Here is a 144,179-nt window from a genome sequence, read left to right as displayed (position 1 = left end):
ACAGACTCTGGGCCTCTCTTGACTGAGACACACAAAATGTACCCATCTGCAATACTCAAAGCATGGAAGTACATGGAAGATAGACTAGCGTCCACATCTTAGTTCCTCTGTTTATATTGCATATAATTGTATTTAGGATTTTTTGTTAGTAGCACTGCACTCAACTTATAAAATCTTAAAATCAGTGTGATGAGACAGCACAGCCTTATCCTGTGTGGAAACCACACATACACAGACTCTGGGCCTCTCTTAGTTTATTGGAAGCATAAAGGATCTGACCTTTTAAATTCACAACATAAAAAGATCTTCAGAGTATGTCAGAAATTCTGACTTTTATGTTTTCCTGAAATTCACCAATCAAACCTTACAATGTGACGTATTGGTATTGCTGTTATATGGTATTCTTTCTATATTACATCTCATAATCATTCATAGTTCTGCTATTAAAACAATTTCTTTCCTTTAAGTACAATATTATTTTTTTAAACATAACTGAAGTTCAAATCTCCTTTTTACTACTGTTTTTGCACAGTGTAATATTCATACATACAGGATCTGTCCTGAAGATTACCAACCAGTCAACTCTTGTTGGATCCTCTTTTAACCTTCCAATTCAATTACACTCTAAAGCTTTCTCTATTATACCAATATTTTACATGCACCACTCATGGCACTGATATTTTCCTCCTTTCCTTTAAGGTGGGATATCACATGATACTGTTGTTATACGACAGTGGTCACCCATTGGAGCTGTACTCCTGTTACCTTTGTAAGAATATTTCTCCCTGTTTTTGGAATTGAGATTTGGCTGGCACTCCAGATCCTACATAAAATCTTTCAGGAATGTTTAGGACATTATGTGACTGGTCAGGGAAAATTCATGCCAAGCACTGCCATGCATACTAATTTCTGACAAACACAACCTGGTATCTGTCAGCTCATTGCAAGCCCTGAGAATTCACTACAAAGAAGGAGCCTCTGTTGACTGGAGACTTGAACTTTGGAGCCTGTGCAAAGTGTGGAGGAACATATTTGTTTTCATACTGAGATGGATGTTCATGTAAATCACAAGGTAAACAGGGAAAAACTGAAAAATGGCTGGTTTATTGGAAGAGACTTGGAGTCATTTCCTGCTATTACCAAACTTGTTCTCTGTGAAGCTGATATTTATAATCTTGGTGCTGGCAATCATAGCAGGTTGTGAAGAGGTTTGAAAGATCTGCTGTCTTGTTTGTTCATATTCTATAATATGTTTTGGATAGACAATTCCCACAGGTTTAATCCATTTTTCTCACTCAAAGAAAGGGTGGGATTACCTGCTTGAGCCAAAAAGGATACTCAGCACAGAGATGTTAGAAAACAAATTATTATTGTGCTGATGATCCTGTTACTGCTGCAATGAAGCTGGCATTACAGTTTTTACCTAAGCCAAGAAGTTGAGATCATTTTCCATAAACTGAGATGAGAAAATTCACAGCACATTTATGTTCCAAAAAAGAAATTTTTTCCCCCAAGTTTTCTTGTTAAGTGTCTGATATCTAAGTTTATCCATAATAATGAGAGATTGATTAATCTCAGTAATAAATTCTGAGACAGTGGGTCTGGAGCTAGATTTCTGGAAATTGCTGACCAAATTGTTACAGAATTTGTAGCTGAAATTTTGAGCATGCCTTATGCAGAAGTAAATTACCATTTTATTTGGCAGTGTATTGAAATAAAACTGTTATATAGAGAAACCTGTCTTCTCATTTAAATAATTATAGACCTACCTTTTTTTTTTTTGTGAACCTGATGGCAACAACTGCACACTGTCAGTAACACAAGGCTATCTTTCTGCATAAATTGACTGGCTGCATTTTAATCAAGAAATTAAAAGAGTTCAGAGGAAAGTGACAAAAGTAATTAGACTCAAGAAAAGACTTCCATGTGAATAAGAATTGAAAAGTTTTAGTTCTAATGGACATGAAGCGGTAGACTTTTAAGGATAGGATATTTGCCAACTGCAAGCTGTGGGGATTCTCCCACTTCCCTCCTCTTGAGGATCTTTCTAGGACCCCAGAAACTGCAAAAAAATATTCAGTCACTTGCCTAACTCTGCCATGTCAGTCCAAAATTTGCCTAAGTCTCTTTAACTTAAAATGTATACGCAGTTTTCACCTTTTAACCACATGAACTGGAAGCACATTTTTACCCCCTTCATGAACATTTACCATGTTTTGAAAGTTCACCATTATAGTTAGGGAGAACCTCTGAGACCCCTCAGAAGTGTTTGGCAGAGCCCACAGCCTACATCTAACCTGCCTGAGAAGTGACCACAGCCTTGTAAAAGCTGCTCTCCTCTCCTTCTCCTTCGACTGCACTTGAAGGTGATGCCATTGAGAACACAGAAGCAGAGAAAGGGGGAAGTGAGTCCCAGCTTACCCAGTGTGGAAGGAGCCAAAGGACCCCTCTTCCTGACACGTTGGCATGGCCACTGCTCCCTCTGCCAGAGAAGATGCCCCATTGTTAGTCTAAAATTACTACAGAGTTAGTGGCACATGGCTTGTAGGTATGAGAATAAGCATATTGACCTTTCTTATAGGATTTCATAGTGGATATGGCAAGGGATGCTGATGATAGATGCCCCTTAGCTAAGGATTTCTGCATCCCATGTTTTAAGTCTCAGGCTCTCCTCAAGAGACAGTATGGATATAACTGTTTTCTATTTTTTACTGTAAATATAATACTTGCATGCAGTCAGTTGTTATTTTCTGAAATTACACAAGTCCTCTTTCACTTGGAATATATGAGTGACCTTTGAGGATATATTCTATACAAAAAACTGAGGCAATAACACTAGAACACTCTTTTAATATACTATAAAAGTCAAAAAAATAAGCTTTGTTACTCCAAGAGAAAAGACCTTTCTGGCCTGAAGTATTATTTTAGAAATGCCTCAATGTGCATGTTCCAGTTCAATCATATTGGTGCAAACAAAGTAAGGAAACCTTTTAACATCACCATTTTTCTTATCTCCTTAAAATACTATATTCTGTGCAAGACACTGTTTAAGGAAATACAACACAGAAAAGCAGGTGTGCAAAGATATATGTATGAAGGAGGTGAGCACAGCTTCTCATCCCTACACCACCAGCATTTTTAGTTCTTCCACAATGTCCACACTTCCTCTGTCTCTATGAGGCTACCAGGCCACAGCACATCATGCACAAATGCATGCACAAGAATAGGTGTGGCTGCATGGGTGTGCAGGAAGCAACCAGTATGAAGTAGGACAGCTGTGTTGATAGCAATGGCAGGTTTGTGTGGGTGAAAGCAGACACATTTAGAAATCTAGGGCAACAGGAAACAATGGCTCACTCAAGCCATAGGTAAGAACAGGCAGCTCATCTATTAAGTCATGATTCATTCATGTGACAGAGCCCCATATCAGAACCCAGAGTAATTACTGTTGAGTCATGCAGACAAGGAGACCAGCTCGGAGCTGGCACAGGAATTGCCAAGAAGTGATACAGCAGCAATCACCTGGGGTGGGGAGAAGGGAGGTGCCACTTCAAAATCTTGGGCAAGGCCAAAGGCCACACAATGAGATCAAACTACTAGTGTTTATTTTAAAAGAAAACATATTAATTTCTGTCTGGATATGAAGAAAACCTAAAAAATATTACAAGCTACCTGCTTTTTGCTGTGCAGCCTGATGTATTAGCTTCATTAGGAGTAAGCTGACCTGCTATGTCTCTCTCTGATACTTGCTTCCAGCTAAAGAGGGAAGATGCACTGTGGGAATAAGCAGAAGCAGAAGTGAGAAGGTCAGACACAGTTTCATGTAAAGCTTGGACTTTCTCTGGCTCTGGAGAGCCCCTGAACATTCTGGGTGTGACAATCTTCATGCAAAAACCTATCTGCTCACATTTTCTTGCTCTCCTTTGCATGGTGACTTTGCAAAACTATGAAAAGATGATTTATGCATGACGTACAAGAGGGCTGGCTATGAGTCACACTCAAAATGCACTAATTCATCCAATGGAATGTTCCACACTACACCAGTTATTATTTGGATTCACTGCCTTTGTTGAAAAGCCCTTTCCTGCTTTTCACAGCAAATAAATAAAGCTCAGAGTTAACTAAGCTACCTCAGTTAGCTGGGAACACAGCCACGTGTCTTTGGGAGACTTGTCCTGACACAGTGAGGGATGAAATGAAGTGTGCTTTGGGGAGCTGGTAGCCCTCAGGAGAGTGCAGGATGTCAAAATATTCTGTCAGCACTGCCTGATGAATCAAGTGTTCCCAGGCGTGTCCTGTGCAGCAGAGGCTCAAAGCTGATGCAGTTGTGAGGGAGGGAAGGCTCATTCCCAGGCTGGAGGGTGCTGCACTCCCTCCTTGGCCTGGTGCTGCTCTTGCAATGCTCCTGTGTGCCAGGATGGAGTCTGTCACTGCAGACCAGTTTTTTGTGGATCTTCAGCATCTGTTCCTTTCTCTATCAGGAGTGAGACATTCCTGTTGGCTATTCAAACCAAGACTGACAGGCAACCAGGTTCCTCCTACGTACATTTTTTGTGAGGGCTCCCCATTTTCCTCTTTAAAATGCACAGAATTCATAGAAATGCATACACCTTGACACAATCATTTAAGTAAAAAAATGTAATACTCACCAAATATATAACATACCAGAAATAGAAAAGGTTTAGTAAGATTTTTTTTTGTCTTGTTAGTATCTAAGTGATTAAATACGTTTTTGGGGTAATAGATTTCCATTATTATGCTAAAAGAAAAATTAAATTTTTCAGTCACTAGCTAAAATAATACTGGTATTGTTATTTTGCAAGTAACTCTGACTTTGCAATCTTTGCTTAGGGAGTACTGATTTGAGATTTTGAGAATCTGGAAATGAAAAAAAAATGCAAAATAAAACAATTCATTAAGAAGTCCTTACCCCTCCATAGAAACTTTATGCTGCTGTTATGGCTTTGCAAATGAGTCTGTTCTTGGAGGGACCTAAAAAATCTTAATCTCACATGGAGACAGGGAGCTAAAAGCTGTAAAGCTGAGGGTAGGGCAGAAATTATTTTATTGGCCACTCTAGATTTCTAATCTCTTTTTCCCTTAATAAATAGAAAAGTCTAATTTGAACATATCAGAAGTACCTGAAAATATGTGTAGAAGGACTGTGGAAAGATAGATCATCTTTGCTGTATTACAGACAATTGATGCAGTTTATTACCTGTATATTGTTTTTCATCTGTGTATATTACCTATGAAAGTGGTAGCTAAGAGAAGTTTTGAGGACAAATTTTTCAATAAACCCTCTCCATTTAAATTGTATTCAAAACAGTAACTTTTTTATATTTTTAGTGTTTGAAATGTGTTTCAAATAAATCCAAATAACATTGCTCATGAAAAATTTTCATCTCAGTAAATTAATGAAGAGTTTCTGACTTTTAAGTAGCTATTCAAGAATGCATTCTCTTGTTTCCATAATCTTTTTTCTGTTGGAAAAGTGGGTGTCATGTGAGTCATTTCTTTTTGAGTTACATAAGCCAAAGATTTGTGTGACAGCTGGCCAAATTTACTTCCCAATTAATATAAATAACACAAATAGCTACTTTCCTTAGTTAAAAAATCCACCTTGCTATACAGTACATAATATGCACTCAGATAATAAGGGTACCAAAAAATTGGTGCCTAGAGTGTGTTAAAATACACAGGATTTCACATGTAATCTGAAAAGAGATATACTATCTCAAACATTTAAATAAATAAGGTTTTCATCCAGGAAAGAGAAGACAAACTATGCATACAACCTTGGCAGAAAATTTGGAATGGTCAATGCTTGTTTCGAGATGAAAGCATTCAAAATGTTGCCAGCAGGAAGAAAGTTTCCAGTAAGAAGAAACTTCAACAACCTTTAAAAAATGGAAAATTGGTGCAACGAAAAAGTCATGGTCCTGAAGCAGTAATGGGCCTGGCTGTCCCTGCCCACCTCCCTGGCTGTCCCTGCCCAGCACCCCATGTCCCCCCCTGGGGTCACCACTCCTGCTCCAGTGCTGCTGTGGCAGGGCTGCTCTGCAGCCCCAGCCCTGCCTGGCCAAGCCCATCCCCACGGAGCTGCCTGGGGCTGGGGCTGCCTCAGCTCCCTGCTGCTCCTGGCCGGGGCAGGGGCTGCTCCTGGCTGCCAGACCCTCCCTGCCAGCCCCCTGGGGCCTCCCCGCCCTCCATCCCCAGAGAACCGCCCCAGGTGCCGGAATAGGATGGCTGCCTCACAGGGCTGCTTTCAGTTCTGCAAAAACATACACCTACATTCCTCAGACAGATTTTTTCCACGGGGCTTTTTTTTTTTTTTTTTTTTTTTAAAAAAAAAAATTTTTTTTTTGTTTTTTTTAATCAACAAAATTATGTTTAAAACACAAACACATTAGAAAGCCTGCCTTTCTGAGGTAAAGAGCACATACATCCCAATGCTGGAAAGGCAGAGATTTTCCATCATTCCTCTCAATCAGAAAGCAGCTGTCAGATTTTTGAGCATCATCTCAATAGCAGCTGTCAGATTTTTTGGACAATTTCCTGACTATTTCCAATATCAGGCACCTTCATAATCTGTGGTTATTAATGTATTTTTAACTTCCAACAGAAATGTCTAGTAGGTATGTCAAATGAATCACAATGTTCAAGGCTTGCCTAGTGCTTCTAACACAGATTAGAAAGAACTACAGGGAGGGTAAAGCTGAAACAAGTAAAAACTGCAAAATACAACAACACCTGGTGCCCCAGAAGCAGCCTCAGGAGTGGAAGGATGTCCTCCCACAGTTGCTCTCCATGCCCTGGCCAGTGCCACACAGCACATCTTCATCCCATAGGTTAACTTCTGACTCCAGCTCAACCTCTTGTCAGTGAGGTTCCCTTCTGCAAACCTATTTTCCACCCAGTCAGTGTTCCATTTGCAAGACTGCACAATATTTTCACATCCTGGGTGCACGACACTGCATTTATTTTTTGTGAGCTTCATGAGGTTCCTCTTTATGAGAAACATTCCTTTTCAAGGCAAACCTGTCCTCCAGCACACAGACTGTTCCTCCCACTTTGGTGCTGTCTGCCAACTTGTGAGGGTGTGTTCCACCCTATCATCCGGGCCATCAATAGACGTCAAACTAGAACAGTTTTGACCCCAGTATCAGTCCCTGGGAAACACCATTAATTACTAGACACCAACTTTACTACGAACACCATGAGCTCATTTCTGCACCCATGTTACAATCTACCTGTCTGGAAGAAACCTCCTCAGTTTGTCTGTTAAGATGTTATTAGAGAATGTGGCAAAAATCTTGCTAAGTCAAGGTCAATGACATCTATTGCTTCATTTCTGCACCCATGTTACAATCTACCTGTCTGGAAGAAAGCTCCTCAATTTGTCTGTTAAGATGTTATCAGAGAATGTGGCAAAAATCTTGCTGAAGTCAAGGTCAATGACATTTATTGCACTCCTGTTGTTCACAAGGCCAGCCATTTCATCACAGAAGATGCTCATGCTAACCAGGCATGGTTTGCTGTTCATGAATACATTATGGCCATTCACAGTCCCTTTCTGGGCCTTGACGAACTTGGAAATGGCTTCCAATGGCTTCCAACTTGGTAACGTGCTTCTTAAACTTTCCCAGGAACTGACATGGGGCCAAGTGTCCTGTAGTTGTCCTGTAGATAGAGCTTCCTTTGTGCAGTTATGAAAGTGACTTGTTCTTGTCACTGGGAAACTCCCCTAACCATCAGTTTCCAAAACTGATGGAGCCTGGTTCTGCAATGCAGTTTGCACCTATGGGTATCTTCACATCCAAAGTGCTTAGGTATGGTAGTGAGCCCTTCCTCAAAACTCAGTCAGTCAGCAGAGACCCAGAGATGTCTGGGGAAATACCTGCTTAGTAAATTCTGAGGTGAAGAAGGTTCTTATATGTGGTTTTCGTGTTCTTTTTCAGCCACCCCATTCAGCAATTAGTCTTGCTGACAATATATTTACAGAACATGGTTTTTTACCTTTCTCACCAAGTTTAAATCCAGCTGAGCTTTGGCTTTTCCCTGCATGCCTGGGCAATGCCTCTGCATTCCTGCCATGTAACCTGGCCCCACTACCACCTCATGTACACTTCAGCATGTGCTCTGCTTTCAACCAAGCTGGCTCTCAGTTGTGCTGGCTAGATTCCCTGCTTAAACATATTCAGGAGTTTTGGACAAAAACAAACTATTAACTTATTATATACAAGATTTTTGTTTATAAAACATCTAGATATGAGCAACAGCTATTTGAAATAGCTTTGATGTGCACAAGCCAAGAATATATCTTCTTTGTTTTCCAGATTCATCAATAACAATAATTCTAAAAAAAAAATGAAAATGCCTGTCTGCAATTTTTATTCTTCCTAGAGTTCTCATATTTATTTCTCACAACTATCTAAGACTCTTTCCTACTTCCCTTGTGTACAGATGTATAGGTAAAGTAACATCCCATCAGCCTGTGTAAATAAAACACGGTAAACCATCCAACAAGTAACACAACTCTACAATAGTCATCTTAACTACTTTATTGACTATTAGAAATTCCAATTACTTAACTGTTTTATCTCCATTAGTCATCTATATAACTTTATTCTTTTAAGTCTTTTATTCTAATACATCTTGTATTCTAATACACTTAATGTCTCCTAATACATTCTAATTCAGCATAGCACAGATACAAGAGTTGTGCTCTTAAAAGCTATTGAGTCACTGATTGACAGAATCATGCACATTTTTATGCTTCATTACAACATCATAAGTCAAACACAAATGACATCCTCTCATTTTCTGCTTTGACTGCTGTGTAAAATGAAAAAATAATGAAGAATTTTACCCCCCAAAAAAATAAATTTCCAAAGTATTTTCTTACAAGGATTGGAAAAATCCATAGAAACCAAATCAAATGAATCATGACATAACACATAATTATCTTTCAGCTCTCTTATTGTCTGTGTTTATGGCATAAAGGTTTTTCACCCTATGAGCTGTACATCTCTTTAACCTTGCATTCTGCCTTCCATCACCTCCTCACATCTCACAGACTGAGCAGGAGGAGAATGTGCCACTGTGAAAGCTACACAGGTAGCATTAAAATAAGGACAGCAATTGAGAGGATTAATTTTTCATAAGTGATGTGTGGTGACTCAGTGCTTCTGTTTGGAACTACTCCACCTTTGAGATGAGAGCATGACATGAAACTGTCTCTCCCATCCAAGAGCTCATGGCCAGACTTGCATTTTGGCTCTGCTGTGTCAAATTGACCCTAACCCCAACAGTCCTGCAGGTGTAAAGGAAGCATTTCAGCCTGACTACCCCACTCCCAAGACTGACAGCAATTTATGAATGTGCCACAGGTAATTTCTTTGAAAGATACATAGCATAAGTGGGTTGCAAAATGTTACAAAATCCAGATACTTTCACAATGTAAGCTTGTAGCTGCAAGTCAAGTCTGTACTTGAGCTAAAAGACAAATGGAGGCAGCAGTCAGGCTTCTGAATCCCCTGTGCTTGGATCAAGGCAGGGTCACTGCCAGTCAGCCTAGAGATGCCTCACTGGGACTCCCATTGCAGGTCTTAAGGCATAAATGTAAACTGCTTAGTTAATTGGCAAGTCCAGTCTTTCACTCCGCATGTGCTTCAAGATGTATAAAACACAGAAGTGGCAATGGGTTATCATCAGATGCATTAACATCTGAGTCTTTGAAATTAAAATCTCAAAAAAGAAAATGTATACATTTGTCAGCTGCAGTGGGTATATGAGACTGACCAACAAGGACAAGATTTTTCCTATATGCTCTTCAGACATGTATGGGGCAATTATTTCTGGAGTGTTAGATATGTATTTTATTTATGATTATTGAGGCTACTGAAACTATAAGGTATATTCCCTCACATCTTTTTCTACTTTCTCATAGTGATGCATCCCAGATCTCATCACTCCCCATACACAGAGAGGGGGGACCCCAGCCCAAGCATTCTCCTGGAGGAGCCAAAGACATGGAGGCTCAATGCACTGCTACAACTATTTTCCAGAAATTATGATCCTAAATAATGCCAAAGTGCACATCAGTCTCCTTGTCCTCCTTGCTGGATTAATACTCCACTTCTTCCAGCTATTGAAGTGGGAGCCCTATATAACTTCTGCCCATAACTTCCCAGGGCAGAGCTTTTGTTAGTTGCTCACTGGAGGTTGATGATGGGATATTTGCACCATGTGCATGTCACCTGGGCAGGAGGTGGTGCAGATGAGAAGCAGACACCAGGATATCACATGAAGCCCAGGTGCCTGGACCCTCAACCTGCACCAGCATACATTGGGTATTTGGTTCTCTGCTGCTACTCTGAAGTGGGACAATCCTTGCTTCCTAAAACCCTCGTCTGTTTTTCACCTTGGATTCAGTGTGCTTCACACTGCTCAGACATTTCCAGGGAAGGCTGATCCTGCTGTGCCTGTGCAGGACCAAGAACATGCATGAACAGTAAAGTGGCTGATCCCAGGAAGTGCCAGAATGATGATGTGCTCAGTTAGCTTATCCAGCTGAAAGAGTGAGGATGGTGTAGAGCATCTTGGCTGGGATGGTGCTGTGCCCTATGGCAGTAGAGCCAAGGGCCAAATTTACCTTGCAGACTGACTTGCACACTGACTGAGACGTAATCTTGATACTCATCAATTATTTATCAGGAAATAAATTTATAAATTATTTCATAAAATTATATTCTTCACTACACAAATCAATTATTAAACAAAATAAGAAAGTAAGAGTAACCCCAGATCTCTGGCTATTGTTGTTAGGGTGTTGCATAGAGCACTTAAAAGTCTGCCGTAGTTTTGGCACTGGCCATTCACTAGCACTGTCAAGGTACAGAGGAGGTTGCAGCCAGTCTGAACCCAATGCTGAGTGTGACCAGCAGTATTTTCTGTAATTCAGACTGTTTAAGCAAGTTATGAACCCAAAACCTGCTCAAAAAGTTTTGAAAGGTTTCCTTTGCTTTGTTTGGAGAATTAAAATCAAGGTATAGCTAATCCCCACCAATGTTTTATTTCTCTAAAGTCTTTAAGCAGGTCTGTTTTTACTAGAACAATTCTTGGGACACCTAGATTTGTTATATTTTGTGGACTAATGTGGGCTTCTCATTACCCAAAACCATTTGGATCCACCTGCTAGTAGTCTTTCCATCCAAGTCTCAGTCTAGAGTGCAGGTACAGAAGATGTTTACTAGAATCATGTCTTTACCTTACATCAAATATTGTTAAAAGTTGCATTGTTAAAAGTTCTGTGGCTCTGAGCTGTGATTTCTCAGACCTCAGTGGTTTTCTTGTCCAGACTATGCTTTTCTTTAAAATTAGAAAAACGTGCTTTTGTCATATTCTTAGTAATTATTTTCTTGCCTAATTTGGCTTCCAGAGAACAACTGGCAACTAGAAAGCAATGTTTCTAGTATAAATATTTATTATAAAATTATGTTCTTTCTTCATTGTTTCTTTCCCTTTTACATCCTTCAGATTCATTATTTTCCCCTCGTCTTGATTTTCCTTTAAATGCATTTTCCTGAAAACATGGCAGTACTGTCAAGGTAATCTTTGCTTTTCTTGATGTTGCATTGTACCTCTGATTTGAGCTACTCTCATAAAACAGAAAGAATATTTGTGCCGAAGGCAGAGGCCAACAGAAATATGAATATCAGAACTGGGAATAGAAATATCACCAGAAATCAAATCTTCCTTTAAATGCTCTTGGTATGAGGAACAACACAGTGAATGAGGAGAAAAATTCCTATTGTCTAACCATGCTGCAGACTTCCACAAAGGCTTTAAGTTTGTTATTTTTGCCCCCACATCCAAGCTGTTTCAGTTTAGCTTTAAAAAATGAACGTGCTTTCTTTCATATTTACATGACTGCAGTGCTTAGTTTAGGTCTCAGCTGCAGGCAGATGAGCAATTCTAATGCCACAAGGACAAAAAACATGTATGCAGGCAGAGAAGGTTAAAATTAGATGGGCTGTTTGCTACTTGTCACATGCTGGTTTAGATTGCATCGGCAGCTCCATGCATGCTATACTATAAAAAGATTAGTCAAAGCCAATGAAAGGAAAACACTGAAATTGTAACACAATGGAAAGGAAAAAGAAAAATAAGATGTTAAAATTATATGGGCTGTTTGCTACTTGTCACATGCTGGTTTAGATTGCATCGGCAGCTCCATGCATGCTATACTATAAAAAGATTAGTCAAAGGAAAGGAAAACATTGAAATTGTAACATACTGGAAAGGAAAAAGAAAAATAACTGTACCATTAACAGTCCAAATATTTACCTTCAAGCAATTTTAAAATCTTTTAATTGGTGTTTTGTCACTTTATAACAATTACAAAGTTACAGTATTTAATTGTAGGCCAAAAAAAAAGGAAATAAAATATATTACAGTATAATATAATGTACTGTGATTGAATTGAATACTTACAATACAATGCTTCCATAGAAAGGATAAACAGTTAAAATTAGCATGTGTGATCATCCATGTGATCATCCAAATCTATGTTTGAATCACTGATTCAAATAAAAGAGCAAAACAAACCATGTTGACACATGGCTACATGGACACATTAAACAGACACAGTAAATCTCTCACAGCACCAGTAGTTTATAACTCAGAATTGGGAGGGACTGGGGCAGAATCTTGACCTGACAGAATTCAAACTGCTTGATAAGATTGATTCAGTTACAAAATAATTCTAAATATTAAGGAAAATATTTCACATTTCCATCCTATATGTAAAAAATAAAGCACAAAAAAAGTTTGAGATCATAGTTTTATCTAATTTTCTATCTTTATGGAAACAGAAAATCTAGTATTATATTGTGAATCTTGCAATATGTGGATTTTATTAACATTTAATTAACAAATCAAAAAAATGAAGAGTAACTTCTTTGATTATTGGATGATATTTCAGAAATCAAGTCTTAAATTATTTGTGATAGTCTTAAATTATCACAGATAATTTAAGACTTGATTTCTGAAATTTTTAAATATTTAATAATTTTTAAAATATTCAAAATTATTTTATATAATTTCCTTTTTAATATTTTAAATTTATTTTAATAATTTTTTAATTATTAATTTTCACTCCTGCAGGAAAAAATGGTGGGTCAAATGTTTAAATTAAAAGCTTTTACCAAAAGAAAAGAGTGGTTTTTGATGTAAAAAAACCCTAGTGGTTAATTCAGAAATACAGAATCACTTACCATAAGCATTTTAAAATTATTTAATACCTTCCTAACACTCAATTTTCAAAATTATTTGTTCTTTAAGAATGTTTTCTGTATTATTCTTTCCACAAGGATGAATCAGTTATTTAAAAAAAGTATTTTTTGCTATATTTATAAATGGTATATTTTACTATATTTATAAAGCTTACATGTGAACTTTATTTATGCACTTAATTCTGGCTTTTTCTAGCAGGTGGAAATAGCCAAATATTTCTATGTAAAGTTCACATTTAATCAAAATGTATAGTCAAAAGAAAGGTCCACTGTACTCAATGTAGTGAAAATTAAATTTCATAATTGAATCAGTTCATATTTCAGTAAGTGAACAGATAAATTAGTTTCTTGTCAAAACAAAACAAAACTAATAAAGCAGGCTGTGAATTTGTTATTGGCTGCACCAAATCCCCTAGTAAAGTTTTCCATGAATAAAAGTTGTAGGTCTTGCCTGAACAGTTAGAGTCTTTAAGGACAAGACAGAAAAGGAGTCACAGTGAGAAGAAGAAATTGTAAAAGGTCAGATCAGTATTATTTTGAAGAAAAAGAGTTTACTGAATTTGCATCATTCGACAGAAGATACATGTTTTTTTCTATGATGTTCAGACAATGCAGGGAAATGGTAGAGGATATTACAGGTTGTTCCCACTACCCTTTTTATATGCTATGAAGCCTGATCCTTACTCATGGGGACTCTTTGGAGGCTCAGGAGGAAGGTGGGGTCTAAAGGTGAATAAGGATATCTAACACAGAGTTCAAAGCGAGCTCCTTACATGCTTACTGGTTAGTACTACTTAAATGGGCAATGAAAATAGTCTGAAAATATACTCTAAGCCATAAATACATAGAGCATCTTTTAAATTGAAAGTAATAAACTGTTAAAGGGATTAGAATATTAAACAGAGGAAATGTTACTCTGTTTACCAGGGTACAGTGTACTCCTTCTAAAACATCCTGCCTTGAATAGCAAACAGAAGCTTCAAAACTACCTAAATAAGAAATGGGGAATCTCCAAGATTTAGAAAGGGAAAATGGTAAGAAATTACTTTAGTAGTTATTGACCAACAAACTGATAACACAGTCTTCAACTGCATATATCATGTTCCCTATTTACAATTCCATTGCATAATCTAATCACGGTATCTTAAAATATGTGCATGGTCAAGATTAGCAGATGGCCATCTTTCTGTGCTCAAAAATGTCTTCAAAAGCTGGTCTCTGAACAGCAGTTGGCAGGAAAAATATGCAGATGGCTGAAGTAACTTTAATATACATCCATTACTGATACTGAATTAAATGGAATATGTAATTACACATCATAATCACTGATGATTAATTACAAACAACAGACATAAAATGTATATGTTCTTCAAGTGGACTGTGAAGAAAGCTGGGCATTGAATAAAAGGATTAAAACCCAAAATAGATATGCTGTTGGCAAAAACGAAACCAAGGAAAAAATCCATAACTAGTCAATAAAATAGATATGTCTTGTGCTGTAGCCTGAAGGTCAGTCATCTGTGACTCTGATGGCATGTCAAGAAGAGTGATTTGCTTTAGCTGAAAAGAAGTCTGACCATAATTGAAATATAGCCAGTCTGTATTTAATTTAGATTCCCTTTTTCCCTCAGAAAACCAGGAGACAATCTGTATTGTTTACCCACAGGCATAATAAAGAACACAACAATTGAGCATGTATTAGAGAGCTGAAATAGCTTTAGGCTACCTATGGTTGGATTACAAAGATATAGCAGTGGTTCCTAAAACCATTCAAAACAGTCATGGCCATCATTAAATTACAAGTTGCATTCTGGACTGGTGTATCATCTATAGCACCATGTCAGCACTGCAGAACAAATAGATGTCTATCCTTTACCTTGGCCTACTGGCTTCCACACCAACACTATCTAAAGCCAACATCACACACGGCCTTTCAGGTCCTCTGAATCCTCCTTCAGGCTTCTGTTGGTGGTGCCAGAGTTTGTGTGTCCCTTTAATCTACTGGAATTCTTCCCCAAAATTGCTGAATCTACACATAGATCAAACACAGCATCAGCACTGAGGTGATGCTTCAGCTAAAATAGTTTCCTGTTTTGATGGCTCATACTGTATTACCTACATCCTTACTTAAACACATGTTAATAGAGAACAAGGGAAAACACGGGGATTAAAACAACCAATGTCTTTCACTAAACTTTTATTACAGGAAGCTTCAAAAGAATATGCCATATTTCCTTTTTCAGTAAGGATGTTCCCCTTTCCCTTTAACAAGCAAACAATTATACTCATCAAAAAGGGATCTAATGTGTCCGCACCACCTTGTTTATTGTATCCGTTTGTCTGTGGCATAGTAATTACTGTAACATCTGAGCACAGCATCAGCAATGACAGCTTTACCCTCGTGTGATGAACAGCATATTGATCACTCACATGAACCTCAGCCTAAGTCTATTTCAAATGTTTACTCACATCTTCCTGGTCACCAGCCTCAATTATTAATTCCATTTTTGTCACTACAGAAGTGACGTCCTGCAGGCACTGAAGACTTCTCAACAAATAACCCTATCCTGGTCCCATAGGATTCCTGAGTCTGAGTTTGTGATTCTTTTTTCAGTTAAAACTCTGAGAAGGTAGAGGAGTGGATTAAGATAGTACACACAGGAGGTGCCAGAAGGAAAAGATGGCTGGGTACAAAGAGCCATGGTACTTACCTGTCTACTGGCAACATATTTTTCCTATGGGATACTGAAGTTTCAGTAATTGTAACTCTATCAAACTGTTCTAAAGAGTATTAAAGACAAAGACTACGCCCTGCGTCAGGTTTAATCATGTTTTGGTTTTGTTTAACTGTAGTTTCTAGGCATACCTATTTTGAAATTATGTATTTTTTAAAGTATTTGGAAAACAGTGAAATATCTTCACTTTCTCAACTTAGCGTGTTTCACAGCCTTTTTTTTTTCTATTGTTGTTTTCCATTCCCCATCAGTCCACTCAGACTCAAAATGAAATTTCTTTGGGAAACTTCACTTGTGAAACATCAGGAAGATTGAATGCACCCAGCTACTCAAGAGAGTAAGATTAAACCATCTCCACTAAACTGGTGCAACTCTAGTTGAGGAGTTCATAATTTCACAACCAGGTGTCTTATTGAACAATTTTACTCTAAAATGCTGAATTAATGAGTTTGATATATTATTTCAGTGACTAACTGAACTCATGGCTTACAGCAATATTGCATAAGAGTAATTGGACATGAATGGCACATTTTTCTGATGCACTTTTGTAGTGTTCCAATTTATTCAACTACCAGATGATAGAAAAATAAAACTGGGGATATGGAGAGGAGAAATTGAAAAGGATAGTTAAATCCCTTGGACTGTATTATCATTCTGACATTTTAAGACAATGTATAATTGTGAAATCTGAATTTCACGATTCAAGAGTTTTGCAATTTAATTTAATCTTTATAATAGGTAAAGGCAAGGCATGTTACCAAATATTTTTAGTTGCCAGTAATTTATAATTTGTGACTTCTCTGCATGAAGGAGAGATATAAATTGTGTTTATGGACCTGAAACAAAAATTCCTGTATTTATCGTGAGAATAAAATATACTTGAGGTTAACATCTAGACTTGTTTAAAATGGCTCTGTATGTTATCCCTTTTGTATTATACCATTATATAAATTTGCCTCTGAAATTCATAATACATACAAATTTCTGTTAAAAGTTTTATTAAAAAGATAGTGAATAGCCAGTGAAACTGGCTATCCATCACAAAGATTATCCTTTCACATTAAAAGTATTAATGATTTTCTGCAGAAACAGATAGCAGTGATCAAGTGTAATTTTAAAAAAAATTTAATTAAATCATTAGGAGTTAACCTTAGCCATGCAGAATTTTGAAGCAAGAACTCTATTAGGGAAGTGCATTGATTTAATTGCACTTTTTATACTCTTAGTCAAAATGTCAAAGGTATGCTCTGAATTGTATATTATCTGATGGCTTGATTACTTGCTTGTTAATAATTGTATCACTCATCTGGAAATACTCTTCTGACATTTAGCTTTACTCTGTTTACTTTTTAAAATGAGATGTGATTTAGCTGAGGCAAAGAAAAGAACATGAAGTAGGAAGCATGTGGAATTAATTACTTACTGTGTAAATCTACATTTACATTTAACTGTGTTGGACAAGATCAGCTGGGGTTTTTAAACTCCTACCGGCTATGGATGTGGATGATGCCCTTTTTGGATTCATCTGCCCTCTGCACTTGCTCCCACTGCTGCTGGTCCACCCAGAGGCCTCCTCACATTTAGAAGTTTCAGCTCAGCACTGATGGTTGGGATAGCCAGTCTAACAGTTCAGGTCACTGCATTGTGCAGCCCAATAAAAATGCAGTGCTAATAACATATTACTGAGGCCAAGACTGCAGTGCATGCAGAGCTGAGAGTACATGCAGGCTGCAGTGCAGTACAGAAGCTAAGACTGCAGTACAAGACATGCCATTGCAGATGAGAAGTCCACAGGAGCTATTGCTGCAGAGCATGGCAATGCCTTACACAGAGGCTTTGGAAAGGATACATACCCACAGCTAAACTTTTATGCAGTCTTCAGGATTTAGTGTGGGCAGGTCATAATCTGGCTAAATTACACCTTTCAGTGATGATGTTCCCATCAGACATAAGATGCTTTGGTCATACAAACCCTGACAATGTTGTGCAAGATCTAGGTGGGAGCTAGCTCTCAATAGCAGAGCAGAGCACAAATCCTAACATGCTCCGAGTTCTGCTCTGAATGGGTAACCATGCTGGATCTAAGTTACTATCTGCTTTGAGCTGTCTAGGCTTGTTCAGCAAACAGAGAAACTAGCCTGCAGGCCTGCTGACAGCACAAAGGAAATTTCAAAGCTGGATTTGGTTGCAATGAACACTTTGTTTGGGGTAATATCCTCAACATAATAACCAGTCTGGAGAAGACAAGAGTCTAGGAAATCTATAGAAGCCTTCCAGTACCTAAAGACGGCCTAAAAGAGAGCTAGAGAGGGACTTTGCACAAAGACATGTAATGTAATCACTTTAAATTGAAAGACAGTAGGTTTAAATTAGATATTAGGGGGAAATTCCTTACTGTGAGGGTGGTGAGGCACTAGGACAGGTTGCCCAGAGAAGTTGTGGATGCCCCATCCCTGGAAGTGTTCAAGGCCAGGTTGAATAGGGCTTTAAGCAGCCTGGTCCAGTGGAAGCTGTCCCTGACCATAGCAGGGGGCTTGGAAGTTGATGATCTTTAAGGTACTTTCCAACCCCCAAAATCCTATGCTTCTGTAATAATGCAGCTCCATTTTGTACTACAAAGTGGACTTTCAGCAGTTATTATTGGGCATGGATAGACAATTTTCCAAAACAATTTCCTATCAGGTTACAAACAGACTGCATTCTATTAATTTCATTGTTTAGTGGTTAATATTAGCAAATAGTATCTATTTCCTAGGCAACTGGGGGGGAAAAGGGATTGAAACATTATATTTTCCATCACTGCTACTTGTTCCTCCATGGATGGATGAGACAGAGGAGAAATATTACACTCATGTCCTTAAAAATATTATGCCTAATATATTATGTAGAAAATCATAAAAATTAAGAAATTGTACCAAGTAAGTAATTGAGAGTCTTCCAACTGTTTAAGTCATACCTCACTTCCCATAAGATCTCAGTAGATCAGGGATTCAAGTTTCACTGTGGTGCATGCCAAGTCCAAGCAGAGGACTTGGAATTGCCACTGCAGAGCTCTTCACCACAGCACTGTTGCCCCAAGATCTGAGAGGTACAGAACTAATGAGCTGTTTTCCAGTAATGTTTAGACACATCATAGTAAATGATTGCAATTTAAATATTTGCTATTGTTATACTGAAGAGTATGTCAAGCAGACAACAGATGTGCTGATTCTTCTTCTCCAGCAAGCTGAATTAACATTCATCCCTCTCCCATTGCAAGAGACTGGTGCTGCATTACCACAGCCTATTTGAACACTGTAGATAATTTAAATGCAGTCAGAGCCAAGATAAGATAAGAAAATGGACAGAGTCATGTTTCCAGTTGCTGCTTTGCAAATCATGAAGCAGAATCTCTCATTCAAAAGAGAAAAAAAAAAAGAAAAACAAAACAAAGTAAAAAACAACAAAGCAATTAAAATGGAAAGGGAAAGCTAGAACAGGAACTGCCACATCCCAGAATCAGTTACTGTGTCTGAGTTCAAATGTCAAATTTGCTACTTGAATGGTGTCTCAAAGGTGCTGTATACCACCTAGTAACTTCTGCACTGCTTTCTCCTGCCACCTTCTACCAAGAGCATGTGTCAGAAAATTAAGCCCAAGGTTTTATTTTGATAAATAAAGGAGGATGTATATTAGACTGATGACAGACATAATTCAATATATTGCTCTGTCTTTTCATCTATACTCAATGCACCAAAGTTATTGTTAAAGAATTTGAATTAAACTTATCCAACATGGGTAAAATTTGTTGCCAGTACTGTGATGCTTGAGGATTTTAAAATACATTTTAGTTGCTGAAAATTTATGTACTTTTTAACACATAAACTTTTCCTGTTAATGGACACTAACCTCCATAGCAGAAGTAATTAAAAATACACTGTGATCATGATCCATGAGAAAAAAAATACAACAACTAAAATAACCCACAAAAAGTGAGAAATTAAGTGGAGATGTTAATTTCTGTATGTTTTATATAAGACTTTAACATACCCTCCTCCAAGTAAAAATATAAAACATTCAGAAGACCTTTATACACATTAAAAGCAAACTATATTATTGTAAATTATATCCTATAAAATATAGAGCCATAGAGTCACAGAAGGACTTTAGGTTGGAAGAACCTTAAATATTGTCTAGTTCCAATCCTTACAGAACCGGTAACAGAGGCAGGAGAGAGGGAACACCTTGCAGAAGAATTAAATCTCTGCTAATGATTGCAGGCCATATATATTCATGTGTCTGTTCTTCTTTGTTTTGTAAACCTTGTGTTCTTGGTCACCTCATTCCAAAGTGAGGAGGACCTTGCACAGTAGGACACAGAGGGGGCATCAGCTCTAAAGAGAAAGTAACTGATAATCTTCTCCCCCTCCCTTCCCCTCCTTCCCCCCTTTCTTCCTTAGAAGACATTTTTGTGCTGTATTGTTGCCATCTTGTTGCAAAGCTTTCATACCTTCTTGGTGATTTCTTATGGGCAGCTCCTCACAGCACTGACTCCTCCTCTACACAGCCACCAAACTCCATCTCGACCAGCCAACCTGCTCTTTTATAATACCCCTCCTAATTGGATCCAGCTGTGGCCCATTAAGGGCAGGCTTGTTCTTCATTCTTGGTAATTAGCACAGCTGTAACTCCTTAGGGGTGAGATTACCTTCACCACTATCTCTATTCTCCTACCTTCTATCTATTCACACTGTATCTGTGTGAGGTTCTGATAACTGGCCTCCCCCCTCAGAACTTCACCGATAATGCATGCTAAAAGTTATTTAATACTAATTGCAGATTATTTAGGGCATAGAGGCCTGATCCACTGCAGAAGCATCACATCATTAATGTAAGTGCAGTGATTGAAATCTGCACTCTGTATCTGCATTTGGCTGCAACAAGCAATTCAGCTAAGACAATGCATGCTGTCTAACCCTTGGTATCATCACTCACTGCTCTGTGGAATGCTCTCAGCCAGTGTATAGTGAACATTAAAATATGAAACAGTCTAACACTTGGAAACATTTCCCAGTACAACTCAAGCTGAAATGGCAGGGAAGGCACACTGAAGGTCTGCATTCTTTCCTATTTCACTAATCTCTTTCAGAAATACCACAGTGAAAATGTGATGCAAGCAGCAGTGGGGTCATGAAATTTCTGCCATGCTGAAACTTTTGGGGGGTTTAACCATTGTGTCATCACTGCTCAGAACTGTGCTGCTTTTGCTCTGGAGCTTGGCAAAACAGAATGAAACGAATTGACCAGGAATTGAGTGTTGGCAATTCAACCGTTGGCCCAGCAGTCACAGATGTTTTCAAGGCAGCTCATGTTGTGCTGTTCACCAGCGTAGTCAAAACTAGAAATATTCCCAAACAGTTGTCTTTAATTGGGTTTAAATGGATGGGTTATGGACTGAATGCATATGTATCACCAGATATGAAACTAGCAAGCACAAAAATAGAAAAACCCTTCAGAAACTTAAGGGCTCCTGTTCTGTGTGAAGGGATTAATGGAATACAGGATGCCTTCAATATCTAGAGATCTGTTATTAGGTTCATGCCAACACTTTGTTCTCTGCAGCATCATAAATGATGTGTCATGCCAACCCTGATTTTAGGAAACCCAAAGAACCATCTGCTGCCTTGATTGCAGATGCCTTGTCCTGACATGTGCCAGCAGGACAAGTGGCAGCATAATGGTGCTCAGAGTACCGTGTGGGAATGTGATCCTGGACGACTGACAACAAACTGGGTCTGTTTGCTTTCTTGTTTGGATACTGGGCATGCTTTCCCCTTCACAATATCTTTGTGAACAAAGAAAGAGCTTTGCAGCCACCAAATACTTAAAGCTGTCAAAGGTGCATTGTCTGTCTCAGCAAAGATGATAAGGAACATCTGTATGTATTTTAATTCCCCATCTTATCAGTAACATGTTGAAACACATTCAATGATCTTAAAGTTCATTGATGCACTTGCATTGTATTTAAATACAGCATTTTTGCAGGCATCCAATGTGAGTGAAATAGCTGTCTGACTGTGGTGAAAAATGAAAACGTTGCATATAACTTTGTCACATCCTGATTTTGCTTTATTTTGACCTTATTCTTAGGAGAGTATCACTAGCATTGAAGGAATAAATCCTGTTGCATATGAAGCTGATACGGGAAAATAGGGTTTTGTAAAGTATAATGTAATTCCCTGCAAGCAGTGCACAGCCATAACTGAGAAGTAATGACTTTTATCTAAAAAAGGAATCCATTGTGCTAGCTGAATCTCTGAGACATTCAACTTCTGCATATAGTAAAATTCTGGAATAGAATTGTTTTCCACAGGAAAAAAACTGGAAAGTTGATTATTAATTATCTGTACATTACCTTTCAAAAATATATATGGATGTAAGGACAGGGTCCCAGCAGGAAGAGCAGTGCTTTAAATCCTTTTCAATAGGCTAATTATAAATACTGTGATGTTCAGACATAAGCATGAAGAAAAGATCTTCCTGAAGAAGGAAGCCATCCACCCGTGCAAGCAAAACATTCCCGTCTCTTTTAATATATTACATTCAACCACTGCTGCTAGGCTGAAGGGTTTTCCCATCACTGCAAGCAGAATAATAGCATGAGCAAGGAATAAAGCCTGAGCAGAACTAGCCTGTAGCATGGGAAAAACATCCTCTGAGCACTGCTGCAGAAGCAAGGGATTGTACAACAAAACCCACCCATAAATGTCACATTCTTTGTGCAAAAGAAATACAGGCAAACCAATCATACCCCATGCTAATGATCACTTTCCTCTTCTCTCTCAAACTCACTTTCATCCTTCCTTGTCCAAAGTGAGGAAAAGGTAATTTGAACTAAGAATGATCCGATCAGCCAGTATGAGGGGTTGCATGAAAGGGACTGGCATGTGGTGTACCCCTGCACACATGCCAGTTTTGAACACGTACCCATCGTTACCTGAGGCTCATTGCTCACAGCGCACTAGAGCCTGTGGCTGAGCCAGGTTGCCAAGGCTCTGTGGGGTTTCTAAAGGCAGATCTATTGGCAGCAGTCCTGAGGGTGGCACCTTCAAGTTGACTCAGAGGTCAGTGCATCAGTCCCATCAATACTAACTCACAGCTCTCTACACCACCTCAGCAGCAAGTAGTATGGCTGTACCTATTGATTCTCTCATACTTTGCATCCTCTTTACCCAGTTCTTGCACTCATGTCTAGCTATCTCAACACCATTATAAGCCCCTTGGTGTGTAGGCTGAATACTAGACAATTCAGTGTTGCACTTTGAAGAATTAAAATGTTTTCTTTCTTGCTGTTGTCCTAAGTTGCATCTCAGGGCCATTTTGCAGCTAAGTGGTTGCATGGTATCAGTCCTGGCTCCCTATACCAGCGCACAGGATGGTACCTACTGATTCTCTCATACTTTGCATCCTCTTTACCCAGTTCTTGCATTCATGCACAACAACTTGTGTGAAACACCATCTTCATCTGACTTTAGCAACAGTTAATTTGATTTAGCAGTGATAGGATAAGCTCCTTTGGTGTTTCATTTGTGTACACAATGGTAAAGTATCTTTGCATGCATTCAGGAAAAGCTCTGTTAATGCAGGCTATTCTCGGAGGTGTTAATGGCAGCTTGCTTTGGATTTGTAGTAGCAGTAAATACAGACACCTGCTTCTGCCTCTGTTGCTCTGGATAAGGAGTGGGATGGGGAGAGCCAAGTTATTGCCCATTTCAGCTCCACCTGCTATGATGAAAATGTAAAGATTAGACCCAATGTACAGGCAACCACAAACAGACAGAAAACCAATTACTCTTACTGTCTTGACCAGCCAGTAGTAAAAGCCATTATCTTGACTGGAAGGAACTCTTTGGTTTACCTGAATAAATATACTGTTTTTCCATAGCAACACTTCAATAATCCAAAAGATCTGGCAGTTAAAAAAACCTGAATTAATGGATAAGTTTCACTTGCTTTGTAGCTGTGTCAGCTTCTGGGTCTCCTGTTTTCCAGCCTACTTTTATAAATCCAAGAGCAGCAATGCAGCATTTTTTTCAAATCCCAGACAATGTGAGACTTATAATAAAATAATAAGAAAAAAATATAGCAGACATGGTACATGACGAGGACTTTTCTTTCATTTTATTAGTGAGCTGCAAAATGTATTTTGTGCCAGAATTGGCTGAAGTAATACAGTAGCATAAAATTGAACAATAACCTGAAAAACACTTTTTTTTTCTATAAGTGGCAGTATTTGTATGACTTCTGGTTGTGAGTAGAATTTGTGATGCTTTCACTCATCCTTCTTGATAAAAAGAGTATTACATCTTTCCACTCTGGCAGACACCTGAACCAGCTCATATGTGAGGTAGCTGAAGAGAAAAACAAATAAAAGTTCTTCTGTTGGAGATACAAAGTAGCCTAACCTAGACACATCATCTCACTTTTCTCCAGGGCAATCAAAACCTAAAACACTTTCAGATTCAGTGGAATTGAGATGGCTTCAATGGTTAGTGAAATTCGGGAGCAAACTGACCGTAGTAATAATGAAAGCATTTGCCCTCAGATGCAACTTTCTTTTCACCTTGGAATGACATTTAATGCTATACAAGGGCCAGAAACCTTCAGAATATTATTTCTCATATATTAACTCGGAAAAAAACACAGTATTTTATTGCAAAAGCCCTTTATTTCCACTGAATCTGTTCAAATATTTGTCCAATATTAGAAAAACAAGATGTCTCTTTGGACTTTGCTATTTCAGAATGTCATTTCACGTGTGTATTTCCATTTTCATACCTTTCAAATTATTACAGTCATTAGGATCTTAAAATCTCAGCATTTCAGAAGTTCCTCTCTAAGCAATTGTTTCTCTTTCAGGACAGCATTTTTTAATCCAAAATATAGGTACAGCTGTGGTAGATTTAAATAAATGATCTGACAGTACTGAAACTGTGCAATATTATTTAAATTTTGCAAAGATGCATTTTTTTAACATTTGAGGTTGTAAACTTAACAGAAGCTTTAGAAAGAACCAATGAAAGAATCAATGAAAGACCATCAGGATATCTTCATGATTTTCAAATTCTAACTTGATATAAAATACAACAGTTTAAATAAAAAATAACACAGAGATGTTTGTATTACTACTAACCTCCTAGTAATATATGCAAAACCAAAATACCATAGATTTGAGATTATCTACATTACATACTTTTTGTACTCCCATGCTTTAGAATTCAATGTTGACTGACAAAGATGTACACAAAGTCATGTACACAATGTTTTAAAACATTTCTGCTAACAGATTTTAATTTTTAGGACATCGAGTAAATAAATGAGACTTATGCTTTAATTCACCTTCAAATCTCAACAAAGTCTTTTTTTTCTGTATTCTTCTTGGGTTTTCTTTGGTTTTTTTGGGGGTGGTATTTTTGGGGTTTTTGTTGTTTTTTTTTAATGTGATTGCAATCACAATGGTGGGAATCTCTTGTGCCAGTCCTATAACAAACTAGTACAGGACTTCTGCTCTTTAAGCTTTGGCCTCAGGACATACATGACTGTTTATGCCCTTGACAAACATAAAAGAGCAAAGGAGTGAACAAAACAGGGTTGAATCCCAAAAGGTTTTTCTTCTCTTTCCTTCCATCTTGTCACACCACACTTCTCTGTCTCTCACTTCTTTTCAAGCTTATTATGAGAGCTGAGTGCTCATTTGAACCATCAGTCACATGCTTTAGAATAAATCCATATGGATTTATTGTATTGCTGTGCTTCCCAGCTCTCAGAAGGATATATTCTCATTTTAAAAAGAAAGGTATATTTTATACTACATAATCAAACAGAAGATTGGGAAAGACACTTGAGACGAAAGACAGCGATAAATAGCAACATAGAAAGTGGGGGAAAATAATCTAGTTGAATGTTTTAACTGTTGTTTTTAGGTTTGGTCTCAAACATTTTCATTTGTATTTCAGAAGCAAAATCAAACAATACATTAATTAACCTTAGAAATTATATCCAAATTGTGCAAAAAAATTCAGCAGAAAGAAAGAAAAGCTCCAGAGAAACTAGATAAAATAAACAGCCTCTGACCTCAGAAAAATGCAGCCAAATAACACAAGAGAGAAAACACTCCAAAAGATCGTGGAGTTGGTATTGGATATAAAATTGTTTGTGGAAATCTCACTTGATATTCCCAAAACACAAATTAAAAAGTTGTGGGGCATTTGACTTGACATGCAGTGGTCTTGCTCCATCTGGCACCAGCCAGGTTATACTTCAAGTAGCGTGTTTTCCTCCATATAAATTCTACAGAATATTAGATTTAATTCATAAACCAGTTACCAAGTGATGTTACCTTATGGGAGAGCTGGTAATCCTAAACTTACGAAGCACAACACAATAAACAGAGATTTCTGGTAGAAACATCAGTGTACGGTGCTATTGAGGGAAGCAGAGAAGTTGTGGAACATGTTTAGTAGTGAACATGGCAATCCTTAGTTAACAGTTGGACTCAATTTTCGAGGCTTTTTCCAGCCTTGACAATTCTGTGGTTCTATGATCTATGGCACTCAATGCACAGCATAAGAGAACTGTTAATGTTAAGTGCAACCTAGGATAAAGCAAAATGTGATTTCACTACAAGAAAATACTTACCATTAAGGTCTGATCTGCTGGGCTATGGAATATCCTTCCAACAGCCAGGACAGAAGGTCCCAAGGCAGAAATCGCTTTGACACGTGATCTGACCACTGCTGGCTGTTAGCAGGAGCAAGCCCTGGGCATCACTGAAAGGAGGCTGAAATTTCAGTGGATGCAGCTGTGACCAGAGACACAAGGTCCCAGCCCTCCCATGACAGGGCAAGGGAAGAACTTGGAGAAAACAATTTGCAGAGGCTCCACAGAAAAGTCCACCCAATACCCTGGGAACAGGGCACTTTTGATCTCATCACTGCCTAGGAGAACTTGCTCAAACAGTACTGCTGCTGCACTGGGGAAAGTGTAATTAGTTTCTATTGCTGCCTTCCCAAAAAGGGTGAGAATTGAAATTGTTAGATGTTGACATGATTATTAAGTATTATTGCATTGAGATATTTAGGTTTGATACATGGGAACTTGCTAAAGAGCAATGACAGTAAATACAAATTTATTTCCTGTAACTTCTCTGGGCATTAGAGTTTTTAAACAAATAAACAAATCTTCAAGTAGATTACTTTCTTAAATCCTAGCCAAAGGACTCAGAATTGGGGTTTTTTTTTTTTACATTTTCCTCCCTCATTCCCCTTCCCTTCTGCTTTTCATTTGATGAACACTAATATCAAATGAAAGTACATATTCTGTGCCCTTGACACTTGCAGTTCTTTCTTATGTAAACAAAAGCAAAACCAAATGCAATTTTCTCTGCAGAATCTGTCTTTCTCAGCATTTCTAACGGACTATTGGTGATTTGTTCCAACGTCCTATGGACTACATTTCTTCCATATCCTTGTTTCTTCTTTTTTTTTTTCAGAAGGGTAATTAACATGATGTATTTTAAATCCTGGGGTTTTTTCTGCAAGCGTGCATTGCACTCTTCTAGTGGGTTCTCTGCTTCCTTTTTTCCTTTTGAATGTGCTTCCACCTTTGGATCATCACCTCTACAACTGATCAATTGATCTCCTTGTATTAATTCTGTTCCCATCTTTACTTGCACAGTTCCAACACCTAACCTGTGTCTATTCATTTAATCCCTTCTCCAGCCACTTTAGAGGTCCCTCATTTAAAGTCAGGGCATCTAAACCAAAACTCCTGTGGCTGTGTCTGAAAACACTGACAACAGCAATGGTATGAAGGTTTCCCTATATCACTGTTAGCATGCTGTGTGTCAAAAAAGCCACTTCCTTATTTTTGCACCAACCTAATACCATGCAAACTGAAGGTAGCTATAGCAATGAGTTCCCAATCTTAAGCAGCCTTTAGAGAGCCTCTTCTGACAAGAGGAAGCTGACCTTTGAAATTCTATTGCTGTATTTTTATATCTCTCATTTATTCTCCACATACAATTTGTTAATTTCCCCCATTTGCTTTGCAATTCCCAAACAAACAAAAAATTATCATTATTTGTCATATAAGGAAAAGTAGTTTTTAACCAATCTTCTGTGAATCCTATAAGTACTGTATTCATTTATTAAGCAATAAAGTTTAAAAGCTACTTTAGATTGTTTTGACCACATTATTTAAAGCAAAAAAAATTGTGAAATGCTTTCTATTTTAGTAACATACTAGCTTAATTATGATTTTGTAATCATATATTCTAATTAGAACTTTGCAATCCCTTGCAGTACAGAGAAGCATCTTTTCATTCACTGTTTTCAACACACAGTTATCAAAATAGTCTCGAAATGTAATTAGTTTCTATGTTTTCTTATGATTAAAGCCATTGCAGAGGATGTTTCACACAAATCTGTTACCCGAAAATGAACGTGCTTAGTGTTGTGTATCCTATATCTGGATATTTATTTAGGGCACACAGCCAAATCTGGCAGTTGTCTAGAATTGTGTTTTTATTGAGCAATCAGTTGAACGTTCATTCAGCATTTTTCCATATTTTGACAGCTAACAAGCAAAATCAACAGCTGCTTCTCTGACAGGAATCATTCCTCCACTCATATTGACCCAGTTTTAAATCCTAGACACAGTAATACATGAACCATCCCTGTGAGACAATGTTCACTCCAAATCTGGCAATCTTTATCATCCTACTCTACACCCAGTGTCTTCTCCTCTGGCAATTTTTCTGAGATTCAAGCTTTCTCATTGTCCACCTATATAAACTTCTCATAAAAACTGTTTATATATTCCACTCTTCTTGAATGGCCTCCTGATACACACTTGTGCACAGTTACCAAGCTTCCTTGCCAGAGTATCTATTGTGGGTTGTTTTTTTTCCCAGGAATCAGGATTGAGCAGACTGGCAGTTCAATTCAGCTTCACTAGCCCTTTACCACATTATTTCCACAGTGTGCCTGCCTGTGCTATACACAGGAGCAGTGCAGGAAGAGCCCCAGGTTATCACTGAAACTGGAAGCTGTGCAGTTGATTGCATGTGGCTTTGCATCTGGGTTCCCAGCCCTGCTTCTCAGTTCAGCTGCTAGTGGCTCCACAGCTTTTGTTTCTGAGTCTGCATGAATTTGATGCTAGCTAGAGGATACAGACCAGTATTAGAGCTGTATTGAACCTGACAGACATATCCATAAATCAATAACCTATTTTTTAACAAAATCCTGGGCTAGAAAAAATGCTCAGCCCAGCCATATGAACTAAAGATTTGAATTCATTTCACATGGAAAAGGCAGCTTCATCAGAACTCAAATTGCAAAAGTGGTTTCTAAAGTCTCCTACATCATACCTAAGCAATCAATTACTTCCAGGCTTCCCTGTGTTAGTTATTAGTGAGAATAATCCATAAGTTCATGATAGGTATCTTTAATAAATAATGCTTCTCAGTGTATCCAGGCTTGACAGGATACCCTTTTTGTAGCAGTTCTTATGTACAGCATCCAAACTTTAAAAATCTCCTGAAAACAAAGACAGCTTTAGACTGAGGGAGCTGTTGTTCCTCAAGGTTGTCTTCATTTGGAAGGGCTGTCAAGATCATCCCTCTTTACGCAGACAAACAGGGAGGCAGCAGAAAGCACATGGGATATGTGTGGCAAGTTGGAGGACCCCATCCCTGGTATTCACTGCCACATGCAAAAGGGGGACAAGGTTGGCAGCTGGGCTGATTGACGATACATCTTTACAAGGATTTTTGTGAGGGACAAAATTAGATTTCTCTAATGGCAGTTCTGCCATTTATAGGAACAAGCTGCCAGTTTTCTTCTCATATCGGTGGGCAATACAGTTACCAAGAAATGCTTCCTCCATCTAACGGGAAAGAAGCCTGCAAGATATATTCTCCTAACAGCAGAAGTCCAGCCAAGATTAAGAGATAAAATAAGGAAAAAAATTTCATGCCAGACAAGAATTTATCTGTGCACACACATAAAAGCCCATCCAAACTGCCAGGCCGGCTTCTGGACTATTCAGCAATCAGAACATCTTCAATAAAATCTGGCTTTTGAGATCCACAGGCATTATCTGGTGCTGAGCATCTTTTAGTACAAAGCTGCTGAACTTCTGAGGCATGTTTAGGCCTGGTGAGACCTTGTGTCAGCCACACACAACTACTCCAGTATTTTTTTGGTTGTTGGAACTGACTCTGTGGGACCACAAAGGAGTTACTAAAGCCTATCCCAAAATAACCAAGGACAAAAAATGGCAGAACCACTGATAATTTCAAAACTGCCTTTTTAAAAATCCTTGAGATTTTCACATGCTCCTGATAAAACAGATGCAAGTTTCATTTAAATCATTAATCTCCCACGAACTGAAATATCTTTCACAAAAATTAAATTTCCAAATAGCCATGGGTTCAGCCTGCCGTAAATTTCTGCCAGCAGTACAATCTCAATCAGATTTAACAGAAACAAAAGGTGCTGAGAACTCACAAGGATGTCTCACAAAGCTGGTTTTGGTATTTCATGGCAATCAGCTTCTCGTCCCTCTGACATTTGTCCCAACCCAGCATCAGTCTGGCTCCCTGCCTTCACAGTCAATTTTCTGTTTGCATGTCTGGATGCTAAATCAATTGGTGACAAAACTATTGAAAGAATTCTATGCAAACACAAACATAAAATTTAACATTGCTGCCACCTGACTGGCCTGAAATACCCCTTTAATTAAAAGCAAATTGCCTGCATTCCAATTCCTCTCTCTGCAAAACAGCTACAGAAACAGCATTGGGAAAGAAGTACACGTTGGGGATCTGAAAAACTATTTTTACACAAATTTTCTTTACATCCATTTTTTTTTTTTCACATAAAGGCAGGCAGATAGAAGGGGAAGAAGAATAGGACTTTTCTTCAGACAATCATTCTGTTTGCAATAGGTCTCTGAACAAACTCATTTTCAAGCTACATGTCGCACTTGTTAATGAGACAGTAGCACCCAGCATCCCTCCTCCTCAATGTTAAAAGACTACCAGTTTTATTAGTGCCGTTTACAGCCGATTTACTTCTATTTTGGTATCACGTACTGATAAAAAGCCTTCCTACAGAAACGAGAACTTGTTCTCAATAAATGCTCACTACCTCCAGTCCTGCACCGGCTGGCAGGTGCCCCACAGCCCAGCCCGCCCCGCCGCGGCTCCCCACCACCCCAAGGAGCCTTTTCCCGGGGCTGCTCTCTGCTCCGAGCCCAGGCCGGGACAGCGGGCACGGGGAAGGCAGCGCTGGCGGCCGCGGCAGCAGGCAGGCCTCCCGCCCCGCAGCGTGCGCCGCCGAGGGGTCTCTGGGGAGCGGGCCGCGGGGGGAAAGCAGCGAGGGCTAAGCCCCGCGTGGGTCGCGTCCCGCCCGCCCCGGGGCTCTCCCGGCCCTTCGGGGCCGCCCCAAGCGGCCCCGCGGGAGGGGCCCGAGCCGCGGCCCGGCCCGGCCCGGCGGCAGGGGGAGCACGAGCGCGGGCCGGGCGCATCGCGGGGACAGCGGGGCTCCCGCTGCCAGCAGCGGCCGCCGCGGGAGCCGCACGGGAGACTCCTCGGAGCCGGAGCGAGGCGGCGCGGAAATCCCGGCGCGGGAGCCGAGGATGCGGCCGCTACCACCGGCCTCTGCTTAGCCCCGGCGCAGCCCTCCCCGCGGCAGCTCCGGCACTCGCCGCCCCTCGGCGCCGGGCAGCAGGAAGCGGCGCTCGGCCGGCTCCCAGCGCCCCCCCTCCCTCCCCGCCCAGCGCAGAGCCGGCGCCGGCGGCACGGGCCGTCGCGGGAGCAGCGAGCGCTGGCGTCGGATGCCTGCGCTACGCCATCCCGGTGCTGCCGCGGCCTGGACTCCGCGGGGAGCACGGGCGATCGGCGGGCAGCGGCGGCCGCTCCTTTGTGTCCCAGGTCGGTGCCGGGGAGCGGGGAGGAGGTGCAGGGTGGTCGGGCAGAGCGGCGGGACCGTGTCCGTCCCCTCCTGGAGGGCTGGGGCAGGCGGGCACCCCTCCTGTCCGGCCTGTCTCCGGGGCTGCAGGCATGGCGGGCGGGGGACTTGTTCGTGTCGGTCTGACCCCCGCTCCCCGCACCCCGGCTGGAAAACTCGGGGAGCCTTTCCGCAGCCCGGGCGGGTGGGCGGCGAGGTGGGGCGGGGGCTCGGCCGCCTCTGCCGCCTCCGCCGCGGGGCAGGGACTCTTCCCGAGCCCCCGGTCGGGGGCGGCTCGTGGCCGGAGAAGTTTCTGCCCAGGCAGCGTTTCGCCGCCGCTGTTGATTGTTTATCGCTCCGAGGTGGCGCCGAAAATAGGTCAGAAATAATGTCTCGCTCGTCCCCGCCGCGAAGTGTCCGAGGGCCGGCCGTGGTGCTAGAACTGCTGGAGGCGGTGATGCCTTTCCCCTCCTTCCTTTCCTGAAAAATACGGGACCCTCACAGGGTTTGAAACAGAGTGGATATGGCGTTATTTATTTATTTATTTATTTATTTTAAATGTCGGTTTCTGCGTGCGGTGTGGAAAGTTGCTGGCCGAGCGTTAGGAATAACTCCCAGCTATTTCCTGGTGCGCGGAGGGCGGCACCGGCGGCTCCCGCCCTCCCGCTCCGAGCGGGAAGAGCCCGTTCCCCTCGGAGCGCCGGCAGAGCGGCGCGGGGCGCTGCGGGCGGCCGCGCCTCCAGCAGATGCTCGTCACCCCCGTCACCGTCCCCAGGACCTCGTCAGGGCTCAGTTAACCTCGGGGCGCGCTCGGCAGGATTTGCATGATCAGTAAGCGCTCTGGTGGAAATAGTGTTCGTTTCTTGCGTTATTTTAAGCAAAAATTCGAACAGAACCAATTTGAAAGCTCTGATAATTATGCGTTGCAAACGCAGTATTGCTTGGAAGAGAAGTTGCATAGCATAACAGATTTTTTTAAAATTGTAATTGGGGGATTTACAATCCTGTTGATACTATAACCAAGGAGATATTTGTGCTGATGTGTTCAAGCCCACTTCCCCTTTCTCCTGGTTGCAGAGAATTTTGCTGACTGAAACATAAATAAGCTACTGTTTGAGATCTTACATTTTATCAAGTAGAGTGGACATAAATGCCTATTTTGTTTTACTGGGTTTTACTTTTTTTTTTTTTTAGTGGTTCTTTCAACTTGCTTAATGTCTTATAAATAGGCAAAGCCTGAAGTAAAATCCACACGCACCACCTTTTGGTTTGCTTGATTGATAGCAAGTAGCAAATGCTGCAGAATCTGTATTACTCTGGAAGGGAAGGCATTACATTTTCATCCATTAAATAACTCCAACTTAGCAGTTTGATTGCGTAGATAAAATTGCTTGGTCCGTGCTAAGCCCAAAACCGCTTCAATAAATCTCTGGTTTGCTGGAACATTACAGCTGTTTTACAATGAAATAATTCTGGATTTGTGGAGGAACAAATTAGGTACTCCAGCATAGTTTTTATTATTCTGTTCAACAGTTCATTGCCCATTAGAACTGAATTGTTTTGTAGGAAGTGGACAATAATCTGGGCTCTGGCTGTATCTTTGCAAGTACTTTAATGAATGAAGCACAGAGTTGTAATCTTGTTCTGTTTCTTCCATATGACTGTACCAGTAGTCACAGTCTGAGTACCTGCATTTGGTATGTCAGAATACAGCTATAAATCTTGGTCTGCATTTTCCTTGGGTGGACCAATTGTTTTCTTTTTCCTCCTGTAACTGGCATAAGTCAATTCTTAAGCTTTCCTTCAGCAATTGATAAAAGTCAGAGAATACAAATTTGAACTCATTCTTTGGAATATATCCCTTGTGTGAAATACAGTCCTACTGGTGAGAGTTAACTGATATGTGAAAGCACTGGTTTTGGACTTAAATTAGCTCTTTATTAATAAAACTGATTTGTTAGATTCCATTCAAATTATGGTCAGTTTGACTGGCCTGCGTAAGGTGTGGCATGAATAGTAATCAGTAATAGTAAAGTGCACACAACAAACCAAAATCTGTCTTCCAGACTGTGATTTTGAAAATGTGCTAGGCAAACCAACACAGTTGTTGATTCAATTTGATTCCATTGAGATAGAATTTACTTTTGTTTTGAGTTAAGTAAAACCTCAAAAGTAACACATTGGGCTCTGTTCGGATTTCAGAAGAGCTAAGCCCTTGCATCTCTTCGGAAGCACCAGTGATGGATGTCACACTGTTACCTGACACTGCAGTATTGTGGTTTTGACATTTCCCTTGGCAGCACATGGGTTTCAAAGCTCGGTTCCAGGACTGTCTCTGGTGCATTTTTCTCACAAATATAGAATTGGTGAATTCAGTTCCCAAGCAGGGAGAGATGTGTAAAGTGAGATCCATTGCTCACTCTGACATTCCTTGTTGACTTTGCTAGTCAGTTATCTGCTGAGAAAGACACTGACAAATTCTAGTGGACTTGGTTGTGGTTTTGAGATATGATAAGCACTCTTTGGCAGGATGTTTCTATCAGTATCTCATTCTCACCAGGTTACAATCTGGTGTTTTGGTGCGAGTTTCTCTTGATGGAAGTGATTAGGATGGGATATGAATGCCACAGCCATCTGTCTGCTTGGGGAGGTGCATAGGAAAGCAAATCCTGGCAAAGGATGAGGCAGATTACTTTGAGTGGTAAGGTTTTGAACTACTGCAGGTAAAGGTATGGAAGCCCTTTATGAGCTCTGACTCTTGCACTGTTTTTTCCTTGAAGAGAACCTGGTTGCCTACACCAGCCTAGGAGGCAGGTACCCAAATGTTTATTAGTGTAATGCTGAGAGTACTGATGCTCGTGTCTCCCTTGGCTTGGTTGCTGTCCCAAATAAATTTGAAGGTTAAATCAGTACCAAAGGTGGGCCTCAGTGTGAGAATCAACAATCAGGGGTTGTGAATTCTTGTTACTGTTGACCTTGTTTCAATGTTTGAAATTGTTATTGTGATAAAGACTAATGTTACTCATCCTTGCTTGGTAACTGTTTCATCTTGTGCTTCATGTTTTCTGTCTTGAAGTCTTTTTTTGTTCTTTTTCATCTCTCAGTCCCTACGCACTATAGGACAATCTTGGCAGAATATACTCTCTTGTTAGCCAAGGTGGAAGAGTTGCAGTTTTATTGTGTGGGTTTTCCCCTTCCTCTTTTTCTTTGTATGGAAAAATATAGTCTCACTAGTGCTTTGTTTTCATGACAGGAAAGATGAGTAGCACCTGTGTGTTGACCAGCCGTTTTCCCTGATGGATATTTGTTTTGACAGCCTGTTGTTGTATGTCAGTTACCTCTGACAGGCTGCTGCTCAGAGAACCCGTAGCCTAAATAAGTACTACTGTGTCAAGTACCAGCACATGAATTTGTTTTGGTTAACTAAGAGCATAGCTCAGAGTTTCTTGAATTATTAATTATTTAATCTTGCATTCAATATTCATCCTAGTGAACAAGCATGGAAGATGTGATTTTTTTTTTTCTTTTGTTAATGAAAAGTTTGTTTATCTTGCAATCTTCAAAAGTTTTATAAGTTCCTATATCCTGGTGGTACAGTTCAGTGGTTACAGTGGTAGTGCTGGGTTGGCATTTGGACTTGATCTCCTTTAAAGGTCTCTTCCAACTTTGATGATTCTATTCTATGGTTCTATAAGTCACAATCCTGCTGCTTTAAAACAGAAATGAGAGATTGGTGAAATCCACTCAAAAGTCACATTTTTGATGCCTGTGAGCTTGTTACAATCATGCAATGCTTCTGAAAAAAATGCTAGTTCTATGTTTTTCTGCCATAGCTAGGCAAAGCAGTAATGTATGTCCTTACATTCTGTTAATATTAATACACCATGTGTTTTCTCCTTGGCAAGACACGTGGTTTTATGTTTCATATGCATCTGCTGATTTTGGCCTTCTCTAGCATTTTGCTAAGCACCTTTTGAACACATTAATTTGTTGGATACATGTCATTAAGTATTGTGTGTGAAAAAATAAGTTACTGTTGAAGTAGGAACATAATTAAATATTTACGCTTTCGTTTATAGCAAAAGCAGTTGGTATTTAGTAATGTGGTGTTGCTGATATTTGTAGAAGTCTGTTGTAGAAACCGTCTTCCTCGAAGAACAATGCGTGGAACCTTTGTGGTAACAAGAGTATACAACAAAGAGTATACAAGAAAAAATCTGAAAGGGAGGAAATAAGTTTGCCATAGTTTTGGGTCAGGAAGAAGTCAGGTGAGCAAATTGTGTTTACTTCAAGCAGGAAATTGGTGACAGCATTGTTCTTGGAAAGAACAGACAGGGAAATAAGGAACAGAATCAAATCTCACAGAGCTCAACTTACAAGTGGAACAAAAGTTGAAAATGCTACAGCAAATTGAAATGACATCAATTCTATTTTTGTTAGATGGTTTCAGTGCTTTTGTTTGTAATGGATTTTCTGTAGAGGTTTTGAAATTGGGAACATTTTTGCTGTGAAGAATTTTGAACTTTATATTGTGCAAGCAGTTTTGTTGCAAACAGATAAAAAGTTTCACTTACCAATATTTCTTACTAGAACTAAATGAAACATGTTCACATTTTTGAATTACAAGTCCTGTATCAGAAAGAAAGGAAAGCATACAGATTTTGCTGTATTTAGCTTTCTAGTGAAAAGTTAAAAATTTGTTAGCTCTAATACTACAGAATTATATATGTACATACATACATATATATGTACATATGTGTGCATATGGTTTGCTGAATCTTGTTTGTGAAATAAATCACAAACCTGTATAGACTATACCCTCAAATTAAGAAGAAATCTATAGCATTCAGCAGTTAATTTTGTAGGAGGCTTTACAGTTGACCTCTGACATTTTGAAGTAACAAACTGACTTGTTTTCCAGATGCAAGTCTGCTTACTATAATCACAACCTTGTTCACGTGCTGTGACCTCATGAATTAATCCCTGTTACTGACAATGCCATAGGTCACTCATTAGCTGTTGCATAAAGGATGTTGAGAGATAACGCTTTATCATGCTTTCTAGCTATAAAATAAATGGAATTCTCTTTATGCTTTAGATGATTTTTCTAAAGTTAATAAGAGAGGTTTCCCTTTCAATTTTCATATTAGAATGGCCTGCAGTACATTTTCTGTCTTCTTTCTATTTAAATTTATAAGGAAAATGTTGTAGTATCTGTGCTTCTGTAGAAGAAGCTGTACTTTCTCCCCAGCTGTCAATTCTATTATCACTTGATGATTTTTCTGCATAATGATTGTGTATTTCCGTATAAAAAATCAGTCTAAATAATGTAATTGATGCTCCTGAGTTTAGTAGTAGAGGTAGTCACAGTTGCATATGTAGTGTTTCTAAACTTAATTATAATTGCTTGTCTGTCTATTTATATGTGGCCCATCTAGCTTTCCATAAATGCATATATATGTTTTTAAAGGATTTTGTGGGTAAATTCTGAGATTATACCAGCTAGCAGATAATTCTAGAGCTGATGTTTTCTGGCGCCTCTGACCTTCAGTCCCTTATTGTGGTGAAAAAATCCAGATTGAAACATATCAACGTATTGAGGATATTTGAAATACTGAAACGAGAAACCATAGATAGTAGAAAACATGTTTTACTGCTTTACATGTAAAACAGCTTAGAGGGAAAAAAACCTTGTGAAAAGTGAGGTCAATACTAATCTGAACGTGGAAGTCAAGGACCTAGATCTCCACATATGTGGCCATTCTTTCATGCTGGGCTTCTGTTTCTGATGAAGGCCCTTGAAGGCTGGGGCAGAAGCTCTGAGCCAGAGTTTTACCTGCTGTTAATTTTATTTTGCTTGTCCTTAAGAGATAACCTGTGGAAGGTGCACCGTGTGTCTGTGAAATTGGTTTGAGTGCCAGCTAATGCTACTAATGCTTGAGCTGAATTTGAGTCTGTGACTCGAAGCTCTAACAGATGTTACCTGCCTTTTGATGGAAATGTGTAAAAGCTGATGGAGTTCAGCTAGAATGATGAATTTTCATGGCCAGTCACTTTGCTTTTCTCAGGTGAGAGAGGAAGGAACAATAACCTTTTGAAAACCAACCAGCCGTGCTATCAGCAGGGTAGGGAAAGCCTCTGATGACTTTGGTTCCCAGTTGTTGGGCCATTTTTTCCCTGAATGTTTATGCTATATTTAGTGGGTGGTACTTGTTCTAGTTGTAGCAAATTTCAAAGCAGCATGTAAGGGATTTCATGATTACAAAACCTTAGTACAAGAATTTCTAACTAAACGTGACAAGTAAATGGTAGGAGAAAAGAAGTGAACAAAAACTGTTTCATACAAAACACTGTCAAAAATTATTTAAGTAGCATTGGTGATGGTTCAAGCTAATTCAGCAAACAGTTTTCTGACTTGATTTGATGTAACCCTGCAAGTCTACCCATTGGAGTTACTAAAGGTGATAATTAGATTTGTTTTGTTTCCAATGTGCTATTTTGGAAACAGAGTCTTGCCATTTTAGGTTTGTGTCAGTGTTTTTAGCAGCTTCTCACACGTCAGCATTGTTCTGTTAGTGAAATGCCATGTGGGGAGCAGGAGGTAAGAGGAGCGTGAAGCCTTCAAGCTGCAACATAAACAAAAGCAGATCTTGAAGCTGAATTTGTTAATGCTGCTCTACTTGCCTGTTTCATAGGGAGTCTTCAGTAAGATATTCTCGCCGTGCAGTGGGGGAGGAGCAATGCCAGTGCTCTAAGGGGGGGTTGCAGCCTGTGGAGCTCAGATGGAGCAGGCTGTGCTGACTAGGGCAGCCCTGTCGCTCTCTTCCTCCATGACAGGGAGCAGAAGAGCCCTTCTTCAGCAGAAGTGGTGCCTGTCTCCTGACACCAGATGCGTTGGTTGGTTTCCCTGCAGGTGGAGCATGTTTTTGGGCCTTTTGGGACAAAGCTGCTGGAAGCTGCTCGGCTTTCCATCCTTCCGTGTCTCCATCTGGAAGGAAATGGGCTGGGGTGCCAAGGAGGGTTCCTAGGTGAGACGTTGCCTCCCTGGGAAACCAGGCTGTGAATAGAGAGCAGAACTTGTCCTGTGGAGCGGGGGGAGGTTGGACTGAGCTGCTGCTTGGGCTCTGGTGTTGTGTCCATCCATGGAAGAAGTGGGGCAGGGGTGGGGCATTACTATCCTGCTTTTGAGGTGAATCAAATAAAGGAATGGAGGGTAAAAATACTGCCTCAGGAATGGCTGTGAGAAGGGGCAGTTTCTTTCACCCTGCTACTGAGACCTCTTTGCTTTGCTGTGCCAAGGCTGTGGCTAATGGAGGCTGAGGGGACAACTGGCCGGGAGCCGCTGTGTTGTGCTGCTGCGCGCTTCCCTTCCCCATGCATGATGGCACTGCTATTTGTGGAGCTGTGCTTTGAAACCGGATAAGGAAATGATCTGATCAAGCCCTGCAAAAATAGATTATTCTAAAATGGTAACTAATTAATTTTAAAATGCCGTCCCATGAGCACTGTGTTGGCAGTGTTGAGGGGGCGATTGTATTGATGCTGTGAAGATGTGAATGAGCACCTGAGGCAGAATCTTCTGAAGCTGTTTCTCGTGTGGAAGACTTAGTGTAGTTTCACAGACAAAGTTGGCTTAAATTCTTGCTATGCCCTCACTTACCTCTTCAGGGTTAGATGTTAATATAGGCATACTCTGAGATAGATCAGTGCAGCTGTTTGTGGAATCATGCTGTATTTAAATCAGCTAAATATTGCTGTTTAAATTAAAAACAAAAAAATCTAACCAACTGCCCCCCCATAACCACCAATATCTTACAAAGTAAGCTCCAAAATATCTGTAAAGGTTTGGTTTGGTGCTGTTGGTGCTTTTTTGCCTCCCACAACTGCCAGCACAATTGCAGAGATGGCTGTTTGTGGCGTGGGTGCAAGCAAGTCTGCAAGGGTAGCAAAAGGATATAATTTAAAGCTTTGCTGCTGATATATAATGTGCTGTTTTCTCAGGGTGCTTACTGACATCCAATCTTCTTATAGTGTGCATGCTAAGATCTGCTCACTTTGTTCAAGCTACCATCACAGCTGTCCACCAGTGCTGATCAGTGTTATCTTTACTTGACACTTGTTTCTTCAAAGACTTTTTTGCCTGAGCATTTCTCAATAAAAAAAAGCGCACACAGTACTCTTCATATTGTGTTTAGTCCCTTCTCTTCTAAACAGCTAAGTAGGGAGTGATTAAATTTTATTGCGTTTTTTTCTTGGGAGTGGGGAGTGTGGGTTGGCTGGTTTTATTTGTTTGTGGGGTTTTTGTTTGGTTTTTGTTGGTTTTTTTGTTCGTTTGTTTGGTTGGGTGGTGTTTTTGTTTGTTTTCTGTTAGGTAAGATCTGTTTTGCTCCAGGCTTCAGTGGCAGGAAAAAAGAGTGTGGAACATTAAGGACAGAGCATTAAAATCTTGTGCTTGGCTGGTTTGGGTAATAACTAAGTGAACTTAGAAGTTTAGATAGGTTTCAGCTTAGTGCTCTTAGATTTGGACGTGCACAAGATAAGCTGCTGGAGGTGCCACCTGAAGTTGCAAAGAAAAGTCTCTCTTCCTCATCTGGTCAGTATGAAGATAAGTGAGCATCAAGAGAGCTTAAAGCCTTAGGCCAAATTGACATGTAGGTGTTTGCTACAATGTGTTTTTGAAAAGCTTTAATACACGTTCTGAAATATTTTTTATGACCTCATTGGGTTACAGTTTGCAGTGGCAGTCTGCTAAATTGTCCTTCAACTTTGCACTTGTATCATTCAACCAGAACTAAACTGCACTTTGTACAAGAATAATATGGATTTGACTGTAAAATTAATGCACGTTTTGTGTAGCAGAAAGGTTACAGACAGGGTCTTAGAAGAGGGGTCAGTTGAAGAGAAGGTCTGACACTCTTCAGTGTCAGAAGATCATTAACAAAGGAAGAACAAAATAAGAATATATGACTGTTTTCGCATAGGTATTGAATAAAAGCTGTGGGCAGATGTTATGAGATGTTAAAAACAGTGTTTTATATTTCCAGTTTTTACATTTGGGTTTTTTTGCACTGAAGATCAAAGAGTTAAACTTCTAGCCTAAATTTATGTGTTATAATGCTTTCCTCACTTTGTTTTGTTAAAGTGATAGGAAACTGGATACCAAACCACAAGAAAATCAGCAATAGTGTGGCCAGCAGGACCAGGGCAGTGATTGTCCCTCTGTACTCAGCACTGGTGAGGCTGCACCTTGAGTCCTTGTGTCCAGTTCTGGGTCCCTCACTGCAGGAAGGGTGCTGAGGTGCTGGAGTGAGTCCAGAGGAGGGCAGCAGAGCTGGTCAAGGGTCTGGAGTACAAGTCCTGTGGGGAGTTAGGGATGTTTGTCCTGGAGAAAAGGAGGCTCAGGGAAGACCTTATAACTCTCTACAACTACCTGGAAGGAGGGTATAGCAAGATGGGGGTTGGTCTCTTTTCTCAAGTAATAAGTGATTGAATGAGAGAAAATGGATTTGAATTGTGTCAGGGAAAGTTTAGATAGGAAAATCTCTTCACTGAAATGGTTGTTAAACACTGAAAAGGGGTGCCTTAAGGCAGTGGTGAGATCACTATCCCTAAACATGTTTAAAGTGTGGAGTTGGCACTTGAGGACATGGTCGTGGTGGAGATAGCAGTGTTAGGTTAAAGGTTGAACTTGATGATTTTAGCGGTCTTCTCCAACTTTAATGATTCTGTGATCCTGTGAAAAAAGCTAAGTCAAGGATTATGTTTTTAAAGATGTAGTAGCCATCCCCAAATCAGCTGCCTTTGTATTATCAGTTATTATATGGATTATTAACATTAGGTGTTGAAAAATAAAATAGTTTTGGATACAGTACTCCTGGGTATTTCTGAAAGAACTTATGCTTGTAACAATGTCCTGTCAGAGTCACTGTTTTTCTTTGTTGGCTTATCCAGCCTATCACCACCACTGCTATTACTGTAGGAACTACCAAGGAAGTGGTTTTGTGACCACTGATCCTGGATCAGATTTACTATCAGATTATCCCCTAATGTAGCTTCGATCAGGCAGCCAAGCTATCACATTTCTTAAGTTAATAAGAGTATGCAATATATCATTTGTGCTAACTTAATGCCTACTGTGGGAGGAAATACAGTAACTATTTGGCATAAAACCTTCCAATATAAAATCAACCTGTCAAATCTAAACTGTATTTACTGTCTTGTCAAAGAATGACCTCAGAGCAGGTATTGGAACAATGACTCAACTCTGTAAATTGTGCTGTTTTTATTTACAGTGGACAATAAGACAGAAATATTACTTATTAAAAATAATTTACTGATCATATAGTGTTTGATTTAATTTTCATTTCTCTTGAAACCAGAGGTTTATTTTTTAAAACAAGTTTGCTTGTGGTGGGATACAAGTTGCAGCTTTCTTTTGGAGACTTTTGATTCATAAAATATAGCAGAGTAATGACATTAACAGTCATTGGAGACATTTTAATGCCAAATTCATCCATCCATATGAAAGCTATTTTTCATCTAATGACATTGTTGGGACGTGGAATTCAAGGAGAGAGAGCTTTCTTCCTTGTGTAAGTAGAAAAATGAAGTATGTTTTAAGTACACTTAGATGGACCCTTAATATTTTATGAAGAACCTATTCCATTGGATGGAATCAAATTATTTTAGTAAGCTTCCCTCTCCTACTTTATTAATTCTTATCTGATACATCCTTCATAAATTCAGTAGTTTATAAGATGGTGAATGTATTAGGCTATGCAGTTTTGGTTTTTTTAAGCCAAAATACTACAGCCTGTAATTTATTGGGTTTTTTTCCATTTACTGTAAAATCCTTATATGCTTTTTTATGTAAAGTTCAAAAAGACTTTGATTGTTTAGTATAAGCGCTTCATTTTGGTTTTTCCCATATAATGCTCTTCTGAATAGGTTAGGAAAAGATAGATTGTGAGTTCATTAATGGAAAATGATAAGCAAAACAAGTAATTAATTTTCAGACTTATTTCTACATTTGCAGATGTATTTCTACATAACTACATTACTGCTGCTCTTAGAGGTATTCATTTTCATCACTGTTGTTGAGGTAGCTCAGCTTTACTGCTGATTTCCGTAGTCCCACTCCATGGTTCTTGGCATGAGTTTGTGGAAGTTCATTTTTCTCACTCAGCCAATGTGTTGGGATCAAAGTGGGACAAGGTGGCTGGCATAACGTAGTAGCACATATCCCAAACTGCTACTGGTTATCATCAAAATGCTCCATTTTAGTTGTTTCTGACTCAAAAGCAGTCACACTTGTGCCAGTTATTTCATACCCCTTTAATAATTTTTGAAATGTGGGGTTTATTTTTATGGGAGGTCTGTGTAAAAGGCAAATAAAACATTTTGGTTTGTTCATGTTCTGTTTCCATTTTTCTGTGGAAATTACTGTTGAAACCATTGCTCAATTCATTTTAATGAAAAAGAGGAGAAGAGATCTCGGAGATGATGCGGTTTTTGTTTAGCATAAATTGTTGGCTGAAGAGAGAAGTTAGTGTCCATACTGGGAGGAAAAATACAGAAATGTGTAAGCATGGGGTCTGTTTTGCAGCAGGGGTTTTTGTGGCAGAGGGAGAACACATCAATATAAAATGAGAGCTTTTAACTGTGCTCTCACAGAACTTTTCCTGTTAAAGTTCTTAATGAGGAAGCTTAGAAATAACATGTCATTTGTCAAACAGACAAAGACCAATGCTAGCATAGAAGGGAATAAGCCTAATAAGTGTTCAAGATGAATTATTATATCACATGTATGATCTATTAATAGGGGAGAAGAAAAGAAATAAATGCAACATCTTAATGACTTCTGTGCTCAGTGGGAATAATCAAGTTGTCAGCTCAAAGTAGTGAGTATGTTGTTTTTATCAGTGTGCTGCATAAGGGATGAGATATTGGTTCTAAATTTAAAGCAAAAAGTATGAAAACTTGAATTTTAATGCCTGATTAAGTTGATTGTTTATCTAGCCCATTTAAATGTCATATGTATCTTGCATTAGCTTTGTTAGAATCAAACCTTATGGTTGGCTGGGAAGTAGTCTAGACTTAGAGAGCCAGGCATGAAGAAGATTGAAATAGTTGAGTTTTGCCCTCAGCCCATGAAGATTAGGTCATTGTTTAACTACATGTGTAGTTATTTACTTCACATAATTATTATAGGTGTGAAGCTTTAAAAAAATTAATTAGGAAATCCTGATGTAAAGCAGTGTGTTCTGAAGTATTTTTCTGATGGTAGTGATGTTGTCTTTTTAAAATTGCAGTAATGAATTGAATAAGGTATTCTAGATATTTCCACGTAAGGGTTTTGTTTGTTTGTTTGCTTGTTTTACAACATCCAAAATTCAACTACCGTTTCTTTTCTACACCCTCACCTTTTTAATTATGGAGAAGCAGGGTTTATTTCTAAGCTCTACTCTCAGCCAGAACACTGTGATATTGAGTGCTGCACAGCTCTGAAAGGATTTCAAAGGACAGGGGAGTTATGCTTGCAGTAGTCCAGGCTCTCTCTGCAGGGAATGCAGAGAGAAAGGTGAAATGATCAAAATAACAGACTGGTTCTTTGCAGCACCATGCTGAACTAATACATGCAGTGAATTATGCTTTTTCAGCCTCACAGTAATTAAAATAAAAGGATATTAGCTTGGAAGAGTTTTAGCTGTATGGATAGATGGGACATATTTCTAATCGCATGCAGAAAAATTTGGCACATCTTCTGTATAGTCTTGCCAAAGTCTATGAGAACCTAGAGAAATTTAAATGAAAAACAATGTCTGGGTTTCCAGTCAGATTGTGCTGGTATGCACACTCAGAAAGTCAGCATTAGAAATTGCCTGGTTGGTCAGGTCAAGAACTTTGTTTTCACCACATTAAGTTTCAGCTGAAGGCAGTGTCCAAGAAACAGCTAAAATTGGAATTGAAGGCAGTTCTCAGGTGGGGGGGACAAACCTGTGAGTCATCAGCACAGAGATAGATGGTGGCTGAGTTTGTGTTGGCAGGTGCTGGATCTCTGAGCATGCAGGAGAAGAGGACTGGTGAAAAAGCTCAGGGATGCTGGTGTATAAGGCTCCTACAGCAACTTTGAAGAAAAATAATACTTGAATGTTAAATGAACAGCTAGAAACAGACTGGAGCAAAATGAATGCTTTGTTCTATTTTCATTTGTAGGTTCTTTAGTTTTACTTTTGATTTCCACTGAATATAAAATACTAAATGTAAGGCTAGAAAAATTCAGTTCTTCAGAATTTTGCATTTTTTTTCTCTCTCTCTCTTTCAAAAAGAAAAAAAAGAACTCCATCCTCTTTAAAAGAGAACTGGTGTGACACAGGTTGTAATGCATTGTTAAACAAATGTAATAAATGTTGGTGCCATATTTTTGTTTAATTATGGCTTCAATATTTTACTGGGTTATTACTGAAAATTTGTGGTATTAAAGATGCAATAACAACATGGCATGCACAAGTGAAATCTGTTTAAAAAAATCCAGATTTTTTTAATGTTCTGCTTTCTCTGTTTTCTTCCCTCTGAAGCTAATGCAAAACCAGTTTAGTTTCACAGTTTGCCTGCACAAGCTGTGATAGATTTTGTCTTTGTATTTCTCTGAAATATACATACAGAAAGATGCAAAGTTCCTTTAAGAGGGTAGAACTACGTGTTCTCTTTTCTGTGTCTTTGAAATCTAAAGGTCATCAGATAAAAAAGAGATTTTGCCATTTTTATTGTATTTTTTAAGTACTCTAATGGTTTCAGAGTGCAGGAGAGATGAACTGCTTCTTAATAAACAGTTTTAATGTAGTGCTTTATCAGGAGCTCCAGGGAGAGTTTCGGAATATTAGGTGTTGTTGACCTACCTGCAATGTTTGCTCTAAGAAACTGGGTTTGTGGTCTTCTCCTTGTCCCCTGAATTTTGGCTCCTGTGGAGAAGGGACATAAGATTTACCAGGAGAATCTCATCAGACTTGTTCTTACATGTTGTCTCCTCCCTGGTGGCTATGTAAGGCTTCGTGGGGGCTTGAGCTGTATTTGGTGACTCAGGCCAGAATATCCTCCTACCTCTTTGGGGCTGTGTTGCTCCTGGGGAGCTGAGTCTCTCTGAAGACTGGGGAGGCTGTGGGGTGGCTGGGGGTGTACCAGAGTCCTCTGGGAGCTTAGAATTCCTTGGTAAAGACAGGGATAGTTTGGCTGGACATAGCAAAGTCAGCTTTGCCAGAGTATTGGCATAATGAGAAGTTGTATTTTTTACTTATTTTGTAAAAACACATATCGGACTGCTACACTTTAGGAGACCTGAAAACTGCAGTGCAGGACCCAAGGATCAGATTGAGAATGGTGGTAGGCAGTTCATGTGTGAGTGTTGGAGATCAGATTGTAGTTGATGATAAAGATTGTTATTAGAATGCAGGAAAGGAGAACAGTACTGAAACATTCTAGAGATGTTGCTTTTAGTAAAATGTTTGTTTGTTTGTTTTTCAGTTCGAGCAGCATGTTTTTGACAGCAGAGAACTGGAAGACTGGTTGATTGCCATACTAAAATGGAGTATTTACCAGTGCAGGTAAGACAGTCTTTGAAGAGCTTTTTGCAATTTTGTTTCTCCGTGTTGTTTTGCAGTTCCTAGTGCAAGTAGCTAGATTAATGGCAGTGTTACGCAATCATTTTTCTGAAAACAAACCTGGTTTAGGAGGTTTCTGTATTTTTGGTTCACTCTCAGGTGCTCTGATGCAGCTGCTGTAAACTAGCACTAAAATGATTGATTTAGAAAAAAAAAAAAACAGAAACAAGAAACAAAAGAAACATCTTTTTTTCCTTCAGACGAACATTAAAAATATGTGATTCTGTGATCTACTTGGTATTGTGGCCTCAGGAAAGATTAGTTTGGATAACTAAAGGAAGTGGTGAGGTGATGTGGGGACAGCATGGACCAGCCAGGATATATAGGAGATTTTCCAACTTACGAAAATAAGAAAACCCTCAGAAGTATGAACGAAAGGAAAGGTTTGGCCCTCAGTGTAGGATCAAGTTGGAAATGTTAAGTCTTAGTGCTCTGAATACTTCTGATTGTAGAAATACTGTTTGGATTATAAAAGTTAAGTAGCTGCCAAAAGTTTAGAGCCCCCCATTCTAATTTGTGTATTAAGTTATTGTCATTTATTATCAGACCTTCTGATATGGGTTTCTATGCTGCATTAAACTCCATTTCTCATGTAGAGAGCTCCTACTGAAAGATTCTTTTGTTTCTTAATGCAGTTTAATATCTTGGTTTCTAAATGCTAATGATGTGCTTTAAAATACAACAGTAAACTCATTAAATATTAAATTGAGTTGTGGGCTTTAGTTGTAGATGAAGTTTGTGGAGTGCAGCTGTAAATTTGACAGGAATCTATACAACAAATACCTCTATATGAGTTCAGATTTTTTGTTGGCTTTTGTATAATTAGTGTACAAGCTTCAAACATTGTCCAAGTTGAGTTTCTCCTTTAAAATATTTATTTACTGCATAATACTTTCTATTACATAGTTCACAGGACTGTAACTGTTCTGTACTGTTTTCCTTTGCACTGGTATGAAAGACTTTGGCAGAAGAGTAGTGATGTGGTTTATGTCAGTCCAGGGCAGTGAATGTTCCCCTTCTTCCAGTTTAAGGTGCACGTGGAACAAGCTGATGCTCAACAAAGCAAAAGCTATTCTCAGTGGTTAGCTGGGTGCCTGTGGTACACAGCACTGCTTGCTGGATGTGCTGTTCTGTGAACTGTGCCACAGTATTTCTTACTGGTTTCGCAGTTGGTACTGGAGCAAGGCATAGACACTGTTTTTTCCAAATGCTGTTTGTAGTTGAGCAAGAGCTGTTACTGGATTAAAATGCATGGTCTTCTGTCTTGCAGGCCTGTGGTTAGTGGACCCTGTGCTTGGTCTGCAGGGAAAAATTGCCTGCCAGGCAATTTTTAGTGAACTGACTGGGAGTGCTAAGTAAGCTCAATAGAGAAAGAAGGGAGGGAGTGGCCCCAGCTGGAGCCATATTATACACAGGAGGAATACCACAAGCTCACTGGACAGACCTTTTGGCAGTCTTGCAAGATGTGGCTCTCTTAAGTTTTGGGGGTTTTTTTGTTGAATTAAATCATTCATAAAATGGACCTTTGAGCTTACCTAATTAGATTGCTTCTGGGTTGTTCTGAGTTTTCCTGCTGGGGACTTGAGGGACCCTGATCATGGCCCAACAGCAACCACAGGAGCAGTCTTCCCTTCCCTTAATGGAGGCAAGCTGTTCAGGGAGTCAGCACCATTCATTGTGCTGGGACACCAGGCCTTGTCACATCTTCCTCTCATGAGAATGTAGTTTCATCAAAATGCAAGTTGGGTGAGACTGCCCTGTGGCATCCTTAAAAAGATAAAGATCCTTTTGCTTTCCCTTGAGTGCTTTAAAGTGGCTTCCTTCTGAGGTACTGGACAGTTTCATCCATAGCGCACAAAGTTTGTTGCTCAGCAGCCAAGGGTCACAGTGGGTCTAGGATCTCTGGATCTCTGCTCTGTGGCAGGTCAGGTTTCATTTGCAGAATATACACTTGCATTTTGGTAGGTGATGCCAATCTGATAATGCAGTATTGCAGCCCCAGAGAATTACAGTGCAGAACATTTTGTATCTAGCTTTAAAGACTACAGAGGACATCCCTATATAGTACTATAGACAAAGCAGTGGAAGAGGGAATTGCTGCAAAGCCCTGTAGGATGTCACTGCCAGTCCTAACACTACAAAACTGTAGCAAAACTTGTGGCATCATTCAATTAGTCTCTTGAAGTCCTTTGATTGAAATTCAAATGATGACAAGTTTTTTTTAGACAAGCTGGGTTAAATAGTATCATCTAGATGCTGTAATTTTGATCTTGTGGTAAGGGCCCTTGATCCAAGTTCTTCATGTTGTCCTAATGCAGCAAAATTCCTCTTCCCCCATCCCCTGTTACATCAATAATGTACTGTTCCCTTGTTTTTATGAAGTGCATTCAGAGTCCCTGTGTTGGCTGTTAAACCAAGGTCAGAATTAATGTCCTGTTTAGGGTTTAAAATCTACACCTGTGTTACAGTGCTTGAAGTCTTTCAGCTCCTCTAGTGTGAGTACAGAAAGGGAAGTCTTTATCCTGAGTCATATGCTAAGACAATTTAGTTGGTAGGCTAGAGGTTGTGCCCCTAAAGGTAACACTGCTTTCAGCTGACTAATACCTGCTGTGGTCATGACTTTTTTTGCCACCTACTCTGTTTCAGTCTCAGTAGTGTCTGCTACTTCACAAACGCCCATGTTCAAAATTTTAGAAACAAAACCCCCATAACCCATTCAAGCTCCAAACAATGTCCACTGCTTCTACATCAGAGCCAGAAAATCTGACTAATATGCATGAAGTACAACCTGCTCAAATTTTTTTTGTTTGCCTAGTCCTCAAACCAGACAGTGCTTGCAGAAATTGGGAAGTTTGGGGACAAGTGTTTGTAGAAGGTGTAGTGTGTTTCATCAATCTAGTGTTGAAGGAAAACCAGCAGAACTTAGTAAAATCTGTAGGATTTTAATGTAGGTATCAGCAGGCAGTTGTAAAGTGGCAGGAACTTGCTATTCTGTGGCTGTGAAGATGACAGTGAAAAATATCACTTTACTACCAAAAAAAAAAAAAAAGACTAAAAATAGGCATGTTGCCTTCCTTAACTTCTGCCTTCCCCTGGAATCTCTCAGTCTAAAGCCTTACATGACCTGGTCAGACACTTTCTCTTTACTGTTTGGCTACACTATAATTCAGCTGTTGCTGTCCTCATGCCAGAGTTGAGGCTCTGCTGCCTGCATGGACATTCTGCACCAACAAGGGCTGGAAGCAGCCCATGCTCTTTTTCTCCTTGTCTGAGAGTGTTCTTCCCTCTCCAGCCAAGAACTCGAGCAGAGCTGCAGTAGGTACCAGTAAGTGCCAGGATTGTATTATGCTGACGATGTGTTGTGGTGCTTCTCTGATAACACTTGATTCCTTCACAAGAAAGATAGAAGTTACTGTGAGCTGGATTTGGTACATCCTGTATTCTTGTTTACCTCAGGGCCTGCATATTTCAGGAAGCTCTGCAAAACTGTGTGTAAGCATTGTCCTTTTTAGGACCAGATGAGCATTATCCTCAGCTTGAGTTTTAAATAGTTTGTTTTGTCTTTGTTTTCAGTAACTAAGGTGCTGACAAGTTTTGACTTCTTCATCCTCATAAACATGAGTGAAGTTCAGGCTATGGTAGAATTCTCCGTGGAGCTCCACAAATTCTTCAATGTGGATTTGTTTCAAAGAGGGTAGGTAACAAGTTCTTTCAAACTTTACTCTGTTGGATGGCTGTTGTTGGAAAGACCTTAATGGGTACTCTGCCATGCAGTGTTGCTTCATGTTACTGACTATTTTTATAGGGATTTGAATTTTTTTTATTCTGTGTTGGAAAGTCATTCTCTTTCTAGGATTTAAAATTAAATACTAAAATACTTTTTCTTAAAGCCTAATTTGTAATGCAATATTTTTGTCTCATTGGAGATGAGGGAAAACCTGTAGATATGGAGAGTACATTGTATTCTTACCCAGGCCTTTACCCTTGCATGTCTTAATTTCTGTAATCCCTTTTGTTTGAAATAGGTGTTTCTCTTCAATATTTAAAAAATGGTTTTGCCCCAATTAACCTACTCATTTATCAGTTTGGCAGTGGAGAATTTCACCAGCCTCTCTCCTCTTGCTGTGCCTCCAGTTACGCAGGATTCCATGCTGCCTCTTTAGACTCTCCTGACCTCCTCCTATTCCACCTTATCTCTGTAGAAGTCTTTTCCATATTCCTTTCATTTGATGTTACATGATTGTCCTAGATTACTTTCTAAGGTCCTTGTTTCCCATGGCTATGCAGGAAATAATCCTTTGTAGCTTATTTTGGAGCTACTAAAGATTATTGGTCCTTTAGTGTTGTGGTACATTAGCCGTCTGTCAATCCTCAAGTAGACTACAGTAAAAATGCATGTTGGAGTTTAGGCTGTGTTAGTGTTTGCAGAGTCAGAACAAGGTGTATCAGTGTTGATTTCTGACAGCTGCTTTTTCCAAAACATTGTAGAGTAACTTTCCTCAGAAACAGTGATAAGGAAATATGTGCGTGTTTTTAGCCTTGTCTTAGTTCAAGACTGGGGTGGATGTGGGGGTGTGGGTGTGCATGTGGGTATTGTTTTCAGTACAGTTAACGTTTTTTTTTGACAGGACTGATGACCCATTATGTTTGCTACTATATGTGGTCAAAGTATATACAACAAACTGACCCTTTTTTAGGGAAAATTGTAATTTCACACTTCAGTGGAAGAGAAGGATTAAGGAAGGCTTAAGAGGTCTGTGAAAACACTGAGAATATTCTAATTGCTTTAACAAAAAAGCACAGTCTTTTGAACAGTAGCCTTTTTTAATATTTGAAATCAGTGGGCAAGGAGAGGGTAGAACATGGCAGTACATTTACTCTAATGGAGAACCTGAAGAGAAGAAAGTGTTGGTTGTCTTAACCTTACAGTTCAAATGGTTCCTCAGAAATGTAGTTGAGAAGCAAAGCACAGCAATATAATTACCAGTGCTTTACCTGATGTATTTCTTTTTACCTTACTCTTGCAGTAAGCTAAAAAGCAATAAATTCACAGGGCAAGTTCAGAGAGGTGGAATGCTGGCATAATGAGAAAAGTGATGTGAGGATGTAACTTCTCTGGTTTTGAGCTGAACCTTAAACTCTGGGCACATTCCTGTAGAAGTTTATGTCAGGAAGAAGAGAGAACTTGCAGAGTAATTTGACAGACTGAGAAATGTGCCTATTGCAATTATTTCAATTTGGGCAGGCTCCAGTATTTTTCTAGGAAACTGTCTTTGTGTTTATTTGAGACCATATGTAATACTTCTGTTGTTGCAGGAGCTCTTGGATAATGGATTGAATGAGCAGAAAAGGAAATCTTTGGTTTCATTGTCAGCCTCCTATTTTTTATTGTTTAGTGTGGTTTGTCTCGCCAAAATCAAGTACAGAATTGATTGTATTTTGTGCGTGCAAGCCTTCCCAGCATGGCATGCTTGTCTCATGGAGTTAGGAACATCATGACCTTCTGAACTGTGTAGAATAAAATGTCAGTTTTTGCAAGTAATCACATCAAGTTCCTTATTAGAACTTGGTAGATTTTACTCCAAAGTATTTGTTTGCAGAGTCAGTCTAGATTCTCACTCATTTGATTACTGGAGATGTCATCATTCCCAGCCTAAATTTTTCTGATCAGTTTTAGTTGTTTTTCTTTACAGCTTTGTCTTGTGAATCACTCTATCAGTCTGAAAGTTCACCCTTATGTATTTTAGATGTCAGTCTTTGGTACCTTTTATTAAATATGAACTAACATGAGTTTGGTCATTGGAATTTGTGGCATATTCCCCACCCTTCCTTCCTTTTTTGTAGAGTCCACATACCCTAATACCCAGTCAAACCCATTTTACTCTCTTCCTGCTTTTATAACTATTTGAAGAAATCTGCCAACTCTTGCATCCCAAGTGTCTCGTATTTTCTCGGATTTGTATCTGTAGTGGCACTACAGTTGCCAGAAGCACTTATGGCTGTGTTTACACTAACAATTAAATTGGGTATTTAAGGAATGAATTACTGAAAGCAGTGCTGATGTCCATACATCTGTGTGGTTCCATGGTTACTTCAGACTAGATTTTAACCTCATCTTCTGATGAGGACCAGATGTTTTGTATCATGAATGTAATCTTAAGTTGTTTGTATCAGTAGTTGGTTCAGACTGTTTTGTGCCTGCAGGGGCTGAAGTGCATTTTGTGACAGGTAGAGATCAGAGTAGTTTGGCTTCCTTAGGAGATATCCAGATTCTGTGACTGGAAAGCTCTCAGTGAACTGAACCAGCGTGCAGCAAGCTGGGGTCATTGGGGAAAGTGCCTCAAAACCACTCTTTTTAGTCTAACCTGGTCTAAATAGTGCAGACTCAGCCAAAATTTCTCGTAGTATTTTACACGAGATCATATTTATATGAAGGGTTATAACTATATTATCCTCCTAAGTGACCCTCTAAAGCACACTATTTTCTTTACTTTAAGATAACTTACTATTCCAAGAAATAACAGCTATTTTGTTATGTTTTCTTATAACTATGACATTTGCTTTAAACCCAGCTTCTGGCTCCATTGGTTTATTTTTATCTGTTATTACATTCAAATAAGGCTTCACACAATTTGTTTTGAGCTAGTGAGATGGGATGATAGGAATTTTTTTCCAAACAGTGCAATCACTGTTGATATGTGATTATTGTGTGACAAAATGAATTAAAGAATTCTATTTGTTTGGGACCTGTGAGAATGATAGTCTGAGATAGTGAAGTTTCAGTCTGTTTTGTCATCTTAGCTCATAAAAGTTCACACCAGTAAGGTGTGGGCTCTATAATACTGATCTTCTATAAAGACAAAGGAAATATAACATAGCTTGACTGCAGAAGTGGAGTATGAATTGAGTGGACAATTGGTTGGATGATTAGGCTCAGAGAGTTGTGATCCGTGGTGCTAAGTCCAGCTTAAGGCTGGTGATCAGTGGCACCTCCCGTGGGCTGACACTGGGTCAGTAGTCTCAGCAGTCTTTGCATAGAATCATAGAATGACTTGGGTTGGAAGGGGCATTAAACATCATCCAGTACCAGCCCTCCTGCCGTGGGGGAGGCACCTTCCATTAGAACAGGTTAGAGCCCCATCCAACCTGGCCTTGAACACTTCCAGGGATGGGATGATCACAGCTTCTCTGGGCAGCCTGTTGCAGTGCCTCACCACCCTCTAACTAAAAGAATTTCCTTCTAATACCTCATCTATCCCTGCCCTCCTTCAGCTTAAAGCTGTTCAATTTCGAAGACTTCGCTGTAAGAACAGGTTGCTTACCCCCTCATTTACATATGTTTTGTATGTGTCAGCATACATAGATATCCTGAACTGAGATAGAAATGTGTTCAGAATGTCTGATTCCAAGCAGCTGGTTACTGAAAGTCCCTCAGTACTTTGTAGTGCTGAGCTGAAGTTCCCGTGTTCCACATGGGATGATGGATCCTGATGTCTAACTTGGGACAGTTACCTTTTCTGTGGGTAAGAGTTTCCTGGTAACCCCCACCGGTGAGAAGATGAGGGTTTCATTTCCTTGGATCTGTGTATTGCTTTTTTACCTGTAAATGGCAAATCTCTTGAGCTAAAGAGACTCAGCTAGTAGTTTGTAGTTTAGCATAGTGCACACATTGCTGCAAGATCTGCTTTGAAAACAGCTTTCATATACATTTGCCCCATCTCTGTGCCTTTTTATAATCCTAGTGTTAAGTTCTTACTTTCTCACTAATCTTTTGTTACTTTGTCAGTAGTATGCATGCACACACAACTGGCCAAAGCTGGGTTTAGAATACTTCTAATAGTTATGTCTCTATGTGTTTTGTCTTTTTTTTTTTTTGGTACCATTTTAATTTGTAAGGTACAATACCTGCAGTTTCATTGTGGGTTTCAGAAAAAGAACTTCCTAATGTTTTTTTTTTGGCAGCGTAAATTTGTTGTTACATAAACTATGCGGAGAGGAAGTAAAATAAAGTAGTAACAGTAGCTCTTTATTGCATATTTACTACTCAATGTGTCTTAGTTTTCTTTTATTTGACTTTGTTTTGGGTTAAAAGATTCTTATAAAACCACATGAACTTACATTAGTAATGTAAGTCTACCACACTTCTTTGAAATCTTTTTGCTTTTAACTGTTGTGTAACAAATGGAAGAATAATACTAAATACCTTGCTCAGGAGAGACTTTGGCATATTCTAATCGAAAAGGTATTTTTGGAGATGTATCATATCTGAAAGGTTATTGATAAGGTTGCAGCGTAAGTTGATTGTGAACTTAAATCCTATTAAAAGTCAAAGGAATTTAAACTTCAGAAATTACTGAAAATTTAGCCTTATGATATTCTTTTGTTCCATAGATAATGTTTTTCATGTGTAGATACTCACTGATGTGTCTGAGCAGCACTGACATTTTATGCTTCCATGCATGTGGTTGTGTAATGTAGCTTAAAAGAAAATAACACTGAATCAGAGTATGAAATTTAATAAATTTTTTTATGATTACTCAGTAATGTAACGAGAAATAATGCAATATATAAAAAGTTGCATTGTTTTCTGGATCCAGTGGGTTGCCTACGTTAATTTTAAAAATTTTAACAGGAAATCAAAATTCAAAATGTGCACTTCCAGCAGGAACACATTTCTTCCTCCTGTTTATATCAGAAATGAAAAAAATTTCTCCTTAAATGAAAAACTGTCCTTGCTAATGGTTTTTGTTGCTAGCATATGATCAAATAACAAACTCTTGATGGACAAGGAACATTCAGGTTCACCTGTTTGGTTTTCTTTATAATTAATACAGCTCAGACGTACTTTTACTTTCAAACTACGTTCCTGTATGACATATTTTTCTGGAAATAAGTGTTGTGAATTGCCTTCTGACAGGATAGCTTCTCTTTTGAAGTATTGTACTGTGATCTTTACTTAATGTAATGCATTTTTACAAAGAGAGAAGAAAGCTGTCAAATTTGTCTACCAGTTGTAAGATGAGCTCTGTTCTTCAGTTTATGGTTTTAGAGTAATACAAATAGCAATTATACAGGTTTAAGACATGGAAGACTAGGGTGTAAACTCAAGGGAATAATCTGTCTAGGAAAGATTATGCAAATATTTTTGGTCTTGGGTTTTTTGTTGTTGTTTTGTTAGGTTTTTTTTAAGTGGATCAGTTTCTGATTCTGGTTTGACAGTGGATGCCCACACAGAGGTCCTGCTTGCTTTGAGGCAGGAAAGGGTAAGACTGGGAATAAGCAGTGGGGAAGTCTTATTTTACATTGCCAGTGCTACAGAAGTTGAAACTTAGTATCATCAATTGTCCTATTAGCCTGTGTGATGCAGTGAGACACCAATGACATGGTCTGGTCCCAATGAGCAGCTACAATTTAAAAGACAGAATCTTGTCTTCTAAAATATGATGTCTTATATTTGTTGAAAATAGGGGTTAGAAAAGTAAGTGGAAAACTGAGCACTGTTTCCTTTGAGTTAGCTGAGAAATTAAGGTTTTTTGAAGCACACTGAGTGGAACTGAAGACATGGGTAGGTTGTTTGGCTTGTCTTCCTCAGTTACCTGAAGTGCCGTGCCTGTATTAGGAGACTTCCAGCCACACAGTGAATCTTGTCTGGGGGTCACCTAGAGCCACTGTAAACTGGACTCCTTCTCGCTCTTCTCCATGGCAATTCCTAGAAGACTATGGAAGCTTAAGGAACTAAATGAGATCCAGATGCTGCAGGTTTTAGCTACATATTCTGACCCATAAAGATGATTGTATAGATGCTTGTTTCTTCAGTCATTATACATAAAGGTATAGTTAAGAGTTGGTAGTTGTAGGTGTCCTGAGGGTATATTTTTTCCCTGCATCCCCCCATATTCCAGAAATATCACTTCGATGTTTTGTGATGTTCATAGGTACTCATTGCGTCTTCTAGACTTCTCAGATATGGGGTACAAATTTCAAATCACCTGAATTTTATTCAGATTTTATCTCTTGCATTAAAGTAGTACTTTTGGACATTTTAAAAATAACAACTTTTGCAATTGAAATTATGATTTTGCAATGGAAAACATTTTCTTAATTCAGAATTAAAGTTGTCTAATGGCATCCCATCTCCTCCAGTCATTCAATTTGGCAAAATTCCATTTTCTAAGAACAAAAAGATGATGAGCTCAGATGCCTAGTTATGCCATCTTACTGCCTTTCTGGACCAGACAGTGCCAGTGGTAGGCACAGCTCTTTATGTGACAGTGGTATGGTATAATTTGCTGTCCTTTGAGACTGCTTTTGGAGGGTCTTTGTAATTCCTTCTTTCTTTATGCAATTGAAGAAATAGGGGTCTTGTGTATGTAACACGAGGTATCATTTCAATTTGCAAAGTAACAATTGTACCTCAGCATGCTTTGCCATGAAGTCTATCAGGAGAAACACAATCAGTGAGTTTAGTTTAGTGAGGGAGTAAATGGTAATGTAAGACAGGAATGAGTATAAAATGATTTTATTTGGAGAAGACCCATTCTTTTATTCTGTAGAACTTATAGCGCTTGGCTGTGTATAATATGAAGGTAGAATGGGCATAGGTGTTAGTTGAAGGCATCAAAATAATGATTTATTGAGTATGCACCTTCTTTTTTTAAATTGAGTTTTACTGAGTTCAGTATTATAGAGTGGCATGTGACAGCAGTAACAGTTTTAACTTTGCATTGAATACTAAAATTTAGTTACTAAAATTCAACTTTTGAGATTCTTTCAAGTGTTAGCACTCTTATGTGCAGAAGCTTGTAGCTTGTGCATAGTCTTACAGTTCAGACCTGACACTGTGAGATGGTAGCAAAACCCAGAAGAATCTGTCATTCATAGGTGTTTTGCCTTATTTATGTATGCTTGGTTAATACACATAATAATCACAGCAGAAATATGATTCTTTAAGTTAGTTTACCATCCGTAGCTATCTGAGGGAAGAGAGAGAGAGAAAGATGCTTATACTGTGTTTCAAAGTCTTGACTGCCTCACAATGCAGCAGAAGTTTCTGGTATGGTGTCTTTTTTTGCCTCCTTTGCTGCTTGTACTAGTTAATAATACCTTGATGTATACCAGTATCTGTAATCAAAAGCAGCACTTTACTGGATCATCACAAACTGCAGAGAGATTATTGCTTTGTTGAAATAGGGAACCAGGCTCAGTCCCACCACTGAATGCAGACTCAGACTCACTGCCTCCACTTCAGTCAAGTGCTTGCTTCAAAATCTCTTCCTCTTTTTACTCCTTATGCCTCCTGCCAATTACAATACTCCACATAAAGTAAATCATCAGATTTTTGAATACCTTTTTAACCTTATTTCACCCCACTTGTTCACCCTTTCCCAGATTCTGACTCACACTGGCTGTGGAGGAAGAAGCTTAAAATACCTCCAAATACTTAGAGGCCCTCTAGACTGGAGCATTGTGTTCATGCTTATACATACATAACTTCCTTTGTTGATTTGCAAAGTTTTAAAATTGCTTTAAAAATTTGTCTCATATTTTCTCCAAAAATATTATGAATACCTCAGATTAAGTGATCAAGACCTGCTGCTAATAATTTTCTATATTTGTGCTAATAATTTTCTATATTTGTGTATTTTTACTGAAAGAAGTAGCATCAAAGTTATTGGAGGTGATCAGGCTGGGGAGAAAAAAAATAGGTGTATTTTTCACATGTGCATGTTTCTTTGATGTGGATGGTTGTGCCTGAGCAGCAGGAATTTTTTTGGTGCGGGGAGAGGCTAAGAGAGTATACACAGAATGGCCCACTGTTGGTGCCATGAGCCCAAATTTGGTGTGAAATAGCATTCTTATCTATGCATTTATAGTTGGCCTGAGCATGTAGTTGCCAAAAGGTCTTCTCTCTGTGCAAGCTCTTCTCCTGTTTTGTTTGCTCCTGCAGTCGGGTCAGTCAGATGGGCTTGCTTTTGACAGCAGTGTAGTCAGAGAGTGGGTTAAGCTGGCAGGAGCACTGGGTTAGTGGTATAGATCTTACAGGTATGGAGATTCATTGGATAGCAGCTGCCTGACTAGGGTGATCCTGCTTCTGGTGCTTCCTGTGTGTCTGCAGTCATGCTCTGTTAACTTATGGTTGGTCAGCTCAAAGTGGTAAACTAGCAGAAAAAAAAACTGGCAAAACCAGAATCATTCTAGGTTATATTTTCTCTCTGGTCCTCATCAGCATCAGATATTCTGTCAGTGGTGGTGCAGAAGGAGTATAGGGTACACAGGAGGAATGGGATGCCTACTTCTGTCACCAACTAGCTTTTGAGATGGTTTAACTGTAATCCTGGACTACGACCTGAGAGAAATGTCCATAAAAGTTCCAGCCTCTGTGTTAGGAAGACGTCTCTGGCACAGGAGAGGCCATTATGTCAGTATGATCTGCTCAGTGACAGCAGCCCAGAGATCAGTATGTTTTGAAACAAAACCTCTGTTTGAACTTTTGCATTCATCTCAGCTGGCATCCCTGCCCCTAGGATACAGAGTTATGACAGATGTCAGGTATGTCAATTCTAATTTCCCTAAGCCCTCGTGTGGAGATCAGAGCTCTCCTGGCAATGCCAGTTTGCAGTTTCCGCCTCCCTTGCTGCTGGCAGCTTCGTGCCACTGCAGTGCCCTGCCCCATGGGTTGTGCTGGCTGAGCTGCTGGATCTGACCAGTTTCCAGAACTGCTCTGCAAGTGGTGCATTGGTGTAATTGAGAAAGGTGTCAAATGTCTTGCAGGGGAAAGAGCTGAGTGCCTGGAAGGACAGCACAGAGAAAAAGGGATAAATAGAATTCCTTAAACTTCATTTCTTGCAGAAGTCCTTATGTTGTAAAAGTACAGTCTAATTTTCAAGACATTCGTGACATTTCCTTACTATAAGAAAGGATAGGGTTTCCCAGATGCCAGCTTGCTTGACTAGCACAGAGAAAGAATCAGATTATTGCAGAAGTCAGAGAGATCCAGCTCTGCTACTTGGCAGAGAAAGGGCTCCTAATCACATCCAGAATGCCAAGTCCCTTTCTGTAGGTCAACTCTGAAAGGGGGAAGGAGGGGATGATAGAAAGGCATCCAGAGCAGCTGAAACCCTTAGCTTCCAACTCTGCAAGGAGAACTTGGACTCTTCTTCAGTGGATTTTGCAGATCTCAGCTTACAAGGAGCAGTGGTGGGAGGTCAGCCTCATAAGGGGAACAAAATGAGTTAGATAAACACATGCATAGCAAGTTTGAGGCTCCTCAGTGTATGTAGAAAGTTAACCATATGATCACCTTGATGACCATCTCTACACTTCAGTCATATTACTATGGTTAGTGCTTCTTCTATGGAGTTTTTCTCTTTTCCTGATCACATTCTTCTCAGTTTTCATCTCATAGTACTTTTGCATGCCTTCCTTTCAGCAATTTGTTTCCTCTCTTTCCTGAATACATTCTTACATAAAATTGATTTCAAAATTATTTTGGATACCATTTGAGGTTTTTCTGCAGTGCTTGTTGAAGTTTTCTCAAAATAGAAGCCTTTGAAAAATGTACTTTAGAAAAACAGGTGTTTTTTTGCTTGCTTATATAATTTTTTTTAACTTGTTGAACAGGTTTAGCAGGTACTGTGTGTCTTCAGGGTATCCAGCTTGTGGAACCTGGCAATAGAAAAAGGGATTTGGCTACTTAGTGTGTTTGTTCTCCTGTAATTTGTTTCACTTACTTAAACTGGCATCAGAAGTTTAATTCTTGTGAGTGTACTAGATAGGGTAGGTCTTGGGAGATGGAGGATACTATTGCTATAGGAGGTGGCTCTCATGTCGAAAAGTCTGTTCAAGAACAGTAACTCTTCTTTTTTATGAAGGGGAAGGAAGTGGAGTGTTTGCTTTCCAATCTTGAATGTTCACTTTACTCTTTGACATTCATAAGCTTTTAGGATCATCGTAATTTAGAGAAACAGGTCTTAACTTATGCTGCTAACTTTGCATTACTTGCTTGAGACATTTTTCTGGTAATATTCTCTGAGGTTATTTCTTAAGATTTATGTTAATAATAAATGTATAAATGCAGTCTGCAGCCAGCAGTTCTGCTTCTCAGTGATTTTGGAGTTGAAACTCTTGAAGTTGAGGAAAAAAAATTTACCAGAAGTGGCAGTGCAATTTCATATTATTTCTGAGCGTGGAGCCCCACCACTACCTCAGCCTTTCTTAAGCCTCTGTTATGTCACTGAAGGGAACACTTTCTCCTCTGGCTCTGTGATCCTGCCTTCTGTTAATAGCCCCTACTGGGTTCTTCTTTTCACTTTTCAGGTGGATGAGCATGTTGTTTTGTTTTACCATAGAGTGGATGGAACATCAAAACTTATGTTTTGAAGCAGGACAAAAATATGTAAAAGAGGTTTTGGTCTGCAAAATGCTTCTACCTGGGGTAGGACTGGCTTAAGGTGATTTAAATGACTCATGAAAATGTGCCTTGCTTAAAGGAAAAATGACACTTCTAAATCTGAGAGATTACTTTTCTTTCTTAGTGTTCTAATAACATCTCAGAGCAGTATGTTATATTTGAAACTACATTGTTTCAATTTAAAAACTTAAATGACAGGAGCTAATGTGACTTCCATGAATGACACAGCTTACTACAGGGGAAAAGATGAAGATGTTGGTAAGGGATGAAACTGATGACCTACCTTTCTTTGATGCATCTTACATAAGATAGAGTAGTTCACATGGGCTCTTTTGTCATGATTTTTTGCAACAGTTTTCTTTATGGTACCTAATTTTCCCTTTGGTTAAATGTTTGCTATTTGCTATTAAAACAGACATTGCATTTCATTAAAATAAGGTGCAAAATGAATTGTAAGGCTTGTATACTTGTTTACTGACAGATGAGAGGAACAGAATTGCACCAGTGCAAAACTTACAACATTTGAAAGACTAGTGAATGCCAGAACATGAGTTGTCTTCTGGTCTCCCATCTGCTGTGTTTGCTAAACTTTGATTTCAAAATTAACATGTTGTGATATGACTTAGTAAAAACCAATGTCTGTTTGCAAGGGCTGAAGTTATGAAATTGTGACCCTGTATACTGGGAAAACCTGACATCCCCTGCTTTTCTCCCCAGAAAACTGAATAGTTCCAAGCCACAAAGTGGTTAAACAATGGTGATATATCATTTGCAAGGCTAGTATGCTGAATCAAAAAGTCAAACAAAAATACTTTCAAGCTAAATAAATATAGTTTAAAAATTGTTATAAGAGAATATGTGAAATCATTATTCTTGAAGATAAACTTTATGGGACTGTTGTACTTTAAAGATCTAAGGAAATTCAGTATGATTTCTTTTTCTCTTCACTAAGAAGAGGAAATAAAAGAGGAACTAAAGTTATAAACAGACTAATACAAGTTAACATATCTTTGATTAAATAAGAACTCATCTAGTACTGCATGTTTATGTGTCTCTTTAAAAAAGCAATACTAATTTGAGACTGTACTCTTTCAAGTTTTTTACTAGATGTTCATAACTACTGCAGGAATTCTGCCTGAGTGTGTCTTGTGGAAAGAACATGGTGAAAAGGCTTTTGTAATAATAAGGCAAAATCTCCCGTTGCCTGTACTTTCCTCTCTCCTGTTTTACGTATTTAATCCTGTTTCACATATTTAATCCTGTTTCATAACAAGCTGCTGTGACTTAGTTGAGGTATTAGTCTCTCAAATAACTCTCATCAAACTTTTGGTCTAATTACTATTTTGTTTATATATAAGACTAATTTTCAGAAATGTGTGCTCTAGGCATGTGAGGTACTTCAAAAAAGTAATTAACTTTCAAGGAAACTTTCTTTCAAATGAGTGAGAACCTCTTATCTATTTCCTGTAAGTTTGCCCATTGTGTTACTCATCTTAATAAAAGTCAGCTGGGAAATACATGGATTTTTCATTGAAGGGATTGCTAAAAGATTTTTAACATAGAGCATGAGAGTTTTCCTGTTGCTCAAGTATCTGAATTAGTTTCTCATATAAATCGCACAATTATAGCAGAGTGTAAATTATTAGAAGTACTTACTACAAAGTGATTGCAAGATACAAATCTTTTTGTGCATTCTGTACTTGTATTAAGTAATTCCGTGTCCAGATAAGCCCTGTAACTAGTTCAGTGTCCATTCTGTGGGCCCCAACTGGGTTTGGTGGGATTAAATTTTTATAGATGACTGCGCAAGTCTCCTGGTGAGGAACAAGTCTAACCAATTCTGGTTTTAATTTTGCACTTCAATAATCAACATTTTACTGCCTGTGCTTTATTCTGTGTTTCTCTGTTCTCTTATTTCTGTTCCATTGCACCAAATTTTACTTCCGTTCTGATTTTCCTCTTGGCCTAGATTGCCTTTATACAGAATGCTTAGGAGGTTGCAAAAAAATCTGGCAATGTTGTGGTAATGTTCAAGATAGAGTATTTGTGTTTCTTAATCATATGGAATGCTTTAAATGTTACAGGTGTACTCAGATTGCCTAGAAAAGTATGTTGGCATTTGTCACTAATGGCTTGTAACTGTGTGAAGTACTAAATATCTTTACTGCTTTTAAGGGGTTTTTTATAAATCCATTAAAGAATTAGGGATGTAGGGTCTCTCCAGTAGCAAGGGGCTTATCTTGTAGAACAGAGGGGTGTTGAACAGAAATAAACTAATATTTTTTTTCTCATTGTTGGATCCTTTCAGTATTTTGCTGACTCAACCTCTCGCTGCAGTGGCAGTTTATGGTAGTGCCCATTTGGTTCCCTGGAAAGAGGTGTGACCTGTGGGACACAGCTCTGCCAGGGTCAGCCTGACTCTGCCTCCATGGAACTGCTGTCCCCAGAGCTGCCTGTTCCTCTGGAGACTCGCTCTTCTGTCCTTTTTCCTTGCACTTCCTCATCTCACTGCCACATTCCATATTTGCAAAGCAGTGCATCATCTCCAGCTCTGTTTCCTCCTGCATCAAACAAGTCCTGCTTGCCTGAGCCACAGCTCACCTTGGAAAAAGGAGAAGTCTTAGTGGTTGTCTGCAGTGGAGGGTGTGTTTTTAATAGGGCCCTACACTCAGTAGATCCCAAGAGCTCTCCTGAGGCTTTGCATATACAGAGTCACAGCTGTTCTTCCATTTGGTGAACTGATAAATTTAGAATCTGCCCTGCAGGTGACCCAATGTGCATGTGAGTTTTACAGTCCACGACATTCAGTGCTTGCTCTTGTTAATGTGACTGAGCGCGTTTAAGTGTGCAGTGGGATTTAGGGAAGAGGAAGGCTCAGACTCTGCTGCACACGCTTCTGTCTTTCCTCTTCCTGGTGAGAGGAATAGCAAAAAAGTTTTTGTGGGAAAGGAACAGCAAAGAAGTTTTACCTCAATGATAAAGTGTTATGAAGCTTTTTCAGAATGTACACTTGCCTTGGAATGTCCTTTAGCTGACAAACTAAGTGGTTTTTCAAGTAAAGTCTTATGCAGCTATTGCCATAAATACTCACATGCTTTTTTAATGCATGAGGTTTGGGGGTTTTTTATTTTAATAATGGTTGTACTTTATGACTGTATTGGCATGCAATACTCCCTGTAGTTCCCATATAGGAGCATTAAAAAGTCAAATCACTATTACTTCATACATTTCTATTTTTGTCAGTAGCAAGATACATTCCAGTTATTGATAAACCTATTTCGTGCTCAGATTATAAATTACCATTTTCCACAAATGTGGTAAAAACTCCCTTACTTATGCCTATCTAAATGAAGTTTCTCCATAGTGGGGATAAAAAAAGGAAACCTATCAATTTTCCTGTGTGGGAAAGCATTTTCTGGCACATGCCAGATTTTTGAATATTCAAGGTTTTAATACAGCTTGATGAACAAAATTTAATCCTTTATACAGGATGGACAGTAGAGGTGTCCTCTGCCTGCAGGAGAGCAGTAATTCTAGCTATTTATTTCAGAACACCTTTTCTTACAAGGTCTGTAGTAAGGACACTAAGCTCCAGATATCCTTGTACTTTTTAATATCATGGTTATATATTTGCATGTAATGACATTGAGGACCAAATTACATAAACAGACATGAGCTGGCAAGTGCATATATTTACTGAAGAATGACTGCATAGACTGGGTTTGACAGAAATCACCTGGGTATTTTTAAGCTGTCCATTTCAGCTTTGCTTGTATGCTGTCTCAGTAGACATCTCAAATTTTTAAACTATCTCCCACATTGAAGCAAAAGCCAAGGTACCTTTTAGGGGATGGATATCAAACTGTTTCAGGATAAAGGTTTTAAGTGGTACAACTAGAGCAAGAGATCTGGTATTCATCCTAGACCTTATGTCTGTTGCCAAGATAAGTAGAGTAAATGCTGTAAGCATTTAGAGAAAGAGGGGTTGGCAAATTTTCAGAGGTGGTGTTGTAGGTCATCTTTTTTTTTTTTAAGTCAATGACATTTGAAATTTTATAGAAAGTAAAAAATGCTGCCTTTCAGAGAAGCAAGTAAATCAGCTGTTGAGAGGGATTTTGCCTGTGTAGGCTTAGGAAAACCCAGAGCTGAAATATGTTCTGTTCATAGGTGTGTCTGCAACTTGTTCTGTGTGCCAATTCCCAACCAGATGTGCTTTTTACTGTGTTGCCTTTCAGTCATCCATTTGGAAATTGCTGAACCCTGTTTTTCGGTTTTCCTTTAACTTCTGGGATCATAACTGATTCAGGCTGAAAGGGGTAGTAGCATATCATACAGTTCTGACCCTCTTCCTACTGAAAGGAGGGTCAGAACTTGATACAGACCATACTGCTTGGAGCACTGTCCCCTCATGTCTTGAAAGCTTCCATAAGGGAAGATTCCATAGCTTCTCTGTCCCAATGCTAAAGTAGCCTTAAGACTGTTTCAAGTTCCATTTACTCAGCCTCCCTCAAGAGCCTGTCCTTAAATCACGTCAACACCATGAACATCAAGCTGTAGCAAGCTGCTTGTTGTCTTGAGAAAATGGTTCTCAAGACTCATTCAAAATCTCTTCTTGGTGTAGTCAGACCTTCATCCAGCTGTGTTCCCTGCACTGCTTGTACTGCAGTGACTCCTGTTAAGACTCAGCTTCTTTAGCTGCCATTGTAGCCCAGCCTTTTAAAGTGACAAACACTAGCTGTATCATCTAAGATCACCCAAATGTATCTTGCTGAATTATCAGGTGCTGATTCTTAACATCGTGGCATAATCTGTCTGGGTAATTTAACAGTTAATGCATATCAGGCTCTTGCTCCTGAATAATTTTTTAGTGCATTTTCTGTCATACTGTAAATTAAAGTTCTTGGTGGTATTTCTGTTGGTTTATTCTCTGTTTAGTGAAATGCACTGTAATCTTGCTTGAGCCAATGCCACAAATGATAGTCTGGATATTGTTTTTTTTACGGGTGATTATTACAGTATACCACCTTTCAGAATACTATTAATTCTTTTCTTCAAAACAGAGTAGCTTTAAAGTGTCTTTGTCAAAATACTTCTGACTTCTTTGTTATCTTAAAAAATAAATGATAATGTGGCAGTTTCAGTTAATAATCCAAAAATGGCATGTTTTTTCATGTAATGCAGTCAAGACAGAGATTAAGGGAGAGATTGTAACTTTTTTTTCAAATTGTTCTTTAAAAAATGTTCACATAAAAAACACAGCTAGTCCATGCTTTCAGAACCCTAGCACTTTTCTGAAATCTGAATGCTGACTGCAAAGCTTGAGTTATTTTCTTTTTCCAGTATTTCTGCTCTGGAAAACAGTTTTACATAAAGTTTTATATGAACCTGAATCCCCTGTCTCTGTTACCACTACAGCATTTGTCTAGGTTGCTCTCAGAGTCAGGACTTGAAAAAGAACTGGACTGGTGCAGGATCAGTTTGATAATTCCCCTGTCATGTTCCTGAGACTTAGAGATGCCTGTTAGGGAAAATGTGCTGTACCAAGTTTGGGCATGTGAGTCTAACTGGCTTTGCTTCAGCACGGGCCGTGCTCTGAGATATTTGTACTGGGTCTCCCTTCCAGTGGGCTTCAGGAAAGCAGTGTGGTATAGACACACCGATGGACCCGAGCTGTTATGTCTGAAAAGTTCTAGTAACCTTGCAGATGTGTGATTAAGTCTGCCATGTTCCACCATTTGGAAGAAGCTGGGCTGGGGTTTGAAAGCATTGGTAGACTGAAGTTTACTTCATGGATTTGGGCACATTTGCTGCACCATCGGTTGTGTGATCTGTAGCATTGTTATCATATGGAATTTTCCACTACTCAGGATACCTTCATTCTCACATTACAATAGATAATGGAGAGTTGATACATGAGACAGTGGAAAGCTGATTGTATTCAGATCTTATTTATGGAGTGTTTTAAGGATATTTGGGATAATTGAATGTGATAGGTGAGTAACAAGTCCTTGATGCTGAATTGTTATGTGTAGGCCCAAGCAAATAGATCAGGTTTATGAGTCAGTTGTCTTGATGAGAACTAAACAATGTTTGTAGTACAGCCGGGAAATAATTGAAAGTGACTTGGTTTTGTTTTCGTTTTTTAATAGAAATGGAAGCATTGCAACACAAATTGATTAGTGTGTTGAACAAAAGATGGCAAGATGAGGAAGGCAGGGCTTGGGGAAAAGAGTGATGAAGCTTGGTGCATGTTTTTACATTACTTTTAAAATTTGCTATCAACTGAGAAATGTATATAATAACTTTTAAAAAGTATTTCCTTATTTACAAATTGCAAATGTAATACCTTTGTGAATCAAATATCCTGTTTCAGTATACTAGTTCTTCATTTGCTGATATATCCTTAATGTATACAGCATTTAAAGATGAACGACAGTGAATAATTCAGGTAAATACTGTGTAGGGGGCTGTCTTTCTTACTTAAATACCTTGGTGCAGTTAAATAATTTTGTCATCTATCTAGGCAAAAGATTTTGAATTAGTGTTTACATATTTGCCTGTAGCTGAACTCCTGCAAGATGTTATTATTCAGAGTAACAGGTGAATGTTTTATGTTCTAAACTGCTTAAAGTATAAATCTGCTGAAAATCTAAGCCACCAGTCTCAAACATGCAAACAAGACACCTTCATCTCCCCATGGAACCAAGTAAAAATATCAGGCAGGTAAAGAGTTTATTGAAGAAAAAGGATAGAATGATCTGCTCTTGATTAATTGCAAGCAAACAATAATAAGAAAGAAAGGATGTCCTAACAGCCTTTTGGTTTTACAAATTACATTTTAAGCATGAACAATTCTATTGATTGTTTTCTTTGAGGCACAAACTGCAAACAGTCACTTAATAGTATCTCGAGGGTGAATGAGCCTTATTGGATTAAGTAACAGGAATATCCCATTGCACCTTTTTTCTGTTCAATGCTCAAGTTTTTATTTTGCCTTGCCTTTCATTTTACCTTGTAACAGTCCTTATTTAGTAATCTATCCACATTTGATAAAGTTGTTAATGTAGTCAAATTTATGCTCTGCAGAGCTGTCACATGCTTCTAAACATCAGTTGAGAATGATGCAGATTTTGGATTTCTTAAATTCTAATAGAATGAAAGTTTGGTATAAATAGTTTGGTGGGCTAAAGCCAAGGTGAATTAAAATACGTAGCATATCTGAACTTACTGAGATGTGATGTTTTAATAGAAAACTGCAACAAAATATTTCATGTAAACCATAGAAATAATTTTACGTTATTTTAATACATGAAATAACAAGCAGTGTGCTTTACCGTGACAGGCTGGTCATTAGTATCATGGGAAGATGAAGCCAGTAGTGATAAGGAATCAGGCTGTTGATCAGTGTTTACTGTGGATCCAAAAATGACACTGTCAAGCTGGGGCTGGTGGAAAGTATCTCCTTGCTGAGGCTATTGTACATTATCATGTATCATGTTTCTTTAGTATAGGTGAAATGAGTCACTAATTGAATGATGAAAGTCTCATCTGACCCAGAAAAAAAGGAGTGCATCACTGTACTACACTGCATCCTCCTGGGTTACTGTTGAGAGGGCACTCTTTAATCTTCTCAATTCTGTATACTCTTGGAGAAGATAACAGTGAAATCTTAATGTTAATTCATACTTCTTTAACCCAATACAAAATTAATAAATTTACTATTTATTAATCACTTAGGGAGTGTATTTGGAATCATGTTTGACCTGTGGGTTTCTAAAAATGAAATATGTGACTAGTAGCTTGCAATAGGTTAAGTTTTGCTCTAGTTTTTAAGGGTAGGATTCATTTAATCTCTTATCTCTAACAATGTTACTGGTTCATTATAAAGCATTCTTTGATATATAAGTTTTGACGAGACTAAAGTTTACTTTTAATTTTGTGAAAGAATTAAATTAAGGGCTTTTTCTCTGGCTGATTGTTAGGCTAATACATAGTCACATCAGTCTAGATGGGGAGCTTCCGTTGAAGTGCTAGAAGCCAAAATCAGAAAACCACAAATATATTGGTTTGAATTTGGATTTTTGGGGCTGATGAAAACCATGACTGTGATTGGGTGTACCCTGAGTGTGAAATATGAAGGGTAAAAGTGTATTCCTAAGGACATTTAGGACCATGCTCCTGCCAAAAAAGGCGGGGTTTTCTTCCTCTCTGTACCTGTGTTTGTGCTGCCTTCCTTTCACTGGTCCTAGTGTTTTTGGAGCTGTGTTGTAGGTCACATCAGCTCACTGAGGAGCTGAAGCTAACTCCTCAAACAAAAATAAATTATCTGAAATGGGATGAGATGGTTAGAATGTGTCATCTAAGGGTATTTGTGGGTGCTTATGTTATGTAGAGGCTTCCATAAAATCAGTCTGGTGACAGTTAAGGATTTCTTTGATGAAAATCAAAGTTGGAAATGGTATGGAGCTGAATAAGATGAAAAATGGTTTAGAGATGGGGTAGAGACTCCAAGGACTTGTGTTGGGGTTTTTCTCAATAGCATGAAGGTACTGTCATGTTTTGCCTAGTGTGACCCTTTATTTGCACTTTTGCATAGCTGGTGGCTACAAACCATACAGAGTGTGTCTGGTAAGCGGTGTGTTTTCAGGGGATCCTGGAGGGGGGAGTTTTACAAACTGCAGTTTCACCTCCTTCAGTGTCAGAACTGATTGTAGCAGTCCTGTAGATGTGCTACATGGCAGGTCCTTCTGAGATGCCTGTAGTGTAGGTGATAATCCTGATTTTTCATTCATACCAGTTTCCCAGTGTAATTTACTGCAGATCTTTACAAGATTTGCCCCAGCTCTGTGGGGTATGGAAAATGTAGTGTTGGGACTTTTTATTCATGTTTGACTACTACTTTGGTTGATAATTTAAAAAAGTAAAATATAACAAGATAAGGGTCAAGTAAGATAGTATTAAGCTTTGTAGACTTCCTTGATCTGTTCTTCTTTCCCATTATCCATTATTGCCTTTGTCAATATATCTGTATATGGTAAATGAGATGTACTGTAGCACATCTGTTGCAAATCACTGTTTTTTGCTTTAGCTTTTACCAGATTCGTGCATCTATGAAAATTCCTCCAAGAATTCCACATATATTGGAAGCTAGTTTGTTACATGGATCTGGTAAGTGTAAAGACTTTTCAGTAAATTAGGTCATTATCTTGCCTTGCTAATTGAGGAATTGCACTTTTTGTTGTATATTTTTATAACTAATACAGAAATGTTTTTAATTTTGTTACTAACACAATGCAAATATATCTTGTTCTTAACAACAGGACTTAAAAGTTGATTACAGAATTTGTGTTACTGTTTTTCATCTGCTGATTGTCTCTGCTGGTAGCAAAACATGGTGATTCCTTTATGAGTGTCCTCTGGTTTTTTCCATTGATCAGCTCAGTCTCCTCCATATCTCAGGCTAAGATGACCAAGGGCAGATCTAAGTAGATATCTGAAAGCAATAGAGAATTTCAGATACTGACATTTACACAGATTGATAAGCCCATTCTTTTTCTGAAAATAAAGCTTTGAAAGGATGCTGTTTTCAAATTTACTCTGTTGTTCTCTAGGGGTACACTTGACAATTGATTTAACCTCCCATATCTTTTTTCCTTTTTAAACCTGTCATTCACTTTTGATTTCTATGTCCATGAAAACTAAATCCAGAGAAACCTCTTGGGGCTCACCCAGTTCTGTGTAGGGCATACCTTCAGCATGGTAAAAATGTGAAAAACAAAAAGTTAATTAAGTTTTCAAATGTTACATGGAATTACGGGAGTTTCAAGGAAGAAAAACCTAATACAATCTGAGAAAATGTAGCTGAATACAGTCTGATAGGATGTAACTGAAACTGAATGTTTGAGGCTATTTTGAAAGTAGCTCTGAGTACAGCAACAATGTAGATACTGGGTTTTGGTCAAGCTTCATAAATATTTCTTGGATTTGTGTGAGATAATTGAATAGTTCTGATGAGCCCATATTACTCCACTTCAAATGCAAAGTTTAATGTAGTTTAGAATTTAGGTCTGGTAAACATCCTTTAGTAAAATACAGTTTTTGAGAAGTGACACTGAATAATATGATTGATATTGTGGGGGGAAAAAGTTTTTTTTCCATTTTATGGTATATTTTTGAGTGGTCTTAAGTTGTTTTTTCAGAAAGATACAGTCTTGTTAGTAAATTGTGACATATGTGTTACCTCTTGTGTCTTGTTACTAGGCATAAAGGGTATAAAGATTAAGACTGAAGTTTGATGTGAGTTTAGATCAGCAGTTCTGACAAATCAAAAAAGCCAGTGTGATTCCCCCTGGCCACTCTGTCTTACCTTCATATTGCTCTGTGTTGTTGGCACAAGTGTCTGATTTGGTCTGGGAACTCAGCTGAGGAACTCATTTAGCTGACAAGCAGCCGTTTTACAAGAAACCTAAACCCCTTCAAACCCAAAAACTGGGGCCCTTTTTTAATCAGTTTCTGAGTTTTGTTTTTCAGATAGTTATGATAATGTTTGTCCCACAACAAAGGAGAAGGAAGGGTACAGGCTGGTCAGTGAAAGGAGGTTAGTTTGTCCTTCTTGTGGACATGGTAGTGCTTGCCAAGAATGTCTGCTTTTCATTTCCATTTAGCCACTTGCTTGATTTAGCAGAGCTGGATGCTGTAGGCTCAGATGCAGCCCTCCTGCTCTAGGAGGAGGAATAGCTGACAGCAATTCCTGAGACTGCTGCTGTGTGTAGAAAATAGCTGCTATTGGTCTCAGCATAGAGTAGCACAGTGCTGATTCACTGTGTGAAAATGTTGCTCGCTGACCACAGAGGAGGTTGGTCAGGATCCCCACTCTTGAGAATGGTGTCCTGTATTGATCAGGTGCTTCTTTCTGTACATTCCTCTCCTTTCAGTCTTTCTCACATTTGCCTATTCTAAATCCTTTTCACTTCATCATGTCATGATTTTCCCACTCCTCTCCAAGTAATTTGGCCTATTTCTGGCTCTCCCTGGACTCTGCACAAGTTATCTGCAGTTTCCTTACTTTGGCTGTGTTATCCCCTCTCCTACAGACTGTTTGTTTGATCTCTCTCCTCCTTTTATTTTCCCAAGTCATATACACAGTCATAAGTTTTTCCTCTTTTTCCAGTTCATTTTTATCTCCTTTCACTCCTTGTCCACCTCTTCATGCAGTCCTTCATTAATTTAAATAAGTATTTTTTTCTGTTTCTATTTCCCACATCTTTTAGTAGCTCATGAGAACTGCTTGGAACACAGCATGAGTGTCATTACAGATATGATAAGGCAATTCACTTGCTTTAGCTCCAGTCTTGTGAAGGTCTTTTATTATTCTTGTAATTTGAAGGAAGGTGTAGTTGTGCTGTAGAAAATGAAAAGAAAAACATATGTATTTTTAGCCTTTATGAGGTTGTTTCACATTTGAGGATGTTATGAATTCCTCCTTCTCTTAAAAATTCATGGCTGGTTTTCAGAGAAAAAAAGGGGGAGGAAAAAACAGCAAAGGCAGAGTAGGAAGGAATGAGGTGTCTGGTTTTATGGTGCAAGAGTAAATTATCTTGTAAAAAAAAAGATATATATATATATGCAAGAGTAATAAATATGTAAGAGTAAATAGGTCATTTATATGCAAGAGTAAAATAATCCCACCTTTTTTTCTCCTCTCTTCTGGAAATGGCCTTTTGTGTGGATAGAATCTTAGGAATTGTCCTGGCCAGTCAGTGCATCATTGGTTTAAAAGACAGCAGTTCTGCCTTGACGACCCCACACTTGTGAGACCTTGCTCCCCATGTGGAAGAGGCTCAGCCTGTTCCTGACTCAGCTTTTGCTCTGCAGCTCCTCTCCCTCTTCTGGGGGTGCCGGTTTGTGTTCCGCTGAGGTCAGCAGAGCTGGGGCTGTAACTCAGGGTTGGACACTGCTGAGGAAGTGGGGCCTCAGCCATTTGTCTCCATTACTTCTTTTGTTTCAGACAGGAGTGGGAGATCCCTTTTGCTGATGCTGTGCAGTTATATCAGATTATGTGCCAAGTGAAACCATACCTGCTCTGCCCTTCAGCTGTAGCAGATGACACAGATGGATGTAAGCTGAAAGTGGCATTATTCATAGGGGAATTACACTGTAATGATTCAGCCTTTGTAAGCACTTTGTCCAGGACACCTAAACTGATGATATGTATGAAAACACTTCAGCAAAACCCAGTATTTGTACATTTCTGAAGAGAAGTTGAATTAAGATGTTACTAAGAGTGGGAATGTTTGCCAAGGGCAGTAATATTCTATCAGAGGCCCCAAAGCTGTAGACTGCAAACTGCAGATTTTTTTTTTTTCCTCCTGTGGATTCCTTTGAAGTAATTTATTAAGAACAACCAAAACAATTTTTAAAAATCTTTTACACCTTCATTTACATGATTTCCAAGACATTTTGTCTTGGAAGACATTGATGTTATTGAGCCATTTTTTAAGAGGGGTTATAAGTGTCAGTATTTCTGTTACTTCTGTTCTTCCAAGTTCCAACTTCTTTTACGTTTCTTCATAGTACCTATTGTGATACTTCCTGCGATAATCCTTTGCTGTTATGCTAAGTATTTCCTCAATGACTGTTTTAAATCATTCTCTTTCTCATTTCTTCTGCAAATCTTTTAACTCTTTTTTTTTTCCAGCAAAAGATTCCCCAACTATTTATCACATTTTTCTGAACTCTTTGTGATGAGTAGCGTTTGAAGTGTCATATTCCATGTGCAGTGCCAGGTTCAAGTGATAGGCTTGGAATTAGTTTGGCCTGAGTAAGATGCAAAGATCTTAAAAAGAAAGAACAAACAATCTCTGTTCTTGATTGATTCAGTGGACTGGTATATGTCATTTAACCTCTTTGCCTCATCTGTAGGTAATTTTGTTTTCAGTGTGGTTAAAGCCTGCAAATTAACATGAATGCTAGATGAAACAAGACAGAATTCAGCATTTTATTGCAATTTTTGATGTCTAGAATGTCTTCACTTTGTAGCAAAGCAAAAATCCTTGAGAATTTATTAAAAGCAAATTATATTAAAATATTGACAGTGTTTCTTTGAAACAAAATGTACTTCATCAGTTGCTTAGTGAAAAGAAAACCACACTACTGATTTTCTTACAGTTTTAATAGTAATCAAGAAACTGATGGAAATGATAGTTCCGCTTACTAGCTGCTCTGAGTTTTCCAATTATATTAATACTTGTTTCTCTCTTCAGGTGCAACAGATCTTGCCTTTCCTGCTTCAGTCCATGACAATATAGTTTGCAGTAAAACATTTCAGATTCTTTACAAAAATGAGGAAGTTTCTGTGAATGATGTGATGATTTTCAAAATAAAAATGCTGTTAGATGAGAGAAAGGTAATCTGCTGTTCAAATTTACTATATTTGGATAATTTAGGCTTTGTTATATACAATTTGAATTAGTAAAAATAAGGGACCTGAAAGATTTCATGCTTCTACAATTTCTTTGTAGATTGAGGAGTCGCTTAATGAAATGAATTTTCTGCTAACATTAGATTTACACTTCACGGATACAGACTACTCGTAAGTTTAAATATAGAAGATTTTGTTAAAGCAAGAATATATGTTAACTCCTTAATCTGTTTAAATCTGTATTATTTATAGGTGTAGTGTGTTCACATTAGACATAAATGGTGGTAAAAAGGAAATCTAATGCTGAAGTCTTTTAAGATTTCATAACTGGTTTGTCTCATTCTATTTTTTTTTCTCTGGGGGAGATGCCATTGTGTTCCAAAGTATGGACTTATGATAAATTGCTGTTTGAGTCAGTTATTAATAACTTGCACTCTAAATATGATTGATCTAATTGTATGTTGTTCTGTTGATTTCTTTTTAGACCAGATGACCTGAGCACACTACAGCCAATTAGTAGCCGAACTTTAAAGTTGCACTTTAACCTACACCAGGGCCTTCATCATTACGTCAATGTTATGTTTGATTACTTCCACCTCTCTGTCATATCGGTTATAGTCCACGCTTCTTTGGTTGCTCTGCATCAGCCATTGATAAGGTAATCTCTCGCTAATAAAATGCACATAAATTCTTGAATGTCCAAATGGAAATGTTACAAAACCAGAATAATTAGGAAGAAGTTAAATCTATCTACAGTATTTTTTTCTATGATGATTTTGAAATTCAGGGCACAGATGGATGATAAACCTTTTGTTTTTAAAATAATCTGAAACAATTTTTGAGGGTTTTTTAAATTAGAAATAAGAGCATGTAGTGTAGAAGAGAGAGAATGCCCAAGGCCAGAGAAGTGGAGAAATGTATAAATATCTGTATTTGTATGTGTATATTTATATGTATAAATATTTATGAATTTTTTTAATCGGGAAGATCTGCACACTGTACACAGTGACTGAAATAGCTGCTGTTATTACAAATAGGGTGCCTTCTGTTAACTATCTTCACAGTTTTCAGTTACTACTGGAATGGTAGTGATGTCTGCAAATGATACATTTACCATTTTATTCAGTAAATGGAACTGGAGAATTAACTTTTCTCTTTAAAAAAGATTTTGGCTATTTTTTGCTGGAGCCTTTTAATTTCATCTACTTGTGTCAACCTTTACAATCTCTATTTATTTTGCATCTCTCTCTGTGTGAAAAAGGGCTGTACAGTCAGTTACACATGTGAAGTATTCTTTGCACTCCTTTTTTTAGCATATCTATCTTTTCCTTCTTTCATGGTCTCCAAATACTCCATGCTACTGCCCTCAAGTTTCTTTATGTTCAAGTCCAGTCTGTGCCATAAATGCCCAGACCTCTAGCTTCAGGTATTCCCACTCCTTGTGCCAGTCTTCACATCATGGAAAGCACTATCTGTGTGTATGTTAGAAGCTGTTCTGTGCTGTAGGGCTGTGCTGCTCTGGAGGATTCAGCTGACTTTCACAGGTTTTTTTGTCCTTTATTTCCCCCTGCAAGTTGGTTTGAATTACTTTGGTGACATGTTTTAGGCATAGTTATATAGTAGATGAACTAACACATCTGAAGAGATGGCACAACCTTATTTGAGAGAAAAACAAGTACTGAGAAGGTGGGAATTGTTGTTGAAGACATAATCTGATAAATGCACTTAAATGCACTTTTTCATGCACTTAAAGTAGCATCATGTATGTAAAATGTACATGATCACACTGTCCCCACAAGTGACATTCAGACATTTAACCTATATTGATCATTTGTTGTCAGAAAATGAGAAACAGGTTTTGATACTAATTTTTATTCAGAAATGTATTTGTCCCTACTGATATTTTTAAAAAGTTTCAGTAAATCTGAGGGGTTTTCTATGCAATTTCTTTCAGTTTCTGGCTTTGACAGCATATTCTATGCTGCTTTTGTTATCTTGAGAGTAGGGTGTTATTGTGTCCACAAAATTGTTTTAAGTATTCAAGTTGTGCTTATGATGGGGAGAGAAAATGGAAATTTACAGTGTTTTATTTCAGCTGAGCTCCCCCATGTAGCAAATACTTGATGGTTGCTGTATCCATATCTGGCTCACTTTTCTGAAACACTTCTTTCTGAAAAATTTTGAGAATTGCAGATGTCATTCCTCTTTGTCCTTTGGGCTTTCACAGGTGACAGTTGAATCATCTGTTTGGATCATGCTCACATTATTGACACCTCTTCCTTTCCTAGGGGTGGTCACTTTTTGAGGGTTTTCTTCTTCTGAGTAGCATTCAGATTCACCTTCTGTTGGAACAACCAGTGTTAACACTTCCCTTGAAAGAAAAGATGATTCTACTTGGGTACAGTCCTGGACTCCTGTAAAATCTACACTTTTCTTTAACCTGTAATTGCTTCTTTCTGCCTGTTATCTAACAGTCCCCACTTTCTGCATTCATTCATTTTTCATTCATCTTTCCTAGTTATTGTCACAAGACTACTGTTGCAGGATGCTCTGTTCTTCCAGGAGTTCAGGATAGGATCTCCTCCTCAGCAGGCAGAGGTCAGGCATCCTTTAGGAAAACAGCAGTATCAGTTTGTGTAACAGCTTTGACCTTCTTGCTACTGCTTCGCATTTTAAGAGGTTACGTCTTCACAGCAAAATCCACAAAAAATGAATACTTTATATCTGTCATAGTTCAAAATTTATCTTTCTGGCATAATCTTTCAGGAATGTTGTTTAAATTAATTGAAGTTTGCATTGGAAGTAATGAACACACTGTTCAGATTATCAGTTCATTTTGTGCTTTTTGCAGTTTTCCTCGCCCAGTGAAGAATACGTGGTTGAACAGGAATGCACCAGCACAAAACAGGGACTCTGTGATTCCTTCTCTTGAAAGTGTGGTCTTTGGCAATAACTACACAAAACAATTATCAGCAGACGTAAGATTAAATATCAGTTTAAAATTTTATTTGTATTCTGTGGGAAGGTGTGAATTTTATATTTTCTGCAGGAATATTAATTGAAAAAGAATGAATTTTGTTACAGTTGTTTTGGGGTGGCATGTGAAAAGGGAAATGAGAAAAAATTGTTCCAAAAGACTGTGTTAACTGCTTCAGGAATGTACATATGGGAAGCTTAAAATATTAAGTGTTTGACCTCCTTTTTTAATGTCTCGCAATCCATTGAAAATCACAAAAATCAAGTTTGTGAAAAGAGGCAATTGCTTATCTTTTTAGTCATTCTGCTAAGACTTCATTTATTATACAAAATTAATATGTGCCGTTTCTTTTTTATTCTAGGGTTGCAGTTTTGTTGTTTCAGAGTCTTTCCTCAGCCATGCTTATAATTTCCACTACACACTTTGTGCCACTTTGCTGCTTGCTTTCAAAGGGTTACATAGATATTTCATTACAATAACTAAGGATCTCCCCTCTTCTCACCGAATAGAACTGGGTATGTTCAATTTCATAAAACTTATCACTTTCTTGTGAATGCTTATAAGACCTCTTCTAGATTAAACTGTCATCGATGGCATATCTCTTGCATCTAAAATGTTTTTTGCTTAAACTGATCTGAAATTTAATAACTGAAGAAAAACAAAGGAACAAGTACTATCTCATCTCTAATATAATAAGAATATGACAGCCTTAATCTATGGAAATACATTTTTTCCTTCTTGGTCTTGATTTACTCTTTTTTCAAATTACTGTGTTTAGTAGTAAGAAAGTTAGAGAAGCTCCTAGTCCAAGTAGCACACTGCACTTTGTTTCTTGTAAGGAAACATTGCATATTTGTACAAAAATCTAAATTCTGTAAGCTTTGAGGAGCATATTTCACTGAAAACTTACATGAAAAAAGACCTACAAGAAAAAATTGCCGCTGTCTTAGTTTGTAGTTTAACTTTTTAAAAAGACTTAGTTGCCATGAAGACTGCTAGCTAACTGCAAATGTATTCCATGTAATGTATGGAAATGTACATGTACATTCCTTTTCTGTAGCATGAAGATATATTAGAGAGCCTAACCTTGATTTGTGAACTAGAAGAGCAGTGGAAGTAAGACAGGATAATACACCGGCATCGTAAACAACGATTTAGACTTTTTCCTCAGAAACCATATACTTTTTTTTAGTTGTGTTCTGCTAAAGAAGAAAAAGATCATTTGGCATTTATATGGATTGTAGACAATACTTACTGATTTTTGTATTGTTTAATTTTCTCAGTGTCAAAACTAAGCACAGTGAAACAGTAAGGTTGGTGCTTGAGATATAAAAAATATTTTTAAAATGTGATGTGGTCAGTTAGTGATTCAAAGAAAGAATGTTTCACTTCTCTATTACAAAACACAAAGCTATTTGTGGTGGAAAAAAAATTCAGGAAGCGTATTACAAATCTGTTCATAGAAAAATACTAGAAACTGAGACGTTTTCTTTATAGAAGCAAAAATACTGCTACATTTTTTTGCCAGTTATCTTAATTTTTTGTATGGAGGGAAACACCTTATTAAAGGAGTGACTCAACTCTTTGTTTTCCTTGTAAGGTGAAAAATATACTTTTTCCCAAACCATAGAATCTAAGGGTCATTTACGTTGAAAAAGACTTCTAAAGATCATGAAGTCAAACAATTAAGCCAGCAACACCATGTTCACCACTAAACCACATCTCCCAAGTGTCACATCCACATGCCTTTAGAATGCTTCCAGGGATGGTGACTCCACCACTTCACTGGGCAGGCTGTTCCAATGCCTCACCACTCCTTCAGTGAAGAAATTGTTCGTAATATCCAATAGGAGCCCCCTCTAGTACAGCTTGAAACCATTTCCTCTTATGTCACTTGTTAACCTGGGAGAAGAGGCTGATCCCCACCAGGCTACACCTCCTTTCAGGCAGTTATAGAAGAGCAGTAAGATCTCCCCTGAGCCTCCTCCTTTTCTGCAGGTTGAGGAACCTCAGCTCCCTTTGCTGCTCTTCACAGACCTTGTGCTCCAGACCCTTCACCAGCCTTGCTGCCCTTCTCTGGATTTGCTTTAGCAGCTCAATATATTGAGCTTGATGGCACTGTTGTTGTTTTAAGAATAGGCTTAGACTAAATCTTGATGCGTAAATCTTTCAGATATGATCTTCAGTTCCCCTAAAACATTACTTCAAAATATATATGTAATAGAAAAAAGCTGCCATTGAGTTGCATACTGGCAATGGAATACTGGGTTGTGTCTTTCAACCACATTGAAGTCACCAAAACCACTCACAAGCTTCAGTGGAACTTTCTCATCTATATAGGTAGTTTAGCTTACCTTTAGGAATGTATTTTTGAACAGAAATGGTCACAACAAATATCTGAAGAGAAAATTACAACTTAGATTTAGCATTCATTGTACAGACTACTGACAGATTGTTTCCTGCGGGTTTAATTTTTTATTTTTATTTTTTAAGTGTCTCCTAGAATTACTTGGTTTTTCATATTTATAATATATTTTTCATTTATTTTGGTCATTTTGTTTGTACATTGATTGGGACAATTAATATACTAAAACGTACTAATAATATAAGCTTTAATTATTACTCACATTTCGCTTATGAAAAATAATACCTACCATTAACTCTAATGTTTCTAAAATCATCAGCAGTTAACAAAAAAAAAGCTATGTTTCTGCGAAGCTTCTGTAAAGAAATTGAGGCTCACTGGACTTCACAAAGTACACAATTGTAATTTGCATTTGTTTTTTTTTTTTAAATTTTTAAAGTAAATTAACTTTTTTATAGTGAATATTTTATCTTTGAAGTTTAAATGGGCATTGCAGAAGAGAATATCCGGTCCTGTTTAAACTTCAGAATCATCACTTTTTTGTTTAAGATAAAATTGTTCTCTCTTTAATTTTGTTTCTTCTGTTTGCTTTGCTATTTCTCTGTCATAAAATTTTAACACAAGGCACTGATTTTGCAGAAGCATGTGAAGACAACTGTTAGACTCAATAACTGTAATTGAGCATTTAAATATTACTGGTTTCAGGAAATAAGAAAAGCTATCTTAATGTGTATCACAAGTGATACTTAATCTAGAAACTCCACTAAAATTATATGTTTTCATGTACTGACCTAACTGCACTAATTGCTAGGCTAGCAATAAGCTCTTTTACTAACTTTAAGGCAAATAATAAATCACAGGTGAAAAAGGAGTGTAGTAACTAGTCATGTGTGTACAATCCCTGTAACTAGCCAAGGCCAGCATGCAGGTCCTTTATGAACGCCTTCTCAGAAGAAAATATCCACGAACCCAGAGATTCGCCTACCTAGGTATGTTTCCAAAGCAGGTGATATAATCCCTCAGATTTTTATTGATATTATAAAAGATTATATTCTTATTAATGATATAAAATGTTACTCCTTTTGTAGAAAGAAAATATTTCAATATTCAGCCGTAGCAAACATATGTTGAACTTTGAAGTCTTAGTAGCAGAATTGAGCTACTAAATTTTAGGCTGAGTGTAGATGATAAAATGAGACCTCATTACTGATTTTTGGTTTAGCGTTGTTCTACCTTACTAAACAAAAATGAGTGAAAGTTCAGTCAGTTATCAACATTTTAAAAATAGCTTAAAATTATAACTTCATTTAATGCAACAGACTCATTTTTTTAGCTATTTAAAGATAATTAATACCTCTGCTTTCTGAGAAATCTTTCAGATTCCTTCTGGTATCTCAAGACTTAATTCTTCCAAACACTACACAAGGCATTGTCAGTGTTTAGGGTGCATTTGTCCATATCTACATGGGCCAGTCCTCCTTCTGGAGAGTCAGTGTGGGCTTGAAGCTGGACAAAAGATTGCAGTGCTGTATAAGCACAAGGAAGTTTCTGTTGGGAAAAGGATAGAATACCTTACTCATCTATAAGTGTGTTTTGGTTTTAATATAAAAAGGAAACCAAACTGGTTATTAGCAGAGCCAGCAAAATTGCATCAGATGTTTGCTGGGTTAACATTACTGCTATAGAATGTAAGTGCTTTATTTCCTTTTGTGTTGTGTTAGCTCTATTCTGTCTTCTCTTTTTTAATATAGCATTGGGATATTAGTATAGTTTGGGGTTTTCCATAGTGATTTTAGATTTCAGAGTTTTAAATCTTGTTCAACAAGCCTATTCTCAATTGAAGTGTGACAAACAAATAATCAGTATGGTGTCATAAGCAAACCATTTCATTTTTTCTGTGTGGCCATACCAAAATTAGTATTATAGCTTAAATTATTTTCACATGTTTTCAGAAAAAATATCATGAAGTACTTTTTAGCAAAAGGTACATACAGTTTCTTTAAACAACTTTTTTCAACTTGTTTCTGAGAACATCATACATTTCTGCAATTTGATTTTTTTCTCAGAACTCTGTGTTGTGTGAGTTAATTTGTGTGGCATTAAGTTCAAACCTAAGTATGATGAATGCTGTTAGTTCAAAATCAATATATACTTACCAAGTATAGGTGGCATAATTAAAGAGAAGTTGAGTATACACACTGTTGCTGTTTTGTAAACCTTTGTTCATTATCTACACCCTGAAGTTACTGTTGGGGCTTTCAAGGCATATTTTGTTGCTGTGTGTTTCCAAGAAATATTGAACATTTTTATCCTTAATACTGTGTTTCAAAAATGAAATATGAATTCTTGTTACAGGCAATTTTAGGGTTTATTAATTGTTCCCTTATTACTCATACTTCAGATGCAGAAGGAAATTAAACAAAATACCAAATTATTGTTTGATTTATCAAATCCCCCAAAGTAAACAGGGCTGTTTAACAAGGAAAAACATCTTCATGGAGGAATGTATCTGTTTTCTTCAAAAATGAGTCATTCAAGGTTCAGATCCAGTTTAAGCTGCCATACCGTGTTAGACTGATTTGCTCTTAAAATTGAGCTACTGAGAGAGGTTGAACTACTGAGATATCACTTAAAGAACAGTTTTATTAACTAAACAATTAATTCCTCATACAACTAAAGATTTGTATTTATATTCATGTGTCTTGTAAATAATATACCTTTGGAAAAATTATATGGGAATAAGGCTTCTCTAGAAAATCTGGTAGAAGAGGAATTGTATTACCTTGCTTTTAAATTATTACATTGCTGCTGAATAGCAGTGGATAATCTGAAAACTATCATCTGAACTTCAGTATTTTCAAATTTAATTTTGAATGGAAAATTGCTGTCCTTGACAAGGTGTCATGATAAGCAATCATGATAATTGCAAATTTTTTTCTTAATTATGTTCTGTCCTCAATCTCAGAAATTGCTATAAGAATTTTAATGGAAGTTTATAGTTTGCTTAATAATTGTGACATTTAATATGGCTTGAAGTTTTATTTGATGAATTCTTTCTCATGTCTTAAAATTGTTTTGTGAGATAATTTGTTTCACTCTGCAACTTAGAAAGTACATTACTCATGAGTATGTCCTCTCATCTTTCCAGAAAACATAGATGTAGAAATCCGTCTTACAGAATTGTGTGAAGAAGTCAAGGTACAGGGCTTTTTTTCATGTATTATATAAGTGAAATAACTATAAAAGTAGAATTTGCTGATTTTATATGCTACTTGTGAATAAACTGTTTGTTTTGGGGATGACAACATCTATGATTTTTCCCAGCACTTATTTAAACTCTTCCTCCAAAGAGAAATTGTGCAACTAATGCCAAAACTGAACTGTTGATCTGGTGGCTTGGTGTGTCAGTGGTAGCTGTGTAACTATTTATATCATGAAACTGAAAGTTTAGAAAGGTGGACTACTTGTATGAAAATCACACTTTGAATTTTCTGCAGTTATAATTTGATGCTTTGGGATTTGGTGGTGTCAAATAACAATGATGCAAGATCAAGCAGTAGTAGGTTTTACAAAAGGAGATTCTGCAAGTCATCCCTTATGTAAAAGTACTTGTTCTGGTGCTGTCTCCTTTTCCTGTTTTCCCTAGCTTCTTAAGGAAACACTGTCTACTTTAAATGGCTTAGATTTGTCTCCCCATCTCTCTCCTTAGTGAGAAATAACCCCAGTTGAATAACTGATTTCTTGGTCATGGCAAAGTCTGAAGGACAGGTTTTAAAATTTCTTGAGAGTTTATCCACCGTTTGCTGGCAAGTGGGCCCAGCTCGGAAGCTCACCTTTAGTTACTGCAGTAGTAGTATAACTGCAAGAAAGTGGCCTTTATATAATTTGTATAACTGGTGACAAATTCAGCCTTCTAGCTCTCTATGGGCAACTAATAATCTTACTTTATGTATTAAAATCGTTTTTATATTTACATAGCTTCTCTGAATTCATTAGTTTCTCCCTTAGCTTGCTAAGCATTTTCTGTTCTCTTCATTCTGTTTTGTACAATTCTTATAAAAATTTCTCTTATTTCATTTATTATTGGTTAAGTTGGTGTTTCTATATTCCCAATCCTTTTTTGTACTAGAGTTGGTTCTTTACTATCTTTTCTTTTTAAGCCCTTTGCCTCAGTGCCTTATGGGCCTACAATGAGTTTCTGAAAAACTGTGTTATTTTCTAAAATGGCAGGGAACATAAGCCTAGCTATCTACAATTGCTGTGGGACTGTATCACAGGATTACATTACTCTGTAAAAAAAGCAAAACTTGTTTCACACCAAATTTGTCCTGGTGTGATCTGGTTCTGGGAAGCCTGTGCTATAACACTGCTTCCTGACTATGCATAAAATGTATGTAGATACTTAGCAGTTTATAAAGGTTATTGTGAGTAATAGCTATTCTGAAATGGAGATATCTTTATTAAATTCTTATAATTTTATCAAAGTTGGACTAACCTAGCAAGTGTCAATTTTTGGTTTCCTCTTCCTTTCAGGCACACAGTATTTTTATATGTTAGAAAATACAACAGTTGAACTCAGTTATCTTTTCCATAAGTGGAATTACTACTTTAATTTTTGGACAGGAGTCCTAATTCTGAAAAGCAATGGGATAATATTTAATACAACATAAAATAATCTATTACTGTTGTAACATAGATTGATTCAGTGTCTTGGTTTGAGAAAACTCCAAGACATCCAATTTTGATACTTAGTTGAAAGGTTCTCATTTGGAAATTGCTTTTTAAATTAAAATTCTCACTAAGATCAAGTATAGTTTTTTATTATTATTCCTGTGTGTACATTATGGTTTCATCAGTGTATCACATAAATATTTTTTCCTGACTTCAGAAAATGGAAAATCCTGATGAACTGGCAGAACTTATAAATATGAATCTTGCTCAGCTTTGCTCACTTCTGATGGCTCTCTGGGGGCAGTTTCTGGAGGTCATTACCTTACAAGAGGAGGTCACAGCTTTGCTAGCACAAGAGCATCACACATTAAGAGTAAGTATTGACCCAGGGGCCTTCATATGCTTATTGGGACACATTGTTTTGGCAAAGTTTATCACAATGAGCCTCCAGATGACCATTTTTCTATTTATATTTTGGAAAGCTGGTTGGAACTGTGAAGGGAGCTGTTGCATTCAATTTGTTACCTTGTATATAATGTATAATGTTGTTGGAATCAAATGGATAAAGCATATTATTTATGTTTATGAACCAAGTAATTCACTGTTCTTTTGAATAAGAAATGCAGTTCAGAAGACAGATTGCAGGCTGTAGAATAACATATATTTGTGCAGACTCATGTACTTCTCAGTGGGAGCCATGTCTAGTGCCCACCCTATGTTTTATTTCTCTGCATTTAGGCTGCCTGCTTACATCATAAGCAAAGTATATTTCTTTCTGAATTAAGAATTTATGATGTTACTAAGTTTTGAAAGTCTTTTTCATGGGAATTTGTAAAAGAAGTGTATGTGAAATGATCTGGCATGTGAGAGTATGTGTGTGTACTAACACATCTATAGTGCTGTTGGTCTGTCTATGGCTGTGTGCAATTGCTGTGGGCTCTCTGCAAGCAGAACCACATCAGTGCTCTTTCCATAGTGAAATACAATCAAGTATGGACTAAAGCATTACTCTTTCTTGATAAATCACATTGTTTGGTGAAGAAATTGTCGTCGTGGAAATAGCCTGTTATGGAGAATAAATGGAATCTTCCAGAAAGAAAGGAAAGGGTTATTTGTTTGATGTGCTAGCCATAAGAAAGGTGTCATTTTATTGTCTATGAATCTTACTTAACTTTCTGTGGGTTTTGTATAAATACTGGAATCCCTCAAGCTAGCTGGTGGAAGGTATGAAACAAGAATACTGTTTCATTTAATTTGCATTTGCATTCATCTGCTCATATGTTTGTGTTTGTACAAATTTGTATTTAATAAAACCAAAGGAAGAAGTAATATATAAATTTTTACTGCTCCAGAAAGGACACTGCTAATGATTATGTGTTTATCTTCTTAAATAGATTCTTTTAATCTATTGGTTCTTTTAAAATGTGTGTCCTGGTTCAGGGCAAATTTGGGAGAGAACTTCTAAAGGGGCTCTTCTAGAAAAGCAGATTCAATTGGCTTCTTTTTCTAACTGGTTCAGGAGAAAATATTTCTTTAGAGAAAAGTGGAAAAAAACCCTGTTTATTAAACAATAAACCTTAAACAATATTAAACTTCTTGCTGGTGAATCAAGCCAATCTTGCTCCAAACTAGACATTCCCTGGCACATTTTAAGGCCATTTCCTCTTGTCTTTTCACCTGGGACATGGAAGAAGAGACCAATTCCCACCTGGTTACAACTTTCTTTCAGGTAGTTTTAGAGAGTAATGAAGTCTCCCCTGAGCCTCCTTTTTCTCCAGGCTAAAGATGAGCCACTAATTCTCCTCTTAAGAGACTTAACCTGTCCTTTCTGGAATATGAAACCTTTTTATTTTGGAAATGAATACTTTGATGTGTTTGCTACTGGATGCTAAATCTCATTTCATTTTTTCTTCTTGCAATATTTCCAGACTATACCTTCCACAGGAAATTTCTCTCTGGGAATGTTTATTAATTAACCCTTTTAGGGAGTGATTGATCTGAGTGTTTAGGATACTTGTGTTAAAACACCCCCTAGAAAGGCCTGCCATCTGTATTTGGTCAAATGACTTTCACCCTCTTTGCACAGATCCTTATAAAACAGGTATTTCTGCTGAAGAGTTGTTCAAGTATTGAAATAATTATTTTAATTGTTTTACTTATATTTACTCAAGTGTTTCAATATTTAACTGCTTTCAAATACTTGGAAATGCACTACATTAAAAAGTGAGGAACACTTTAAAATTGAACATCCATCTACTACATGGATCGTGCTGATCAACCTGATAAGGTTTGCAAATGTATTTTATTGAAAAAACTGCTCAGAATATGGTATTTTATATTACAAAACATTTGAACACTAAACTAGTTCATATCTTTATTCTGTAGTGACATCTTCTGGTAGGTCTGAATGCATTCTTCCAAAATTATTTCTTTCAGTTTGATTAGTCCTGAAATAGGAGAGCTGAAAACTAAGATCTCTGACTGTTATTCATAAATATGCAGACACACAATATGTATTGCACAGCAGTTTTTATACACAGTTCTTCTGTTTCCATTGGGAGTACCATAAAAACCATGCCTCTGGGAAATCTAGAGATTAAGAGTAGCAGCTGCAATTTCCTCCTGCAAAGTCCTTGTGGAGTCAGCCCAAGTCAGTGGTTCCTGCACTGTTAGCAGAGCTGGCAATCACTCTGGTTCTACAGAGCCTGGTTAACAGTGTCCTAGCAAGTGGGTTATTTTCTCTCATTAGTAAGGACTTATGTGCTTTAGGAGCTTGATTGCAACTAGTTTTATGCTGTTGCTATTCTACGTGGAGCTGTCTGGAGCTAGTATTCAGATTTTCTTCAGAAGCACTGGAATTACTTAATTACAAATGGGATTTATTACAAATGAAAAAATTTGTCTTCTGTATGTGGGAGAGAGTGCAATATTCTAAAGATCTACTCTCCATAGAAGTCCAGTTAGTTTATGTGGTGAAGTGCTCACATGTAAACTCAAAACTACCTTGCTTGCTTCCTGGGAAACATCTGTGTGCCCTTTTCTTGACATGTACCACAGACATCTACTAATTTGGCAGTATTCCTGTAACTATTACCTAATTGATGAGGATCTTTAATTAATTTTTAAATTGCTTAATTTAAAATTATAATGTCCACTTTTCATGATCAATTTTCTAAAATCTAGATTTTAAGCAGTAAAATTATGTGTTAAGTCTATTGTATAACAATCCCCCCTTCCTGGGGGAAATGGTGAGGATTATCTCTGAAAAAATAATGTATTTGCAAGGTAGATGTCTGTTTAGAAAAGCCAGCTGGGAAAAGGCAGTAAATTACTTGGGAACATGAATTCTAATCCCGCATATGTACGTATGAACTCCTAACAAAAAATTCTGAAAGAAAGCAAATTGAGTTCTGACAAGAGTGGAAGTTGCATTTACAAGTAACTGTTGAATTGTGTGCTTTCTTTTTACTTCAAAGCATTTTCCATTACTATTCAGAGATGATGTTATGACTAAGATTAATTTCAGGTAATACAATACATTCTGAGAGTTGAGACAGGACTTTGGGTTTCCATTGCAAGTTAGAGATTGAGAGTAAAATGTTTGTGATTTGGGATTCATTTTTTTCTTAAGCACCTTGGAAAAAATTTTTCCTCAGTTCTTCTTGTATTAAGAAAACAAAAGACTGTAGAAGTGATAGAACTTAATCGAAGTGGTGCTCTCCAAAAGTATAGTGGGCAGTGGATCAGGAGGGAAAATGAAGTCCCATGCAAGTGCTTATCTCTGAACAAAATTAATGTGGTCCTGAAAGTCTGATTATTTGCCAGTTCATGGACAAGATTTTCAGAGAGCCATGTTTGTGCTCAGGGTGGGAGCAGATGCTGGGTAAAAGAGCTGAGGGAACTGAACTAGGTACGTCTTCACTCTTGTTGCCAGTTTCATGCTGAAAACTCCCAGTCTGTTCAGGAAGTTCCATCATTTAAGGGGAAGATCCAGAGTATATTGAAGAAATCAAGGTGTAGGAGGTCAGGAAGTGTGTGGTAAATGAAAAATTTTTTTGGTAGACTAGCATAGAATTCTCTAAGTGGGTTTCAATTGATACAACTAAATTAATGTTAGCAAACAAGCTGTTGCCAACCATTTCACAGCACATTCTCTTTGGTTTGCTTTTTTTAGATGCAGGTAACTTGGCAGTTGCAAAAATAAAATGCATGTTGATTAAATTAATATTTACGTGGAATATTGGAAATGTGAGATTTGGTAGACTAGCATAGAATTCTCTAAGTGGGATAGAAATTTTGTTTCAATTGTTACAACTAAATTAATGTTAGCAAACAAGCCGTTGCCAACCATTTCACAGCACATTCTCCTTGGTTTGCTTTTTTTAGTTGCAGGTAACTTGGCAATTGCAAAAATAAAATGCATGTTGACTAAATTAATATTTATGTCGAATATTGGAAATGTGAGAAATCTTGTACAAAACCTTTGGGGTTCTAGATACTACATTTTCAGTACATCGATTTCAATTGCAGCGAATTGCTTTATAAGTCACATTCTCTATTTTAGCAGGTATTTGATGGTAAAATATTGACGGTTCAACTTGTTTGATGGTAAAAAAATATACTCCCATGTGTTATTAAATACCACTTCAGTATTGTATTGTTTATTGACCTCAAACATACAATTAAGTCTTTAATACAGTGCTTATCATTAATGTACATTCTGTTACTGTCTTCATTATTCCAGCTGAAATCATTGCAAACAAAAGATTCTTTTGCACAGTAGTTTACTGTGGGTTAGAGGGTACTTACGGAAAGTTTGAAACACTCCTCTAAATTTTGAGACTGCAGAATATCTAATGGGTTTCTGCTTCTGAAGGTAATACTCAGGCTCATTCAGACGTGTGAATTGAACCATCATTTCCTTTCTTCCAATCGAAAATTCCAATAATATTTTTCTGTGTTATTGTTTAAGCCTGATTTGGATGATTGATTTATTGCAAATAAAATTTTCAGCAGACAGTTGAATCTAATATAATTCCCAGTTATCCAGAGCACAAATTAAAATTGTTTCAGTCACTAGTTTTGTCTGTGTCACCCATCCAGAATGAACATCTAAAAAAAAAAAGTAACTGTCTGTATTATACATACAAATGATACATTGATGCATAGGAATGCTGGTGGATTTTTAAAAATTATTTGTAAGGTAAAATAAGCTCTACCTTCATTTGGATCTTGCAGGTGCGCAGATTTGCTGAAGCATTCTTCTGCTTTGAGCATCCTAGGCAAGCTGCTCTTGCCTTTCAAGAACTACAGTGAGTAGCCTTTGAAATTTCACAGTATATAGCATGTAGTACTTTTACTGTATGGTTTATGTTGTGTAGAAGTGGCATTGCAAAAATACATCAGAAATTCAAGATAAACTTTTGTTCTCAATATAGATTTTAAAGTACTGGTAGTTGTATAACAAGTTATTAAATAATCAAGCTATTAATAGTTAATTAGTAGAGAAGCTTCTACTAAAATGAATTAAACTGTTGATAATTTCTGTTAATGTAAAAATAAATAGTTCTGTTTTTTTCATGGAGGATTGCTTCTTTTTTCAGTGCCCAAAGTCATCTACAGGTGTGTGCAGCTATCAAAAACATTTCCTTCTGCAGTTCTCTTCCACCCCTCCCTATTGAATGCAGTGAACTAGATGGAGATATGAACTCCTTGCCTATTATCTTTGAAGATCGGTATTTAGATTCAATTACTGAAGGTAAGCACAGCTCACAGTACAATTTTCTTTTTGAAGAAATGAGCAAAATTATGTAAAACTTAGGTATTTTTTAAAAATTTCTTGTTGGATTTAAAGGACTACATTTATTTGATATAATATGGGTTTTTACCTTGAGTTTTGAGGATGTGTAAATATAAATATAATTGTTAGTGTATTGTAGCGTTGCTTATCTGCATAATCTTATTGTAAACATACTTTCTCTTTTCCCCCCTTTTCTGTGAAAGATTTGGATGTACCCTGGTTGGTAGCTCAGAGTGTTCCAAGGGCAGAGTCCAACAAACTGGATAAATTAGAAGCTGAAGAAGGCTTTGTTGCTGGTTTTAGTAGCCCAGAACTGAAAATGAGACCTGCTGGTGCCTCCGTGTTTTGGCATTCAGAAGCTGAAAAGATGCTAACAAAAACCTTCAAAGGGAAAAATGAAGATACAAATAAATCCAAAGCTAAGGTTGCTAAGCTCATAAAAACAATGAAAGCTGAAAACACAAAAAAAGTCGTAAAACAGAACTCAAAGGACTCAGTGGTGTTAGTAGGATACAAATGTTTGATAAGTGCAGCACTGGAAAATGCCTGTAGAAGGTTAGATGGCGAACCTTCCTACGGTGCTAACGAAGGGCTGGACCCTGGAGTAAGTGGAATTCCTTGTGATACAAAGGCCTGCATCAGGCAAGTAACTCGAAGAGACCTTCCATTGTTGCCATACGATGAAATGGCTGTCAAGATTGAAGGTGACCAACCAGGTCCAAGTAGTCCTGTGCACTGTGAAAATGAGGCTATTTTTGATAGACTGACTATCTCCCAGACAGGTTCTGGAACTGTTCAAGCAGATAGTGCTTTACCACACAGAGGTACACTTGAAGGTTGTCATGGAGGTCAGCCATCTTCCTCAGGAGTCAGGACAACTGAGGTCAAAGCAAGTAATAAGAATCTTTATGAAGAGGAGAAAGGAGCGGCTCACACTGGATCATGGGCTAAGTTTCCGCAAGATGAAGTGCACGAAGAGAATTTGTTGACACACAATATTCAGTCTTCAGAATCTGGAAATAAATTGAATTTGGGAGAGCAGGACCCCATGCTTGAAAAGGAAGAGGTCCGTGAGAGAAACTTCCAGCACACCAGTGATATCTTGACAAAAACGAAAAGCAATCCACCTACCCTTTCAACAAAAGAAAGTCAAATCTCTGCGAGTGGAGACATGACTAAATTACCAGATGTTAGTGTGACGTGTGCCTCTTCTAGATTTTCAGATTCAGGTGTAGAAAGTGAACCAAGTTCTTTTGCAACTCACCCCAACCCTGATCATGTTTTTGAAAATGTTCATGGACAAAGTGCACACAATGGTGAGAGAGCGTTTCCTCAGCCTTTACTAAAACCAGACTGTGCAATAAAAAACACAATCGAAAGCCATTGCACTGAGAGTACTAGTGCTGTAAGTGAAATACAGTCATCTCTGACATCCATAAATTCACTCCCTTCAGATGATGATGAGCTGTCACCTGATGAGAATTCAAAGATATCTGTTGCACCTGAATGCCAGCTAAGTGACAGCAAAACAGTAGTGGATCTAGGAGCAATTGACTTGCCAAAATGTGATGACAATAAAACATCAAACACCAATTTGCAGCAACAGCTTGTTGTGTGTTCAGGGCACTTGGATAACAAAACGCTGTCTATACATTCCTCAATCTCAGGAAAAAAAGATCTGTTACACTTGGTTGTTTCAGATGAGGACACGCCCACTGATGTGGAAAGTTACAGCCCACAAACAGGCCCTGGCACAACCTATAAGGACCCTCAGGACCTTGAAAAGCCTCCTGGAGCTACAGAAGAAACAGTTAAGTTGTGTTTGGAAACAACTTGCCTGGGTGAGCCATCTGCTGTTTCAGGTTCTTCATCTGTAAATGCAGTGGTTAAAAAAACAAACAAAGGAAAACATAACGAGCCTTTAGAATTAAAGGGCACAACTGAAGAACTGTCAGGAGCTAAAAGTGAAATTGGTACAGATAATCCTTCTCCAGCTGGTAGTGCTGACATAGTAAAACAAGGGCTTGTTGAAAACTATTTTGGCTCTCAAAGCAGCAGAGATATTTCAGATATTTGGCCTATGAACAACAGCAATCCTGTTAGCCCTCAAAAGGAAGCATATGAAAAACAAATTATTTGTTCTTCCCAACAAGATGAGGAAGAAGAGGAGGATCAAGAAATGATTGAAAATGGGTATTATGAAGAAACCGATTATAGTATATTAGATGGAGCATGCAGTGCTGACCAGGATCATGGCTTAGCAGGAGAGAGAGTCCTGAGATCTGAAATGATTGACAGTGGACACCTGCAAGACATAATGACTGTACCCCCTGTCTGTACTGCTGGTTGTTTGTCTTTCCCTTCTTCTCTGAGAGACTCTCCCTGCAATGTTACCTCTTCTTCAAAGAATAAATCCGATGCAATTACACAACAGCCAGGCAGCACATCCTACAGCTCAGCTTCAGCTGTTTCCTGGTATGAAAGCTCCCCAAAACCTCAAATGTTAGCGTAAGTAATTGTTTTAAAACAAGCATTTTACTTTTAGAAATTATGTTAATACAATAGAGAAGGGGAGAAGGAGCATGGGGTTTTCTGGGTAGAATGCCCCAGAACTGTGGTTTGTGGATTCAGCATGCCCAAGTAACAGCATGTTCTAGATGTTCAGATAAAAAGTGTCTTAGCACTACACTTCTATGAGTTGTAATTTCATGTGGTTTTAAAAACAAGCAAAACTAGATTTTTCTTTGTTACATTTAAAAATTAGTCATCCAGCTGAAGAATTATGTTGTAAAGGCTACTGAGCATAAAAATGGTGTTTTATGAAATTGAAATTGTTAAAATAGCTAGCTTGGGAAAATATGCTTTGGCTTTAAAAGCATAAATCCAAAAGCACTGTGTAACTGGTTGTCCATCAGATTAGCTAAGTGAAACAAGTGTGTAATGCAAGCCATGGTAATGGCCTTATTTTTAAATCTTAACTTCAAATATCAAAAATGTAACACCTCAGAGACCATATTGCTCTAAATTACACTGCAGTTTGGAGACAGGAAAGCCAAATTTAGAGGAATGTCAGGGATCCTAGGTTGTACCTCTTCTTGCTGTAAACATAGGAGTTTCCCTGATAAACTCCTGCTGCTAAATAAACATGTGAAGCAGAAGTTTATGTGTTGTATTGGAAGTAAAATGTTGCTATGAGAGAAAAGAAAATTTAAAAGAGAGGTAGAAACAAATGCTGAGCACGTGGAAGAGATAGAAGACCAGATAGTTTGTGAAAAGCAGCTTGAGAACAAAAAGAAGGAGTAAGCAGTCAGGTGGAGGAAAACAAGTTAGAAGTGGCCAGAAAAATAGCTTCTGAGATACTGTATGATGGTACTGGTGTGGAATGGGAAAGGAAGAGCAGAGACTGCTCAGGCTGTTCTGTAACAAAAAAAAAACCAAACCAACTTGCAATAAAATCAAGGACTTGGCCGTGAGAAAAACAGAGTCCCCTGGCATATGAGATAACTGTGAATCCAGAGGGTAGGATCTGCTCCATAAAGAACCACCCTTGGTGTGTTCAGGAGACATGCCTTGAGTACAAACTCGAGTAGCTTCTGTTGCAGGGTGATAAGAGCAGCTGTCAGCAGTGGTTTCTGTTCAGGCTGAATTCATTGTGGCCTGCTCCTGCCAGTTAGTGAGGAAGGAGCTGAAGATAAAGCTGGGAAAACAGAGAACAAAAGGTAGAACGAGGGAAACAGTGAGCAGGCAGAAGAGGATGGGGTACAGCATGATGCCGTGAGGGATCATGCAGAACAGATGGATTAAGGAAGCATGTGAAAGCATAAAGCTTTATGTGCTGCAGGGAAACTGATATGCAATTAGGAAGGCCATCCACAAAAACTAAGCAAAGTGGAAGAAAGGGAGGAAGGAACACAAGGAGCTCCTAGCATGTGAGGATCTCAGCTATTAAAAACCTTATAGTGAATGCCTTCATAGAATAGGTAAAAGATCAGAAGTCTGGATCTGGCTGTTTCAGAAGCAAGTGTCAGTTTTTCAGCCTACCACATGAACCTTATAAGGTGAGACCTTATTACAGCACTGACTCCAGCTCTCTTCTGACCTAAGAAATAGGCTTGGCAAGAATTATCAAAAGGCAGTGAAAATCTTAACCTTGATTTCCAATTGGTTATAATTTCTTTCATTTTTTTTATTGTGTGGAAACAAAGCTGTTGCTTGCTCAAGACCACAATGAACCCATCACCTTTAGTGGTTTCAGAAATACTTGAGAGTTTGCAAAGATGGTCAAAGGAGAGAAGAGAGTAGAACTTGAGATACGGTTTTTGTTACAGAGGAAAAGGGACTGTAGGAATTAGCAGTAAAAAATTTCTGAGGAAATTGCTTATTTTTTGAAAATAGTAATTTGATAAATATATTTTCATTCGTATTAATTACATAGAATACATAGCAAAATGACAGTAGAAAACTATATCCTGGAAGACCCCACATTTATCTAGCAGTAGTAAATGTATAATAAGTTTTTTTGTTGTTGTTGTTCCAGTTTCCTACAGGCTAAAGAAGAATTGAGGCAACTTAAACTTCCTGGATTTATGTATAGTGATGTTTTCAAACTGGCTTCTTCAATACCTTATTTCAGTATGGAAGATGATGAGTGTTCAGAAGAAGGAGTACATCTTATAGTTTGTGTCCATGGCCTAGATGGTATGCTGAGAAATGTGATACTGTACAAGAAAGCAGTTCAGATTACCAGTGAGATTTAGCTTTGGTCATTCAAACTCTAAACTGAACACCTGAAGTAGGTTCAGTGGAGGGAAATGGGAATCTGACATTGACAATGTGTTCCATAAAATCTTTTAAATTATGAATTCTCTGTCTTTAATAAAACTTCCCTGCACATAAATATTTAAAATATTTAATAAATGTTTAATGTCTTAGTTCACATGAGGTGCATCCTTCAGTTTTTTATGTCGTAAAGGAATTTACCCATGTTGTGGTAATAGAATGGAGTTACGGACAAAACTGTTTTCTTTATAATTGCTGTGTTGTCAAGAAAAATGAAATATGTGTATCTTGTTAGGAAAAAGAAATAGTCCATGTAAAACACAATCAAGTGTTTGTCAGGTTTTAAAAGGTTATGTCACTGAATCACAGTGTGGTTGAGGGTGAAAGAGATCACTGAAAATTGTCCCATTCAACTTTCTTGCTCAGAGCAGAGTCTATAGCAGATTGCCCAGGATGCAACCCAGCTGGGTTTTTGAATATTTCCAAGGACAAAGATTCTACTGTAGTAGAAGTGAGAAAAACCTCTTTTTAATTGAAAGGGTTATAAAGTTTAAGTAGCTTGAATATATTAATCTGCTTTTAGTTCAAAGCATATATGTATATTAAGAAACAATATCCCCTCTAGCTTTTGTGCATTTTTGAGACACTTCTTAAATTAACAATGTAAGGAAACACAAGAGGGCAGTAGAATAGAATATTGGACTGCATCAACACTGCACGGGCACCTTCTTCATTTTTCAAATTCCTAAGTTAAAAAAAATAAAATAACAGCATAGTTTTTCTTTCCTCATTTGGGCAGAAAAGCAGCCTTTGTTAAGTACTTTTAAAAATAGGAGTCGGAGGAAAAACCCTCTTTCTAGTGTATTCTCGTGCTATTGCATGTAGAAGCAGCACAAAAGTTAACTTGACCAAGAAGCCTGTTGTTAAAAAAACATGCGTTTGAAGCCTTAGGAAAGTCCACATAGAATTTTCTCATGAAACAGTGAGCTTATACAAGCTATTTCCTATAAATGACAGATGTAAATAAAAATCCTGAAGACAAAATCCTGAAAGGCTACCCTTTCTTCAAAAACATCCATGACTACTGATGTGGAAAAGTCTTCAGGATGCTAGTTAAACTAGCATTTGTTGTTTCAGGTACCACAGTATTCAAAAGTATCTTTATCTGCTGATAGTTCACTCTGCCTTGTCATTTTATGAAATACTCCTTCACTGAATTCTTTAAGCTCACTTTGAGTTCTTTAATTTCCTTTACCAAAATTAATTAGGTTTCCAAGAATATAATGTTCACAGTGCTATATCAGTTGGAGGCTAAGACAGAATCAAGCAAGACTTCCTACACCCTTGCTTTTCTAAAAGTGTTTGCATCGAACATCATTTTCATAAACCATTTTGTCACTTAATTTTACATTGTAGTTTATCTTTCAAAGTCTTACTGAATTTTAATTAGGGCTCAGACTATAATTAGATGTGTTTAAATATAAAGCTCTGCCAGAGATTCATTTCAGTATTCTGAGTGCTTTTATTGCAAGTTAACTTTGCAGACTCTAACTCCTGATTGTTTTTCTTTTGAAGGTAACAGTGCAGATCTAAGACTAGTGAAGACTTACATTGAGCTAGGGCTGCCTGGAGGAAGAATTGAATTTCTTATGTCTGAAAGGAATCAGGTATTTGCCAACTAAAAAAGAATTTTTGTAAAACTATGAACAGTGTAAACCTTCAGAGACGTTTATTTAATTGCACTATTGTGTTTACCACATTTTGTATCTTTTTAATGTATTCTCATGGAATACATTATTTGATCTGTGGCAGGTGTCAAAGTAATTACAAAATCTTGTATGGTATTGAAGGTAAATATTTTAAGGGGTAACATTTGTTACTACCAATTTGTTGTGTGTACTGTGTTTCCTAAGTTCTCAGCATAAGCAGTTTGGATTGTGGATAAAATATGCTTAATACTAGTGGTAAAAATGGTAATAGTGAAAAGTGGTGTGGCAAGAAGGGAGATGTGTTATTTTAGAGGATCTGAGAAATCTAAAATTGCTGTAGCTTGTTCTTTTGTCAGCATTCTGCAAGATCTACATCATAACACTGAACAAATATCAAATTACCTCTTGTGTTAAACAAGAATATGTGTGAATTTTATTATTTTTTGATGAATTAAACTTGCCAAAGCACAAAAGACCAATTTTTACTTTTTGTCTGTGCGTATGTGTGTATTACATATTGTGTTAGACATACTTCAGAGATGAACTAGAACAAGGTCTTGTCAGTGGCTCAAACAAAAGCTTCATTTAGTGCAATGGCATTTTTCTGGCAGTAGCTGCTGGGATGCTTTGTGAAACAGGCTGGACAGGCACCAAGCCAGGCTTTCTCTTCTCTAGCCCTATAGTCTGTGTCAGTCAGCAGCTGTGAGACTTTCTGATTTGTGGATTCCATTGAGACCACTGAGCCTAATAGCTGCTGACAGACTTTTCTCCTTAATGTTGGCTAATTCTTTTTGAATCTTTTTACTTCTGTATCCATAGCATACAGTTGAGTTTCATTCTGTGGTTTGTATACATGAATAATTCAGTTGCAAACAAGGAAATGGAAGTAATTTACCTTACAGTTTGTTTTGGAAAAAATACTTGATAATCATTCCTCATTCACTGCTTCAGTTTTTATGATTTTTTTAAATCACATATTTTATAAACAAGTACAATTTTTCCCTCAGGAGGCAACTGAAGAGACTTAGTCCATTTATTATTTCAACAATTAGATGTGAAAAGTTTCTGTTCATCCATGGTACCCTTCCCAGCCCGCTTGAAACTTCCTGTCATTTAAAATTGAATGATCACAACTAGACAGGGCATTTAAGATGCTTTTGCACTATGGACTGACAAAATGCTATATTGCTATTTTCTGTCCTTGCTTTCCTAACATTGCTGATTATATGCAACACAGACATGTAGATTATTGTTTGCATATACAGTTAGGGCTGGTTTTCTCTATGTAACATTTGTTTGCATTTCTTGCCATTTTATCACCCAGGCAAGCAGTAGTATAAGATTCTTGTGAAATTCTGGTTGGTTCTAGATTTGACTACTCTGGATATTTAGTTTTGTCTACAAACTGAATTTTCATCTCCTCTTGATTTTTCATCTCCTCCTTTCCTTTCTCAGATCATTTACCAATATGTTGAACACTACAGATTTTAGCACAGATCCTTTGGAACTTGTGTTGAAAAGTTCTAGGCAGGCTTTGCCTATCTCTTAATTTCTTGCTGCTGATCATTGGAGAGAATCAGCTGTGAACTGAGGATAAGGTCTTGAGGATTTTGTTTGGTTGTTTCATTTTGAATAACCGGAATTACTATAGACTGCTGTTGCAGTAATTGACTCATCTCTATTTCGTGGGCAGTGTGATATAATTCTGAATATGCAGTTTGGTCTTCTGTTTCACTACAGATAATCTTAAGTGTAGAGAACAGCTTAGAAGTAAGGCTGGGTGTGTAATGTTAAGATTGGTTTTGGTGTTTTAAAAGAAAGTAGTCTTACAGTAAAATGTGTATCACTTTATTCTGTGTTACAAGAAAATGACATGAAAAAATTATAATAACTAGCTGTAGTGTTTGTATTCAGAGTTAATATTGATGCTTTTATTTGTGTGCTGTTGATCGAAACACTGGGGAGTAAGAATTCAGACTGAATGCAGAATGTATATTGCTGCATTAGAAAATACAGTTATTATTTTTTATTTCTTTTATTTTACAGAATGATACCTTTGCTGATTTTGATTCCATGACAGATCGCCTTTTAGATGAAATTATACAGTATATACAAATTTATAATCTACCCCTTTCAAAAATCAGGTAATATCTATTCTATACTATTTACAGAAATAAATTTAAAACTAGAGCCCTGGGTTGTTTTAAACTGTGATGCTCAGGAGCAGGCCAAAAGAGAGATGAGAAAAAGCAATTTGGGATGTGGGAGGAGTAGGGGAGAGGAGGACAGTGGAGAGAGAGGGAATTGCCAGATGAAAGAAGACTGAACAGTGTTGTAAGCTCATCTGTTGGTGGTTTTAGGGCAGAGGTTAAGCATTACATTTAAGGAATTGCTGTCTTGTGCTTCTACAAATTCTGCATAATAGAGTTCTACAGAAAAACAGATAGTATTTTGAGAAAGTCAAAGGAACCTGTAATAGCACTATGCCAGGATGAAGTTAGCTTCCTTCTGATTTTATGGTCCCTTCACCAAGTATGACATGGCAGACTCTGTCTTGTCACTCCTACAGGGCACTTTCATCTCACCTGCAATGTTGGAGGGCAGCTGCATGAAAATATATTTCATTATTTTTTATGTGTTCTGATTGTTTCATCTGCTATAGAGCATATTTTATATCTTATTAGAGAGCTTACCACAGTCTGTGCATTTCTGTTTTCACATTTACTTCCAGGGAATGCCTGTTGCATTTATTTTCTCAAGGTAGAGTGCACCATTTGGGCAGACTACCTTACTAACTCAGCAGTGTGGCTGGAGTTAGCTCATCAATAGATGAAAAGAGCTAATCCAAGCCTGACTTTATCAATTTGTTTAGACACCCTCAAATTATACATCCAGAAGGTTTTTTGACTTGCTAGACACACGTGTTTCTGACAAAGTTTGTGCATTCACATGTGTTTGGTAGGCCTTGTTCAGCTAGGGGAAACATCTAAAACATTTAAACATAATCTCACTATTTAAACAAATGTTTCTGTTTTGAGATAGGCAAGATTTGACATGTTTAATTTTGTCTAAACTGTTGATTTAAAAATGTAAAAAGCACTGTGTGATCATATTTTTGTTTCACAGGCTACATGGTAGCATCCCCCATGGTAGCTACCATCCATGGTAGCTACATTGGTATGGGAGAAGAGTTCTGTAACCCCCCAGCATACACCAGGATCTTCTCTCCCATGCTGTTGTCTGAAGGCTGTAATGAGCAAAACCACCCACTTATCTTCTCTTTGTTTATACCTGAGACCTGAACTCTTGTTTGCTTTTGGTTTGCTTCTCTCATAAGACTTTCGATTTGTAAATATTTTTCACTTTTAATTGTTACTCATCACTTGAAAGAAAAAAACAAACCTATGAATTTTTATTTTAGTTTCCTTTTGAAGGTGTATACTTGTTTTGGGCCCTACTGAAGCCAAAGTTTTCATTTCTCAACTTAAGCTTTTCTTATGAGAAAGTTTACATGAGAGCTGTTAGAAAGACATGTGCCTCTATGCAAGGCCTTGAAGGGACAACCTAGAAAGCCTGGGAAAGTACTGCTGAGAAATCCTCTGCTCAAGATGACAATGCTTTTCTGCCTCATTTTGGTTATGCCACTGTAGAAAACAGCCCTTGTAGTAGTTACCTGTGGTGTCATGAATGATGCTGGTTTCTCCTCATAAAATCTCCCTGTCTCCTAAAGGAATTGTTCTGTCTACAAGTGCTGCTCCATAACCAGCCAAAATAGACATCTCCAGATTTGTGATTTTGTATAGCAAAAAAAGCCAACATCGTAAGATGGTTGCATTCTGTCTTGCTTAAGCAGTTGGACATCAGCATCCCAGGGCTTTAGTATATGGACAATGATGTTCATGGTGGGAGTTCCAGCTTCCTTGGCCTTGGATCTGGATAGATTAATTTCATATTTCTGTATCTCCAGTTGGCACATACGCTCTTTCATTTGTTTTCCATTTATTCTTTTTTCCCCTCCCATTCTCTGCTGACTTTCTCTCCTAAGTTACACAACTGTGCTCCTGCAGTGATCATTAATAGACCACTGGGGACCTCTGCCATATGATACCTGCACCTACAGTCGTGCACACCACACTTCATTCTGGTGATATACTGTCAGGCCACAGAGAATAACTGCTTGTTATTAATAGAAACTGTAGTGAAACTAAAACAACTTTAGATCTGACTTGGTAATTCACTTGCAGATGATTGTTGTCACAGCTTAAACAAATCAAAATCGGCTCAGGTCAAAATAAGTCCAGAGATGTTCTGAGATTCTGCCCTTTATTCAGATAAATGCAGAGTCTCATGCTCTCAGGTAATGGTGAAATCCTGCTTCCTGTGCTACATTCCTGTACTGAGAAAAGACACTTCCTGTACCACTGGAATAGTGTCAGCTTCAGTATACATTTTTGGTACCTGCAAAGCTAGTATCAGCTATTGCAGCAATTCACTATCTAACACGTTCCTTCATCTCTGAACAAAATCTTTGTCCTCACAACAAGCATGGAGCAAGCATGAGCTGGAAGCTTAATTCAAAACAAATGCAATTTGCCTTATAAAAGAACTGTTTGGTAAAGAATCACAGGAGGTTTTAGGGTGAGGGGACATCTGGAGGTCATTTGGACCAGTCATACCAGTGCCACCATCAAAGCTAATGCAACTTTGAAGTGTGTTAAATTGCTCAGTCTTACCCATTCAAGTTTTAAGAATCTATGGAAGCCCTCAAGGTAACCAAGCAGCTGGGGAATAAACCGCCTGTAGTTTCAGAAACTATTTTGCACATGTCAGGTCTTACGTAAATTTATGGTGACTTGTATTGGACTTTGACCTCAGGTAGATTAATCAGCATGTTATCCTCTTCCCTAAGTAACATTGGTTCATTAAAAAAAAAAGTGTTTAATGCTATGCATATATTAAAACATCTGTTTGTTGTTTCAGCACCTCATTGATTATGAATCTTGATTGTTTTTCTTCCTTCCGTGAATTTTTATAGTTGGACAGGATTTTTGTTTATTGGCACAGAATAATGAGGTTTTGTTGTGTGTGATTTTTGTAGTATGATCTGAATTGGTAGACTTGTATCATAAAGCATGTATAAAAACTGTAATTCTGTTAACTTCAGTGTGTTAATTATATATTCAGAAGATTGTAATATTGCCACCTAGTGTTCATTGCTTTTGCAGAGCATCCCATGAGTAGAATGGATTACATTCCCATCTCACACTTTCAAGACCTTATTTGAAGAATTTTCCTTTTCCTCCCCTTTTTGATTTGAGCAATTTTAAAAACATTTCTCTATTAAAAAACAAATTTAAGGCTTATTATGTGTTCACCTAAGCATCTGAATTGGATCACAATGTATTACTGTAACCTTTATTATATTTCTGAGGCTTTCCAAATTAATTACAAGTGTTTAGTCTTTGAGGTACATTCACATAGCTGATTGTGAGCTTCCAGTTTTCCTCAAAATGTATCTTCCGTGTTTCTGAAGTTTTGGTTAGGTATGCCTGTACTCTTAGGGATGATAGAATTGATAGATGGGTTGCTGCTTTTTTCACAGAAAATGCCCTTTGTTATGGTACAGTGTAAGAATTTCTCATCCTCTTATGACTTTTAGTAAATACCGTCTGAAAGAACTGTCAAGAGAGTATCTCTGCTAATTTTCAGATGTTCTTTAGAAAACAATCTGTTTTACTCAAAAGTAGTTACATCACACAGATCATCTTCAGAATCAACTCAATTTCTGTGTGCATTTACATGTTCTTAAAGAAATCTGTGATTTTGTTGTTCTTCTGTGGATTTTTCTGTCCTCCAATGGAATAGTTTTAAATTTTAGTATTCAAGAGAGCAGCTAAGTGTTTTGTTTTGCAAATGCACTGCTGTTGTGCTGACACCACAGAGGATAAGTAATCTTTCATTTCAGAATTAGTTAGGCAAATATAGCAAGCTCAAGCTAAGAATTTCTCATATAAATAATATTGGATATTAGTAGTAAAAGCAACTGAGAAGAACATATGTGCATGCTTAAACTAGGTATTAGTAATATACAAAAAAAACCCCCTTTTTCTGTTATAGAAATGCATAATTATTTCCAAGTTTAGGAGTTCAGGGTGGTTCTGCCATTCTATAAGCAATTGTTTGAATTTTTTACCTTTGAATTGGTATTTTCCGAAGCAGTGACTCTTGCTTGGGAAGTATTTGAATAGTCAAGTAATCTTTTAGCACTGAATTTTACACAGATGTTACAGGAAGCTTTGTTCTAGCTAATTCTGTTGATGAATGTAGTGATACAGAGCAAACAGGAAGGATGATCCTAGAGGTATAATACTGTAACACATATATGATCCAGCAGTGAAATTTCTACTGTACATAATTTTGGATGGTTTTCTGTTTTCACCATATCTTGTCCTTGCATCTGTAATGCAGAAAGGCACTTTTTCCTTCTAACTTTGTGAGTCTGGTCTTCTTTAAGTCAGTGCCTAGTCTGGTGTGGTCCTCATCTCAGCAGGGATCTGTAAGGATAATAACTAGAATTGCTTAATTTCATAGTGTCCGTTTAAAAAAAATGCTTTATATAGCATTGCATATGTGACAGAAAGCACCTCACCCATGAAGTAATATTTATCCTTAGATACAAGAAGCTAAAGAGTTCCATCTGTCTTTCCCTTAAATTGCTTAACCAGGGAAACACCTAAAAGTACTACTGTCCTGACAGAGACATATTCTTCAATTGCTTGCTCAAGCTGATAATCACTTCTTTTGGTCTCTGCTAAGCAGATCTGAGATGTTGCTTCTGTTTTTAAATAATCAGGTTCAGTTAAGTATGGTGTTCCCCCCTATTTGGAATCTGTCTCCACTAGATTGTTTCAGGAATCCTCATACATCTATCATAATGAGTGCCATCACATGCCAAAGTAATTATGATTTCAGTCATGCATGACTCATAAAACATTTTCTTAATAGTTGGTGCTAAGGGAAATGAGCCCAGAAATAATCTTGGGTTTGGGTGGTAGATGCTAGTGGAAGGATAATATGGTTTTGTTAGCTTTTCAAAATGCTGTATTTAATATTTCTGGAGGAGTTCAAAACATGTTTGTAATGAGTATGTGAGAGACATGGACAAGTTATACCTCCTGAATGACATAAAATGCAGGTCTGAATGGAAACATTTCATTAATTATTTCCTGTGCTCTTTTAGCATTTCATTACACCGGTTTTCTTTTTCTCTGTGAAAAGAAAAAAAAATCCTGCTATAAAATTCCATGTTATATTGCTTTTTCTCTTTAACAGCTTTATTGGACACTCACTGGGTAATTTAATAATCCGTTCAGTGCTCACAAGGCATCGATTTAAATATTACCTCAACAAACTTCACACCTTCCTGTCTCTGTCTGGACCACATCTTGGTACCCTCTACAACAGCAGTGCTCTTGTCAATACAGGTGAAATATTATTTTTAGTAGTATTAGTTTAGGGGAAATCTTGTCTTTGAAATGAATTTAGCAATTTCATGTGGGGTGCACATTTCTGCATTACTGTGATTGTGAGAAACTGCATATTTCACTGTCATAAGCAGAGAGACGGGTTATAAAAATGAAGTATCAATAAAAGGATGTGCAAGAGGTGATGGACATAAGTATTTTCCAGTATGTTTGGTTCAGATTTTCTGTTGCAGCATAAATAAACTCCAGTTTTAATCTGTTGAGCTCAATTTATAATAAACTGAACTTGAATATACTTAATCTGCCAAACAATAATATAAGATACATTAAAATAATTCAAAACTATTGTGTCTTTTCTCTCTCAAAAATGCCTTATAATCTGCAGTGTGTTTCTGCAGATGTGCATGGTGAGGGAGGCAGGATTTCCTGAAAAGTCAGTTAGCAACCTATTATTATTATTATTGACTAATAATGAGAAATAGTACCAAACAAAACTTTTTACTATGGTATTCCTGTGAGAAGATTCTGCTTCCTTTTTTCAAGTTACATTTATTGAGTTCAATTTAGAAATTGGAAAAGTAATGCCTGTTGTTTTTTGAACATCAAAATGTTGTAATATTATACAAATTATTGAAATATAATGTGTATATTCTGGCTAACATTACTGTATTTACACTTTCTGGAAGTTATTTTTTGTGGGCAGGCATGTACATTAGTGGAAATAAAGGCTTTCATGCTTCATTGTGTAGATAGGAAAGAAAATGAAAATTTAAACTGTTACTGAGCTTGACAATGCTTACATGAAAAGTAAAATTAGCATCTGAGAGACTGCTATGAACTTTATATACTACACTTATGTTTAATTCATTTTCATATTTTATTGTGGATCTGTACTCACGTTGTACCTCACAATGCAGGACTGTGGTTTATGCAGAAATGGAAGAAGTCTGGTTCTTTATTGCAACTGACATGTCGAGACCATTCAGATCCGCGACAGACATTCTTATATAAACTGAGTAAAAAAGCAGGTAAGCTTTGTTAATGCTTCCTTTCTCTTAAAAGCAACTGTGTATAAATGTGAATAGGAAACCTAAAAAGAAAAGAACTTATTTTCAAAAAGCTCCTGTTTCAGTTTTAACATTTAAGAGTTACTTTAGTCCTGTATTCTTCAAGTAAAGTAACAGTAAACAGTTTCTGTTTCAGAGGTAGGATATTACTTTGAGACTTCCCTTCCTAACTAATGAGCAGAACTTGAGTGCATCCATTACACCAATAGATAAAAGGAGATTTTTTAAATATCTATCTATGAGCCACTGTGTGGCAAGTCAAGTGCACTCATACACATTTAAGATTACCTGTTTCTGTATCTGCCTTTCTTACTATAAATCCAAAATTCTACTTTAAAGTTTTTGCTAACTAGTCTTTTATTACCCCATTAAGATGGTCAGGGAAAACAAAAACTTACTTTCATAAAGGAAGAAGTTGTATTTAGCATAACAGCTAAATCCCAGATTAGATTATTCGTAGCATATAATTCATAGAGTTTTCTCTGGGTTGAATGTCCTTATTTCAGCTGTTGGCCAAGAATGTGTTTTGCCAGTGGGTAATGTGCCAGCAGGGGGGTAATTTCCATTAAGCAATATAAAATTATTGAGGATTCATGTGACAGGTGTATGTGAATGTGTGTTAGTCAAGCAGTTGTGGAGCCAGAGATGCTTGTGCTGTTTTGTGAAAAATCTGGGCATTAGATTTTTCTAGATCAAAATATTTCTAGGTTGTCACACCTGGAATTTTGTTAAGAACAAAATGTACAAATATATGGGCAGGAAAAGACTGACATGCAGCTCTTGAGGTGCTTGAATATAAAATTTACAGCACTTGGATGAAGCAGAAAATAAAAAGGAAGGAGCAAAAAGAAAAACCATAAGATAGGAATACTGATCAAAAATTTATTTTAGAAAAACTTAGGGGGTTTTTACCCTTCTCTTCAGAATCTATCACAAAGTGATTTTGTTGATGATACAGTAATATTTAAAGCTGAACTGGTATTTAAAGGTGAACTCAATCTAGTTTTCCTGTCTTTTGAAAAGAAATGTTTGAATATAAATAGAAGCTGTGTGAGAAGTTACACACTGGATGCTGAGTAAAACTGTGGGACCCCTGCTAAGACATAATCAGATTAATTAATCAGTTGGCTTTTAAAAAATTCTTATTCCATGGTTTTTATGTGTATGTATCTCAACATGGCTAGAGATGCTGTCGTTTGAGTACTATTGTCTGTTGTAGAAATGTGACATATTTTCTGATGGCAGACCTTTATATGACAGGATTTTTGAAAGACCTGGATAGTATCGTCTCAAGAGTCATTATGTGCATTTCAGACTTTGTTCCCCATAAATGGTAGAAGGGATATAAAAGTCTTCAGGCTCAGTTTCTGCTTTTTTCTTTCTTACCAAAGAGATGGAAAGAGCTGTATTTTGGGCCACAGCCTCAGCTACATGATCTTGTTTCCAGGTCCTTCAGTGAGGTGGGTGTAAGGGAGAAGGAAAGGCTCGGGGAGACTGGAGAAATAAATGTGAAAAATTAATGATTTTAGATAAGGAGAAAAGAAAGTATGTTTTATGCTTCCCTCATAGAGAAGGAAGAAAGTTTTCCTTTGAGGGAAAACTTTGTGTATGTACAGTGTAAGTGTTGGTGCCTTTAACTCTTGATATCTGTACTGCTTCTGTCCTGCCATCTCTTTCTTCATTCAGTGGGCATACAGCATTGGCTGTGCTTGACTCTCAGACACAAGGTGAGAGGCATTTGGGATTCCCCAGCCTGCACAGTTCCTCTTTTCAGATTCTCAGTACAGGGTATTTGTGTGCTGGTCTCAACAATGATTCTAAACATAAGTCTTTCCAGAAGTCACTTAACCCCAGGGTACATGCAAGAGATTGACAACACTTTTGAGAAGTGCAGGCCAGAATTTGCAACTTCTGTTGATTTATGTAATCATATAGTTAAACAGGGGTCTAAGATGAAGAAACATCTGTTACTGCTTAATGTGGTCTTCTTTGGACATTGGCTTTGCATCTGGGAAAATCCCTAAGGCAGCAAAATTTAAAACTCACTGTGGATCCAGCAGGTGGTGTTTTGAGGGTCAAGGTCTCACCTACTTATTTGTATGATAGCTTGTGACTAGATTTTGAATTTGCCAAAGAACATACATGTTAAACACATCCCGTTACTTAAACCCAAAATGGATGAAGAATAGGTAAACAGTAAAACTCACTTATCTTATGAAATACCCTATATACTTTCTTTGCTCCTGCTGAAGATTTTGATCAAATACTTTTTCATAATGAAAGATTGATGATACTTATGTCTAAAATATGATATTCAGAAGGGGCTGTTCTAAGGCAAACTATTTTCCTAAAGTGCTCCATTGTGTCTGGCCTAAAGCAGATGGGCAGCACCAGAAATTTGCTGCAGCTTTCTAGAGAAAATGTAACAATTCAATGTCTTTAAGGGCTGTAACTCTGTCATTACTGGGGATTCCTGTCTTTGCATCGTTATACTATGTGCGTGCTTGTTCTGAAATTAGAAAGTCAGGGTTTAGTTATAAAGGTTTAATTATACTTCAGGTTTGTGTTGGGTCGATTCTCAACCTGTGCTTGAGCTGGTGAAACCTTACAGTGAGACAGTGCCTTAGAGAGGCACCTGCACTAGGTGGGCTAAATCATGTATATGTTGGCGCTAGGCACAAATTCTAATGCAACTGTTGTCTGAAACATCAGTCAAGACAAGGCTCCATCCATCTTTAAATTTATTTAAGCCATGTGGAGGCTTTACTCTCTTCTGTATAGCCAGAAACCAACCACTGTATTCCTAAGAAACAAGATGAAGGTTTGAACCATAGCCAGTTTAATGAGAAACTCTACAACTGAGCCATAGCCATGTCTGTTAAATATGTATAGAGGAAAGGCTGGTATCAAACATCTCATTATTTTGTAGCTCTAAATATCGTAATTGGTTTTTCTCCCTTTTTGTGCCAGATCCTGTAATAAATTAGTGCCAAATATCAGTTGTAAAATGTTTAATTATTCAGTAGTAATAACAGAGGATTTGCTATAAGTGATACCTTTTTTCTTGCAGGCCTTCATTACTTCAAAAATATTGTGTTAGTAGGATCTCTGCAGGATCGTTATGTTCCTTATCACTCTGCCCGCATTGAGATGTGTAAAACAGCTTTAAAGGATAAACAATCAGGTAATAAATGTCCTGCAAAATAAACAGACCGCTCAGGTTAAAACCTCACACATATCAATCTCCTCCCATTTAATTTTGGCTGCTTAACTGAGGCAGCTCTATTATGTGTTTGGAAACTTTGGGCTTACTTTGTAGTAGTAGTAGAAGGAGAAAATCCACGTGGAGGCTGACTTGCTTTCTGTATCTGTCCTGTGTTGTTACATGCAGATGGAGATGAGACTGAACAGGTTTCTAGCTCACTGACTTCGCTGAAAGTTAGGTGAGATAGACACAGCCCTTGAGGTACTATTTCATGAACAGGAAGGACAAATAAGTTTGATTTTTGAGGATATCAAACTGTAGCAGCAAGCCCTGGGCTGTATTTAGCTGTGGCTTAATAATAGCACTGAAAAAAAATGTAATTTTTCCATAATCAGTTAGGGTCAGTTGTTGTACTTACCGTTGAGATATCCTAGCACAATTGCATTCTACTATTATATATTGACAAATAACTTTTATGTAATGCAATAAATTAATACTGATAAATACATTCTCACTATAAATGTACAAATACTAAAATGCATAGCTTCCAATTATTTTTCCAACATTTCTAGAGGGAATTAAACTTTCTTTATATTCTATCTTAACAGAACCATAGCATAACACATTTCATTACTTCTCTTACTCTGGAATGTGTTCATTCTGAGTTCAAGGTCAAAGAACTGTGTTTGTTTCTGGCAATTCACACAGTACAACTTTTCTTTTCCTCTACAGGACCAATTTATGCTGAAATGATCCAGAACCTGCTTCTGCCAGTTCTTCAAAACAAGGAATGTAATTTGGTTCGTTATAATGTAATTAATGCATTACCCAATACAGCAGATTCTCTCATAGGGAGAGCTGCACACATTGCTGTTCTTGATTCAGAAATATTTTTAGAAAAATTCTTTCTTGTTGCTGCCCTAAAATATTTTCAGTAGAGAAAAGCATTGTCAGAAACTTGGTTATTACCTCATTAACAGATGAATTCAGATAATGTGTGGTGTTAAAGTATAGCTGCAGCTGTATTTTAAGAGATATTTATACTTTTTATATGGAAGATAATTTATATCATCCACACTTAGGGCTTTTTAACATCAACTTTACTTTCTAGGTAATGTGACTGTGCAATATTTTTTTATTTTGTTCTTTTTACTTTTCTATTACTTTTTCTTAATTTTGGGTACCTAATTATTTGGAGATTAAAGCACAGTGTGTACTTTTGTTTGGTTGGTTATTGGCTTTCAGACAACAGAAGTCAATGTTACTTGGCTACATTTTACAAGAGGCTTTAGATGCCAAAAATAAATTGGATTTTAAAATTCTAACAATGTCTTACGTGTTCACTTGTCGTATTTTAGCACTGTAGAAGTTTAACTGGAAACACAATGAGCTGCTAAAATACTGGATATTTGAAAATTACTATATCTGCTACAGCTTAACAGTTTTCTACAAAATCATTACTGTCATTGTTAAATATGTTATGCCTGTGGGAATATTTTTTCTGCTGATCTCAAAAACATGTTAGTTTACATACTCCAATTTTATGACTGGAACTTTGATTTTCAGAAGCAAATGGCAACTAAGGATTTTTGAATGTTCAGTGATAGCTGCCTTCAAATAATTGGGGTTTTGCAAACTGTATTAAGATGGTTCCTTACTCTGTCAGTTCTTCAGATGAACATGGACAATTTTTTGAGGACTTCCTTGTATATACTTAAAATAAATAAATGTTATAAATTTCTGCAATACTTTTATGAATTTAAACAATTTTTAAATATTGTTAAAATGTTTTATTGACTATAAAGTATTGTAAATATAAATCAATACATCTTCAAATGAGACTATTGTAAACTTTACCTGTTTAGTGACAGAGATAAAATGTTTTTGATATACAGGATGTTAAAGATCTGACTTTCTACTGGTGCTGAATAGCATTGTTTGGTCTCTTCTTCCTTCCCTTTTCTCTGGTTCAAACAATAGTTCGCTAAAGGTGGGGGAAAAGAGTTATATGTGCATTCACTAACTGTACACTAATTGTAATGAACATTTTTTGAAAAATATAAATTCGTTGTATAATGCATGTTTATTTTTAGCATTGTGTTATTGCATCTAGTGTTAATAAAATGAACAAATTACTCTAATGAAAGCAATTAAAGAAACTGAAATGTTCTGCTAATTACCAAAATTCTGGGGAGGCTTTTTGTATATAATTAATAATTTTGTACTTTGGAAATTAATAGAGCAATAACAGTTGAAGTGATTATATCTGTAGATTAAATGTCTATAATAATAGATGAAGTGATTTTGCATTTGATATGGAATGTTGTTTAATAGTCTTTGTAATATATGGGGGGGTTCCCTATAACTTACATGATGCTGAAATTAGTATCTGAGCATCTACAGCTCACCAACATATACACTGCAGAGTGTTTTGTTAGAGCTGTGTTAGGCAAGTCCTCATGACACAAAGGTATCTTTAATATGTTCTTACTATTACAATGCCTATTTTTATTTTTAATTTTGTATTATGATGTTGCTATTAAGCTCTAAATGTTTAAATTATGTTCTGTTATATCAACTGCCTTTTATGTAACAGTATTATTGGATTTTGCTACTGGCTCAACTTTGAATAGCTGTTGAAGGGAGCTGAAGTTATAAAATATTCCTTGATTCACAATTAAGACTTTAAACTGTTCTTAGGAAACAAGTATTTAGATGGTTCTGTCACTATTGAAAAAAGCCTGTCTTGCTTTCTGTCTCTGGAAATCTGAACATGTAAAGCATACTTTTGTGATCAGGAAAGCAAAAGTATCATGACAGAAATAGCCACTTTTTTTTTCTTTTTTTTTCCTTTTTTTTTTTGTGGGGGGAGGTGGTAACAGTATAACAATAGGTCCTATCTATTTAAAGTAGCTTGAATTAGGTTTGTTCTTTGAGGAAAATGGATAGTGCAAGACATCATGTGATATCTGTATGTAAGTATCTTAAGGACCAGGGCAAATTAAGAAAACTGTAAATTCATTCTCTTTTACCTTAATTTTTATTGCTTAGTCCATATGTGGTCTGGTAGTCACTTGCAGTTGCTCTCTGAGCAACACATGTAGGATGGGATATTTTGGACAACTGTGCGTGTGTTGCCTGGCATGTTCCCCCTATTCCTGCAGCTTTGTACCTTCTCTTTGCTAGACCTGTGTACACATTAGTCAGTGTCATCTGACGGAGTAGAAGCTCTAAAGTGCTGCTACTCACCATCTCACCACTCTTCTGTTTGAATGAGGGCTTCATCTTCCTTTATAGTGACCTCTCCTTCATGCAGGTAGCCTGCAGCTGCTTCAAAGAGAATTATGCTGCTTACAGAATGAGAGGTACGAACTGAGATCTTAACGTTCCTTTATCTGTCAGTCTCTTGTTCCCTGAAGGCAGTAAGCTGGTACTGTTACTTCAAAAAGCTCTCAGTGATATAATTAGGAGATCACTGCACCAAATGACAGTGTCTGAACCTCTGTTTCCATGTTGTGTATATAAATTAATTCCTTGGGTTGTGCTTGAATTCTTGATACAAACTAAACTTTCTGTTACTGTAAATCTAGGCATTGCTACTACTTTGGAAAACGAGTTCATGTTACGCTGGAAATCACCAGGATTTGCAGCAGAGCCAAGAGATTTGACGTTGATGGAAAACTTACTCTGTAACCACAAAACAACCTTGTTTCCAAGCCAGCTGTATTTGCTTAGCCCTGACCAGGTGTGGTGTTCAGATAACCGAGGTTCTCGATGTGGTCTCGGAGGCAGAGGGGGCATTCAGGCAGTGTCAGTGCACTCGCTGCCCAGGGCTGTGCTGCTTGTGGTGCTTTGCAGGCAGTCTCCAAGACCGGTACATCTGGCTCCTCTGAACTGACCTGCTGCAAGCTTTGTGCTTTTATTCCCTAGTTTTTGCCATGTTTTAGAACAGCAAAGCTAAGTACAATATTGTTTGTGTCATCTTGCAAAGGAAGCTGCAGTGCAAGAGATAAATGATCGGTAAACAGAGGAAGGAAAACAAGAAAACAGTCCATTTAATCACAAAGTTGAAAATTCCTGTGGTGTATGCTACAGTTGTTTTTACCAGTGTTAAGATTTATTACCTCCTTAGCCAAAAGATCTAGAAATGAATAATTCAGGAGTTACAAGTGAATTTTTACAGCAATACAATAAAGACAAGAAATATGTTTTGAAGACAGTTAATTTTTAGGTGGATAAGCAGTACCTCAGTAGTCTTGCACTGCTATTTCATTCTTACCATTTGAAATTTGACATGTGTGCTTGTATATACAATGTATGCATAAATGTATAATTTTTCATGGATTGTGTTAATTGATTTAGGAGCAGAGCTTACTATTACTTGGTGTCTGCTGGCAGCTTGGTAAGTTTTTTTTAAGGGAAGGATTTCATGTTTTTATTGTACTGAAGATATGAATAATAAGTTTTTGAACTTTGACAAGATCTCTTTAGGTTTTCTCCTTGCTGCTTTCAGACAGAGTATTTTTTCCTGCATTCATCTTTTTTCTCTCTGATCTAATGCCCAGCGTCTTGTTGTTAGGATAACAAGAGGATAAAGGAAAAGGTTTCCATTATTTTCAGTCTCTAATGTCTAATTAACCATGTTATAAAGGGCTGATTGAGAAAATGTCACTCGTAAGCCAGTCAGTTAAATTTAATTACTTTCAGTATGTAGGGATTGCCAGATGCAGCTCCAATAAATTCCAGGAAGTGCTGCTGCTCTTTAATTTACCAAGATTTACTTTCTTAAAGCTTTCAGATGTGAACCAAAAATGCTATTTAGATGAACCAAAAATGCTATTTAGATTCAGATCTCCAAGTTATCTTCTTCAGGTTAGTATCTGTGTACACTGAATTCTGTTTTATCTAAGAACAAGGTTAGCTGGAGAAGTTTAAAGCGCGACAAAAAGCAAAAGTTGCCATACTCAAAACATTAACTGTAATTAACTGGAACGCCACTCCATGAACATGTTATAAGTAACAGAGTTAGGTTTATACTGAGCACTAAAAGAAACTTCAGTGCTTAAAGTCAGAAACTGGAAAGATGCTGTCTGAAAGCACAAACGCTGTCTGTACATCACTATGGTGTTAGCCGAAGTTCCTTCGTGTCCTTAGCAGTCTTTGTGTATCATTTGAACAATGTACTATTTTTTTATTATTAAAGGAAAACCAAACAACAAAAACAACAAACCAACAACAAAAAAAAACCCCTAGCTGGACTACACTAGACATTGAGGGGAAAACGGGCTCCTGCAGCGCTAAACGCTTCACATTGAAGAAGCTCCACGTTGGCCTGGGAGTGTATAGAAGAGTTACAGCGTATTTCTTGAGCATCTCTGTGATCCTGTAGCTGCCTTCATCGGGACCGTGGCTCCCCAGGGGCCGTTCGCCTCTGCCGGAGCCGGGGAGCAGCGCAGGGCCACGGGGGGATGTTGAGGCCGCTGAAGCCGCCCCGCTCGGGGGATCGTGAGGCCGCTGAAGCCGCCCCGCTCGGGGCGGTGTGAGGCCGCTGAAGCCGCCCCGCTCGGGGGACCGTGAGGCCGCTGAAGCCGCCCCGCTCGGGGCCGCGTTCGCCGCCTGCCCCCGGCTGGAGCCGCCACCGCCTTGGGCGCCTGCGCGGCGGCGCTGCCCGCCCCGCACGGCTCCGTCCCGGCCATGGCTCTGCGGCTGCTGCGCGGCGCGCCCGGGGCAGCGAGTAAGAGGCGGGCGAAGGGCGGGAGGGCCCGGGCTGTGCCGCGGGGGGCTCCCCGGCTCCCCTGCCCTTCCTCCCGCAGGAACTGACGAGCGAGGGGACGGGGCGGGCGCCGCCCGGGGCTGCTGGCGCTGGCGGGGCTGGAGAGCGCCCAAGATGGCGGCAGGCGAGGAGTGTGGCGCGCCCGCCTCCTCAGCCCGCGGGGCCGGGGGCTTTCGCAGCTCTCCCCGCACCTTCCGTGGCCCTGCGGTTTCCCTGCTCTTAACCCCTTCCCTCTCGCCCTTTCGATATTGATAGTCTCGCCTGTACTGTAAACCTACTGCTGTCGGGCAGCTCTGTTATTGCGGAGGTTTTCTTGCCCTGTCATTGCTTCGTACTTCTTAAGGACAGCAAAATGTTAAAGAGTGATGTAACGTTTGGAGAATAGCTGGAGGAAGCGTGCTGTGGACCTGGAAGTCACTGGGCCGTTCCCTTCACCTGAGGAAATTCAGCTGGTTTGTTTATAGAGAAGTAAGATAGATTGGATAACAGCCTGTCCCACAGGCCTCAGCTTGGGCTGTTTGTTAGGTGCTTCCCTCTCCTCAAAAGCTGAGGTTCTGTGCTGCTGTTGATACGATGCACTTAAACAAACCTGTATGTTAATGGAAGAGCTGTTAAAAATTTTTGTTAGATGTTTGTGCTCTGTTTGGGTGTCAGATTCATGGCGAGGTGTGGCTAATGCTGTAATCCTCTGAGTATCCCAATGTGTGCCCAAATCCCACTGCATGGATGGCTTTGTTAGGATAAATCACATGCTGTGGGCCACTTCAAAAGATGGAATATTGCAGTGCAGCAACTTTAAAGAATTGGGATTTTCAACTCCAAGTTCAGTCATATAATTAATAAATGGTAGGGCATTGTGACACTGTGTAAAAGAGGAGGGAATCAAAGATCAGTTTGTACAATGTGGTTTACTGATGTTGATAGTTCATCTCATCTTTTTCAGAGATGCTTAATGTTGAACTTCTGTCACCTCTCTGTCAAGAAGACTGTATTTTGGTCAAGAATATCAAGTAAATATATCAAGGAAAATGGGGTTTGCCTTTTCTCTAGTGACTGAGATAATAAATTTTATACTGGCACCTTAATCTGATTTTTATTTTAATTTGGACTGGAATACCTGCTATAATTGAATTTTCTTGCTAGCTTTCCGATTCTAGCTTACTGAAGAATGACAAGAAGATTGGCAGGAGTAGAAAGACCCGATATTTGCAGCAGATTGGATCCTTTACTGTTGATTGTTTGTTACGCCATGCTTTACTCCTTTGGGGCATTGGCAGCAGTTTGCAGACATAATACAGTTTATGTGACTGCAGGGTTTGATATTTAAGATGTGGTGTTTTGAAATGAATGAATATGCTGATTCTGGGAATACAAGTGATTTGCTAGTTGTTGTATATTAAAGTGAGTCAAATTGACAGTACTTGACAAGGCTTCCCAATTCAGTCTCCTTAGGAAAGCAGGATCATAGTTCTTTCAGGTACTTTGCACCCAGCTGATACAGGGAGGATTTCTGTTTGAATCTTATGAAATGAATGAATATGCTGATTCTGGGAATACAAGTGATTTGCTAGTTGGTGTATATTAAAGTGAGTCAAATTGACTACTTGACAAGGCTTCCCGATTCAGTCTCCTGAGGAAAGCAGAATCAAAGTTCTTTCAGGTACTTTGCTGATACAGGGAGGATTTCTGATTGAATCTTGCTTCTTAAGAAATGTCAGAACTGCTTTAGGTATCTGTCCACAGCCAAAATATTTTTAATGGATAGTTTATGCTCACTGTGAACATTTACATTTGGCTTTTTTAACCAAAATGTTAGTAGGAGTTTAAAGGAAAAAAAGTTAATGCTTTTAATGATAGCATTTGTATGCAGTTACATAATTGAACTTAAACATGCTCAAAGTTTTTCCTGCTTTTGACTACCAGCTGAATTATTTTACCATCCTAAGGGAAACCCAGCTATCTTCTGCCGACATTCTGGAAAACCTGTTACTAAGGGAACGTTTTATTTTTTTAAACTTTCCTTTGGGAAAGCAGAAGCATATTCTGACTAAAAAGCTGCTGGAAGTGAGCCAGGATATGGAAATCAGCAGGTTTCGTGGGGGAGGTTAAGATTTCTCTTGGAAAACAGACTGTACTGGTCGATGGTAGCATAATTACTGTTTAAGAGTCTAAAATACAAGAAAGTAACAGCAAAGATAAGTTCAGGCGGTTTAAAATACACTGTTAATGTGAACTGAGTTATACAACTAACACAATTTTGCCTACATCTGTTTCTAGAGCCAAAAATAATTATCTGTGCTGATTTCTTAGGTGTTCATGAGTTGAATGTTAAATAATGTTTAGAGTTTGTTTTCCTGCCTTCCTCTCCCTCATCCCTGAAGTAGTTTTTTTCCAGTAGAGGTGCTCTGGACAGTCAGAGCATTACTCAGTGTTAAACTCCCACATTTATGCTACACATGTCCATTTGCTTGATAGAGTCATCACTGCTTTGCCACTCGCGAAGCAGCTCCAGCTCTAAGCCAGGAGGAAGATCTGAACCTGCTAAGCAGCCACTAAGGAAACCAAAGTTACCAGTGGGGAGGTTTGATGAACCAGAAGAGTCCAGTATGGAGAAAGAACCCCTGGAAAGTAAGTAATGTTTTACAAAATTGGAAGCTGTGTTTTAGAGGCAAGACTGCGAGGTGCTGTGCTGATGTCAGTTTAAGACAGTGACAGACATTCAGCACTCTTTAGAATCATTTTCTAGGCTTACTGGTTCTGAAAAACAAACCAGAGGCAGGGCAGTGGGCATGAGTTGCAGCAGCAAATGGTGCACCAGGGGAGAAAAACCTTCAGAACAACTGTGATCAAACCTTGTAGCAAGTCACACAGAGAACCTGGGCTCCCTCTGCTCTTGAAGATAAGATAGAGGCAGGGCAGTGGGCATGAGTTGCAGCAAATGGTGCACCAGGGGAGAAGAACCTTCAGAATAACTGTGATCAAACCTTGTAGCAAGTCCCACAGAGAGCCTGGGCTCCCTCTGCTCTTGAAGATAAGCAAATTTTCCTAGGTGTCCTGACTTAGTACCAGCCCTGCCTTTAACAGAGGTACCTTCCAGGGAAACAGGCTGCTCAAAGCCCAGTCCAGCCTGGCCTTGAACATTTCCAGGGATGGGGCATCCACAGCCTCTCTGAACAACTTGTTGCAGTGCCTCACCGTCCTCACAGTAAAGAATTTCTTTCTAATAACTAATCTAAACCTAGCCTCTTTTATTTTAAAGCCAGTCTCCCTTGTCCTGTCACTACCTGCCCTCTCTCTCCAGCTTTTTTACAGGCCCTCTTCAGGTACTGGAAGGCTTCTAAAAGGTCTTCCCAGAGCCTTCTCTTCTGCAGGCTGAAGAACCCCAATTGTCTCAGTCTTCTCTCAGTCTGCCTTAATAGGAGAGGTACACCAGTCCTGTGATTGTCTTGGTGGCCTTCTCTGGACTTGTTCCAACAGGTCCACCTCTTTCTTGTGTTGGGAACTCCACAGCTGAACACAGTACTCTGGGTGGGGTTTGGGGGTTTTTTGTGATTTTTTTTTTAACAAGTATTTATGATAAAAGAACTTTCAAAGAGGCAATGCAAAGAATAACTTTTAACTATTTGCAGCAAATTAAACACAAGCTTCTTCTCCCAACATCTTCATGAATTAAGCATTAACCAGTTGATGGAATATTTTCTTCTTATTCTTCTATATAAAGAATATATTCTGCCTTACCATGTAAACAGGAAGCCAAGTCTGAAAACACTAACATCCTGAGGAAAAGAAATACAGACTGATCTATAGTCTCCAAAAGGAAGGCAGCAGAGTGCCATTGGAAGCAGAATTTCCTTCATCTGTAGGTAGTACTTCATTAAATCCCTCAAACACATTAATGTGGCCTTCTGTACAGTGGTAGTTGCTTCAATTCTTGGGATGTAGCCTTGGATAAACTTGGATAAAGTAATTTTCCAGAACTGGATGTGGTACTGTCTCACGAGAGCAGTGCCACTCACCTCCAGAAAATTAAAAGGTAGCATGGCTGTCACATCTGCCAGGGACTCCATATTCAACATCCAGGCAAGTCAGTGCCATGCATAGTTCAGTCCATGGGGATGTGCCCCTGGGGATGTGCCCCTTCTTTAATTCCATAAGGCCTCCACAGTTAAATGACAGCAGCATAAAGACTAATTATTCCTTACATTCATTTAGGAAACTAATCGTGTTCTTCCACCTTAGAATCCTTAATTTCATATCCAAAATCCTCAGATACTCTTTCACAAAAGCCCCCTCTTTTCATACAGGCTAAAATGGCATATTTTTTTTGTGCAGCAGAACTAATAAAAGGTCTCCTACTCCAGAGTGTATTACCCTGAGGCCACCACAGCCATTGGGAAAGCTGCATCATGGTGAAGAGCTGCTTCTGCTTCTCCTTCTTTCACAAATTTCTCTGCAAGTTTGTCATTGTATTGTTGTATTGTTCTTGTATTATAGAATCATCTCCAATTTCAGATTGTGGCTCACTCGAGAACAAACTCACAGTTGGAGTTGCTGTGTAAGCAGCTGTTTCATTCTCATCTTTTTATTCGCAGGAAAATCAATACCATCACTGCTTCGTTTAAAAGATGCATAATCAATATATTTTATTTGCTTAGGTATTCCAGGTTTGGAGCAAGACTCAAGGTCTCTTTAGTTGCACCTGTATTTTTTACATGTAGCACTAGCAATAGCCTGTTGTGTTACTAGGAAAAAACTAAGAGTTGAAGCTGGATTTAGAATATTCGCTGCTCTGTAGCTGTCATGGAGAAATCTTTTGAGCATCTGCATCCACTGTCAGCACATGAGTAGTGCTTTGATATTGGGATGTTGACATGTACAAAATAATACCAGGTTCATTTGCACCCCTTGTACTGCCAGAGGTGCTCAGGTACTGATGTTTCTTTTCCTGGTTGGCATCAGTTATGAAACAGGTATCCCGCTGTGTCATCCTGTATAGCCTGTAGCTGTATGAGTTTCCTCCATCACTTTTCTTTTTGTCTGCTGTCCAGAATTTCTGTTGTTGTCTTTTCTCATTTTCAGCCTTACATCTCGTTACCTGTGTTGCCCACCCAGGCTGAGTTAGGGATATGACTGGGGGAGTCCCACATTAGGTGTATAAGTGGGAAGCTCTGGAGAATCAGTGTGGCAAGGGGCATGTGGGGCACTGTGAGTTTCTGGGAGCCCCACAGTCTAGTGTAGGATGAGACTCAGCCTAGGATGGTGCTGTGCCCCAAGTACTTCATGGCTTGATGGCCTGAGTTAACTATTCTTAGGAGATGGCCCTGAGTAAAGGTGCACTGAGTAGTGTAAGAATGTTGGCTGAGGTACAGAAGGCTCTGTGGTGTTTATGAAAGTAGCATGAGCTGGCAGTGTGCTTCCCTTTTGTCGCAGGGTAGGGGGTTGGATGAAAAGCTGAACATGATCTGGCAGTGTGTCATTGCAGCCCAGAAAACCAAATCCTGGACTGTATCAAAAGCAGTGGGGCCAGCAGGTCAGGGGAGGTGATTGTCCCCCTCTGCCCTCATGAGACCCTACCTGCATCCAGCTGTGGAGTCCTCAGCACAAGAAAGGCATAGACCTGTTTGAATGGGTCCAGAGGAGGGACATAAAGATCATCAAAGGACTAGAGCTTCTCTCCTGCCAGGACAGGCTGAGAGCTGGGGTTGCTCAGCCTTAAGAAGAGAAGGCTTTGGGAAGATCTAATTGTGGCCTTCTGATGTCTAAAGGGAGTTCAGTACCTTAAGGGGTTTATAAAATGTAGGGAAGGAGTTTTTGTACAAGCAGATAGTGACAGCCCGAGGGGCAGGGGTTCTAAACTGAAGGAAGGCAGGCTTAGATTAGATGTTAGGAAGAAACTCTTTACACTGAGGGTGGTGAACCATTAGAACAGGCTGCCCAGTGAACCTGTGGGTGCCCCATTCCTGGAAGTGTTCAGGGTTAGGTTGGATGGGTCAGCCATCCAACTTGGATGTTTTAACTACATGACCAACAGAATTTTGACTAAAATTCAAGCTAAAATTAAAACAGAGTACTTAAATTAGAGAGGTAAACAGCAAGTGATACCTGGGGTTTTAGATTTCTTGAACATAAGTACAGTGTACCTGAATGATGGAAGTTCTGACTTGAGAAACTGTGGTCCTTTAATGCCTCTGGACATTCAGTTCCTTCTTTATTTGCATAATAAACAGTATAATGTTATATCTATATTTGTATCTAGATCTATATATACATAATATATATGATAATATATATTGCAGTCAAAAAACTGAAATTATTTTGTAGGGCTCTGGGAAATAATTAGCTCAATGTTGCCTTTCAAAACAGAAAAGAATTTATTTTGCCTTTGAAAATGAAACTACAAGGAAAATAAATGATAGCATCTTTATATTTGTCAGCATTATAGAAATTTTAATGATCTTTCTCTGTTATTTTAGAATTCCCTGATGGAATCAATCCTACTACAAAAGAGAGGGGTGGACCCAGAGGGCCTGAACCTACACGTTTTGGAGACTGGGAAAGAAAAGGACGTTGTATAGATTTCTAGTATTTAAATGTCTGTATTGCTAATAAAATATTTGAGGTTGCTAAAAAATATAATGTACAGAAAAAAGTCTCACCTGGATTTGTCGTGGAGCTTATTGTTTCTGTCATGCCACCACATTCTGTCATGTGATGAATTTTCTTAATAATGCAGTGTAATTAAACACAGTGCTGCAGCTCAGATTATGGAGCTGTTAGTGGCTCAATGTCTGCCTGATCTTTAATACTATTTACACTGTGCAATTATAAATGCAAATGTAGTGGTGTGAAATTGGTAGTCAGGAGCTTATTGAGATGTATAAGGACTTGTATTTCTTAATGTATGTAAAGATTTATGTGGTGTTGTAAAAGTGTTGAAAGAACTTCGCATTTCATGAACCTGAACACCATTCGTCAAAGGTAGAACCAACTCTGAGATCAGTGGGTCCCTGATTTCATACAGTGGCTCCCTGGTAAAAAAAAAGCCTCTTTACTCAAGAACCTTCCCTCTGTCCCTATTGCAGTGGGTTGGGTGTTTTTTCCTATTTGTAGGGAAGGGACATCTTGTCTCTGAATGAGGACTGTAAGTAGCACAATGGAAATGGAGACTTAAATTTTGGAGAGGGTCAGTTCTTGATTGTTGAGGTGCTCTATTTGCAATTCTAGAACACTGTCCTTTATCACCTGTCTTCTTCATGCTACTTGCATTATCTTTTCTTTTGTAAGTGGAGGTGCCCTTTTGCACATGGGCTAAATGCTGCTTGGGAAAAATACAGCATTACTGTCTGAAACCTTATGGTCAAAGGGGACAAATTCCATTAGGTCATCCTAATATTGCAGGTCTTAAAACTAAGTTATCTGGCATCAAACTAAATATCTTTCAGTCAGACTGATCTTGGTTCTTGATTCCAGAATTTGCCTAGTCGTAAGTACTGTAGTGGAGTAGTAGTAGAGTGCAAATCTACCACGTGTGGTTACTTACTAATGAGAGTAAGTTGTCATTATTGAAATGTGAACATGTGCTCTATTTCTGTGCAAGTTCTTTTTGATAGCCTGAGCAAATGGATTTTGTCTAGTCACAAGAATCATAAAAAAGGTGCAGCTTTGCCCAGCTTTGCCTTTGCATGGTTTTTCTTAACTCGAACATTAAAGTGTGTTGGTCTTGTCAGAAATCTGAGCAGCCTCCCCTAAGGTCACTTGACTGGCAGCCAGTGGGGGGGCTCCTTGTTGAAATCTGACAGTTTGTGTATCCCGTGTGTATGTTAGAGACATTGTCTTGCTCTGGTTGTGAGTTTGGATGTTTGTCTCGCTGTGATGATTCCCTACAAAAATACTGAACCTATTCAGTTATAGGTTTCTACCAAATACTTCACTGACAAGAAAAATGAGATTGATGAAAGCCTGTTTCTCATAAAAGGTGTTAATTAGTGGTAATTTGGAACCTTTAAATTCTGCAGCATGGCTTGGATATTGGAAAATTGGTTTGTATTTATATGTGATTCATTCTGATTTCCCTTCTGTATAGTGCCAGATATTTTCAAAATCTGTTGACATTTTCAATTACCTAAAGATAGGCTGGGTCAGCTGTCTTTAATTTGTTAATTATTTCTAGTCATGTTTTGCCTTTTTAGTTGTTGGTATATTGGAAAATACTTTCTCACACAACACATCACCTTTTCAAATAGGAAGTGGAAATTTTAGTTGGAAGCTTGTGCCTTTTCTGCATCATTATTAATAGGCTTAATATCTTAATTTGCAAAGAAGCAGTAAAATACTGCAGTTATTTTATTTTTTAATTCTTAGTCTTCTTCATGGATTGTTGCATTACTTCATTATCTTCTCATACCAGGTTTTACCCTTCCCAGCACACACTCCGTGAATGTTTACGTAGTTGCACTTCTTGGCATTCCTGATTTTCAAGTCTAATTAGTTTCTTCAGTTCTGACTGCAGGTGCATTGCTCCCTGGTTGCAGACTTACACTGTTTTGATATAGCATAAGAAGAACTGGTCTCAGTTCCATAATTTCCATAATTTTCCTTATATTTCAGTTGCTTATCTTCATTCTCCCTCAGCTTTGTGATTAAGGGCTGACCCAAGTGCTGTCCAGGCCCCTGCTTGTCTTCTTCCATGCAGGTGATGACTGCTGCTGTCAGAGCTCAGGCAGGTCCTAGACACTCCATGCCAGTATCCATGATGTACCTGGATTTTGAAGATTATTTTGAGAGTGCTAGCATCTTACCAGTAGGACAGAGTACCTCATAAAGGCAGGGATTTTGCTTTCCTTCAAAAAACAGGATCACAGATAATTTAGGTTGAAATAGACCTCTAAGATCATCAAGTCCAACCACTGCCAAGTCTGCCACTAAATCATGTTCTTGAGTGCCACATCTACACATATTTTAAATACCTCCAGGGATGGTGACTCAACTGCTTCCCTGGGCAGTCTGTTTTAAGCTTGACAGCCCTTTTGTTGAAGAATTTTTTTCCTAAAATAAAAAGGCTGCTTTTAACCTGTGTTATAAATTGCTAAAAAGGAATTGGTGCGTTGCACGGGAAATAGAGGATACCCCTTCAGTCTTGAGCAACTTCAAGCCTTTTTTACCACCTTCCAGGCTGGTGCTGGTAACCAAATATTTGCTTAACTTGTTTATGGAATGTGTCAATAAGACATAGGAAACTGAACATATAAGCAAAATAATATGTAAGAGTCAAAGTGTGAATGCCAAGGGGCCCTCTTACATTGTCTGGCAATCTGGCATTTACCAAAAAGAGGAGCGCTGGGCTCCAGTAACAGTTAAGCACAAAATCCTATGGTGCTGCAAAATCTCTTGTGGTACCTGTCAAAAGTGATTAGGGATTGAATGTAACAAATGATACAATAATATTGTAGGGTATAAACAATCGTTTCTCTTTGTTTTCTTGCAGTGCCAGCAGTTAGGAAAGCAGCACTTCAGCACTTTTTTGGAGCTGTCTTCTTGCTCTTCCGAGATAATTACTATTAGCAATTTACTGGAATTTAGCATTAGGGTAAGAAAATGGCTTGGGGCATTAGCTATTAGATCAGCCATAGATATGGTTTCGTTGTAAATACTGATTGATTTTTTTTTTAGCTCTTTTTGTTAGTATAAACAGAGAAGAGCAGCAGGGGCTGTATCCTAACATTTTCTGTTAACTTTCTTTGAAACAAAGGAAAATTGTTGTGTGTAAGCAAATTCTTGCAGTATTGCAGGATGCTTGCTGCTCTGTTTTGTTTTCTTTAATCAAAATCTGTATGTTGTGTTTCTGCAGTAGGTTTTCTCCTTTAAACTTGTTTCTGCTACTTGGCATAGATGCATTTGGTACATTATTAAAATTATGAAGCCTTTATTGTTTGAAGGAATTGCACCATAATTACTTTATTTCAAAATACATGAAGTTTCAATTTACAGTTAAATAAAATATTTGCTATATATTGCCTTGTTTAGAAAGTATGTATTTCAGTGTTGATTTCATTAAATTGAAACACAGGATACATAATAGAATCACAGTAAAATTACCTGTGATGGTAGCATATGTTTGTAAAGCACCACAGAATGTTGTTATAAATCTTTACTATGTTTTCAGTTGACTGCAATAAATGATGACAAATTCCAGTGGTCTGTAGTGACAGATAAATTAAATGCCTTTTTATCACCCTTATTTTGGTATTCTTATTGAAAAAGCACCATACCATCTTGTTCTGAAATGTCAGGAAAAGGAGGAAAACAGCATTCATTTCTAAGAGAAGCAGCTTTGGTAGTTCTGTCTTCTTGTAATTGTTCATGAGTATCAAGGTATAACATGGTATCAGATATATCAAAACATAAGGAAATGGTTTGAAATGTGTTTCCACATGCTGATAGGAGTCAGAACCATGCACATTAGTGGTCACTTTCTTGCCTTTGTAAAATGCAATGTAAAATACCTTTGCTTAGCTGGTGGTCAGTGTTTCATACCAGACCAGCTGAGATGTGCAGGCTACATTCTAATGTGGGTATGGCTGTGCTCCCTCTTCCAGCTCCAAAACTGCTGCTTGTTTAGGGGTAGTCATGTGTAATCTTACAAAACACTTTTACTGCAGAAAGGGTGTCCCAGTAGAAGTTGAATCTAGTTACAGAATGGCAAATCCTGAGAAAAGAGCTGTATTTAAATGAGTGCTCTGAGGAGCTGAACTATTGAAGTCTTGTTTCCTGTGAATGTTTGACACCCCCTGCAGCTTGAGCATCTTTCTCCATATTCCTGTGTTGATTGACATTATCTCCACTAGGCCAGGGGCATCTTTCTGCCCATCTTTTCCCCCTGAGAGGAGTTATTTGGACCTCTTTCCCAGCCTGATTCCACAGAGCTTTCAATAGCTTAAATCTCTTAATGTCTTTCCTTAACACCTTTTCAGAATAGGTTGGAGTTACTGATTTTGGAAGTGTGGGGGCAGTGCAGATATTGGCCTCCCATCCTTTGGAAACCAAGCTGCTGAATGACTCTGACCATATGTATTTTCTTCAGAAATACTCAGCATCTCTGCATTTTTTTTGCTGTGAGAATGGAATTTTTTTCCCCCTGAAATAGCATCAGAAGTGCCATTTAAAGCTTGCAGCAGGAAAGTCTTTGACATGCATTCTCCAGGCATTAAGTCTCCCAGTCAGCTACAGCCTTGTGCCTTTAAAAAAAAATCACATATCTTAATGTTGCCATTTTTAGGGTGAGAGTGTTCAAAGAAGCTTTTTAAGGTCCTTACTTAATACATTAATTTATATTAAAGCTGATGTACACGGCCCATCAAAACACAGCTGTAATTCTCAAATGTTAGCCTCTGACAAAAGTCAGGTGAGCTATGCAGTGGTGGTCAGGTTAATCCTAGAAGCCAGATATTGAACTATAACTAGCTGATTGTTTTAAACTTCAGTGACTTATGTAGCTATCTGTGCTTCCTTCCTAGTTGTAGTTCAGGGAGATGCCTCTCAAAGGTAGTCTTGTCTCAGTACGGGGAGAGTTTGTCTTTACAGGTGGTGAATGGGGGTTTTAAGGGCATCCTCCCTACTGACTTTAAAGGCTGCCTAAACAGCTGTCCTAAGCAAGGTGTATTAGGTGTCAGTGCCCTGGTGGTGACAAGGGGAAGCCAGAGTATCCCTGAACATGTGTGAGCTTCCTCAGAGGGGGAGGGCTGCAGTGAGGCAACAGGACCTGCAGTGCTTTTCCTGCCTGCACCCTTCCCAAACACTAGTGGCAGGGAAGGGGATGTCCAGGACCAGTTCTTAGATTACCTTGTAAAAGGGAGTTACAGTGTCTTACAATGAGGGGGAAAAGGCTGAAGCTAGTTCTTTAAATTCCTTCTGCCTATCCACCTCTCAAGCAAATGCCTACAGCATGATACATCCAGGAGGGGAACACTCAAAAAACTTATATTCAGGTGACAAGTATCTCAAGCCTACAAATTAGTTGGGATGTTTTCCCTAATGAGGGTGAAGTTGTCAACCTAGCAACTAAGCAGTCTTAGCTGATGTGCTGCTGAGAGGGACTTACCATCAAAATAAAACTGGCAGACTAGGAAACAGTAATATATTTGCTCAGCAAACCTTTAGTCTGCGTGACTTCCTTGTGAGAGGCTAAAGAACAAAGGATGCTGTGTTTCCAGCTACCATTCAAAAGCTGGGGAAAATTTCACCGTGTCTTAAAAGACAGACAAGCAAGTGTTGCTTAGCTCAGGGAATATCCTGCTTTTGGTTTACATTTTACCCCAGAGTTTTCACTTACAAGTTCTGCAGTGTGTATGTGTGATCTTGAGCCAGATTTTTTCTTGAGCAGATGATTTTCTGAGACAGGTCTGCAGTAGCTGTTTGGTCTAGCAGACATACTGTTTCATTCTCCCAGGTTTTTTTTCAGCCTGATAATGACAGCTACAGCTCTCTTATTATTAAGTTACATATTATTTAATTTCACTTTTACTTTTTGCCATTCTTGAAGTGTTTTTTATAGATTGTATCCTTTGTTTCTCTGTAGTAGTAACAGGGCACATCATAACATTAATCACAAATTACAGGTCTTTCTCCTGCTTCCTTTCTTTGAAGGAAATCTGCTAATACAGGGGATTTTTGTATGTGAAGATCTTAGCTACAGTCAAGAAAAATAACTGGAAGTTTTCCAGTGGCATTTGACTCAAGTTTCAAATTTAAGTTCATTATTCAGTCAAAATCTAGCTATTGTGGGAAGTCAAAGATGCAAAGAGGGAGAAGGATGTCTCTAAGAAGTAGCATCAGTCTTCCTGAAAGTTTTAAACTTTCAGGAGTTTAAACCCAAACTCATTTCAAGGTCTCCTCTGTGAAGGTCACTTAGCTGTCAGGTTACGTTATTCAGCTTTTTTCAGAGCACATGGCTGTGGTCCAGTCTGTCCAGTCAGGACATTCTGGTATGTCAGGACAAGCTTTTATGGTTTCAAGTCTTAGTTTGCACAGAGAAGTACCATGCTAAAGTAGTACACATCTGGCTGGTAGGTACATTGTAAGCTCATCTGTGAATGACTGCAGGTATCACAACCATCTCTGAAATGGCAGAGAGATTTGAGTAAAAGGGCTCAGAGAGCCAGGTGGTTACTTTCTGGTCCTATTATCATCTCCATTTTGAAGATTAAATGGGATTTATTAAGAACAGAAATCTCAAAAAGGTGTCTGTACCTGCTGCTGTTTCAGGAGATGTGCTGCATCCTCTCGCCCCCTCACTCAGGAAGACCTCTGGTGGGAGAGCAACTGTCAGAGAGGCTGAATGACACTGAACAGGAGTCTCTCTCTCACTGCAGGAGACAGCAAATGTGCATTTGGGCAGCTGACCACCAGATGGTCCTTCCTATAAAACTGTTTTAGAGAACTGTGGATAATACTGGGTGTATCACAGAGACCTGCTGGGCTCCTCAAACCCTATGTGAGGCAAAAAACCAGAATGCTCACTGCAGGATTTGTGCAGCTACTGTGGCGCTTTGAAGGAAGCCAGAAAGCAAAACAGCACAGGTATGCAAGGAAAGAATAAGTATTTTCATTTTGCCATATTATTGAAATAAGGATGGCTGGAGAATGAGGTGACCAGTAGTGTGCTGCGTTATGGAGGGAAGGGGAAGAGAGGCAGGAGCAGGCTTCTCCACATGAACTGCACCAGGCCTGGGCTTAACCTGGGTCCTGGTCTCTATTTCTGGAATCTTTCCTTCCATCCTTGTATGTCAAGGTCACTGTAACATCTAACTGAGCATTTATTATAGCTTTTTTCTTATTGCAGCAAGTCCTGCAGTGCTGCTCTGGCTGGGAACCTTGCATTTCAGAAAACCCCAGCTGACCAAGGATGCCCCTCAGCATGTCCATCAGCAGGTCCCTCCTTATATACCTCCTTCACCTCAAAATGTTTTGACCTCTTGAATTGGCAGCTTGTGGAGGTAGGTGAATACTTGTCCCTCACTAAGAAGAATGCCCCTGACCTGCAGTGCTGCTGCATACCTTTCATGTCTGGTCATCAGCAGAAAATGGAAAACTGAGTCATTTATTTTACACCATAATAGAAATTTCAGTTCTTAGCTCTTTTTTTTTGTGTTCTTCCATCTCTGCTTTGACATGATTCCAAGATTTTTTTCCTGTCACAGAAGTGACTGTGTTTTTTCTTGATGGCAGGGCAGGATTTATGATGGTGCTGACATTAGTTTAGACCATAGTGACACTGGGAAACATGGTGATGGTTTGTTATCTCTGAGCAAAGGAAAGAACAATTCCTTCTGGCGTTTAGGGGGAAACTAATGTATTATGGAGCTTGCTTCATCATCTCGTGATTGCTGGGAGAGAAATTTTAAGGTGGGGATCAGAAATTTGGCAAGAAATCCCTCTAACATTTTGAGCTGCTTCATCTGTAGGAAATTCTCATCCAGCCTAATTTGAGAACAGCATTTGTAGTCTGCAGAACCCTTTCTATCTGCAGTACTTCAACAGCCAGACACATATTTATAAAACTTCAGGAGTGATTTGGATGTCATAGTGTTCTGGACACACAACAAACATTGCTTTAAGCCTGTGTCTTGACCATTCTTAGTTTTGTTTTTTTAAAATTTAGGCTGTCTCCAAGGAAGTTGCCTCCTCAGAAGCAGTTTTAGCATTCATATGCTGCTTTTCTAAACTCAAGGACAAGATACCTGGATTTACTGTAGATTCTGGGAAGGGTTCAGCGTGCTGTAGACTGACCACTGATGCCTTGGTAATTTGTTGGCACTGACTGCCATGCAGGGCTTTTCCCTAGTCCATGAGCAGTAGAGCACACTGCAGTGTTTCCCTGGTGGCACACAGGAAGAGCAAGTTCTGTGGGAAGGCAGTCAGCTGAGTTCCCTGTGGACAGTAAGGCATGGACAGCATGACCCAGCTGTAGCTGTCACAGACCCCTCTCACACACCCTCTGCCCTGCATCCAATCACAAATTAATCCTTTCCCATCATCTCACTCCCAGTACTTCCAGCTCTTTTCCTTAATTCCCTTGGCTACAGGCTGGGCAAGCCAAAGCAGCTGCAGGGTGTGTGGGTGACCCTGCTTTGCTGCTGCCCCATGCAGATGCAGGATAACCCACAGCCGTGCTTAACAGCATCCCAGCTTTGTGCTCTCGGGGCAGATGGGCTCTGCAGGCTCATCTGCAGCTCCCGAGACACCATAGAGGCAGCAGTCTGGACTCTCAGCATTTCCTGCTAAGTACCAATCATGGGGTTCTCCTCTCTGCTCAATAGATGTGTGTTGTTCCTCTCCATTGAGGGAAACTGCCTCCCACACAGAGCTGAAAATGAAAATTGTAACTGTTTCTATAACATGAATATCTACATACATTTGCATATCCTTATTCACACAGATATATATATGTACACACACACCCTTAATACAGAATCATTTGCCAATTTCATCCCTGTGTGGGAGGGGTGGGACTTTAAACTGTTTCACAATGCATCAAAACTTCATATATAACAATTATAATAAAGTGTTTTATGTAATAAAAGCACAGCTAATGCAGCTCCAGTTTCTTCTGGAGTTTATAAATATTCTACAGAATTTTGAAAACTGAAAAAGTTACAGGCAGATCAAGACTGGTTTAAAAGGTAGATAGTAATGTCTCTTCTCCACTTCTGAAAAATTGTTTAGCAGATGCCTATTTTTGTGGCTAATAAAGAGGAATACACCAAACTGTAAAAGAACTGATTGGGTCTGCTAGAACTATGGCCAAAATCCAGCTAGGCCAGCATCCTTCATCTGAGGTATCAGCAAGTGCTTTGGTAGAAGTCCTCTCATAAAAGATTTTGTGGAACATCAGCAGGACAATTTTTTATTTCAATTTACTGTTATCTCTTACCATGGTCTGACAGTTAAGCTTTTAAGTCTATGTAGTTTTTCAATACAATTCTCTTTCACACCCTGTGTTCTTGAGCAGTCCTACATCTCGTACACAAAATAAATAGTCTAGAGACAAGACTAAACAATAGGCATAAATTAACTTTGGAAATCGTTTAAGGATCATTTGATCAGCTGTTCCTTTGAAACTCTTTCTAATGGTTGTTTTAATGCTGTAGTTAGTCAAGAGGACCTGTAGAGTTTGTAAGTGGCAAAGAGAGTCAATAAAAAGATAAAAATAATTAAAGAAAGTAATTTAGAGAGTAAATTTAAGATAGTAGAGACCTGAACAGTTGTACTTTTCTAGGGATTTTATTGTATATGAGACTGAATCCAGTGTGAATAAAGATGTATCTTTTCCTCATTGCAAATACTCAGTTGAAGCCACAAGAAGGCATGTTGGGTATTTCTCATTTGTAATAACATCTTTATGCTCTCAGAGTAGTGAGAGAAGAAAACTTGAAATGCAGCCAGCTGCAGTTATATTACTCAGTGGAGAAATCTCTGAGTATATCAGTCTTTTGCTTAGTTCTGTTTTCAAAATTTACACTCAGAAGTGAATTCTCGCCTTTGCTTATTCAATTTTATGACTCTTACTTTCACCTGAAATTCTGATATGATCAGTATCTTATTTCTGTGGTCTGTATCCTACCTTCTAATTGCATGTGCCAAAACAAGAGGATGGAGGACTGCATCATTCTTGGTTTCTCCTCAGGTATGCACACTTTGCTGTATCCCTGTCATTAAAAACCAATTCCTGTCCAGCAATAGCCCATATTTCTTACTCTTCTTAACCAGCTGAGGCTTGCGCAGCTTCTGTACCTCACAGCATTTGCTCTGCTACTTGTGTTGCTGTTCTGCAATGGTCACAGAACTGGCACAGAATACTTCCTTTGCATCATCAGTAAACTATGGGAAGAATTTGGAAAATGCATGGAGCCTAATACTAGGTAATCAACATTCCCTGTGGTCAACGGTGCTGAGAGGCTGTGTCATACGAACTAAACCACATCAGTCATGGCTGAAGTGTCCTTAAGAATTAGAAAAACAACACTTCAGTAAAGTTTGTGTATGTGAATGAATTTACTATAGTTGGGTGGTGGTGGGGAATGCCAGCTACTGCATGGCATAAGGAATTAGGGTCTGCAGAGGACAATAGTAATTTAAAAATTATTTGGAAATATTCTTGTGTGTATACCTCTTACTTCCTGAGTAAGAATAAACTCAAATATGATGCATTTGCATATCCTACCCCAAAGTGTACAGATATTAATACTCTTGGATGCTAATCTGAGATATTTTTAAAGGCAGAGAACTGTGGACCCTGTATGTAGCCTGAGAAAGCACCAAAGCAAAGACAAAGAGGTGAAGTCCCACTCTGCTCTCCAGGCTGCTGAAACTCTTTGTGTGTATTCGTTGTTACATCAACATGTCCCTCAAAGATGAAATAGGTGTCAAGAGAATTTTAGAGAAATTATTCACCTAAACCCTCACAGTAAGAAGGATTATTTTCATTGTACATACAAGACAATGCAGACTGAAATAGCTGAAGAGAATCATTGATGAACACAAGCATCCCAGCACACCTAACATCAACAACAATTTTCTGAACTAGACACATCTGAAAAAAACTTGAGATAACACTCTTCAGCCAGGTGAAGGTCAGTCTGTTTGTGAAAGGAGTTTGCTTTTCAGACTCCCTGCCAACCAACATCTGCAGGCTATGTCATGTAGCATAGGGGCTTATGGCAGAAAAAGGTACATAACTGGGCTCCACTAAAGGCCACAGAGGAGGAGAGAAACATGGGAGGAGACCAAGAAGCTCTTAGTTAGACTGAGGTGAACAACAAACACGTGCTGTCCTTGGGCAAGTGACCTCTTGAAAAAAATCAGCCAACCCCCAGATTTGAATACACTAAACCATGTTTGTCACATTCAGACTGCCTACAGCATGTGCACACTTTGTCAGTTCCCACACACCTTGCCCAGAGCAAGTGCATCTGTGTGTGACCAGAATAAAACAGAGAAGGAGCAATGTTGTCCGTGCTTGTGTGTCACCTTAGGCTCTTTTGGCCACTTTTAAGTGGTTCTTTTCTGTAATACTGAATAGCTTTTACCCTTCCAAGAGATTTTTTTTCTGTCAAGGTTTCATTAAGATTAAAATCAGGTTATTTGAAGGAGGAGAAATCCCATTTCTCCTTCATTTAAATTTACTATCAAATTATTTGCTTTTGTAATAACAATACTTTTTTTCATAGTGTCTATGCTACAAGTACAGTTTCAACAAATTTCATGTGTGGATGTGGTTTATCTTTGAAAATTTAGAGGAAAAGAGTAGGACTCCTCACAGTAATAATTCAATAATAGCAAAGCTTCAAATTTTGCCAACCATATTTCATCTGATATATTTTTAAATGTTTTCCTTCACCCATATTTGTAATAACAAAATACTTTAAAAATATTTACACTCTATTTTTAGTTTAGTAGAAAGGAGCTTTTCCATAGCAGAAAATAATACTCTTTTATTTTGACCACAGATAAAAAATGGCAGCTTTAGGACTAAAACAGGAGGCTGTACCTCCACCGTGTAAGCCACACAGCTAAAGCAAAGCATGTAGAGCACCCAGTGCATGCGTTTTCAAGCCCAACTGGTACCTGTTATCATAACATTGCAAAAGTTCTATACTGTTGTCTCCTTATCACAAAAGTTTCGTGCCTTCTTGCCATTTCCTCACGAGCAGCTCCTCAAAGTACTGATTCTTTCTTCTTCTCTAAGTAGCCATCTGACACCAGTTCCTCCTCAACCAGCCAACCCACTCTTTTACAGCACTCTTCTTCTCACTGGTCACAGCTGTGGCCTGTTGAAGTCAGGCCTGCTCCTAATCCTTGATAATTGGCCCAGCTGCAACTCCTTAGGGCTGAGATTACTTTCTGCACTATCTTTATTTGTCTTATACTCTATCCCCCCACAGTACCCACCCACTGGGCACCTCTCAGCTGGAGACCAGGTCTGCAGGCTCTTCAGTCTTCACCCTGGTTTTCTCAGGCACAAGAACTTCTAAGAAGAGCCTTCAGCTTAAGAGATATGGAGCCTAAGACACATGGTGTATTCAACCTCAGCCAGAAATAGAGTCAGAAGTGGGAAAACCTGCTTACTTTCCAATCCTGCTCCACTGATGTATATTCCTGGGAGCTTTGATTCCAGGATGAGTCATGCCAGAAACTCTCCTGTAGCTGAGATATCTTAAGGCTGGAAAGGGTCAACAAAGTGAGGCAGCTGCTTTCAAGTGCAGGAAGTGTTTCCTTGAACCTAAAAATCCATGCCATCTTCTAAAAATAAATGCAAAGCAGATAGATTTCAGAAAGAACAAATGAACACCAAGTAAACACCTTCACCTTATTCCAAACTCCAGGGATACTGGACTTGATGATAAAATGTTAATTAGCAGCACTTTATAAATCTGGAATCACATTAAAAGGAGACCAGTACATGAAGTTCATCATATTAATGGGTAAACAAAGCTGCTGGAGGTGGAATGACTTGATCAAAACTAGATCTGGGTCTACCTGTATCGGATTAGATCCATTTTATCCAGAAAATATCCTGTCTCTGACTACAGCCACCAGACACATGACAGGGAAGTATGAGAAAACCCACTTACATGTGTTTACAAATCTACCTGGTTACATTGTTGTGAGGCGCAGAAGGGAGGCTGATGCAATTGTTGGAGAGTTAAATCTTCAGTAAAAAAAAAAAAGGCACAGGAAATTATTATTCTTTCCTTTCATATGATACAAGTAGCTTATGGAAATGTGTGCTAGAAAAAAAATTATGAACAAGTTCACAGCTGTAGTTTTAATTACACTGTCAATATCATGCAACTTACTCTGAAATTAGAGAGCCACCTAAAGAGCTTAGTTAATCTGTCATGTCTCTGAAGGCTGCAACTCAAGGACATGAAGTCATGTCTTTAACTGTTGAAATGCAAAGTGAGAAAGTCACCAAAAATATAAGGAACTAGTATAATACTGACATGGACAAATTTCAGTACCAGAGTGACACCCAGGGAAATTTGCCACTTGGTTATCTGAGGCTCAGGCAGTGAAATTCAGCTAAAACCAGAGGAAGCTGTAAATTGCTTGCAGTGTTTTGACTGTCAGGATTTCAGAATCATCAGGGACACAGAAAAACCATACTTACTGCTGGTCTTGAGAGGTTTCATGGAAAACAGCCCCAAACTAGAAATGAAATTAAACGTTTATTAACATCCAAGTGTAATCAAACTAAAAACCACCTCCCATGGAAATAGCAGAGGAAGACACCTGTCCAACAATACCTTTCCATCAGATGTGATTTAAACAAATATTTGGTTTGCATTTTTCCATTGGTTAAAAGTCATACTATCATATTATATAATATCATCATATTCTCCCCTGAGTGAATTGAAGGGGTTCAGCTGTGTATTTCAGCATTCTGATTAGGAATTCTATGGAATAGTATGTCAAAAGGATGATATTTTACACAGATGCATGATTATCAGAATTTAAAAACTTTTGTAGTTTAGAAAGATCTAAAGTTTGTTAAAACTATAAATTTAAATTAATTGACATAAAATATGCTACCATTTTATTTTAACCTTAACTGTTGTTAGTTCACTTATTAAGGGCCTCCTGCTGAGGCTAACCACTTTTACTGCCGAGTAAAGACAATACCAAACGTCTTATCTGGCATTAAAGAGCTGTCAGGGACATGAAATGCTCTGTGCATGAATATTAAAGACAATTCCTATCAGACTATGATAGTAAGAATACATAGAGATAATGGCTGACCTTGGGTGTGCCACTTCAACTGAAGATTCAGAGATGATCTCAGTCATCAGAGTTGTAAGTGCAACATTGCTTATTACAAATTGTGCTTTAGAGAGCAAGTAATTATGTTCTGCCTAGCCCTAGACTGTTATTAAGTGTGCAGTGTTACAACATTTAAACACAGCTCTGAGTCTACCTTGACACACAAAGTATTCATGTGTCATGTAGAATACCTTCTTTCAACACTCTGCATGTTCCAGGTCATTCCTGCACCTGATCTGATTAATAAAGACCCCTTGTGCATAACACCCAAAAATGAGCCAGGTGTAGCAATGTACTAAAGCTATTGGTATGAAGCAGCAGTTGCTACCTCACAGCGTAGCTTTTTCTTGCCTTTCCTGCCATAGGAAAGGTACAACCCGCTCTGCACCACAGGCTCTGTTCTGCACTTGCTGAGGAAAAGAAATGGTCAGCTGTGCTGCTCCATGCACTTAACACCTGCCTTCAAAGAGGCAGGTACTGAAATTTAAATTTAAAGAAAAAAGAGCAGTGCTTGCTTGTTAAATGTTCCTCTTTAGTAGTCTCAACATTACATATATGATACATTATTTATTTTATTAGTCTTGAATATCTGTGCTGCCTATTTTTTGTGTTATTTTATAGTACTGTGTTACAAGCTCCGTATTTTTAGGAGACAAATACTACCCCTAAAGACTTGCAGTGCATGCTGGAACTATGCATGGGAGTAAAGCCTGAAAATAGACAATCTTTCTGCACTTCAAAGGCCCTAGAATAATCTGGCAGACAAGTGACATTAAAGAGCACAAAATGAAGATTCAGAAGCAAGAAATGAGTTGTGGAAAGTAGATCTTGATATTGCTTTAATACAAGTGTACATTTTGTAGATCATTTTTAGAAATGAGGCATAGGACTTGTATTGGAGTCTCTAACAGTCTTTTTTTATTACTACAAACCATCTTTAAATCTGCCCTGTGACTCTCACGAGATCAATCTTTTCCCTTTTCTCTCTGTGAGTTCTGTACCCATTACCTTACTAGACTTTTTCAATATCCTTCTCCTTTGACTTCCTAAATAAAAATATTTCATATTCAGTAAATTAAACACATGGCTTTCAATGTATGTCTCAGACAGTACACTTCAAGAAAAAGAAATATGTTTTCCAGATCAAACATCAGAATGAAATAAACACAGAAACAATGTGCCTTTGGGGAGTAAGAAAACACTCCAGGGCTGATTATATTTGCCAGAACACTGAACAAGGACTCATCAGATTGATTAAGTCTGTCATAACAACGAATCACGAAGTTATAAAAGACAAAATTCAATATTCTTTCTAAAGATAGAAGCCTATTTTTAAACTATCAAAATAGTACTGCATTTAGAAAATCCCTGTTGCTTTTCCGTACAAGTATTTTGAGCTGCACTTTGGTATCAAAGATGCTGTAGTAATAAAAGCACAGACACTGCAATGGTCATTTTTCTTTTTTATGTGGTGTGTGCATGTATGGGCCTGTGTCAGTAAAGACAAACATGGTGGGAAGGTAAGAGGGGAAGGGGAAGGGAAGAGGGGAAGGGGAAGGGGAAGGGAAGGGAAGGGAAGGGAAGGGAAGGGAAGGGAAGGGAAGGGAAGGGAAGGGGCAAAGGACCAGATGGATTTTGTGTGGAGAGAAAAACTTCTGAAAAACAATGCAATTATGAGGGACTTTCCACAAAATATTTCCTATTCTGTGAAAACTTGATCTGATCTGTAGAGAATTCCAGAGTAAGCCTAAAGCCAGGAGTAAAAAATTGAAGCAAACTAGTTAGCTGGGGGAAGTCCCAGTCAGATGCCTGTCCAGAGCTTTCTTGTTCTCCTGCACATGCTGTGCAGGGCCATGCAACTCTTTGAGAGCTGCAAATTCTTTGAGTCAGAGCTCATATTCTGCTGACATCACACTTCCTGTGCAGTATAACTGGAAGTTTTGTACAAAACCCAAGGAAAACATCACATCAACCATCACGGGCTTCATGCTTCTAGAGGCAGAAACACAGAAAATTTTTTTCTGCCAGATGTAGCCACTGCCCTGGCTACATCTGGCAGAAAATTTTTCCTCAAGTGATAGATCACAGAGGGACTGAAGGAAGAGCTTATTTTTTTTCTTTTGTACAGCAAATCACTTTTCTCATTTCTTGAGCATCCAGTAGCTGAGGAAAAATGTTTTCCTGCAGATATAAGCTCAGCTTGTGAGTGCTATGGACATTCTTTTCTTGATAAAAGACTCACTGATCACTAAAAATATCCAGCTTTTGAAGTAGAAATTATTCTCCTTCAGCATCTCTGGGCTGCAGAGACACTCAGAAGCCAGTATGATTTGTTATAACCTTACCCCCCCAGTCTCCCCCAGTGTGAAATTATCTCAAAGGAGAAAAAGTACTTAAAATGTTTGTCCTCAACTTTTCCACTTTTCTGAGGATGATTCTAAGACAAAAATAGGTACAATTTGCAGGGCTGCTGCAGACCTCCAAACGGGTAAGATATAGCACACAATTGTTAGTTACTCCTTATCATAAAGGGCAGTGACAAGATAAACACAAATTCATTCATACTAGTATTTAAAGAGTACTGCAGAAAAGAGAAGGAAAAGCATAATATTATAGAGTAAAAAAAAAATCTCAAATGCTATATATATCTAGATTCTATTTTGTCTGCAAGTCTGAAGCTTACAATTCATCAGTTAGTCCTTAACCCACACTCTCTGCAAGTTCCTGACTTCACTGGAGGGAAAAATGGACTACATGAATCACAGTTCCTATTGTAGAAGAGCTAAAATTAAGATTTGTGAAGATCAAAAACTGCCCTAGCTTTAGTGTCTATCTAGTCATTTACCCATCAACAAAACATTTTTAAGCTTCAAAGACTACCTTTTTGCACAGTAGGATATGGAAGAGTAATAACAATAGAAATCAGCCACCCCTCTTTGTATTTTCTTTTCATATTTTTCCCTAGTATTTCAAATTTATGATTTTGCAACTGATTTTACATCTGATCATTGCTCTTCATCCTGGCTAGATATTAATGATTGCTGATACCTAAGGCTGGTATTCTTATCCTCAAAGCCCAACTGAGCCAAATGCATGACTCACAAAGTTCCTTCTAACAGTCTCTCTGTTCAGAAAACCCAGTCTAAAAATGAGATGAATTGAAATGAGAAGACTCCAACCGAAACATACAAACAGCCTTAAAAAACTGAAAATACACCATGAGCTTGGAAAGTGCAAAGCATTTAATTTTAAAGATCACTTCCATGCTTCCACTGGAACCATATGGAGCTTATATTCTACACCTACACTATCCTGCATTATAATTCACATGAGAATATAGTGGCCTAATACATGCACTAGTTCAAAACATAATAGAGCATACCAGCTCTACAGTATGGGGTTTTTTCCCTGAGTTTTCACAATTATGACTGACAGCAAAGGTCATTGAAATGTATTTAGTCATCCTTTTATTTAATTTGCAGTTTCCCCTCAGGCACTAATTTATTTACAATTAAAATGCAGACTTACTAATAACTCTCAAGAAAACAAGACTGTTGGTGAAGCATTAGAATTTCTGTCTCAATTTTCAGAATTGCAGTCACATCGCAATCTTTCTATTTCATTGTATTTCAAATGCTCAGCAGCTATAGAAATTAGACTGCCTTTTCCGGGATGTTATAATGTCAATAATTCATCTAATACTAGGTCTCTGAATAGAAGTAAAGGAAGAACCAAGAAACTGGAGGAAAGATTTACTGCCTCTAATATCTAATCTCTCCAGTCAAGTTGCTGTACAGAAACTAGAATTCATTGAAAATGCAGCCTCACCTATAAATCTTGGTCCTTTAATAGTTTTTAACCATCTTAGGAGTGATACTATCACTCTTTGGTTCACTGGCCAGGCACTAAGGACTCAAACTGTAAGAACATGACTCAAGACACTCCTGGGGCAAGCCCACGATGCTTATCAACCAGAGTTCCCATTGCAGTGACCCCCAAGGCTGTCAAACACAAAACACTCATTTTGGGAATGATGAGATATGATCTTGTTACTCCTGTGTCCTAGTATATTCAACTACAGTTTCAAAAGTCGTGTCCCCAAAAAATTTTGCATTGTATAAGGATTTATTGCATCAGTATATTCTGTCCTACATAGCTTAGGTTTTGCAAGGCATAAATTAATGTATTATGTTCAAATATACAGGTAGTTTGTATATTAACATTAAAAAGGTTTATTTTAAAATTGGGCTTTGAAAACTAAATTTTCTGATTGTCCAAGGCTGGGGCTTCTTATGTTTTGTTGAGTTTTTTTGTTAAAAAATATTGAATCCTTTAATACTATTGAATTTGTTTTCAGGGCTGTATTTTTCTTTTTAAACAAAGAATAAAAATATATGGAAACATCCATACATATGTACAGTTTGGTATAGCTGTAGAGTCTCTGATACAGATGTTATTTCATGTAATGTGATGTATGGCTTTCTCCATTTTGTTGTTTTTCCAGTTTGGTATAGCTGTAGAGTCTCTGATACAGATGTTATTTCATGTAATGTGATGTATTGGTTTTCTCCAATTTGTTGGTTTGTTTTTTTTTTAATTGAAAATACCAGTGCTTGAGCTGGGCAGAAATTGTCCCACACAAAGTAAATTGCTGAAAAAAATCTCATTAATTAAAACAACGCTGAGAATTCTTTTTTAAAATATCTTTTACCACTTGGGTAGGAGACAGTCACCCTCTGTATCCTTTATTCTCAATCAGGAGACACAAACAATCAAGGAAGTCATTCCCCTCCTTCTGACACAGGCCCTTCCAGATGGCAATTCAGCTCACCCCAGACAGACACCTGTCTGAGAACATGGCAAACCACCTTCACAAATGTGTTTCTCTCCACTGGCCATCAAGGGTAGACAGGGTGACAGGCTCACAGCTCAAGGTTTTCTTAAGTTTGTGATAGAAATTGCATCTGAAGCATTTGCTGAAACACGGTGGTTACAGTCAGCTTTTCAGGTTCTGCCATTCTCTGCCAGCCAGGGATCACAGGTACCACATTACCTGACCCCGTGGGCTGCCCAGACACTGCAGCAGGAGCAGCCAACTTGGAAGAGCCAAGTTTCAGAAACATTACTGAAATTTCCATTTTCCAGGAAGTTATATACATACCTATATATATATATATGTATGTGTGCGTGTGCGTGCGTGCGTGTGTGTGTGTGTGTGTGTGTGTAATTCTCAACTCAACAACTCTAACTGGAACCCCATTTATTTCTGGACTTTGATATTTGAGGATGAGGCATTAGAGAAACACAGCTATTTTAACACCTGTTTTCAATCCAGTTAATAACTTTGCACCTGATACATTCTTTCCCATTAAGTCAAATTTATGCTAATACTGTCCTGATTAGCAAATACTATTTAAAGCTGGTTTATGGGATGATTTCTGAATAAGGTAGGTGTCTAGATTTGGTGAATTTCAGCTCTCAGATTATGAAGTACACAAACTATCTATAGGTATCTGTGCAAAACAGTGGAATAGCCTGCAGGATGACAAGTAGTGACAGGGAGAGATTTTTCTCATGCTGGGTAAATTTCCTTTTACTAAACACAACACAATCTCTAGTACTGAAAACTCCAATGTAAAAGTTACTGCATGGAAAATTCAGTTAACCTCATGAAACTCAAGACAAAGGTCTGGAAACACAAGGCATGTACTTTAAACAATTCCAAAACAGGATTCATAGGCTGTGCACTACAGGGCTTAATGAAAGGTGAAGCACAGGGCTCCGAGCTGACAGGCTCAGCATGACAACTGTGTATCTCCTTTTGAAGGAGCAACATCTCTGGCCTCTCTGCACTACATGTCATGGCATGGTGTGGGCAGACCTGATCTCATTCTATAAATCATATTGTATCTTGAAAAACATCTTTTCTTCCTTTTTTCCCCCTCTGAAGAATGCTTTTGGCAATGACTTCACATCTACAACATTCTGCTACTCTCTAGGATCTAGAAAGAGCAGCAAAGGCACAGAAGGGATACATTTTTGTCCTCTTTCAATTAATTTGTGCACTGAAGGAAACACCTAATGATGTATTTACAGCATGCTGTTTTCAAAGCACTATCTATTAAAATATTAATAACCTATTCATCTCACCCCATGGTGAAGCAGGTGATTTTGTATTTCTACTACATTACAGAAGCAGAAGTACTTAGAAGGATAATTTTCAGAGCTGAACACAAGAAGCACAACATCATGCTCAACAGTCAGAAGATGCTATCCCACATCAATCAATATATAACATCTAGTTTTAAGGCACTAAGGGCAAAAGCACATACTAAACAAGACAGTCTGCACAGTTGTGTAGGTTTTTTCAAGCACAGCAACTGGATCAATAGTCACTTCACATGGGAAGCATCACTGTATTTGTTTTAGAATCAAAGAAACTGATGCACATTAAACCAATTGCTTAAAGCTATTTGATACCTTCTGGCAATATGGCAGAGAGTTTCAGACTATGTAACCTACAGGTCAAGTCTGTCACATAGAAAAGCAACTACTATTTCTTCTAAAATGGCAATGCTGCTGCTTATCTAGCACGAGAAGCAAGTTCATGTCCTTTTCTCTCTCAACCCACGGCTCTTGCCTTCCTGACAAGCATCCTGGTTCTCAGAGTCCTGGGATAACAGCAAGGAGTAGAATCTCCCTTTCTAACTGAAGGTGGTTTTCTCTGAAAAAAAAATGGAGTAAGTAGCCCACTTTGGGCTAGAAAACAGTTACATGCTTGTAGATAAAGTATTCAGCTAGAAGAAGTCAGTCCTGCTTAATGTCATGTTTAATGTGCTTCAATAATCAAGTCTCTAGGCAAGGGCTGATGGCAAATATCAGGGTACAGTAACATTTGTGTTACACGCCTTCTGCTGCAGAAAGTCTCTGTATTATGGCACTGTAAGGCAGCTGGAGCTCAACTTTGCTGTGCCATTCTATATTTCTGGTTTTAACCCTTAATGCCTGCTCTGAGCAGGATGCTAAACCCTCTATTAGCATTATGTATTTATACCATATCCTCAGTCTGCAAACTCATACCCAGTAACTCACTGGCCAGGAGACTCCCAGTGTACAGGCAAACCTTAACTCTCTATTTAAGGGAGAAGTAAACACATTTGCCCATGTTAGGTGCTAGTCTAACTACTAATTAACTTAATGCGTAGTATTTTCATTTTTTTTCTGTTGCAACTCTTCCACACATAGGGGATATTCAATTCACTGTTGTCTCTGAGAAAAAGAAAGATACTGAGAATGATTCAGTAATTTAGTGGCTGAGAGGGAAAAGACCTGAATTTCCATCTGCCTCACATAAGCATTTTATAGGCTATATATAGGCTTCAGCTCTTTCCAGAAGGGTTGGATTAGAGGCAAAAAAATGCAGCAAGCTAGAACTGATCTGACAGAAAGGATGTTACTGGTGAGCCGACTCTGTAAGAGAGTACTCGGCAGCAGCAAAGGGACCCGATACAAAATGGAGGAAGGGGACAGCAGAGACATGGCATTTTGAGGGGCAAGGTGTGGAGGTGCAGTCTTGGTCCCAGAAAACCAGCCCGGGCTGTGCTTTCCTGCAGGTACTTTGGATCCAGCTCTGACTTCCCCAGAGCATCTCACCACCTCCACAAGAGTGGGAAAGCAGCAGATTCCTCACTGTGAGGTCTCTGCCGCCTGTAAAGCTTTATTTCACACAGAAACACGTACTCTTGGAGAAAGTTCCGAGGCGAGTTCCGGCTATGGCAGTGTCCATTCAGTCAAAAGGCTGTAAGAGCTTTTTTATTCTCCCCCAGCAGTGGCCTGCAGAGAGAGACACCTGTCCCAAGGACAGAGGGCCCCAGTCTCCTGAGGCTGGCAGATCCCTTGGCTGTGTTTGGGGTCCTTGCCAGCGGCGGGTCGGTGAATACAAGGGCAGGGGTGTGCGATGGCTGGGCTGTGCGCTTTGGGGTGTTCACACAGCTGCAGGGCCGCGGGCTCCGGGGCGCGGGACACCCCGCGTACCCCACATCTCACACACCACACAGCACATCTCACCCCTCACAGCCCTGGGGTCAGGCGCCGGCGGACGGATACACCACCCTATGTGACCGGCTGGTCCCTTATGCCCGGGCACCGCTCCGTGCCCTTCTAAAGCCAGGACGGCGTTTTTTGCTCTTTGGGAATCTCCGCGCAGGGGCGGCATCGCGGCGCGGCCTTAGGGACCCGGCGGACTATTTGTCACTCCCGGATAAGGGACTGCCGTGGGCAGGGTGGGCGTGTGCGCGCGCGCCATCCCGGTAGCGGGCGGGGAGGGAGGGAGGGAGGGAGGCGGAGGCGTCCGCAAGTAGTTCCGGTTGAGGAAGTCGGCGCTCGCGGCCGCCGGTTCCCGTGGCCGCGCCAGGGCAGGAGCGATCCCGGCCCCGCTCCAGCCCCGCTCAGCCCCGCCATGGCCACCCGCTCCTGCCGGGAGAAGGCGCAGAAGCAGAACGAGCAGCACCAGGCCATCCTGGCCAAGCTGCTGCGGGAGGAGGACAACAAGTACTGCGCGGACTGCGAGGCCAAGGGTACGCGGGGCGGGGGGCGCGGGGCCCGGGCGCGGCGCGTCGGGCTCGGGGGCAGCGGCGGGCGGGCAGACAGACAGACAGACAGCCTGACCTTTCCGTGCGAGCCGCGCTCCGCTCTTCCGTGGGCTCGGCTGCAGCCGCCTCGTCCTCCAGGCAGGAGCCCCCAGCCGGGCTTTATGCAATGACCGGCCCAGCCCTTTCCTGAAGTTTCACGGCCGCGTCCGCTTCCTGCGCTGCCAGGTATCGATCTGGAGCGGGCTGGGGCCTTCGGGAAGGGACTGGCCCATGCCAGGGGGAGATGCCAGATGAGTTGAATGTCGGGTGTCCAAAACAATATACCCAGCCTTGCTGACTCAGCCAGAATGCCAGGCTCTGTGAATCTGGATGTCTGAGTCTGGTTAAATGTGTCACAGATGTGGCTTTGGCCATGAATGGAATTTTAAA

At 38.5% G+C, this 144,179-nt stretch overlaps 3 protein-coding genes and 1 long non-coding RNA gene across 7 annotated transcripts in view; all 4 read left to right on the top strand.

Annotated features, from left to right (window-relative positions):
- Positions 1-31,588: 31,588 nt before the first annotated feature.
- FAM135A (family with sequence similarity 135 member A) lies at positions 31,589-110,719 on the top strand. Of its 3 annotated transcripts, XM_039727041.1 has the most exons (22): positions 31,589-32,009; positions 46,546-46,625; positions 50,256-50,376; positions 70,181-70,260; positions 74,355-74,497; positions 74,613-74,683; positions 74,997-75,170; positions 77,364-77,490; positions 77,851-78,004; positions 80,766-80,843; positions 83,003-83,052; positions 84,743-84,898; positions 89,764-89,837; positions 90,129-90,283; positions 90,529-92,833; positions 94,863-95,023; positions 96,680-96,771; positions 98,860-98,957; positions 104,146-104,297; positions 105,215-105,325; positions 108,435-108,548; positions 109,302-110,719. In XM_039727041.1, the coding sequence occupies exons 3-22, from the start codon at positions 50,300-50,302 to the stop codon at positions 109,505-109,507; spliced, it is 4,578 nt and encodes a 1,525-aa protein (XP_039582975.1). In that variant the 5' UTR covers positions 31,589-32,009; positions 46,546-46,625; positions 50,256-50,299; the 3' UTR covers positions 109,508-110,719. The 3 variants fall into 3 exon arrangements, with proteins under 3 accessions (XP_039582975.1, XP_039582983.1, XP_039582992.1); XM_039727049.1 differs by lacking the exon at positions 80,766-80,843; XM_039727058.1 differs by lacking the exons at positions 31,589-32,009; positions 46,546-46,625; positions 50,256-50,376; positions 70,181-70,260; positions 74,613-74,683 and having other exon boundaries at positions 74,365-74,497.
- A 3,428-nt stretch (positions 110,720-114,147) lies between these two features.
- SDHAF4 (succinate dehydrogenase complex assembly factor 4) lies at positions 114,148-121,127 on the top strand. Its single transcript, XM_039730784.1, has 3 exons — positions 114,148-114,303; positions 116,818-116,970; positions 120,816-121,127. Exons 1-3 carry the CDS (start codon positions 114,264-114,266, stop codon positions 120,923-120,925), a joined length of 303 nt encoding a protein of 100 aa, XP_039586718.1. The 5' UTR covers positions 114,148-114,263; the 3' UTR covers positions 120,926-121,127.
- On the top strand, positions 114,310-115,558 carry LOC120512454. Its single transcript, XR_005630009.1, has 3 exons — positions 114,310-114,810; positions 115,286-115,352; positions 115,486-115,558. It is a non-coding gene; the product is annotated as an uncharacterized LOC120512454 (long non-coding RNA).
- Positions 121,128-143,507: 22,380 nt separating the features above from the next.
- SMAP1 (small ArfGAP 1) overlaps positions 143,508-144,179 on the top strand; it is a 92,636-nt gene continuing 91,964 nt past the window's right edge. For both annotated transcript variants that reach the window (XM_039730745.1, XM_039730755.1), the window contains exon 1: positions 143,508-143,735. In XM_039730745.1, coding sequence (XP_039586679.1) covers positions 143,618-143,735 — 118 coding nt within the window. In that variant the 5' untranslated portion in view covers positions 143,508-143,617. The remainder of the gene's footprint in view (positions 143,736-144,179) is intronic.

Source organism: Passer montanus, unplaced genomic scaffold (genome assembly GCF_014805655.1).
Source record: "Passer montanus isolate IOZ18808 unplaced genomic scaffold, ASM1480565v1 scaffold11, whole genome shotgun sequence".
Lineage (NCBI taxonomy): Eukaryota > Metazoa > Chordata > Aves > Passeriformes > Passeridae > Passer > Passer montanus.
Note: the sequence above shows the minus strand (reverse complement) of the source record. Positions and strands in the feature narration are given on the sequence as shown.

Coding starts and splice junctions, on each gene's coding strand:
- FAM135A (XM_039727041.1), top strand. CDS start 50,300: ATGAGTGAAGTTCAGGCTATGGTAGAATTCTCCGTGGAGCTCCACAAA. Junction 75,171..77,363: donor CTGCATCAGCCATTGATAAG/GTAATCTCTCGC, acceptor TGCTTTTTGCAG/TTTTCCTCGCCCAGTGAAGA. Junction 78,005..80,765: donor TTCTCACCGAATAGAACTGG/GTATGTTCAATT, acceptor CCCTGTAACTAG/CCAAGGCCAGCATGCAGGTC.
- SDHAF4 (XM_039730784.1), top strand. CDS start 114,264: ATGGCTCTGCGGCTGCTGCGCGGCGCGCCCGGGGCAGCGA. Junction 114,304..116,817: donor CGGCGCGCCCGGGGCAGCGA/GTAAGAGGCGGG, acceptor TTTGCTTGATAG/AGTCATCACTGCTTTGCCAC. Junction 116,971..120,815: donor GGAGAAAGAACCCCTGGAAA/GTAAGTAATGTT, acceptor CTGTTATTTTAG/AATTCCCTGATGGAATCAAT.